The sequence below is a fragment of the Bactrocera neohumeralis genome, chromosome 6, assembly GCF_024586455.1.
Source record: "Bactrocera neohumeralis isolate Rockhampton chromosome 6, APGP_CSIRO_Bneo_wtdbg2-racon-allhic-juicebox.fasta_v2, whole genome shotgun sequence".
Lineage (NCBI taxonomy): Eukaryota > Metazoa > Arthropoda > Insecta > Diptera > Tephritidae > Bactrocera > Bactrocera neohumeralis.
The window spans coordinates 54029670-54168663 of record NC_065923.1 but is presented as its reverse complement, the minus strand read 5'-3'; the positions used below and the strand labels follow the sequence as shown (position 1 = coordinate 54168663).

General features: G+C 36.6%; 4 protein-coding genes and 1 long non-coding RNA gene across 7 annotated transcripts; 4 read left to right on the top strand and 1 right to left on the bottom strand.

Annotated features, from left to right (window-relative positions):
- Positions 1–8197: 8197 nt before the first annotated feature.
- Positions 8198–9288, top strand: LOC126762799 (uncharacterized). Its single transcript, XM_050479843.1, has 3 exons — positions 8198–8419; positions 8491–8658; positions 9139–9288. The coding sequence occupies exons 1-3, from the start codon at positions 8198–8200 to the stop codon at positions 9286–9288; spliced, it is 540 nt and encodes a 179-aa protein (XP_050335800.1).
- A 10763-nt stretch (positions 9289–20051) lies between these two features.
- LOC126762390 (uncharacterized) lies at positions 20052–21728 on the top strand. The gene is made up of 3 exons (XR_007667445.1): positions 20052–20569; positions 20663–20920; positions 20974–21728. It is a non-coding gene; the product is annotated as an uncharacterized LOC126762390 (long non-coding RNA).
- Positions 21729–48283: 26555 nt separating this feature from the next.
- On the top strand, positions 48284–114677 carry LOC126762327 (dual specificity protein phosphatase Mpk3). Its single transcript, XM_050479022.1, has 5 exons — positions 48284–50097; positions 111412–111526; positions 111612–111795; positions 112515–112650; positions 112714–114677. Exons 1-5 carry the CDS (start codon positions 49638–49640, stop codon positions 113229–113231), a joined length of 1413 nt encoding a protein of 470 aa, XP_050334979.1. The 5' UTR covers positions 48284–49637; the 3' UTR covers positions 113232–114677.
- An 8327-nt stretch (positions 114678–123004) lies between these two features.
- On the bottom strand, positions 123005–125900 carry LOC126762348 (sideroflexin-2). Of its 3 annotated transcripts, none has more exons than XM_050479057.1 (7): positions 125785–125900; positions 125352–125459; positions 125009–125277; positions 124117–124362; positions 123760–124052; positions 123655–123702; positions 123005–123583 (listed from the first exon to the last, which is right to left on the bottom strand). In XM_050479057.1, exons 2-7 carry the CDS (start codon positions 125365–125367, stop codon positions 123472–123474), a joined length of 984 nt encoding a protein of 327 aa, XP_050335014.1. In that variant the 5' UTR covers positions 125368–125459; positions 125785–125900; the 3' UTR covers positions 123005–123471. The 3 variants fall into 3 exon arrangements, with proteins under 3 accessions (XP_050335014.1, XP_050335015.1, XP_050335016.1); XM_050479058.1 differs by having other exon boundaries at positions 125714–125794; XM_050479059.1 differs by lacking the exon at positions 125785–125900 and adding an exon at positions 125513–125657.
- A 1594-nt stretch (positions 125901–127494) lies between these two features.
- Positions 127495–130811, top strand: LOC126762299 (UDP-glycosyltransferase UGT4). Its single transcript, XM_050478980.1, has 5 exons — positions 127495–128527; positions 128589–128783; positions 128853–129081; positions 129139–129367; positions 129436–130811. Exons 1-5 carry the CDS (start codon positions 128076–128078, stop codon positions 130266–130268), a joined length of 1938 nt encoding a protein of 645 aa, XP_050334937.1. The 5' UTR covers positions 127495–128075; the 3' UTR covers positions 130269–130811.
- Positions 130812–138994: the final 8183 nt, after the last annotated feature.

The window sequence follows — 138994 nt, the reverse complement described above, 5'->3', positions numbered from 1 at the left end:
TATAGCACAGTCACAACAAACAACACAATCAACTCCACCAACACAACAATTTACGAAAACAACAATAATGCTAATAAAAACAACTTAAATAAAACACAAACCAATATTGACAACTTAGACCTTTCCCACATATCCAGTACTCCTAGTAAACAAGCCAACATACCAGACTCCCCGAAAGTAGAATCTTATACAGCAATAACAACAAATAAGAACATTCCATCAACTATCAACATAAACAAACAAAATAACTCTTCCAACTCTCCGGTTTTGGAAATCTCACATCCAATCACAGATCAAAACGAAATAGAAACAAACTATAATATAAATCCACCTCTTCAATCAAACTCACCATACTCTTTCTCTCAACTCCAATCATATTATCAACCTCTTCCAACTCTCTCTCAAGTTCTCGTTACTCAAGAACAAAACACATCTGAAAACGAAATGCTAGATTAACGAAACACTTCATACACGACTATTCACATGAATACATATTCTCACGTTCTGCTTCTCTCTCATTTTTATCAATGGTATTAAAAATAATCCAATGGAACATGAATGGATATTGGAACAATTACCATGAGCTACAATTACTTATTAAAGAAAAGAACCCAGATGTGATATGTATTCAGGAAACTCACATCCCAATAACAAATATCCAAAAAACATACTTTCCCAAACAATACACTGGCTACTTTTTTAATTTAAACAACATACAAACTAACAAACAAGGAGTTGGTATATTAGTTAAAAGACATATACCTCATGAAATTTTTAATATTACTTCAACGTTGTCTACCATATCAATCAAATTAAAACTCAGCCATCCAATTTGTGTTGTTAATACTTACATTCCCCCCCAGCAAATCTTTAACGAATCCGACCTAAAGTGTATATATCATCAGCTTACCAAACCTTTCCTATGGGTTGGCGACTTCAATGCTTGGAACCCACTTTGGGGCTCTCCCAAATCAAATCCAAGGGGCTTAATAATTGAAAACTTTTTAACAAACCACCAATTATCATTACTTAATAATGGCGCTCCCACCCACTTTTCAACTCATTCAACGTTCACCAATGTAGACCTCTCCTTTTCTTCTCCCGAACTGTCTCCGAGAATCGAGTGGAGTGTTTTTTCCGAACTCAAAGGTAGTGACCACTTCCCAATTTCAATCAATATTGCTACTGTCCTACATCCTACAAAATACACTTACCTCCCCCGATTTAAGATAGACTTAGCTAACTGGGACAAATTTCAAGCAGAAATATTAAATAGTATGAAAGGCTCGCCTACAGGCAATATAAACCAAGAAACCTCTTTTATTACAAAAACTATACGCTGGCAGCTAACAAATCAATTCCCCAAAGTACAAGAAAAATTTCCAAAGACTCTCCCATTTGGTGGAATAAAGAACTTCAAAACCTTCGCACCCAAAAAATTGAATGCTGGAAAACTCTAAGAAACTCCATAACGGATGCAAATATAATGAACTTCAAAAAATCGAATGCTCATTTCAAAAGGGCGGCCAAAGCAGCCAAGAGAAAGAATTTTGAAACTTTTACCTCGCATATTTCTCCTTCATCAACCTCCAAAAAAATTTGGCATGACATCAAATTTCTAACCAGTATCCCACACCCCCATATAGCATTTATTCAATCCGAGGGAACAGTTCTATGCGACTCCACAGATATTGGAACAGCTTTTGCACAACATTGGTCTCAATATTCAGTTGACGGCAACTTTTCTGAAGAATACATCCAGGAAAAACATCGTTGGCTTTCCATGCACTACGCTCCTACAAATCTTTCCTTATCGGCAATTCACTTAGACAATATGATAACATACTGTGAACTGGAATCCGCACTCGTACATGCCAAAGGCAAAACACCTGGCATCGATCGTATATCTTATCCGATGCTATCAAATCTACCTCTAATTGCCAAACAAAGATTACTATCCCTCTACAACATTATCTTTGCGAAAGGCTACTATCCTCATGCTTGGAAAACTGCCGCAGTCATTCCAATAATCAAACCACATAAGCCGTCCAACTTGGTTTCTTCTTATAGACCTATTTCTTTGCTTTCTTGCCTCAGCAAAACGTTTGAAAAAATTATTGCGAAGCGACTAATTTGGTTCATTACTAAAAATAATCGTATCAAACATAATCAAACTGCTTTTAGAAGCAGACAAAGTACAACCGACTCACTTTTGCAACTGCAACATTTTGTATCCGACTCGATAGCCACAAAAAACCACGCCACAATCTTGGCTACCGACTTCGAGAAAGCCTTTGATCGCGTTGGCGTTCACGCAGTACTGAGCCAACTTGCAGACTGGAAGGTTGGTTCAAAAACTTTTATGATAATAAAAGCGTTTATGATCCACCGACAGTTCCGAGTTCGTGTTAACAATACTTTTTCCGAGGTAAACCCTCTTAACAACGGTATACCCCAAGGCTCCCCCCTATCCGTAGTACTATTCATTATAGCGTTTGATAAACTCACCGATATCTGCCTAAATATAAAAAATATTAAAATAACTATGTATGCCGATGATGCTTTTATTTACACTAATTTGAAAGATCCGCATGCAACTAATGATGTTTTCAATGAAGTACTTACGAAATTCAAAAAATGGGGTTCACTTTCCGGAGCATCTATCTCAACTTCTAAATGTAAATTATTACATATTTGTAAAAAAAAGAGATGTTCATACCCAGATTTAATTTTTGACAATACTTTAATATCATGTGTAAATAACTTAAAAATATTAGGAATATATTTTGACAATAAGTTTACATTTAAGTATCACTGTATTAACCTTAGAAAATCGCTTTCCAGTAGACTAAACATAATTAAGTATTTATCTAGCAAACGGTCATTTATACATACAAATACACTTATTAATATTACAAGAGCCATAATACTCTCTAAAATTGACTATGGCCTACCGATTTACGGTTGGTGCTCGAACACAAACATTAAGCAGTTGGAGGCTCCATACCACGCCGCGATTCGTCGTAGCTTAAACGCTTTTCCTACATCACCAACTAAATGTATCTTAGGAGAAAGCGGCTTACCGTCAATAAAGGAAAGAGTTTACGAAAAAACGATACAACTTCTTCCAAAAATACTTAATTCTCCAAACACTGGCATTCAGAAATGTATAACGCTTGCAGCAAAACACAAAAGGAATTTTCAACTTAAATCTACCCTCCGCCGCTGTCTTCAGTTTGCAAAAACTTTAAACATTCCTATCCCATCTAAATTTTATACAACCAACACTCAACCTGAATGGCTGATTAGTGATGTCTCAATAGATACATCTCTACATAATTTCAAAAAATCCACCACCAGTAACACAGTTTTTCAACAAAACTTCTTAGAACTAACCAACATCTATAAGAATAAAAAGTTTAAAGAAATTTTCACAGATGCGTCCAAATTAACAAACACTGCCTATGCTGTTACCACAGCTTACGGGACAACTATTACTGGCGGAATTCTTCCATCATATTCGTCCGTATTTACCGCCGAGGCAATTGGAATATATATGGCATTAAAATATGCTATCTTACAAAAAGGCAAATTCCTTATTTGCTCCGACAGCTTTTCCTGCTTGAACGCCATCCGCAACATACGAAATAATTCCATAGTAATATCTAAAATTAGAGATATTTGCATTAAACATAAACGAAAAATAGCGCTTCTGTGGGTGCCAGGTCACGTTGGCATTCCTGGGAACGAATATGCGGACAACGCGGCAAGATTCTTCGAATCTGCCCCCACTTTTCTCAACGAGGTGCAAGACCATAATGACCTCAGTAAAATGTTAAGCAGACACATATATGAAAAGAAAGTTGCAGACTGGAAGAAATTTAAACACAAATACGCAATTCTAAACAAACTGCGCGAAAAGGTATGCTACCCCAACAACATCTCAAGACAGCAAGCAACAATTTTTACTCGATTAAGGATCGGACACACGCAAATCACTCACCAACATCTTCTTGGCGGCAATCCTATACCATCCTGCCCTTTCTGCCCCAGCACATTATCCATGGAACATATAATCAATATCTGTCCAGCACTAGAGAGTATTAGGCAAAAACACTTTAATTCTAGTAAATACCAAACATTGTTAAATACTCCATCTTTCGCAAACATTGTTAATATATGCAATTTTCTAAAAGAATGTAATTTTTATAATAAAATATGAACTTTGTAACTTTATACAATTATATCGGAGGCGATGGCCACAGTAGCTTGTACTCCTTCCTTACTATTAGGTTTAATATTCTGTATATTTTTCCAAAGTAAACAGGACTTGTTGAATCTAGCGCCCCCTGGTGGCGCTATCTATATGTCGACCGGTGTGTTAGAATCTGCTATCTTTATCGATTGTCCAATGAGAATTTCATGACATTTCATAGATTGGAAGTGATTTATTGTGCTTTAAATCTCAGTATGTTTGTGTTATAGGTGCTTCGAACAAAGATCCAACATTAAATTTTGTTTTAAAATACTGAAACAAGTTTATGGCGATAATTGCCTATCCCGTAGCAGAGAGCACGAGTGGTTTCAACGTTTTCAAAGTGGTCGTGAGGACATAAATGACGATCAATGTGTGGGCCAATCAAAATCCATGATCACTGGAAATTCCATTGAAACTGTGCGTGAATTCATCAAAAATCAGCCGAACTAATCATGGAAATTCATAGAAATGGAACTGAACATCTCCAAAACATCGATTTATCGCAAAATCGACGACCACAAATTGCTCAGAATCCAACATTCGGAGATCATCATTATTTGACCAAAAATCACATTTTAACCATTAACCACTCCCCGTATTCACCTGATATGTCACTGTGCGACTTCTTCCTTTTCGGAAAAATGCATTTGCCCATTAAAGGAAAGCGTTATGCAGACGTAGAGGCCATTCAAAAGGCTTGCACCGACATACGAGTACTGGCGGCCATACCGGACAACGAGCTAAAACACTCGTTCGACATGCTTTTGGACCGTGCAAAAAGTTGTATTGAAGCAGAAGGAGACTACATATTTTGAATAAAATAATTTGATTTTGCACCATTTGTTCTGGTTTTTTTTAAAGTCCTGTTTACTTTGGAAAGCACCTTGTTTATCTCTCATATTGACCGACATTTTCGTCCAACAGTCAACTAATGATACTGGGATCCACCTATTTGGTACCTAGGGGCTTGGAAAGTTTGTTTGGGATTTGGACAAGTTTTGTAGTGCAAAGTTTTAGCTCGTTATATCAATTGCTTCCTGATTTGTGTATTAGAAACTGAAAGAATCAAATGGAATTTAAAATTGAGGTATATGGGAAGTAGGCGTGGTTGTTGTTCGATTTAGTCCATTTTCGAAGTGTGACAGAGGAATCCTCCGATATGTGATTTCACAAAATGTGGGCTGTGACACGCCCATCGTCCAATTTTCACACCGGCTTCCATAGAGTCTTCTCATACAATCTCGGAGGTAAAATTTAATGTCTCTGACGTAATTAGTTATTGATTTATTACGCTTTTAGTAGTTTAACAATACCGTTATATAGGAAGTGAGCGGGTTTACTATCCGATGTAATCCATTTTCGCACTGTCGGTAGAAATTCTTATAATATTTGCCCTTAACGAATTTGGTTGTTGTAGCTTTAGTAGTAGGGGATGTGTACATCAAACTTATTAGTGGGCGGGACCACGCTCACTTTTTCAAAATTTTTTACACACAGTGCTTAGTTATGACACTTTATATGTTTTCAGATAATGGCGATTTGTGGGCGTGACAGTGGTCCGATTACGCCTATCTCCGAACTAGAACTCGCACACCAAATTTTATCAAGATATCTCAATTTTTACTCAAGTTACAGGTTACACGGAGGGGCGGGCAGACAGACAGTCACTCGGATTTCAACTTTTCTCGTCATCGCAATCATTTATATAAAACTAACCCTACAGTATCTATCTTGCTTAGTTTTAGGTGACACGTACAACCGTTGGGTGAGAAAAACTATTGTACTCCGTAGCAACAGGTTGCAAGAGTATAAAAATTAATCAACTAAAATAAAATTTATTACTTACATACATATGGAAAGCCAAAATTAGTAATTGTCTAAAATTTAGTGCCCAGTTATTTAATAAAAAAAAAAAAATATTACTCTCCGACTAGTTTGGATTATTAACTATTTTGCGTAGAGAATGCAAATAGCATGGAACCATATGACGGAAGACGATATGGAATTAGAGATATATTGGTTAAAATATCATGTTAGCTTTAATTTGAATAATTTTTCTTAAACGAATTCCAACGATAGTAGTTTTATCTTAAGAACTCACATTCTGTAACGAGTTTTAGTATGAATATATGTTCGACAGTTTGCACGGAGATACTTTGGAACGTATTGCATTGCTTGAATATTTTAAGGGAACCAAGATACAGATGGTGGACGAAGTACCGAAGAGAACGTTAACTAAACTGGAAAATGACTTTTTAATATGAGTAAAAGTTTTTGAACATCTTTTTTATTGCCTATTCTTGTTCCATCGCCTAAAGAAGAGTATTTCAAGCAGGTATGACTGCCATTAAGTGAAGTGAGAATTCACTCTGATCGCACGAGCGGCAATATTAACATTGAGTTCGCTAAGTCTGGTCTCAAGTATTCTCTCACTCCTCCTCCTCATAATCAAGCCATTTCATTATAAGGCTCATTTAGATGCCTAGTCATAATGTAATCGTTGGAAACTGCAGCCCTATCATACGAATCATGTGAATAAATTATACCCTTGTCTCCACTACTTTGGATTGAGAAGAAACTTGCTTTATCCTCTTGCGTTTTACCGCTGGTTCCATTGGTCTTGCGTGAATTCAAATAACTCAAAAAATCATTTGTGGTGCCAATTGTTAAAGCTAGCGAAAAAGATATGAAAACTCCACGCTAGTACTTTTCCACTGTCCACCACTTGAGTAGTCTGAAATTGATGTTTGGCCACCTAAAACCAATTTGTGACAGGCTCAAACCTTTCCATTTCTGTGAGAGTTATCTTGCTCATTCTTTAGGAGTTAAATATCACATGAATTCGTTTAAATGTGAATTACTTATTTCTAATAGAGAATATGGACTACACGTATATTATGTAAATTTACTGGAGTAAGAGTTGTTTATTAAATATTTTTTTAGTCACTGAAATAATGCAATGCAGATCCAAAAATCAACAAAAAACCTGATAAAAATTTGCATAAATGATTAATTAAAAGCAGATTAGGAGCATGAATATGCTTTCTCTGATATTTTAGTGGCTAAAACTAACTCTTTGCAATGAAAATTGATGATAATCCATGCTATGGAAATATTAGTATGACAAATTAATGAGGATTAATAAAATCATTTTTAAAGCTCGATATTCGACCAACTCATTGATTAATAAACTGTATTAAGTAGTTATAAACTGGCATCTAAGTCTTGACATTCTTGAGTCATATACAATATATAAAAAATATATCGTCACCTAAAATGCAAAACAAAGTATGATCAAAAAAATCAAAATTGAGTTTTTATTGATTACGATCCACTACTTCAAATTACATATGTATATATGTTTAAGTACATAATGCCAACATTTTAAGGTTCTGCTATCAGATATAAGCCAGTTTTAACCAATATTTAAATTTTGTTTCCCTCATGTTCCATTTTATATCGAGTTTCGTTCTTTTTCTGTAAATTTCCGAAAATGTTGCTACGTTATTTTGAATTTTAGGTGACGATATGTACATACATACATACATATGTATATCAAAATCAGACCACTATGAAAAGATAATTACATTACATTACAACCATTTGTTTTCGGAAATATCTTCGAAAACGTAAGGTATCTTAATAAAATTAAGGATCCCGTATACCGATTATAGTGATTTCCGCCTACCTGCTTTTTGATATCAGCGAAGCCTTCAAATACTATATGTAGTATAAGTATTTTTTTTACGTGCACTGCCGCAAAATTCAACAACTGATGATTAGTGTTATTAAATCGAGATACCTAGAAAATTATTATATTTATCTGACTATAGTTATGTTCCGCTATATTTATGCTATTTTAATTTTGAATATGGGTTGGACGTGGGTTAGATCATGTAAATTATTTAGTTCGCGTTTGGTAGGTAGTCAGTCGACAAAATGGCTCGTTTGTGGTCGTGGTTATTATTCACCTTGTCGTTTGGATTTTGTTTGCACTCAACTCATCCTGTATCAATGATCAAATTTACGAATATTAAGTGCGTAGCGCTGGATAAACCATTTTCTGATTTCGCCTATTGTAAGCTCAAAGCGTTGTCTCGCAATGAAGTCGCTCTTTCGTTGCGCGTCAACCTCTTCGAATTGCCAGTGAATAACGTTAGCGTAAGTTTAAAATTATCCCAGTAATTTTATAAGGAAACATTGTAATTGGCAGTTTGTCATATGTATTCTAGTTAAATGTGGAATTATTCAAAAGATATAATGGTTATCGACCTTTCCTGATCAACATAACAGTAGATTTTTGTGAATTTCTTCGGCATAAAAAGCGTGTCGGTGCTTTGCATATAATTTACAACTTTTTAGAAAGATATTCAAATATCAACCACACCTGTCCTTATAAGGTAAGTGTAATGAAACATCTGTAACAGAATATACAGAGTGGCCCATATATGTAATGGAAGCGACTACGCCATGTACCATGTATGTCGGCATGTTGCAAAACTTCAAAAATAGAATGAACAGTAATGCACTACTAAGCTTTGGAAATTCCTTTCGCCGCAAAATATCAATGATAGGAGGCGAGATCGCGCAGCTTCTATCCATATTTTTTTTTTGTTTAGCCAAAAACAAAACCCATCGTGGAGCCTATGTGTTGCTCACTCGTTTCCTGTGTCATTTTGAAATAAACAAGTTTAGTGATGCCCCCGTTCTCAATCACTTGAAGATCTATATGGATTATGCATTTTATTTCGTTCTTTTTAGAAATTGTACTGCCTTGCAAGGTATCTTTAAATCTAAAACCTACGCAATAGCTTCAAAGTAGTGTATGGACCACCCTGTTTATTTGTTATCAAATAAATTCATAATTGTTGTCATTACAGAGTGATATTATCGTGGATCGACTTATTCTCAAACCAAACTATTTTACTTTGTTGCCACTGCCAGCGGGGGAATATCTGGTTAAGATAACTGTCGGTGCTTACAATGATTGGAAATCAATTGTCAATGTATTTTTTCAAGTTTGGGAATAAATATACCGGTCCACATGTGCATTTTGCATGTGATATCTAAAATCATTAAATAATCATTGTTCTTTCAGTATTCATAAAACGGATTGGTGATCGGTGGCACCTAGTTTGTGCTAATTTAGAAAGAAGAAGTCGTTCCAATATGTATGTGAGGAACTTTAAAGCCAAGCCGTACAAGCGATAACTAAATTGAGATATCGGATTAAGATTTGGTACAGTGCTCCTAGGAAAAAAGGTGGAACGGGTTCGTAGATGAGCGTAATCGGACCACTGCCGATTAATAGAAAACGTATAAAAAGCCATTACCCTAACTCTTGGGAATGCCTTCATTTTGATAAAAAGCTATGTATATCTCAGGACACAGAAAATGGCGGTGGTCATCATGACTCAAAGGAGACAGAGTGTGAAATAGCGAAACCTTGTTTAGACCTCATGACATTTAGTTCTGAGTGGTCGTATCGGTTTCATCATTGTGAGCCAATAGAATATCCGTATACATATTTAATTTTCGTTTTTGTAGTTAAGTGGAAATTAAAAAAAAAAAAACAAAAAACGTTCGATTCGGCTGCCACAAAAGATGTGATAAATATATCAAAGTAATATTCTGGGCATAGATCTGTGGATAAAGGGTGCCGCGAAACCTAACAATCAGACAAAATTACAACTCTAAGCAGGGTTCGTTTAATAAAGGAAACATAGAGCGGAGTCCAAGAAACCCAAAAAAACAATATTGAATGAACTACTCCCCTTCAACCGAATCTATTGTGACACGAAATAATAATCTCCTTCTGCTCTTTTGAAATAAAAAACACAGTCATCGAATATTATAAGTGCTATTGGCTGTAATGTATTGAAAAATGACCCTAATGATCCACCAAGGAACAATATGCATTAGTCCGACGTTTAGAGGGTTCCATATCATCCGTAGGATCTCAGATTCTCAGACTTTAAATAAATACTTGCTGGAATCTTGAGGCTTAAATCGATTTTAAGCCAAATAACTAAAATATATATAAAATAAAAATATGGCTTCGGAACGCACTTGAAAAATGTGTATAGCATGTTGCATGCATCAGACTAATTATAATAACAATGCCCATTAAGTTTGTTGAACTGGTGTGCGTTGTTTTTAATAATTCGAGATCATATCTTATTCCGATATGCAATTTAAATATAAATAAGTTGTTCTGAAATCACTTTCCAGTAAAAAAATGTGTAGCTCACGCTTGTGGTTACTTTTTACCTTAACGTCTAGCTTTTATTTGCATTCTATTTGGCTGTGTCGATGGTCAAATTTACTAATGTTAACTGTATAAGGATCAATAATGCATTCGCTGATTTCGCCCACTGTACGCGCAAATAATTGTCTCGCGTTGAAGTCACTTTTCGTTGTGCCTTAAGCCCTTTCTTCTTCTTCATTACGAGCGAAAAACGCGCTTACGCGGTTATAGCCTAGTTAACAAAATCGCGCCAGTCGTTTCCTCTTTTAGCAATGTGGCGCCAATTGGAGATTCCAAGCGAAGAAAAATCCTACTCCACCTGGTCATTCCAATTGTGTCAATTTCGTCGTATATCACATATAGATCAGAAAGCAGAACTAAAGGCGTGGTTGTTGAGACCAATGATATCAATATCAACGGTTTACGCCAGCATTTAATTCTGGAGCTCGAATTATTTTGAAGAAGTCGCCTTGACTGAAACTTTGTTTGGTATCGAACAGCTCGGAAAGGTCCTTCCCGATTCTGACGCAGCTTTTGGTATTGTTCAACGTGACTTTGCACAACCGTATTAGCTTTGCGGGGATAAAGGCAGCAGCTCATTTTCGATAAGTTTGATGCTGGTGGGCTTTAATCTTTCACACAATACGATCACCTTATATGCGATGTTGAAGAAGCCTACATAAATTCCAATCGTCGGCATGCTTTTGTCCGACCATATTCTACAAAGAAGCTGATGCACACTCCTTCTCAGGTCTTCGCCGTATTTAAATAACTAGGCCGGCAATTCATCGGCCATCGCCGCTTTGTCGTTCTTCAGCTGGGTAATTGCTGTTCGAACTTCTTCATGGTCGTGCGATGGAATGCCTGTTTCACAGTCATCAATTGGGGAATCTGGTTCACCATCTCCAGGTGTTATGCTTTCACAGCATTTTGTCTGCAAATGCGTCTCGCTTCCCTCTTCAACTCTCGGTATCTAGCGATTTAGAGCTCATTCGGGTGTCTGTTGTGATTGCAGCCTCTCGACGTCGAACCTTCCTTGTGTTTGTTGACGTGCGTTTTTTGCTGCATAGAGGAGGGTGCGTATCTTGGCTGCAACAAGATGGGAGTCCGAGACGTGTCCTCCGTTTATCGCAACATTATCGATCTTGTGGTTTTTCGATCCTTAGACAGCTAGCTGCTTGATTAATTTTCTTATGCTGAAATCTAGTACTAAAGATAACCATATTTCGGACCCCGGGCTCAACCCATTTGGGTATATTTCCTCATGGAGGCTGAATTTACCGACCGTTGTGCCAAATATACCTTTGCTCACCCTGGCGTTAAAGTCGCCAAGCACGATTTTAACATCGTGGCGGGTGCAGCTCCCATAGGTGCTCTCCATGCGCTCATAGAAGGCATCGGTGGTCACAACGTCTTTCCCTTCCGTTAGGGGGATGTTTTGCCTTCTCACTTTAGCTCGTTTTCAAACGGAGCATTAAACTATAAAGCTACATGCACTACTCAATGACAACGAGAAAGTTTTCTGATGCCGAAATGCGATACCTTTTTTTGTTAAGTGGACCCCCCTTACTTATATCTAATAAATTTTGTCACTGTTATACGTACCAACTTAGAATGATTTCACCGTTCTTCGACTTATTCCAAAACCAAAATATTCCCTTTTCCTGCTTCTGCGAGCGGATTCTTCCGCTCTTCGTTCGAAGATTACAATTGGTGTTTATAACGGTTGGAAAGCAATTGACAATGCTTTTCAACAAGTTTGGAATTAATATTGTCAACATAAACATCCATTTAATAGTGATAAATAACATTCTTTAAGTGATCTATCATTAAGCATTAACAAAGATATAAGATATAAGATTAAAAAGAAAACAGGCAAAATGAGACGGAGTATTGTGACTTTGCGCTAACACAAATCAATTTAACCAAAGGTTAGTATTAATTTCATACGGACGTAAGTATGAATCTGCAAGCGAGAATCACGACCAATCTACGACACAGTGTTTTACTGTTCAACGTACATATGTACATATGTATGTATCTGCAATTTGAACTTCGTACATTTTTAGGCCTCATCGCCTGTCACCATGTTTTGCAAAGGGCCTGTAATGTTCAGAGCTAAAAAATAACCAAATTGAAACAGTATTAATAGGGTTAAGTACCGCAAACAATAAAAAATCGGTAATCAGAGCCTTGTAATAATACGCCCCGCCTTCCCAAAATATAGCGCAGTATGTCGATCCCATACAAGCTACGATGAGAAATAATTAGCGTTTCATTATGACAACTTTTAAGCTCTTCAATTATGGTAGGCAGAAGAAATAGCATACATAATGAATATTGTACAACCGCCACGCCATACAATTTTAATGAAAATTGTGGCTTGTGGTTCAACTGAAACAGATGAATTTAATTGCAAATCATTTTAAGACGGTTTTTAAGCAAAACTTACACAGATTTAGGATATTGTGGAGTGTTGCTCTGCATATTTTTATTGGTTTTCTTCTATATTTTCATTTAGATGTGCATCGACCTTAGGTTTCCTCTATTCCTTCCTTCCTGTTTAGCGACAGATAAATTTTTCGTCCAACGTGGCCACTTTGCGCTGCACATCCGCCAGACAAGCTGCTTGCTTGTTTGCCGCGCAACTGGTGTCGCTGTCCGCATGCGTAATCATTAATTCCAACGAATTCCGCCCAATTATAATCGCAAGGCGTTGACAATTGACTTGTGCACTATTAGTTAACTCATGTGACATTTCATTAAAAGAAGACGCACAAATGCTTAGCGTTGCGTGCAGACTGTTTTCTATTGCATATGCTGGCGAAACGCAGTCGACAAACAATAAAAACGAAGATTCTCCACACGCTGCGAAGCGCTGCCTGGAATACTAATTGAATAATAAAAGCTGGGGAATATGCAACAGAATAATCGTAAAAAATGATTATATGTATGCATAGTGTATACACACATGCCACAGGGAAGTACATGCGGTTTAGCAATAGCTAATAATTTTTCCACGGAATCCAGTGTGAGTACTTCCGGCTCACTTCCCACAACGTAATATTAGTCATAACTTTCATTCAGAAATTACGCACTGGTGCTACTTGTGTGGGTATTTATTTGAAATTAATGTATTTTAATTACCGCCAAGTATAAAGTAAATTTTTGTATGGAGTCTACAGGTTCTGTTCAGGTCAATTTTGGCATTTGTAATAATAGTAACCCACAAAATATTTTTGATTATTTTTGGTTTGTATTAAGAATCGAAATAGGTTCACACTTTCTCTTAGTTCCTACATATGCGGGTCTTACTATTCCGTGTATGCACACTTATCATATAAAAAATTATCCGATAACTCTATTTAGCTCCCATTTAACGATTCCACATATTTCCTGCCTGCCGTTGACTTAGATTTGAATATCTTGGATAACAATACGTAGAATAAATTGTTATTATTTATTATTCAGCTATATGCAATAGTGGTTCGGTCTGAACAATTTTTTCAGAGATTATACCGTTGAAGATATATGGTAAAATAAAAAAGTTTTTCATACATGGACTTCGGGACAATGGTCTAGTTCGCGTATATTTCTACTTATACTGGCATAGACACCGTTTACGCGATTATAGCCGAGTTAACACCCTCTTCTTCCCCCCGTGGGTACTGCGTCGGATAATAACTCTTGCCAACAGGTGCTACTTTCAGAGCTGGAGTGGTTTCATCCATACGCACGACATGACCTAGCCAGCGCAGCCGCTGTCTTTTAATTCGTTGAACTATGTCAATGTCGTCGAATATCTCATACAGCTTGTGGAATGCCCACAATAATGCCTGATTTATTTGAATAAAAAACTGATACAATGGTTTGGAGACAGAAATGGTAAGACGTGCTTGCAGCCGTGATGATGCGCCAAGAAGAAGGAAAAATGGTGGTTCGTCAAGCTGACAGCTTATCCAGTTTTCGAGTTGCCATATTTATAATTTTTGCAGACATTACTTTGGGGTTGCGCCAGATTTTGTTTGGTACTCTTTATGTTGAATTGTTTGATTCGACGGGGTTTGGTAATCCTCGGCGACGAAAGCTGATTTTAACCGGTCGATGGAAATGTTTACGTCCTTTCCTCGGATTTTGACTTTGAAGAATTTGTCGTCGCGTTCGACTACGGGAAATGGTCCCTCGTATGATGGTTGAAGAGGCGGACGAATTGAGTCGTTGCGCACGAAAACTGGTGTTGAGTGCAAGTTCTTTTCTAAAAATGGTATGTGCGTTGAGTTGTTTGTAGTTGGTTACGGCTTTAGTGACTGCATGCGTATGCGTAAATTTTCGACGAACTCACCTTCGTTGCATTGTGTGTATATTTTTCAGAAGAGAAGTGACCAGGTAATCGAAGTGTATTTCCATAAACCATTTCTGCGGGTGTCGCTCTTAAACCATCTCTCCATGAGGAACGAAAACGTAGAAGGATGAGCGGGAGAACTTCGACCCAGTTGTTTTAGCTTCTTGGCACGGGATGCGGCAATCTTTTCTGCCATCAATTTTGTTGTTTTAGCGGTGCCAGTGTGTGCCATGTTATGTATAGAGTTGAAAGCTGTTTTGCGAAACGAAGGAGTTAAGTACGGTCGGACTTGGCTGGTGTTTACGTCACACAAGATGTCTGTATCGGTGTCTGGAATTATAAAAGGTTTGATTAATAGGCTAGAATTCGAGGCTAGTAAGTTTTTGAGCTCTGAGTCAGACTTTTGACTCTCCGCAAGTTTGGCGAAGTTGATGGTGCTTGGAGTATGTATGGCATCAATACGTGACATTACATCAGCTACTACGTTTTCTCTTCCGGGGATGTATCGGATGTCGGTTGTGAATTGTGCGATAAATTCCGAATGACGCATTTGACGAGGAGATGCCTTTTCGAGTTTTTGCGGGAACACATAATGCAATGATTTGTGGTCGGTGAGAATGAAAAATTCTCTTCCTTCTAGCATATGGCTGTACTCGCGTAGCAGTTTGAATACTAATTGTAGATGATGACGATGTTGATATCAAAATATCATCGAGGTCAAGTTGCTTTGCATAAGTCGTTTTTGAAGTCGTATTCATCGGATGTGTCCTTTTGTGATCCATGAATCTTATGGAACGTTTGGAATAACATGGAAATTCAAACATACGTCACACAAGAATGGCGTTGTAATTGCACCTAGTCATTTCGAACGGTTGGTCTTTAAATACTGTATCAAAATATCGTTCGGCTCCATGACAGGAATTTGAGGCATGGTAGGAATGGCGTTGTAATTGCCTTTGACGTGACAGGAATCAGACTGTGTGGAAAAAATTTTGCAACCGTGCAGGGAATGAGTAAAATGGTGCAGGTGTGGCAGGAGATACTTGTCAGGATCGGTGACGACGTTTAGTCGCCTGAAATCCACACATGGCGTCCACTCGCCGTTTTTCTTCTTTGTCTTGTGCAGCGGGCTGGACCATGGGCTGCGCGATGGACGACAGATGCCTGCGTTCAGCAGCAGTTGTATCTCGGCTTTTGCGGCTTTTAACTTCTCGGGAGATAAGCGTCTCGGTTTGGAGAAGACTGGTGGTTCTTTGGGGATGATATGGAGCGTGACAAAGTGTTGTGGTTTTTTGATTGAAAACTTTTCCATCGTGATGTCTTCGGATTCCCTCAATAAATCCTGGAACGGCTGATAATCTTTAGTGTAAGATAAATTGGAAACTACCTTTTTATTTGTTGATATTAAACACAGTCTGCTGGTGTTTGTGACGTCGTCGATGAGTTTGCGTTTTCGTAGGTTGACTGCTAAGTTGAAATGCGATAGAAAATCCGCTCCGATGATGGCTTGTGACACGTCAGCAATGATGAATTCCAGGAATATTGGCGGCGGTGACCCAGATTGAGGAACATAGTTTTTTCGCCGTAAGTTTTTATAGTAGACCTGTTTGCTGCGTAGAAATAATTAATTAAATAATACTAATTAGTTTAACTTTTTTGCGCAGGGGCTACGACATTTTTTGGCATCGTTGCCAAATTTGTGGTGATACCAGCACAAACCATTCGAATTGTTGTTTTGCATACCGGAACGTGACGGAGGACGGTTTCTGTTGCGACTTCTAAGCCAACGATTTATGTTCGCCTCTATTGAGGCTATCTCTGTCGTGATTTCGGCTAACTGCTGCTCGATGCTGGATTGATTGCGTGTTGCTGTGTTTGGAGTTTCGACCACGTGTACGTGTGGGGTGTCGCTAACCTCACATATTTTGTCCGCGAGCAGGGCAACTTTGTCCAGCGGTTCGTTGCTGATGGAAATTATTAGTCGTATGTTGGAAGGTAACCGACTCATCCAAATGAACTTTAATATATTATCGTTAATCTCGCTGCCGGCTAAACTTCGCATTTCGCGCAAGAGCTGCGATGGACGCATATCACCAAGCTCTTGTTCTTGCAGTAGCTTTTTTACACGTTTTTGTTCCGAGTCCGCAAATTGCGTTATTATGCGATTTTTGTTGGATGTTCGGTGGATTGAGAATTATGTTGCTTATTTGGGCTAGCTCGTTACTTTCGATTGCTTCCGCGGCGGTGTGGTACTTCGTTTTGCCGCTCGTTATGCCAGCCGCAATGAATTGCGACTCCACCTGTGCCATCCACAGTTCTGGCTTCGCGTGCCAGAGTGGTGGGATCCTAATGGAAACTTTTGCCACTTCCACGTTGCGAGTTTGGACGTCCTCTGCCCATTGGCCCCGATGCTGCAAATTTTGTGTTACCTGGTTTACCGCTTCTTCTTCCGTCATTTTACCTTTTGTCGGGGTCACCAATATGTGGGATGCCCACAATAATGCTTGATTTATTTGAATAAAAAACTGATACAAAGGTTTGGAGACTGAAATGGTAAGACGTGCTTGCAGCCGTGATGATGCGTCAAGAAGAAGGAAAAATGGTGGTTCGTCAAGCTGACAGCTTATCCAGTTTTCGAATTGCCATATCTATAATTTTTTCAGAGTAGCATTTGGGGTTGCCACTTCACTTTGGGATTGCCACAAGCTCATCGTTCCATCGAATGCGGTATTCGTCGTGGCCAACGCGCAAAGGACCATAAACTTTCGCATTTCTCTCGAAAACTCGTAACGCCGACTCATAAGATGTTGTCATCGTCCATGCATCTGCACCATATAGCAGGACGGGAATAATGAGTGACTTATAGAGTCTGGTTTTTGTTTGTCGAGAGAGGACTTTACTTCTCAATTGCCTTTTCAGTCCAAAGTAGCACCTGTTGGCAAGAGTTATTGTGCGTTAGATTTCGAGGCTGACATTGTTGTTGCTATTACTGCTGGTTTTAAGATAGACGAAATGATCTACAACTTCGAAGTTATGACTATCAACAGTGACGTGGGAGCCTAGTCGCGAGTGCGACGACTGTTTGTTTAATGACAGGAGATATTTTGTCTTGCCCTTGTTAACTGCCAGACCCAGCCGTGCTGTCAAAAAGAGCTTTGAAATCGATAAAGACGTTCCACATCTTCGTCGATTCTCTAAGTCTTTTCCAATATTTGGGGTATGGTGAATATCTGGTCAGTTGTTGCTTTGCCAGGTCTAAAACCACATCGATAAGGTCAAACCAGTTTGTTGACGCTGGGCTTTAATCTTTCACACAATATGCTCGATAGGACCTTATACGCGATGTTGAGGTGGCTTATCCCACGGATCGGCACAGATTGTGGGGTCTCCCAGTTTGTGGATTGGGCAGAGCATACTTCAATTTCAATATTCGTCCCGACCATATTTTACAACGAATATGTTGCATGCTCCTCATCAGTTCTTCGCCGCCGTGTTTGAATAGCTCGGCCGATTGTTCTTCAAACAGGTAATTGCTATTCGAACTTCTTCATGGTCGGGCAATGGAACGTCTGCTCCATCGTCATCGATTGGGGAATCAGGTTCGCCTTCTTCTGGCGTTATACTTTCACTGCCATTCAGCAGGCTGGAAAAGTGTTCCCTCCATAATTTTAGTATGCTCTTTGCATCAGTCACTAGATCACCTCTGGGGGTTCTACAAGAGTATGCTCTGGTCTTGAAACCTTCTGTGAGTCGCCGCATTTTTTCATAGAATTTTCGCGCATTACCCCTGTCGACCAGTTTGTCAAGTTCTTCATACTCACGCATTTTGGCCTCTCTCGTTTTATGTCTGCAAATGCGTCTCGCTTCCCTTTTAAACCCTCGGTATCTATCTCATCACGAACGTGTTGTGGTCGATCGTAACGTTGCGAGGTGGCAGTCTGTTTTCTCTCCGCTGCAACACGGCACTCCTCGTCGTACCAGCTGTTTTTTTGCATTTTCCGAAAACCAATAATTTCGGTTGCAGCTGTACGTAAGGAGCTTGAAATGCCACCCCACTGTTCCCTTATACCGAGTTGTTGACGAGTGCTCTCAGAGAGCAGGAGTGCAACTCGAGTAGAAAACTACCAAGGAAAAGTTCGTATTATATATACATATATCTTAGGACCCCCGACGTTTACTTTTGGGTATTACAAACTACGTGGCAAACATAATACACCCTGTTTAAGGTGTAATAAATAAGGAAGGGCTAAGTTTGAGTATAACCCCATATTTCATGCTCTTGCAAATTACGTAGGTTGTCTTTCATATCTCGGGATTTGACAACACTGGTGTTACAATCTGTGTTAAGTAATGATTACTAATCATAATAATTAGTAATTAGATTTTTATTTTTTGAAAGGTGAAGTAATGATTATATTACGATTATTTTCAGATTTGGACGATTACTAATTGATTACGATTACAGATAATCGGAAAATAGTCAAGATTAATAAAAATTTCGAAAAAATAATCAAAAATAATAAAAGGTAATCGAAAAATAATTTGACTACTTTCGAAGATTACTTTTGATTGTTTTTGATTATTATTTTTTTTTTTTGCGAAATTATGGCACTAGTGTTTCATGTTAGTTGTTTTTTTTTCACTTTTTGTTATTACTACTGATGTTCATCGATTTGATAATTGATAACCTGTTGTATTCTTCTTGATTCTGCATTTTGTATAAAGTAAATATTTCTTTTGCGTATATTTTTTTGTGAGTGTTATGTTACACTTTACATACTTGTTATCAGGGTTGGGCATAGTACACTAAAAAATAAGTACAATAAGCTTTCTATTTCTTCAGTGGTAGTTAAACAGCAAAATCCATTATCACTGAAAATTTAGTGATAGTGGAAAAAATGTCATTATCACTAAACCTTTATTCATATTGAAAAACAAATTGCACTACCATTAAAGGTTTAGTAATAGTGAACACATTTAGTTATAATGAACATTTTTCAGTAACATAACACTGTTTCTTAAAGTACAAAAATAATACTACGTATGTATATGTATAAGCTGAAGCAGTATGAGGAAATGTATTCAAAATAAACCATATATTTGAGTATAGACTTCTAATTATGCCGCACTAAAATTAGGCAAACATAATTTATTTTTTATTTGCTTTCTTTAATACCAACATTTCAAAAGTACGGTCTGTGAGATTTTGTTTGCCATCGATTGACAATTCCAAAAATAGTACTCACCTAAATATTGCATTACAGTTACTCAAATGGGAGTACTCACTTAAATATTGCATTTCAATAACTCCAACTTAGTAACATTAGTTCAATTTTACAAATAAACTTACAAACTAACACTTAACTTATGCATGCTTACGTATCGTCGGCTTAGCTTTTCCTTATAAGCTAGAGATATTGCACATACATATGTATGTAACATATGTATGTACCTTTGCTAGCATAAGTGCTCATTAGAATTTTGCCACTTTGTTTTGTAACTCTTTTGCTTGAATGTACTTACAGTGGGGAGCAAAACCGAGAACATATTTGCTTTCTTGAGGTATTAGCATTGATTTTCATGATACAATTTTTTCGATAGGTTTTTTGAAAGTTTGATGTTGACTCTTTATTATACTAGCATTGAATGGACTATAAAACTGCATACCCAAAAATATTATAAATGCTCTTATTAAAGTCTTTGAAATTTGTACGAAAATTTTGTAAGTTGTCATAAATTTTGTATACAGTTTTAAACTGTAATTCATATGATATTTTTAAGAAGATGAACTACATTTTTATAAAAATCTATCCAGAAAATTGTATCGTGAAAAAAAATGCTAATGTCTCAAAAAGGCAAACATGCGTTCCTTTCTGCTCCCCAGTGTGCATTTGAACATTCACACAAACATATGTACTACATAATAACTAACTCGCTTTACTACTGAGCTCCGTTGCAATTTTAAGAGTGCCAAATTAAGTAGCAAGACACCAAGAAATCACGTTTTAATTCATAAAGAAGGGTGTGAGTTTAACTAGCAAAAGGAAAACATTAATTGTGAACTATTGTACTTGTGAGTATTAAACATAATTGTTGTTAACTTTTAATAATAAAATTTATTTTTAGGTCTAAATGTCTGTTCATGTTTTCGAAACCGATTTTTCTGCAGACGACAGTATTGAAGATCTGGACTTTAATACTACTGGAAGTAAACGAAAGAGCTCATTAAGTGCGAAATCAGGACCGGCCCTAAAAAAAGTCCGTGTGAATTCACAAAAAATTATTTTCAAAGAAGAATTTTACACAGAAGTGGAAAAAGTTAGTTTTAAAGTTTTTAAATTAAAGCACACTATGAATTTATAATTTTTATTGTTAGATTTCCGACAAGACAACCTGTGCTAAGTGCGTTGCATGTCATCGAGTGATTAGAGGAAGCGGTGAAGTGACTTCAAATTTCATCAAACATTTGCAAGTCAAGCATAGTGAATGTTTTAAAACATACAAAAGTTATAAAACAGGTAGCCCTTTTGGCGGTAACATGCAATCTGAGTTCGATGGTAAACTGTTACATGCAATGATTGATTGTTCATTGCCCCTTTCCATTCTGGAAAAAAAATCCTTTATAGATCTTTTTCAAAGTACAGATATGAAGGTGATGTGTCAGAATGTTTTCAATGCAAATTTTTCAAAACGAAATGTAAATATAAAATGATGAGCTTTAAAATTTTTTTAAAAATAATCGAAAATAATCAAAAATAATCCTTGAAAGTAGCCAATTACTTTTTTGATTACTTTTGATTATTTTTGATTGTTTTCTCGTAATCCTAACTAATCTTAATTATTTTTGGATTATTTGTAATCATAATTAATTAATAATCAGGAATTGTTAAAAAGAGAATTATGTAATCAATACCATTCCTTTTCAAATTTAATCTAATTGATTACTAATCGTAATCCAAATTTAACAGCATCGTTTTGAAATTTTGCAAACGTCATTTTCTCTTCAAGAAGCTGGTCATTTGTCGGAACTGCCGCTATCGGACCTTTTATATCTTCACAAAAGTTAGCACATGTTGTTTTCTAAGATAATAATGTGATATACAAAGAAATTGTTCAGATCGGCTTACTATAGCATATAGCTACCATACAAACTGAACGATCGGAAAAAATTTCTTGTATGGAAAACTTTTGCATTTGACAAGATATATTCACAAAATTTGGTATAGATTATTTTCTAAGGCAACAATGTAATCTCCGGAGAAATTGTTCAGATCGGCTTACTATATCATATAGCTGCCATATAAACTGAATGATCAGAATCAAATGCTTGCATGGGAAACTTCCTCATTTGACAATATATCTTCACGAAATTTGGTATGAGTTATTGTTCATAGAAATAATGTAATACGAGTATCGGAAGAAAAATTGTTCAGATCGGATTTCTATAGCATATACATAGCTTCCGTATAAACTGAACACATATGTAGTTACTAAAAGAAATGCACCTGTGAAGGGTATACTAGCTTTGGTGCAGCCGAAGTTAACGTTTTTTCTTGTTTTTTTTATAACTTTCGACGTGGATTAACTCAGCGAGAGTTCACCGAGCTTAATTCAATTTTTGACGATGAAGCTCCTTCAAATATCTGTGTTTATTGGTGTTATGGTGAATTTAATCGAGGTCGTTTTAGCGGTGGTTTTAGCTTTTGAATGATATATAAGCATAATTTAAGAGTTTTATTTCAAGAAATCAGGAAAAACAACCACCAAAACGGATCCCTCTTCACAAGGACAATACTTCTCACACATCGACTGAAACAACTGCATTTTTGAACACTCAAAACATCGATTCGATGGGTTGTCCTCCGTACTGACTTGGCCTTGAATTACCTCTTTTTATTCCCATTCATATATAATAAACAAAGTATGTGTCTAGACGAAATATCTCCTGAAGTCTAATAAACAATCTTCGAATTAGCTACTTGGCTCACACTTCACTGTTGACAGTCATAACTTTGAAGTCATAGATAATTGCCTCTATCATAACAGCAATATCAGCCTTGAAATCCAACGTAGAATCACTATTGCCAACAGGTGCAACTTTGGACTGAGTAGGAAATTGAAAAGTAAAATCCTCTCTCGACGAACAAAGACCAAACTCTATAAGTTCCTCATTATTCCCAAACTACTATATGGCGCAGAAGTGTGGATAATGACAACAAATGATGAGTCGGCGCTACGAGTTTTCGAGAGAAAGGTTCTGCGAAAGATATATGGTCCTTTGCGCATTGACAACGGCGAATATCGCAGTCAATGGGACGATGAGCTGTACGAGATATACGGAGGCATTGACATAGATTATGGTCATGCTGTCAGGATGGAAGAGGAAGACCTCCACTCTGTTGAAGAGATCAGGTGGAGAAAGACTTGGCACCAAATAGCGACAACAGAAACGACTGGCGCGCTATTGTTAAAGAATATAATGTAAAGATATAGGGGTTGCTATATATTATTAACAATGAAAGATACTCCCTGAGTTTCAGTGAGGTACTTGCAATCACCAATATTTAAGGAGTGAAGTCAACCAGATGTTTGAAAACAGAGCAACTTTTCATCCAATTTTATCTATTTTCAGCACAAAGATACATTAATATTAGAAAAATAAGCCGGAAACTTCAAAATTGGGCTATTAGGAATATGTGGACTAAGAGATCAATCTGATATTTAACATATTCTATACTACTGTTAGAAAAGAGTTCTCTTCGAATTACTTTTGATAAAAACTTCGTAACAATAACTCGAGTAAACATATTCGTACTTATGAGTTTTAATAGGTTGGCACACCGAAAAGGCACTATTAAAGTTTTATCCCGGTATACAGGTATATGTTGGTGCTTGACTTGTATACTGGAAATTGAAAGAATCAGATGGAAATCAAAACTATGTTACCTTTATGTGCTCGGTAGTCTACATTTGTAGCATTTTTGCAGAAAAAGTTGAATAAAAAAAAAAATTCATAACAACATGGTCCGAAATTTTCAGTAGCTTCCTAAAAATCAATTCTAAGCAGCTTGGGCCACTAACACGTAAAAAAAATAGTTTTGTATGAAAATTCATATCACTCTTCCACTCTGACTGACTTTTTAACGTATTTCGCAATAGCAATAATTGTTTTTGCACTGAATTATATTCAATATTCATATTGTGGTGATCAGTTTTGCATTGCTTCTCAAGCATTTCTTGGTGCATAATAATTCAAAATATTTGGAAAAACAGCAATAAATATGTCTGGACATGCCGCAAACCGTCCGAAACGAGTCGTTAAACGGTAAGTGTATCTTTTTCCATTATATGGAGGACATAAAAGAAAATTGTAAACACAGGCTAGGGTACGAAGAGCTTCAAGACCATATTGATAGAAGACCATAGATGATGATTACGTACCACCTGGTATAAATCCCGAAGAATCTGATGCTGAAAACGAAATGATACTTGAAGAAGACGATATTCCATCCGATGAGCAGATAGAAGGCGTATTGTTTGAAGCAGATTACGAGGAAGAGATGAATTTCGAGGAGGAGGAAGCAAACGAACAGCGTCTTAGTTCGCTGGTTTCAAAAGACAACACTACCTGGCTTTCCAATCTGCCTAATCAATCAATTCGACTGAGTGCTCATAATGTGTTTCGTGGCACTGCTGTTGGCCCATCTCGTGCTACCAAAGGACTCATCGAGTCAAGTGTATTTGATTTGATTTTCACCCCATCGATGATCGAACTAGTTCTAATTGATACTAGCGCGAAAGCCGAAAAAACGTTTCAAAAACGGAATGAACAAAACCTCAACGGAAAGAAGAGAATGTGGAATAAAGTGACAATTGTTGAATTGAGAGCATTCATTGGGCTCTTATTTTTGGCAGGTGTTAATAAGTCTAACGATGAAGACATTGATGTTTTGTGGAGTACAGAAGCAGTTTGTTACTACCGTGAAATCTCGGTTCAAGGAAATTTTGCGGTTCATTCGGTTTGATAATAAGCGTACTAGAGCTGCTCGACTAGCAAACGATAAGGCTGCTCCAATTTCTGCATTATGGGCTCTAATAAACAACAATCTTCGCCGCTACTATCAACCATCAGGAGAGATAACAGTTGACGAACAACTATTTGCATATCGCGGAAGAACTAGATTCACGCAGTACATACCATCAAAGCCTGCAAAGTATGGCATAAAAGTCTGGTTCGCATGCGATGCAAAGTCTTTCTATCCTCTCAACTGCCAGATTTACACAGGAAAGGAATCGAATTCTAGTCGTGCAACTATTGTAGGAGAGAATGTCGTGCAAAGACTGGTTTACCCTTGGCAAAACACCGGAAGAACTATAATCTGTGATAACTTTTTTACTTCATTGAATCTGGCTAGGCATTTGATGTCGAAAGGGCTCTCTCTTCTTGGTACTGTTCGTCAAAACAAAACATTTGTGCCAAATGAAATGAAAGCAGATCGCAAACGAGCAGAACAGTCAACAATTTTTGGTTTTTTCGAATCATAATTTGCGTTGGTATCTTAAGTGCCAAAAAAGGGAAAAGCTGTTATACTACTTTCCAGTACGCCCTTGACAAATGCTATTGTACCTGAGAAGAAAAACAAGCCACAGTATATCCTTGACTACAACACTACCAAAGGAGACGTCGATGCAATGGCAAAATGCTTTCTGCATATTCCACTAAACGGAAAACTTCGCGTTGGCCTTTAGCAATGTTTTTTAACATGCTAGATATAAGCGCTCTAGCCGGATTTATTATATATTCGGAAACCAACGACCATATCCAACAAACATACAAACGACGAAAGTTCCTGCGATGCCTTGCAAATCAGCTTTTCATGCCAGCAATAGAACAGCGCTCTGAAAATCCAAGGGTATTAGCCCATGCTCCAACACGCCTGGCTATTGAAATGGCACACGGTAGTTCTGCTGTTTCCGGCACTATTGCGAACCACTTGCCTGATATTTCTAACGAATTTCAACCTATGCACCCTGTTCGTTGTCAAAATTGTGAAGATGGAAAGCGTAAAACCACACGCAAGATTTGCAGTTGGTGTAAAAACCTGTATGTGACACACATGCCACAACATATACTTTGGGTAAATGTTGTACCATGAATGATATTTAAACATTTTCAATTTAACTATGTATCTAAAAATCATATATTATATAATAAATATGCATTCGTGCCAGTGTTTTTGTTCATATGTTGACATAGTTTTCCATACAAATACGTAATTGCTACAAATGTAGACTTCCGACCGCCAACGTAAGTTTACAATCCCGAGCACATAAAGGTTATGCTAATATTAGGTTGTCAAAAAAGTCTTGCGGTATTTCCGCTAGTTGGCGCTGAAAGCGAGTAGTTCTAGTTTTATTTGGAAAGCTCATTTCACGCGCTAACACGTGTTTGATTGATTGTCGTTTCTTTTAAGTCGTTTGTGAGTTATAGCGTCGCAAACATGGAGCAAAATAAAGAGAAAATACGGCATATACTACTACTACGATAAAGGCAAAAATGCATCTCAAGCCGCCAATAAAATTTGTGCAGTTTATGGACCCGATACAGTTTCCATTTCCACCGCACAACGATGGTTTCAACGTTTTCGTTCTGGTGTAGAGGAGGTCGAAGATGCGCCACGCTCCAGAAGGCCTGTCGTCGAAAATTGCGATAAAATCGCTGAATTGGTCGAAAGAGACCGGCATAGTAGCAGCCGTAGCATCGGTCAAGAGCTGGGCATGAGTCATCAAAAATTCATTTCAATTTCAATAAAAAAAAAATTCAATAAAAATACCGCAAGACTTTTTTGACAACCCATTATAATGTTACCCACCGCATTTGGTTGAAATCGGTCGAACAGGTCCTGAGATATGTGATCTCACCTAAATGTCTGTCGTCCAATTTTGACACCAGCTCCTATAAAGCCCTCTCATAGCATCTTGGGTGCAAAATTTAACCAAGTTTCAATATGATATCTCAATTTTTACTCAAGTTACAGCTTGCAAGGAGACACTCGCACGGATTTGAGCTCGTCTCATCATCCTGATCATTATATATATATGTATATATATATGTATATATTTAACTCTATTTAATTGTAGGTGATACACACAACCGCTTAGGTGAACAAATTATTGTCCTCTGTAGCAACATGTTGCAATAGTTAATAATCTTTTAAGAATGAGCAATTTCCCTGCTCGTTACCTTGGTAGCCACTCTTTTGTTCAACATTTTGCATGCTAAAATAACAACGAAGTAAGGAAGTCTAATTCGATACGAAGGAGTGTGCGGATTCCCCGCAAAAGTGAAAAAATACCGTTCTTCGATTCTACCAAGTTTAGTTTTAGTTCAAGAGAAAGAATTGTCAAATATGGCATTCCAAAATTTGTTATTATACATACATACCACAATTTGTGAAAATGAAATGGTAGTTTTGAATAGAAAAGTAAAAAAATGTTCAAAAGAGTTCGTCTTCACATAATTTTCGCCTTCTCAATGAAAACAAATGGTAATCGGAAGGGATCAAGTTTGAGTTTTTGAACCGGGACATTGCCATGAAACAGAATGGCTTTGCCGTTTGGTCCATATTTCGATCAATTCATGGTTCAAATTGACAATTTTTTGCCTGTAGCGATTAGTATTAACAGTTTCACCAGGTCTTATTCTCATTCTTATCGAATCGATCTTCTTTTGCAGTCGATGATAATGGTTGTCCCGAATTAACCCATGATTTTCTCTATTTGGAATTCTTAAAATAAATTCATTTTCATCACCAGTGACAATTCGATGCAAAACTGATTTCCTTTTATGTCTTTGAAGCAAAATCTTACAAATTTTCGCTTTTCCATTTGGCATTAATGCAATCAGATGCCATGCTAACCAAACAAAAAAGTTAGGATCGTTTACAACAAATGTTTCCTACCAATACATTTGTATCTTAACGCTAATTTCATACTAGTACACCTGGTCAATGTTAAATCGTATTTCTTTATTGATCTCAGACTGGAATTAAAAAAGTATTTCTCTGAGTCTATATCTTCATTCTTATGATTTTTTTTAAATTTTATTTAAGAAAAACATATACAATAGTATTTTGCCAGCTATAACAGTTTCCCATCTTTCCCACTTTGTGGATTCCATCCCAAAAAACCTGCGCCAAAATAGAAATGAGCTATTTACTGATGGTTTCATTTTTCATCATATACAAAGTCTTAATGTCTATCTACAAAAAACATAACGGAGATAAGTAGTTCTATTGATGGCACCAAAATGGTCTGAACACAACAAAGGAACGTGATATGAAGATAAGGTCTTACGTTAGTGTAAAAAATGGCGCTGCCAGCACTAATTGAGCTCGAAGAGGCAGCGCTCTAACCTACCTACCTACTTCTACAATCCAACAAATAAATTCCTCTTCAGGCAGATTGCTTTTCGCCGCCTCCTAGGAGCATTTAAAGAACTTTCCCTGATTGCGTCGACGACATTGAACACCTTACCGACTGAATTACGGACGCTATGGACTTCAAACAAGCAGAAAGTTATTCGGCTAAGCTGTTAACACCTTCGATAAATCTTACACAGTGAATACCATCCTCGGAGTTCAATCACCACCTATAGCAGAAGAAGGGTCGAGCTGCCTCACGAATCTAGAGTCACCCCCGCACAACTTTTTCCAGGATACTATTATGTGTTAAATACCCATTTATCTAAAATTAACGTCAACATACCAAAAAATATGCCACGCAAGCAAGTTGGATTTGCATACTAACTCATAATTACATAAAATAAAATTTTTTAAAAGTTCAAAAGTTTCATCCCTTTGAACTGCAACACAACATCTCTTTCCACATATTCAATCCCCTTGGCTCAATTCATTTGGCACCCAATTTCCTTGCCTTTTCTTGCCTTTGAAAGCTGTTTGAGTGGTTTCCAAAGATTATGCGAGGCCTTCTGGTACTAGGCAGTAATCAGTTCCTTATCTTCGAACTTGTTTGGTCCCCATGACTCATGGAATAATAATCAAGTTATGCCATCTTTCGGCAAAAAAATTGCAATGAAATTGCAATTTACGCGCTAGTTTTCCTACGGGGACGCCGTACTTATTCCTTGCACTTTGACTCAAATCACGTGGGTTGCATTTAGCCAAGCGACTGTTGTAACCAGCGAAAGGAGAACTAGCTCAAGTAGAGTGGAACAACTTTTGTAATCTGATTGCGGACCAAATAGGTCAATGGTACGTAATGCCATGCGCTGTTCTACGCAATATGGTCGCGATTCACTTTTACGTATTTCTTGTTGCATTGCAGCCTTGCTTGGTGAAATACTCAATGAAGTTTTAACATCACCCTTGCGCAGTTATTCAATCAACACGAGTATGCTTGCTACCCGTGAGCAACAGCCAGATTTAGACCAAAGGCAAACGCCTGATAGTATGCTTCGGGCATTTGCTTATGTAAAAATGTATCGCAGACACGCGTAAAGGTTCGCGTATTGACATATGTATATGTACATATATTCATATAAATATAAATAAATGCACGTGTATACGAAAACAAAGATCCATAAATATATTTTATGTATTAATTTTTTTTTTGTGTTTTGCTCGAAAGTATACGCGATGATGCTGCTGCGTTTAAGTGAACTTGAACTTACGCCGTCTGCACATAAATAAACTTACACGTGTAGGCATACGCAAGCTTTTGCCAGCGCTTGTATGTGTGCGCGTGCTTGTGTGCTCATAACGCTTGTGCGTACAGACGGTTGAAAAGAAACCGAAATCATTCATACAACCCACACGGTTCCAGGCAGAGTCATTGATCAAAGCGTGCGTGTCACATAGTCCCAGCCACACAAACACACACATACTAACGGAAAGCTTTCGTTACTCGCCACCTATTACGACAGGAGGCAAGCGGTGACAGCACAGAATCCTTCTTTTGCGAAACACCAATCTGTATGTGGGTGGCATTGAGTTTGGGCACTTTAGAAATCTGCTGCGAAGCCCAACAACAACTGCAATGTTGCGAAACTTGTAAAGAGGAAATAAGGGAAATATTGCAAAGCAATATTGTCCTTGAATTCGAAGTTCGGTTGCTTGCAGGGCGAACTTATTTAATCGACCGTATTTATGTGGCGGGACTTTTTGCGTGGGCAGCACCCTTGCTGGCGGCCAGGGGAAGGGCAAGCCAATCTGTTAAAAATTTTAATATTTTCAATGATAGAGAGAGGTGAAAATCGAGTATTCTTAAGGCAATTTGCGTTATGTGGACCACTTTGTGGCTGTTTTACTTTCTGTAATTATTTTCTTAGCCAAACATTTTTAAAGTATTAAAAGAATAGTTTATAACCAACGTTCATAAAACACAAGGTTACGACCACCTTGACGTCATTGAAGCAATATCGTCATACTTACAATGGGACGAATGTGAGAAACAAAAAATATTATTTATGTGATATTTATTATAAAGAGTGGCACTTGTAGGAAAAGAACATTTTTTTAGTGGGCGTGGCCTTCCTTTAAATGGTCAAGTGTACAAATCTTTTAAATTACTGAAGTCAACTCAACCAAGCTTGCTGAGAAGAAGTCCTTTTAGCATTTCTTTATAGACTCTGAAAATGGGTGAAATCAGATAAAAACAAAGCCCACTCCACATATTACAGTTAAGTTGAAAACTACTAAATGAGCTACAACATTAGATTTCACAATCAGGATGGCAAGGAAGGGCTTTATAGGAACTGGCGTAAAAACTGTACAATGGGCGTGGCACCGCCCATATCTCAGGAACTACTTAAACAATTTTAACCAAACTTGGCATGTGGGGTTATCTAATGCTATGGAAATGGACGAAATCGGTTGACAACCCGCCTACTTCCACTTAAAAAACTTCTTGTTTCATCTGATTCTTTCACTTAACAGTATTCAAATTAAACATCATTAAAGTTACTAAAGTAGAACTTTGCCCAAATCGTGTCTTAAGGTATTTAATCTAACGGACACAAATTGTAGAAATCTGATTATAAATTACGTCAAAAGGTAAAATTGGGTCAACACTTCTTTTAGCCCCATATTCTTATATAATAGATATATTTTCGAACTCGATCAATATGCGAGAAATCTTAATAAATTCCGAAAGAATGGATTAAACCACGGGAGAGTTCAATTTCAAGTTTTGCCAATACCTGAAGGTGTTTCCCAGGTCTCGATCCTTGCATACACCCGAACTAGCCACTTCCTTACTTGTTTTCCCATCACTCACTCGGGTTTTATTCATATTTTTACGTACAATTACCCAATGCATACTTCTTCCTCGTTTCGAATTTTTAAACCCGATATTTGAAAAATTCAAATTTTTGCCAGGGTGATCCATTTCGAGGTTCCCTACTTAAAAAAAAATAAAGAAACTTCAAATTTAATGGAAGGAATATTCTTTGGTATTTATATTTTGAAGATTATCTTTTTCAAATGTTGATCGCGGCTTCGACTTAGATGGTCCATCCGTTGAGTCCAATTTTCGATGACTCCTTCTAAAATTTCGACTGGTAGAGGGATTGTTCGAATAGACTTTAGACTTTGTACAGGAAAAAGTCTAACGGTGTGATATCACACGATCTTGGTGGACAATCGAGTGGCCACATGAGAAATTATCTGCTCACCGAAGTGCTCTCAATAAATCCATAGATTGACGCGATATGTGGAAAGTGACGCCGTTTTGTTCAAATCAAATATCGCCGAGATCACGAATCTTAATTTCAAGCACAAATTGTCGGTTATTATGGCGCGATAACGGTCGCCATTAACGGTTACGTTTACACCGGCAAGCCACACCAAACCGTTGTTTTTTCTGGATGAAATGGTAGCTCTTACCTATTCAGGTTGCTCTCCGGGATGGAATGCGGCAATTTTGCTTGTTTACATACCCATTGAGCCCGAAATGGATCTCTTCGCTGAACAAGATTTGGCTCGAAACGGCAAAGCGATGTCGCTTGGGAAGCCACTTGGGCTTCAGTTCTTGCACAAACTGCATTTTGTATGCTTTCAATTTAAGAGCTTGAAGTAAAATGCGCCAAGTCGTTCCATACGTCAGTCCGAGTTTCTGCCGAACGGCGCCTAATCGACTCTCCACGATCTTCGTGTACGTTCTCAGCTACGACTCCTAGTTTTTCTTCCCTGCGTGCTGGACGTCTATTAGGTCAAATATTATCCAATAATGTCGCAAGATGGGTGATGGTGTTCGAATAGTACGCTCAGAAAGCCGATTATGTTGAACTGTGTAATAATGTTGAACGATTTTTAAACTTTGTTCATGCGTAAATCTTTCCATGATGAAATGCCAAACAATACTGAACAAAAATAACATGACAGCTTGACACGACCCGGGCTTGATCTGTCAAAGGAAAGGCTATTGAAAAAACGACCTACGTTTGGATCACCCGTATTACTCGAGCCAGCATAGAGCCCCTAAAAAATATTAATGAGGGGATATAAACAACTTCTTCTACTTTTAAGAAAAAGAGGACCGCGTAACACTCCTATTATGTTTGAGATCTCTCCTTGAAGAAATAAGTAAGGTTGATTAGACAGAATGCAAAGCATGTGCTGCTGATGATGAAACCTTTGCGTATTCCGCTATCATCATATCGGTCTAAATGAAATTCTATGCCCAGAAAATCTTACACACTTTTAAAGTCCAGCTTCAAACGATTTGTTCATTATTTCATTAATAACTTAAATATGTGTATAAATTTCTTGCATGGTTCCCAAACAGCCTTAACTGTACTCCACTAGTTAAATGTATCATATTGAGACGCCCACTTCATAAAGAGAGAGACATTTCCGCTGTCTTAGGTAAAACTTACGCACAATATTTGCTTATGAAGGTTTGGGTGTTTTGCCATTTTACTGACTTGTTCACCTAATTTTTAAACTTCGAAAGAATTTCCACAGCTACTACCAGTCTACAAGGTGTAAAAGTAGGCCCGCCCAAACATAGTGCAATACGTATCACACTCTTTATATCAAATGAAAATATACCATTGGCAGTTTATAATAATTTTAAGTTTGACTGCCACATCTATAGCAAGTACATATGTATGGTATGTACTTACATAAATATCAGTGAACACACAGTAAGCATGAACGATGACTACCGTATTTGCAGGCCTAATAAGGAAATCCCAGACTATTTTCAGGTGTGGTAAATCGCAGAGGTCTGGTAACTTCCTTTTCTTCCTCTAATTTTAAAAATCCTACCTAGATGAATTTTCTTAAGTATTTTCTGCATTATGTGATGAATACAACTTTATACTCGGCTTAGACGGAGCAGAACAGAAAGAGAGAGAGGAAGGAGAAAGAGAGCAATAACTCTGTAAAATTATCTTATCAGCGGTTGCAGTCATTAATGAGATTTATAGCGGGATTCTGTAACCAGTCTCTAGTCTCTATTTGAGACATTTTGGCAAAGTTCAATTTGAGACTAGTTACTTTCATAAACAGTCCTAGCGTTAGTCTCAAAATATTGAGGCCTGGTAGTTAGCAGGTCACAAAACTAAAAAGGACTCTTGTCTTCCATTTTGAATATACTGAATAGAGATCATCATAGATATTAATCGATTGTCGTTTCTTTATATTTTGTAAGCAACTCAAACACGAAAAGGTTCAAAATAAATCAATTTTACATAAATTTCGTACATATTATGAAACAAAGTCAACTTATATTTTTATTTTCATTGATAATTATGTTTATATGTATATATATTTATTTTTCATTCAAGTTAAAAACATCTCTGAATAATGCGGGATGAGTCACTTACAGAATAACGACCGCGTCTCTAACTTAAAATCTAAATTTAGTCTGTCTCAAGTTTCTCCCCAATTTAAGTTACTGAATCAAAGGATGCTTATGTCCGAGCATTTTATAAAAGTTTGCCACGAAGTTTTGGAACCTAAAATGAAACCAAGAGGCACTATAAGTATATCGTCACCTGAAATGCAAAATAACGTAACAACATGAAATTTACGAATGAAACACGAAATAAAATAAATGGTCGATTTTAATATTGGTTAAAACTGGTTCATATATGAGCGCAGTACCTGGAAATATTGGACATATGTAATATTATGTATGTAATTTGAAGTAGTGAATCGTAATCAATAAGATACTGAATTTCGAATTTTTTGATGATACGTTATTTTTCATTTCAGGTGACGATATGTATATATGTATATATAAATTATCAGCGGGATGAGCTGAAACAACCGCGAACTCTCAGTTTCTCCCCAAGAGTCTGTTTTTATATCGGAACTATTATAGCCTGATAAAAAATGATCAAAGTCAATCTCCGCGAAAATTTATTATTTGATAATCTATGCGATTCGGCGTGGATCATAAAAGAATGCTACAATCTCCGAAAAGATTGTTTATATCGGATCACTACAGAATATATGTAGCGTTCATATAAACTGATCAAACAAAATCAAGTTCAAGAATTTCGTAAAATATGTTTATTCCTTTGATTCGATTTGAGGGTTTTTAAGGTACATAAGTATATCAAACATTGTCACGTTGTCGACGAACTAGCAAAACGTTTTCCATTGGATTCAAACGGTTGTCTGCTTACGTTTTCAGAATAAATTTTACAAATGCTATACGCTGCAGTTGAAATTAATGTTTTTATTGGTTAATAAGAGAAGCTAGTCTTATTTGAATTTACGAGCCCAATTGAACAGTTGGTACTCAGTTCCCAACATAATCCATATTGTTTATGTCTGATATATTCTGACTAGCGTAAATATTTGCACGAATGATAAAGTCGCATTTGAATTCGAAATATATCTACAGCAAATTATTTTACCTGTTCAATTTGTTAACTGGGATAGGCTTTGTGTACGACGCACTTCTTCTACGTGGGATGTACTGTTTTAGCATAAAAGGCCTTTATTATGCTTTGCTTAGTTGTGAAAATGTGCTTGATGTGCCTAACCGATCTTGTTCTTGTTGCGTTGGCTGAGGCAGCGTTGACTGTCTGGGGACTACTTCCATGGTTAGTGCTGTTGGTAGACAAATTTTCAATAAGAGAAGCTGTTATTAGAGACTCTTTTAGAATGTATGTATATGTACGTATAATTCATAAATACATTGTGTTGATACCCTTCCTCTTCGAAGACATTTTATTAAGAACTTCACAGAAGTTTTTGAATATTTACATTTTTTTTTTAAATTAAATAAATATGTACCTACATTTTTTCTATGTGAAATATGTAAAATTTAGTTATAAAAAGTATTTCGTAATTAAAAAAAAAATCTAAGAAAACTCGAAAATTCACACAGCAAAAGTGTTGATCTTCTTCTTCTTTACTGGTGTAGACACCGCTTACGCGATTATAGCCGAGTTAACAACAGTGCGCCAGTCGTTTCTTCTATTTGCTCCGTGGCACCAATTGGATATTCCAAGCGAGGCCAGGTCCTTCTCCACCTGGTCCTTCCAACGAAGTGGAGGTCTTCCTCTTCCTCTGCTTACCCGGCGGGTACTGCGTCGAATACTTTCAGAGCTGGAGTGTTTTCGTCCATTCGCACAACATGACCTAGCCAGCGTAGGCGCTGTCTCTTAATTCGCTGAACTATGTCAATGTCGTCGTATGTATAACTCGTACAGCTCATCGTTCCATCGAATGCGATATTCGCCGTGGCCAACGCGTAAAGGACCATAAATCTTTCGCAGAGATTTTCTCTCGAAAACTCGCACCGTCGACTCGTCAGTTGTTGTCATCGTCCAAGCCTCTGCACCATATAACAAGACGGAAATTATGAGTGACTTATAGAGTTTGGTGGAGAGGACTTTACTTCTCAATTGTCTACTTGCAAAAGTGTTGATACTCCTGCAATAAAAAAAGTGAAAAGTAAGTTTACCAAAAATACCTTTAATTAGACATGGAGTGAATAAATGTTTTTGTGTAATCTGAAGTGATATCTTGCTTTTCAAATTGAAGCAAGCTTTTTTGGAGTAATACGAGTATGATGTTTCCTTAAACGTTTTTGCAAATTATCCAATAAATGCTCGATGGAATTGATATCTTCGCTCTGTAGAGGTGTTAATAACAAATGGGAAATCGTTCAAAGCTGAACCCATTTGAACAGATTTTTATTAAATGAAAGTTGCCTATAGCGATTTTCATCTTTATATACTATATATAAATCTTCTGACCGTGTGTTTGTAATTGAACTGCTCCTAAACGGCTGGACCGATTTTGATGAAATTTTTTGTGTGTGTTTAAGGAGATTCGAGGATGGTTTAGATTCAAATTGTGGTCCACTGGAAAATGTTTTTTTAAATTAATTTTTCATTTGTAATTAATTGCTAATTTTGGAATGTTTTACATTGGATCCGATAGATTGCGCTACCATCGCAGTATCCAATATTCAAACCTTAAATTGGCGTAAACGTGCAATAAACAAAACGATGCCAAAGTAAAAGGCGACATCTGTAGACAAGTTTTCATAATGTGGACAGAGTTGTTCGTTCTTAAGTAATAATTTGGGTGATTCAATACATCTATGGGTAGCAATATCTATATATAAAAAAGAAAGTTGTGTTATTTGTACCATTTATAACTCAAGAAGGGCTAAACCGATTTGGCTGAAAATTGGTGGAGAAGTAGCTTAGAACCAGGGTAAGGACATAGTATACCTTTATCTCTTTATGTCAAAATTTAATACAACTCATAAATACAAAAATTATATTTCAAATAATAAGCATTTGTTTAAAATTTATGCTTGTAGGAATCATTTGAATATATGCGTACAATTATAAATAGATTCTTCCTCAAAAATAATACTATTGCTAAGTATTTGGAATAGCAGAAAGGAACTACAACCAAATACGAAGTAAAATAGATTATAACTGGCTCAGTAATCAGTCGTTGAGTATGTAATATACCACGTGTATGTCAAAAGACTGATGTTATAACCTTTTCAGCCGACTTTTTCGTCTTTCCACGCCTGAGAACCGGTTCATCATGTGCAGTCCACTAGAATTACAGTCGATTATGTTTCTATTGTCACACACCGACGCAAAAATTTGGGTTTATTACGATTAAAGAGCACTCAAACACTTTTTTTTTATTTTTAGTTTTTTTTTTTTTTTAAGTAGGGGGAAGCATCAAAAGCCGGAGTGCGGAACTTTAATCCGCTAAACCTAACCTACTCCCAACTCCAGACTCTCCCACGGAACCACCTGATTAAGTATTACTTCGTGGGAGTCATAAGACATTTAAGTCTCTTCTATGGCACGGACTGACGGACGCCTACTCTGGTCTATATGTCTCAATTTTGTCATGATTGAGGCTGCCCCTTCGCTGAGAGCTCTCCAGTTCTCAGTGGACTGACACATGAGTGTCGTCAAATTCTCCACCGTAAAACTACCACCGAGTGTAGTTTTAAGTTTTTCCCTTGCACTTATAAAGCGCGGGCATTAAAAGAAAACATGCTCAGAGTCTTCACAGCACTCTGAACACGACGGACAATTCGCACTAATGTCGTGCTGGAATCTGTATAGATAGCTTCTAAAGCATCCATGTCCACTTAATATCTGGGTTAGGTGGAAATCCAGGTCCCCATGTCGTCTGTCGATCCAGGAATGGACATTCGGTATGAGTCTGTAGGTCCACCGTCCTTTAAGTGAGGTTTGCCACCGCTGCTGCCATATTGTTAAGCTTTTCACTCTCTCTCTTCTTTTGGCTTCTGTAGTTGGCTCTGATAATTTGTACACTCGCTCGTATTCGTCACCCTGGATGTCGATGGGCATCATACTGGCTATTACTTCAGCAGCCTCGCTTGAAATTGTTCGGAAAGCACTGATAACTCTTAGTGCCGACAGCCTGTGTACTGTGTTTATTTGTCTGGCATATGATTTGATGCCTAGCGCCTGGATCCATATTGGAGCCGCATATAATACAACCGATCTCATTACCTTTGCTAGTAAAAACGCCGGGTGGAACGCACGCAGCCTTTATTTGCCATCATTCTTGATAAGGCATTCAGGATTTTGTTCGCTTTACCTGCAGTGTATTCTAGGTGGTCCTTAAATTTGAGCCTTGAGTCTACTATTACTCCCAAATATTTTAGGTGTGGCTGTGAATGAATCTGGCATTCCCCTATGGTGAGAGATATACTTTCCTCCACTTTTCTTGAGCTTATGAGCAAGACTTCAGTCTTTTGCTTCGCCAGTTCTAAACTCATTGAGGAGAACCATTGGCGCAAACCGTTTATGCACTCGTTGCATTTGCTCCGGAGGTCATCGAGGTGTTTGGCAACTGCTACCACAATAAGGTCGTCTGCGTATGCAACTAATTTAATATCTTTCGGTTGGTGTCTCCTTAGCACTCCATCATACATTATGTTCCATAAAAGGGGGCCTAGTACCGAGCCTTGCGGTACTCCACTCGAGATAGAGTAGCTCTTTGCACCTTCATGTGTATCAAATAACAGTCGCCTGTTTTCGAAATAACTTATGACAATTTCCATCAGATATTGAGGAGTGCTTATGTCATACAGAGCTTTAATTATGTTTGTCCACTTTGCTGAGTTAAAGGCATTCTTCACATCCAGGGTGACCAGCGCACAATATTTTTTTGTTCCGCCTTTCCATCGTTTGCCACTTACTGCGCATTTCGCGGTGTCAACGTCATCGTATAGTGCATCAATGGTGGACCTCTTTTTCATAAAGCCGAATTGTCTTTCTGATAATCCGCCCGCTTTCTGGATTGCTATCTCCAAGCGGTTTCTAACTATGCTTTCATATACTTTGCCAATAGTGTCAAGCATGCACCGAGGTCGATATGATGAAGGTTCCTCCGGTGGCTTTTTTCGGTTTAGGGAGTAAAACCAAACGCTGGACTTTCCATGGGTCGGGAAATATTCCTTCTTTTAAACACGCATTATACATATCTGTGAACAATTTTGGTTTCAAAGTCATGGCTTCCTTTAATGCTCTATTTGGTATGCCATCTAGTCCAGGCGCTTTGCTGCTTTTAATTTTTCCGGCTATAGCCAATATTTCTTCTTCACTAACTAGCAGTGGTGGTACTATGACTTCGGTTCGAGGCTTAGCATAAGAAATACTGTCGTGTTTTGGAAACAAAGTTTCGACGACATTTCTCATGAAGGATGCACTTTTGGGTTGTTGTGCCTTGTTTTTGAATTTTGACATACATATTTTATATGCTGTTCCCCAGGTGTCTTCGTTTGCTTCCTCACAGAGTTTTTCAAAACACTTCTTTTTACTGCGACCAATGCCTGACTTCAGAAGCTTCTTTTGACTTATAAATATATTCCTAAGACTGCTTTCGTTTTCATCACTCTGATTACGTTGTAGGCGGCGTCTAGCTGAGTTGCAGAGTTTTCTGAGCCCAGCTATCTCTTCATTCCACCAATACACTGGCCTTCGGTTGTTGTGGTGTGCTGTCCTACGCATGGTTGCGTCGCAAGCTGTAGACAATTTTTGACGAACTGCGGATACCAAGTGCATGGCGTCTTCGCCTTGTATATTTTCTGAACTCCAGACCATCTCAAAAAGTTCGGCATCAAAATCGTTTTGTTTCCAGTTTCGTTTTTGGCATGTGCTCCTGCTGCGGCGTTTCGTCCCTTCGGCATATGAGACTTCAGCAATAATAGCCATGTGGTCACTATTTGTAAATATGTCCGACACCGCCCACTTGATGTGCCTACTATACTCGATTATGGAGCCTTTGTTTCCTTTTTGAAATGTATTTTGCGTTCCGCTATTCAGGATCGTAAGATTCGTTTGGCCGAGGAATTCAAGTAGTAGACGCCCACGGTGGTTTGTGCGCCTACTACCCCAAGCGGTCGACCACGCATTGAAGTCGCCTGCGATTACAATTTGTGCTCTGCATCTGGTTTCTAGAACAAGTTCCAGGAGGAATTCTTCAAAATCTTTAATTGAGGCGCTGGGAGGAGCAAAGCAGCTAACAAAGTATATGCCACGTATATTTGCCCATGTGAAACAGTTGTGATATCTAGAGCGAGATATAAATGGCTGTCCTTTACATGACCATATTGTAGCTTTTCCGGATATGTCTGCGGTCCAGGTGCTTTCCGAACGCTGAGAATATTGTTCGCTTAGTAAGGCGACATCAATGTTTTTTTCAACTACTGTCTGTTCAAGCAGATCTTGTGCTGCAGCGCAGTGATTTAGATTTAATTGTATTATCTTCATTTTCCTAAAGATTTCGCCATCTCCAAATACTTGGAGCAAGTGGTACTCAAGGCTGAGTGTGCTCCTTTACACAGCATGCAGCTAGGATCATTAGTGCATGACTTCGCTACATGTCCACCGGCTCCACAACGTGTATACAGGGACGACCTGTCAACAGGGTTGCAGCATTTGTGCGCCATGTGCCCCAGATGGAAACACCTAAAGCAACGGGGAATTGGCGAGTATTCCCGGAGGCGACAGATGGACCATCCGATTTTTATCTTGCCTACTTTAAGCGCAGCCTTGGCATCCTGGGCGCGCAGGCACAGTATGGCTATTTGGGTACCGCTTCGGGTTTTTCGCATGCTCTTAATACTTATTTTCCCTAGGTTTTCTATCCCGCACTCTTTTTTCAGTGCCTCGCAAATCTCTTCCGGAGTCGTAATTTCATCTAAGTCCTTGCATATGATCGTGACATTGTGGGTTTTGGGCTGTATCACAGCCATTTCACCGACCACTTCCTCTAAGGCACTTTGGAACGCGTCGGCTCTCTTATCCGCTTGGTTTTTCAACTCTAATAGCAGGTCTCCTTTTAACGTTTTCCTTATATACGTGACACTTAACCCCAATTCTTCTAACCCGGTATCACCTTTTATTTTCCGGAGAATATCCGCGTATGATGCACCATCCTTTTTCGTGAGTATGATGGCGTCTGGCCTCGATCTAATTTTCTTTTCGGCTGGTCTTCGCTTCTTGGCAATGTCCACCCATGTTTCGGATGTAGTGGGTATAACCGTTGTATTGGTTTGAATCAACTTCAATGTCTCGCTGTAGGTGGGCTGCTCCGCTTTATTTACATTTTTCGGCTTTTTAGTGGGAGGTAAAAAGCCTATTGTCTCCCGTAGCCTCTTCGGGGTATTTACATCCTTACCCATTGGGGAAACCTTGGACGCTTTCCCTGCCATAATTCTTTTGGGTAGGTTTCCCCCTTTATCAGCCTTGGCATGTAGCGCTACTATGCTGCTAACTAAATCGCGCATTGCCTGGTTTATATGCCTTTGGCCAGCCATCATATTCTCCAGTTCTTTTATTTTACTACCCAACTGGTTGAAATTTTGGGTAGTTTCGTTAATTGGCGTTTCCTCGGAGAGTTTGCCACCTCTAATTGTATTATTGGCATCTTCGCATTTTTTGGTTGATCCAGCAGCGGTGGATAACTCACTTTTTCCATTAGGAGGCGTTCTCATGATTTTAGAGTTCCTTCTAAATGGATTCTCGGGTGTGCATCCGCTACTGTTCTCAGAGGCCATACCTCAATGAGAAAAATAGTTGGGAGCTCCTAACGTAAGGTGTGTTCAGTCACTGTCACTACAACCTTGCTTATATTTTCGGTAGTTGGCAATGCCAAAACCAAAGGGAATACGAAAAGGAGAAAACAAAAAGGAGAACAGCTGACTAATCAAAACAAACGGCAATGCAAAAATTAAGCAGGGGAAAAACGATGTGTTTTTTATAAAAAACCACAAAAATATATTCGGGTAAGTGCAAATGAATTTAAATTAAGAAATACAAATTGTACTTATCTTATCCCGCAAATTTAGTGTCCGTTTAGTTGTTTTAGCTTTCGAAAAGCTTCAGCAAAGTAATCGCTAACAATTGGTGTGAGAAACTATGAATTTTTGACAAAACCCCAGGACCGCACCAAAAACACAACCACTTCACTTGAAAATTTCACACATGGATCAAACACTTCTCAGAATCAGTTATTCGTTGTTTTTGTTGGATTATGAACTTGCGAGGCACCCACTTTGCACAGAGCTTTCGCCTCTTTAAGCTTAGCAAATATCTTTTCATCGGTGGATTTCCCTTAGCCCAAATTCAACAGTATTTTCCCCCAAAAGGCAATGCTTTATTAACACTCGAAATGCCTTATGATCCATTTTTTTTAAAACTAACACAAGTTGCTTCATAAAAATGCTATATCTCATTAACTCATAGTTATAATCCAACCTAAAGAAATCATATATGTAGATGGTAGTAGTAGTATTATCTATGTATCAGTCACAGTGAAGCGTGGACGGGTCCTCTAGTATTTCTATATACCCAACAAACTATTGAAGCTAATAAACCAAACTTGATGAAAACACTTCATAATACAGTGTGAGCATTGGTAAAATCGGAGAATAACCACGTACAAACCACATGCGTGTGCTATGATTTTTTGATTTTTTCATTATATTCCTATTGCCCGCTAAAGATACACCTCTTTCGGGATCACGCCCAGTTAGAATTATCTACCTTCACCAGACTTCCAGAACAGTATGCCTACTGTTTTAGCTTGTATTTGGGTCAGCGTGACTGCCGTTACATTACTTCGCAGGGCCAAGCCGGACAATAATGTCTTTTCACAAACTTCCTGCGCTCAGCTGATCTTAATGTACCGTTATCTTATCCTCTGTTCTTGGTTCGCTTATGCGGCCTACTCTTTAATTTTCGCTTATACCAGCATTGATTGCAGCAGGTGACTTATAATGGTGTTGGGGTTATTCGTTCCCTGGTAACTCTCTCCACTACATGTCTCGAGCTTGAGGAAAATATATAATCATAGACACTGCTGCAAAATGAGCAATTTTTGTCATGTGAAGGTACTACCTGAAACAGCCATGGACCGTCAAGAATTGCGTCAGATAAAAGGCTGTCTCCTCGTGTTGTCTCTCAATCCAGGCTGATATGATCTTAATGAGTCTATGCGCCCATTTTCCTTTTCTGCCGCATCCCATAACCTTTGCCACTTTTCGAGACTCGCCTGTCTCTCCTTTTTTCGCTCGTCAGACGTTAGGAGTCTTTTCAAAGCTTTAGATTTTTGATATACTCTACTTTGCTCTGAGCTCATTAACTTAGCTCTGATGTCATTAAATCTGGCAGATATGATACTGGCCACTACTGGATACTTCATGTGAGATCGTTCTAAATGCACAGGCTGTTCTAATGGCATATAACATGGACATTGCTTTTGCCTTATTGTCATTCGTTTTTTTTTCGTTTGGCGCAGTGCTGTCCTCCATGAGGAATTGCGTACATCAGTGTTGACTGGCTGCCTTTGGCTAGCAGGAGCTAGTCATTATTTTTGACAAGGAGCAAAACGGTCAGGCAGATATTAAATGTTCATGGTGAGAGCTAGGTGTGACTCCAGTACGATTTTAAGAGCATATTTGAGGTCCGGTTAGATTATTGACAACCTGCATATATGTACATACCTATATATAATTATTGTATATACATATGTATGTAAATCGTTTTTGCTTTGCCTTAAGATAGGCATTGTAGCATTTATAAAGTGCTCATACAAACTACATACATTTGTATGTATATGTAACTTGGATAGTTTGTATATAGTTTATTGCGCAACATTTCTCATTGTTTTTTGAATGTTCGTATTAAATTATAACTTCTTTTTATATTTATTTTATATGCTTCTGCTAACTACTACCTTAAATTAGTTATACTCACATAATTCTGCTATTTTCATGTTGCCTTTAAAAATACATACATTTGCATGCATGTGTGTAAGTGTGTGAGCGCGGCCAATGTTATTTTTGCAGTTTGCGCAGACACCAACTTCTCTGCGTCTCCCTTACTTTGCTGTTGACCCTATTGTTTGTGTTATTCTAGAATGGTATTACTGTTATTTTTGTATTTGTCGAGTGCGTGGGCTTTTCATTCATGAAATTTTCTACTTATCTACATACATATATGTATGTACTACTCTCTCGTACTACGCTCGCATGCACAGACGCCAACTTAACGACGCACAACTGTATACATATACATACAAACTTTTGTATATGAGGCCAAATATGTGTGTATACAGTTATTTTGTTTTACACAGCTTTCTATGTGCATATGTATATGCCGTATATAGCTCTTATATAAACTAACACATCTCACTTTTCCACAAAGGCAAATGCTAACGCACAGAGAGCACCTGAACAAAACGATGTGCTGCCATTGTATGTGTAAGTGGGTGTGTGTTTGTGTGTCTGAGGTAATTTATAGAGGCAGCTTACTCGCATTGAGTCCTTACAACGAAGGCTACAAGCCAACGCATGCGCTATAAGTCCTGTGCGTGTGTGTGTACCATCGCTCATTTGTGGTATATCCTTGAAATAGCACCCACACTGCCCTGCGCACACCCAAGGCCCCACGTACACGCGTTGGCTTTACTTTCGCCAATATCAGGGTCATGGATATAAATTTAAACTTTTCCAAGAGTCTCCACAAAAACAAATGCCTCTACAATAGTTTGTGTAAGTCAAAAAATGAAAACCCTCTCCCAACCTTGAGGTGTGAACGTGAGAAGGTTTGGTACAGGTGAAAAATACAATGAATGTTGTTGACGAAAACTTATTTTCGTACTTTACGAAATTATTTTTGAGCAGCTGCTTTCGAAATTTTTCCTAAATTACCATTTCTATGTAGAAATGAAGTTGATTTTACGTGGAATTTGGTGAGGGATCTAAAAATATGCTAATAAAATCGTAGTTCTTAAAACACTGTTTCTGGTTTTAGGAAATAAATTTGATGAGCAACAGAAGGTTACAGTTGCTGACGGTTCCTTTGCGCTAAATATGTACATTGATCCAATTCGCTGGACGTTGCAATAAATAGAATTCAGGCCCGCTAAACAATTTGTCTTCAAGTTACTGGCCTCGAAATGTATGTACTTTCACTAGAGCAGCTTTGTAGCATACATGTAGCATGTTGTACATACTGGTACAACGCTTGGAAATTGTCCGAGATTACTACACAAATTCGAGCCCTCCGAAGAGGTTACAAATATACGTTCCAGCAAAAATCACCTTCTTAGATGAGATCCATTACTGGCTTAACGGCTTAATCAACAAACAAAATTGTCACTATTGGGGTGAGTCAAATCGTCGAGTGATTCACGAAACGCATTTGAATCCGAAAAAAATTGAATGTTTGATGCGGATTGTGGTGTGGCGGCCTTATTTCTTACGACATGGGGTAAGAAATGCAATTATCATCAAAAGCGACCATTATAACACGATGCTGATCGATTGAAAATAGACATCACCAACAAGACGATGCGCTGCCTCACGTTTCACGTCCAAACATAAACCCACTGCGTGCAAAGTTTGGCAACTCCAAAATTTCCAGGCCTAGTCAAAGATCATGCGATTTAAAGCCTCTATGTTAGTTTCTCTGGGTTAAATCAAAGGTATACGCCATTCGGCGACCTTTAGCCGAAGTTCCAGCCGAAATGTTGCACCGGGTCATCGAAAGTTGGCGTAAGCGGGTGGATATGTGCAAACGAAGCCATGGTGGCTATTTAGTCGACCTTTTGTTTTCAAATCATAAATGCCATAAATTATCCACATAACAAAAAAAAACAGGAAACAGAACTCATTTGAACTAAATTTGGGAGTCGCTCTTGTAGATAGACCCTGAATAGCATCTTGCCTTCTTCTTATATCTTCATATTCTTATATCCTGTGAAAGTCCGTCAAAACATCAGATCTGCCCGCCAATCAGATGGTTGCTTATAAATAGAGGCAATTGCTAAGGGAGTAGCAAATAGACTATCAAACTTATGGGTAGCACGTTAGTAAAGACTAACTCGCTCTAAAATCTTGAAAAAAAAAATAAAAAATGCTTTTACTATATTTTCAGACGTTTGGCAACTCTACTCCCACTAACGCCCCGTTGTTGACTCTGATGACTCCGACGAGTGATTTCGTACCAGCATGCTCTCACGGCACTTTGCGCTCGCGTTTACAACAGTGGAGACTTTTGAATTTGTTTCTGGGCCAATGCTTCGCTATCGTGTGAGATTCAGAAAGCCTGAGTGGAGTACATTGTTTTTGTCGACACTGTTTCGTACTGCCTCAACTACATATGTAGTAGCCACACAACATTTGCATACATCGATAAACACCACACTCGCTACTATATGTATGTATGCATGGCGCGTTCGTGTATAGACAGAATTTTGCAGAAAAATTTCAATGAATCAAACTGCATTTCAAGGCGTGGAAATATCAATGAACCTTTTATGTATTCAGCATACATTCAACAACTTCCAAAACATTCTACTTATTTCGTGTGAATATAGTATATGTATATGTGAGTGTGTATGGATATATGTAGAAAATTTATTGTGGGTGGTTGAGAGCAAAAGTAAATGTAGCTATTTGAAAATAATAGTGGTCCGTGGAATTACAATAACCATGGACTTTTTTAAATTGGAGGTGCTGATATACGATGTACATACATATGTACATTTACGTACATACATATGTATACCTGAGAGGGTTTTTCTAAATTACAATTTTATTTAGCAGACTTTGAAAAAAAACTTGATTTTCAAGAAATATAGTTTTTAATCCCAACCATCGGTGTTGAAATATAAAAAATGAATTTTTAGTTTGATGTAAAAACATTTATTTCGGCAGATTACATGTACTTGTTTGCAAAATTTATTTGAAAATTGAAAAACAAAAAACATATTATTTTTGGAGATTGATGGTTTGTAGAAAAATTACAAAATCTAGCAAAACAAGAAATCAATAGGAAGTGTGTTATATAAGATATGAGTAGGGGTTTTCTCGTTGCCACCACCACCCTGAAGATGATCATCGCGGTATAGTATTCTTGAACATAATATGCATGAATTTTAGGTTTTGTTAATGATCTTTAAAGTATGTATATTTATGAGGTTGAGCGAAGTCACGGGTATTGCTAATTGGAAAAAAGACTAAAGAATGTGAAATTACCTTGTGTTAAAAAATAATCGTTGCAGTTTTAGTTAGTTTTGCAGTTATGATGGGCATCGACTTTCAAAATAAGAGCTGTGGTGAAAACGCTTCAAAATTTCATATAAAACGCTAAGGTTTATACAGGTAAAAAAAACTCGTCACTTCGTCGATTTTGCTCCAATGGACTTGAACACTATTCAAACATATTTGTAACACATTATTGTTTAGTAAGGAAATTACTATATAAATCTATGTAAATTATCAGACTACGTACATACATACATATGTACATATGTATGTAAGCCAGGGTTCAGGACCTTCGTGCTCTAAGTGAGGTTTAGAACTCATTACTAATATTTTTTATTTTAAGAGCGCTTTTCTTCAATGTGTGTATATAATTCTCATTGATTAATATTTAAAATTCAATTTCTATAAGAGAATCATAAATATAAAAAGGTCAGCATCTGCTTCTCTAAAATTATATAATTAGATATTAATGTATATTTATTCTTGGTATTTTGTAAGCAAATTACATTTAATTTAATTTACTTAAATTACCCACAAATTTGTTTATGCCAAATCATGTTTACACTAAATTTATCTCACTCCTTTTGTTCAAAATTAACTTATGAATTAAGAAGCAAAAGCTAGTCACTCACACGCCAACACATAAAATAATTCTCTCTCTCTTCGTTATTCAGACCAGCTCGTGCTAATTAAGCAATACAATAAAAAATAATTACAGGATGTGGAGAATTTTCAAAACAGAGTAGATAGTTAGATCGTCATTTCGAGCTTATTAGATAAAACTATGAATCTTTATCGTAGCATACCGAGATACTCATATAAATTTATTCAGAACTAAAAATGTATGTTTTTTAAATTCAAGACAATATTCCTCTCGTAAGCTTCTAAAATTCTTATTTTTCTGAATTACTAACAAAACTATGCTAACAGACAGTTCTTAGCTGAAAATAGGTATGCTCCTTAATTGTTATTAAGTGTAAAATGAAGCCATAAATAAATATTTTGAATAAAATTACAATTATATTTTGCTTTATGGTTCTACATTTGCCAAAAAAACCGAAAACTGTTTTACTCTGCAACTAGCGTTCCACTAGCACATCACTAGCGCTCAATTAATTTCCACATTGTGTTTTTTCACTCACTTAACGCACGCTCTCATGTCACACTCTCTGACGCTCTCACAAGCAACTCAAAATCCAAGTGATAAATAGCAAAAAGGGCAATTTCTCCCGCTACATGCTACTTGTGTATTCCAATACATACGAACGTACGCAACGAGATGTATGGAAGAAGAAGCAGAAAAGTGCGAGAGTTTATTAATTTTTTTTGTTTTTGTTCCTTATTATTCCACTGTGCAGCGTGAATCCACTTGGTGTTTCGAATGCTGTTGGCTGTGTCGTTGCTCACATTCGGAACATTTCAGTCATCGTCGCTGGTCGTGTTTTCTCGCTTAACAAAATATTGGTGTCCGTGTGTCGCGCTCCGTAGTTGCTTTTCATCTTTAGTGTTCCTCTTCAATACAATTCGTTGAAGTTGTAATCAAATATTTATTTTATAAAAACTGAAATAAGTGTACAAAATAAACGGCAAAACTGTTCAACTACATAAATTCTGCAGGTGGATTGAACGGCAAGCGAGTTACAAGTGCATGAGAGTCAAACATTTCTTGGATGCAATGGAGAAAAAAGTATCATAATAAAAAGGCAAATCTCCAAAGCAAAGGTAAAGTAGGAGTGTAATAAATGCCAAGATGAACGACAAAGTGTAAAATGAGAAAAAGTGCACTTTTTTAGGCCCTTTGCAATGAACAAATATTAAATATCTTTGCAAAAAGCCGAAACGTGAAAACTATTGCAAGAGTGATTCGAGTGAATTACTGAAATTTTGTGGTGAAAAAGTGAAGAAGAAAAGTTTTAATTAAAATTTAACTAAAGGCCATACAAATAAAGCAAACACTGCATATTGCGTACAGTTTGAGAGGCACTGGCAGCGCTGTGTTCAGCAGTGGTTCGTTGTTCGTTATTGTATTAACCAAGCCATTACATGAGTTGCATGAGTAATTGTATGCGTTGCCAATAAGTTGCTGTTGTTGGCAGCAAAGTAGTAAAGTGTTGTGTTGACAATCGGCAGTGCGTCCAAAAGCAACAACTATTTTTACAACACTACTTGTGAGTGATTAGTGCGAAGTTTTCATAGCCAAATTGCAAAGTGTGTATACATTTTTGTTTAGAAATTAGAAAATGACAAATCGCTGATGAATTTCGGTGAGATAGCGAGGCTACCAAAATAAACCGCAACTTATGGGTGTATGAACAATTACATCAACAACAGCAACAAACCCCATAAACGTGCAGAACATAAGTGAGGGGAGTGCAAACGTGCCTCTGCAAGCGAAATTCTTGGCATTCGCTGCAGTGCAGTGAGCAAAACTTATAGCGAGCGATCACGCGATGCGTCATTATTTTAGCGGTGCGCGGCTTTGAGTAATGTAACAGAATTAGCGCGGCGTGCAAACGGAACGCGTGTGCGCAGTGTATAAAATTAACGTTGACTATTGCTAGGTAAATTTATTAACCACAAAGCATCGTTATATCTACCATATAGAGTTTATTGAGATCAAAACCAGAACCAAAAAAGTTAATAGTTCCGTAAAAGTGACCAAACTCGTATTTAAAATTTAAAATAGGCACAATTAATTTCCATTATACAAATAAAGTGCAAAACAATTCTTCACTATGCCGGAAACACATTATGATTGCATAACAAAGGACTGCCTGCAAGCTGAATTGCGCGCCATATCCTCTTCCTCACACCACAGCCACACCCACCACCCGCATATCACATCGTTGCTAGGGCAAAAGCTAATCCTTTTAGACTGTCGCAGCTCGCACGAATTCAGCGAATCGCACATCCGTTCGGCGGTGAATTTCTTCATACCCAGCATTATGCTGCGACGTCTGGCGAATGGCAAAATCGATTTGCTATCAACAATTAAATCGACAGATCTGAAAGAGCGCATACAGAATGGTTATAAAGTGAGTCTGTTCATTTTGTACAATGATGCCGGCATGCAGGAGCAGCACCCGGCCGCAACGTCGTCCGGCGGTGGAGTTGGTGAAGTGGTGGCAGCGGATGCTCTGAATATTTTGTATCGCCGTTTGAAGCAAGACGGTTGCCGAGTGGTGGTGTTGCAAGGTAAGCAAGCAATTCGTAGACTGTTAAGTCGTCCGCAATGTATTTGATTCGCACTTCCGGCGGGAGCAGTTTAATTATGCGTTTCCGAACTAGAAAATGTTAATTTCAGCTGCAAGATTAGTTTAAGGGGGCCTTCATTTACACACAAAACATTAATTGATTAATTATATTTCTTGAGTTAAATAAAATTATATTCGAACTAAATCTTTAGTGGTTAAAAGAAACTGTTACTAACAAGAAACAGCATAGAAATAACCATTGTAATAGCCAATTACGCGCGGATTTCAGCGCTGAGTCTCGCATGCAGGGTCCCTTGCCGTTGAGTTCTCTTGAACCTAAGTAGTTTACATGAAAAAACAATTACTTTGAAATTACTTTGACATTTGGTTATGAAACGTTGTAAGAGAAATGAGCAGCTAATCTTTAATGTACCGTTGAAACGAAAGTTGAGTGAGTTTTTACAATAAGTAAGTAATCCACCAAAAAACCAAGTCACTGTGCATTACTTACGTTTCGATATGAAATGTTGCAAGCTAAGGAGTAGCTAATCTTTAAAGTGCCGTTGAAACGAGAGTTTAGTGATTTTTATAAAAAAGTATGAAACTTGTGGTTGTGTTGTTGTTATCTACATTTCTATTTAGAGGATCAGTACGCTAATTGTTACCGAAGTTATCTAACGTTGTGGAAAAGGGTGTTACATGAGTAAGGAGTGGGAGCGCATAAAGATATACATAGGTGATGTCAATTTGGTCGATTTTCACGACAATTCCTACGTTACAGAAAGAGGCCCTGATTTTAACCGTCCTGTCTGGTTTTTAGCGATCTAACCCTTTATAATATTTTATCGATGCATTTTAAACTAGAACCGAACCCATAACTCACCACTTGCTAGCAGCTCACAAAGCTCACAAGAACAATGGCCGTCATGAATAATAACTTAATGATGCTGGTAATCTCAAGTGGTCATAATGCAAAATCTGAAATTAGAGATAAAGTAGCTCTCTACTAATCACCGATTTATTCAACTTGACCACTTCAGATGAATGGCCTAATTTGCATTTTAGACACCTCAAAACATTACACAAGCACAAATCTCGCATTGAAAAACTTTCCATGCGGCGCATTGATTTATTAATCTGCTACTCAATGAAGAGAAAAATCTTGGCTTAACCTCAATATTCCACATATTACAAGCAGAAAGTAACAATGGAATACTTGCGCATGCGCCACTGAGAAATGGTCTCGTGGAACTTGTCAAATTGCTGCGATCTCACAAATAAAAAAAAAAGACATTACAAAAAACAACACATGTTAGTAGTTCGTAAAAAAAATGTGAAGTGAAAGAAGAATTTACTAATATTGTCTGCACCGCTGTGTTTACATTTGCTGAATACCTGAAAAGGTTAATGACACACCGATGCACACCTTATCGCCGTCATTCCGTCCCGCTCAACACGCTGCCGCAATGAGTGCGTAGCGTCGAATGGATGATGCAGTGCAGCACCAAAAACAACCATACACAACAATTTTAGCGTGCGTATGAGTGTGTGCATATAGATAATCAGTGGAAAGCAGAGGCAAGGGTTTGACCGAAAACCAATATTCAATCACGAGCAAGAAACCAACAAAGCAAAGAAAAATGAAAACGACGTTAGACACAGCGTAATACCAATTCGTTGTGTTTTTTATGAACCAAAGTGTAGCAAGTTGGGCAGAGGTTTATTGAAGATATTATATTCAAGCAATATATTTTTTGGTTGATAAAGCAGTGGGTATCTATTTCCTATCCAAGTCTTATCTATTGTCCAAAGCTATATAGTATATGTATGGTATACGTAACCACATAACTGTTAATTAATAAATATGGTTACTATAGACTATATATTATATTATATACAACTTTCATATCGAATTGTGATTATAAATAAGAGCCTTATCTCATTATAACTATATATGTACGTATGTAAACGAACCAAAGCAGAAGTGATTAGTCAGGTTATGTAACTTTAAAAATATTCTATGATCATTATACTTACATACAACAACAACATGGTATTTTCCCATCTTTGATCCTTGCAAGTTGCAAGAGTATAAAATGTTCGGTTAAAGACAGGCAGTGGGGGTAGGCATATTTTATATGGGGGTTTGAACAGATATGTTCCGATATATAAAATTTTTGGGCTTGGGATCCAATTCATATTTGCATCACGACTAACACAAATCTGTCCTTAAATATTTTTTAAGTGCTTAATTCGGATGTATTTAATGGGTAGTAGGCGTGGTTTTCATCCGATTGCTTCCATTTTCACAATGCCACATAGGATCCTTAAGATAATGTTATGTACCGAATATTGTTGAAATTAGGCGAGTAGATCCGAGGAAATGCGGTTTCACCAAAAAGTGGGCGGTGACACACCCATCGTGCAATTTTGACCAATAAAGCGCTCTTGTATCAGTCTAGGAGTGAAATGTAATGCTTTTGCGCATTCTTTTGTTGATTTATTGCAAGAATGGTGTAGGGCTAACACCCGAAAACGTGATCAACTTTGGGAAATCCATGCATTATCTATACGATGATCTGGAGAGAAGCATGGTAAAGAAAAGCAAAACTGCAAAAGTCTGGTGCAAAACTGGCACTTGATAGAAGAGTCTGTAAGAACATGATTAGAACTGGTCACTGTCTGGTGGCGACACATGTCCGCAGAATAGGGCTGACATATCGAGAACGCAGCAGAAAATGTCTAGAGCAAGGCACCAGGGAAACAATGGAGCATCTATTGAGCACTTGTCCCGCATTGGCAAGACTACATTGTAAGCTTCTGGGTCCTCACGGTATGATAGACTGGAGGAGGCATCGATAGTGAGGCCGCAGAGTCTGTTAAAACTCGCGTCAAGCGCAGGCATACTAAAGGATGACTACTCCTCATAGACCTAGCACTGGAGCCATCTGGTATCGCAAAAACTAGTATTTTCGTGGCTTATTGGTTTTCAATTAATGGCGTTTTGTGGGCGTGGTAGTGATCCGAAGAGTTTAAGTAATCATAATTTTCACTCAAGTTATCGCTTGCTAAGACGGACAGACAGACATACAGTCACTCGGAAGGAGGAAATAATTTCGAAATTGTTATTATATTCAATTTTAGTAAAATCAACTCGAAGACGCTTAAGTGTGAATATTTTCATTTATAATTCCCGCCTCTTCCAAGACAAGATGATTTTGTGAAACTAAAAAATTGCGATTTTAACATTATAACAGTACATAAAATGGAAATTCCTAATGCATTGCATTTTGTTCGTTTGTTTCTGGTCTTAACTGTATTTAATGTACCTATGAATTTAATTATAAGTACCAATACCTACTTGACTATAGTAAGTAAAATAATATGATTACATAATACATACACTTGTAATTCATATTATTACTAGTTTAATGCAGTCTTCTGTTATATTCTTGGAGCAAATACTCAATTGTTACACACATATCTAACTTTTGCAAATACAATATATATAAATTAATACATGTGTTAATATAAACTTTAATTTATTTACTATTTCAATACTTGTACGTCTATAAAAGTAAGCTATATTATTGAATTATCTTTATTGTCGACTTTATTGCTACTGTTGCTTCATTTTCTTTGTTTAATTACAGTTCATTACCGTTGTATAATACAGACAATTTTTATTTAATTTTTCTTTCTTCAACTATGGGTGTCTTTATATACAGTTATTACTGAATGAATCGTGATACTTGTTAAATTGTTATCTTCCACTCACCGCCCACTTCTCGTCTCACTTTCAGTCCATTTCAGTTCTATCAATCAAATTGTTCCTACGTGTAGTTGTAAGTAAATTAACTGTGTGTATGTATGTATGTAGGTATGTTGTTTTTGTTCATTTCCGTCTTATCAGCCATATACCGACATTGGTTTTAATTCATATGGCATCATTCATACATACCATATATCTCTATATAGTCACGTATGTACATATATACTAATATTTACTAACAGCAGTGTGCAAAACAAATTTATTGTATAAATTCCGACGGAAATACTATTATTGACTTTCGAACGAATGGAATTACTACACAGGGACTCAAGTCGCATACTCCCTTCAATAGAATTTCGTTAATCAGATGGCTCAATTAACCACCGAACATTTATTAACGTGTTGTAGACTTTTCCGTTCTATAAGTATATGTCAATTACATCACTTTTGTGTTCTATTCGCCACTTGTCACGTTCTTCGAGTTGCAACAAACTGTTCTACCTTTCATTTTTAAAAATATCCTATTGGAAATACATTCATTATATTACGCTTGCTCTCTTATAAAAATAAATCAAGGGAAAAGGGGCTTTAAATTCAATATTCTTCTTCTTAATTGGCGTAGACACCGCTTACGCGATTATAGCCGAGTTAACAACAGCGCGCCAGTCGTTTCTTCTTTTCGCTACGTGGCGCCAATTGGATATTCCAAGCGAAGCCAGGTCCTTCTCCACTTGGTCCTTCCAAAGGAGTGGAGGTCTTCCTCTTCCTCTGCTTCCCCCGGCGGGTACTGCGTCGAATACTTTCAGAGCTGGAGTGTTTTCATCCATCCGGAAAACATGACCTAGCCAGCGTAGCCGCTGTCTTTTAATTCGCTGAACTATGTCAATGTCGTCGTATATCTCGTACAACTCATCGTTCCATCGAATGCGATATTCGCCGTGGCCAATGCGCAAAGGTATTTCGTTTGCCATGGTCGTCATCAAAAGGGCGGTCTCTTATCCGAGGCTGTCGTTTAGCTTTCACTGGTATTGTTTTTTACGTGGCGGGTCCCAAACCCAGCGCACAACCCTAAGTACCCCTTCTCACACTAGCTCGCCTTCGAACGGATGTTCTTAGGCTACCCAGAGGATACTTGGTCAAAGAACGAAAGTAGTGAGCTGCTTGAGCCATGTGTAAAAGAATCGTTTCTGGCCACTCCCAAGTGAATGGCGATCAGAGAACTTTCCTCACTTGCGTGAACTTCTACACATGACTCCATTCTCCAAATTTCAATATGAAAAAAATATTAGAAGCTTAGATCCAAACAATGCTTTTAAGTTGCTGCAGGGATGTTTTTGGTATCTTTTGCCACTTGCAACGAAAAGTGGTCTAACTAAGTCAAAATGAGTGTTGTCGGTAATGAATACATACCATGTCCTTATCTTCTGTAAGTTGTACAGATAAGGCGTTCACTCACCATTTCTTCATATTTATTACTATAGTATAATTGAATTATTTCGACTATTTACAAATGTTATTGGAATGAATCTGAGGACTTTTATTTTCGCAACAGTGTTGTATATTCATGTGTATATATTATACTAGTTTGTAATTAATACTCCACCTCTGACTAGATTTACATAAAAAGGTCTGATAAGGACTGTTTCAATAAAAATATATTAATATGTATGTGCCTTATATCTCTATATTAAATACTGATTTATTGCAAATAGTTTCTACCTTTTAGGTAAGTTTTAGGTATGTAAAGGCAACTGGGCAAATAACTGAACTCAATGAGCATGCCAACAAATCCACTCGCATAAGTCAATATGTTTGAGTAGAAATGGCAAATGGCGATAAGATAAACGACAGTGAACGAGTAAACAGTCGTACCTCAACTCTTAACGGTCATATTTAATTTATTTTTACTTTTGTTTTACGATATGATAATTAAAGCGTTTATGAATTAACTTTTTCGCCGAATGTTAATGGTTTTCAAGACATTTTTGCCGAGTTTACGATGCCTGCCAACAACCAACTGGTTTGCAATAACGCGTATACCCGACTGTGTACGAGAATCCAGAGTAAGAACTGGGAACACGATTGCATTAAGTAAATTATCAGCCGGGAAAAGGCAGAAGCCAATTCTGTTGTTCTGTTCAATTTGGCAAAAGTAACCAAAGAACTCCTAATGTGGTTCAATATAGGATGTAATAAAAATCGGTTTATTTCGAAAATCGGTTAAAGATGCCGTATTTTTCGAAATAAACAAACACTTCAACATTAATTTATGATTTAGTAGTAAGCGAGTGCCGCGCTCGCTAGTTGCTTCGATGAGTAAGCTATATACAAATATTAGTAGATAAGTGAAAAGTACTAGGTGTTAGCAGGCGTTCTGTGTACGCATATTTTCATATGTATGTACATATGTATATGAGCACACCTACTTACAGTGTCACATTCAAAGTGAATGGTTTATTGGGTGCACTCAAGGCCACTTAAATGAATGATAACGGCATTCATGCACACCAGCAGACAGAGGAAGTTTATTGTTGATATGTAAATAGTACTTTATTATCGCAAAGTTAAACTTCCGGAGAAGCTTTAGATTACGCGTGAAAAAGTAGAATTCATTCAATGTTGCATACACATATGCCACATATCCTAGTATTCTGCGATATGTACGGACATAAACACATATCTTCGCTTCCGAGATATTATCTCGATCAAAAAACGCTTTTATATCCCTCAATTTCTACAATTTTTTATAGTCTTAGTGTTTGAATTAGCGGAGACGGATCCGAAACGAACCCGGTTTTATATTCGTGTAAGAACTGTCCAGTCGGCAGCATTTCTTAACATTAATTGAAGAAGGTTTTCTCATACGACAGCAGCAACAAAAATGCTCACTTTTCAAAAGATGAAACAGTTATAATGCTGAGCGTAAAACATCCAAAGACTCAACTACCATAAATTGATTGTATATTTACCGGTAAGGTAATGTCTCGATAGGATTTTTCGAGTTATCTAATTTTGCTGTGTTTGAGGTTGATGTAAGCCTCAAACGATCAATTTGAGAAGAAACCTAATAACTCACTTAGAGACTAACTGATTTGAAAAATAATAGTTTTCTATGTAGGTTTTTTCCAAACTTTCGCGTGAACCAGCTAAGCCGAGAGTGACTGTGATTTCTCTCATATTTCTTTTCACTCAACAGTAGTAATTCGTTGACTAAGAGCGTAATCAGCGAATTCCGCAAAACCGCAGCCCGAATCAGCTGATACGACCTAACTTATGAAAGCGCAATGTAAATGATCAGCCAACACCGCTTCTAACGCCCGCTTTACCGTAGGATACCGTAGATTTCCACGGTAATTGTATTTTTCCCGTAGAAACGTGTCAGCTGATTGCTCTCTCACAACGCAGGGTTGCCAGTCTCGATATACTGTAGTAATTATAAAAATTGTCTTCAATATGTTTGAAATTTTCTTAAACTATCTCAAAATCAGAGTCGAATACTATTGTGTATAAATATACAAACTATTTTTAAACCTTTGTTTTCAGTTTTGATATTTTATATTAATAAAACTTGTAATTGAAAATTTAGATGTGTACAAAACTATATATGCGTATTGAGCAATGGCAACATTGTTCAAATGAATATAAAACAAGATGGCTGATTTCTACGGGCTCAACTTTTGACAAATTTTGCTCGCTACGGTCGGCAACTGAGGAAGGGAGCTGCGGAATTCGCTGATCCAGCTATAAGGAAAGTACATTCTCAACGTTCAAAACACTCTCAGTTATATGAGAGTTGGTGTAAAGTTAGCAAAAAGTTTACTTTTTTCTACTTTTATGCATGTAAATTGTAGATACATTGCTGCATGTTCAATAAAATTACTTTGTGTGTTCTGTAAAAGTCAAAGTGCACAAAAGTTGCTTCTAAAAATAAGAACAATAAACTATTCATTGAAAACTGCACGTCTGTCAACTGTGTCACTTCCACTTGACAATGAGTCCGTATATGGGCGCAACACACGGTTATGAAATAAGTTTATGCATATTCCATGGATGTGGATAGAGAAAATAGTGTCAACAACACTTTTAAGTGATGATGCACATATACACATGTCCACACATGAATACATACATTCACATGCACACAAACTCGATAAAGCATTGAAATTCGTGTTAAAATATACTTACACAATATCCAAGAATTGATGGGGACACATCTTTTATTTCCAAACATACATATATCCATACAAATGTGCACAAAGTTACACTTCTGTATAGAACGCACAGGCATACGTATCAGTGTGTGTGTGTGATTGCTATTAACCCGGTAGGAAAACTCTGTATTAGGAAGTTAAAACTCTTACGGGAGTACTACAAGGGCATAATGATTTTTAGTAAGCCAGATATTAGATTTAAACATTTTTGCGATAAAATGTGCACTTCTGCGTTTATTTACAGGTTTTAATTTTTTTAAATATTATTTAAATTGCCTATTTAAATTATATTGCAAAAATTGAAAATTGAATGTTGCATAAGTTCAAAGGATTGTATGTATTGTCTTTTATCTGAAGGACAAACAATTAATCAGCTGATCTGCAACCAAAGGTACAACATTATATTGAAATGCTATGAATACGAAATACCCGATTGAGCGTCATACATAAAAATAGAAAGAAGCCGTGGGATATCTTATCATTTTGTTTTTTTTTTTTTGTTAGTTTGATGAAAACACTGATTTTTTACCAAAGAACATTTATCAAAAAAAAAAAACAAAATATTTCTAAATTAAGCTTGTATGAACCAACAAAATTAAAATTTTATTAAAACATGTGTAAGTTTTCAATGCTATGTTACTTCAAAATTTAAAATTTCACATAAAATTCAGGTTGTCCTATTTTAAATCAAAACATACTTGGCGATATTTTGTTAAGTTCCATACTTTTTCTAAAAATTTAATTAAAAAATATAAAATTTTGCAGCTAGAGGAAGATTGTACAATTTTTAACTGGTGATAACTCCAATTCTTAATATTTTGTGTTGTTTCACAAAGGTTTAATTTTAATGGGAAGTAAATCTATTTTACTTACATACTTTTTGTATAAACGTATGGCTTGATTGATAGAAACTCTATTTTGAAATGGAAAAAAGGGATTATAATAAATTTTTTTATTGAAACTGAAAATAATTTTAAAGTTTGTTTTAGTATGTTTTGTCTTTTGAGATTTTCTTCAACTCATTTATAATTTTTCCTACAGGGCAAATGGCTATTAGCTTTCAAGCACTCAACTCAGCACACTGAAGTTTGTTTGTGCCCTCTATGTAACGTCAGCTGTTATACTTACATATTGTTAGTAATAAAAACCGTTACGTTTTTATTGTTTTTGTTTTTTTTTTATTCTTTCAAAGTATCTACTGATAGCAAAGAAATAGAAAACATTGAAGTAATCTAAGATTAGAAATTTTAAAGCCAATAAATGTACAAAGAAAATCGACGCGGAAATCTTAAAGAGCACCAAAGTGGTGAAATTCTGCAATTACATGTGTACATATGTACACAATAACAAAGTTATATGTGTGTGTGTTTTTAATTATAAGCATTTCCGTTGACAAATTAATGAAGTGACACTTTAATTATTGCGTGTGACTCGCTTTATTGGTTATTTCCATAAGCAATTTAACCGCAACCCTTTGACCCGATTAATTGTACTTGTTAAAGCTCATCAAGCATGCTTGCTTACAGACAAGCCTATACATATGTATGTATGTTTATGTATGTGCACAGTTTTGTGATACCCCAAACTGCGAATAAAGTGACGAAGTGTCTTGAAAATAAGCTGGCGTATGAGTCTTGTGGTGAAATATCAGAACTGCTAAATTCGACTGATAAATTCTGCAGATCTTCTAGGCTGCAGAGGATTTTATTTCGATTTTTACTCTTTTCCATATTTGTCACAAATATTATTAGGGCAACTAAGATTAAAAACTTTTTGGAACAAAGAGTTCTTAAGTGTATAAAGTACCCGGAAATTGTATACATATGTATAAAACGTCAAAAATTCCCAGATGTAATACACTTATGCTAACGATTTTTCCAGTCCTCGAAACACTTTTCATAAGCACGCGATACCACCTTCAGCTCATTCACCGAATTTTATTTTATCTCTTCGATTGACTGAAATTGCGGCAATTTCAGTTTGGGGAACAAGAAAAAATCACACGCAGGCAAATCTGGTGAACATGGTGAACATAAACAAATACACATTTTAAAACTTTTGAAAGAGACTCTTTATCAAAAATCGAATCATAAAATGCATTTATTCTATCTATTTTTTTTTTTTAATTTTCACTTAAAAGAAAATCGGGTGACCTAATCGGAAGCTTAGCAAAGTGTTAAATATGGAGTTAATAAATGTCAAAATTTTAGTACTGCGACAGTTAGCAACTCTGTTGAATATACTGGTAGTCTTTTCGTATCTTGTCAATAGATGTCGGTGCAATCGTATATTAAATTTGGGGAAGTTGAAAAAAAGTTACAGTTACAATCAAAAATGAGAGAAAATAATGAGGAAATTCGCTATATTTTGAAATTTTTGTATAAAAAAGGAAAGAGTGCCACGCAAGCCACCAATGAAATTTGTGAAGTTTACGGAGACGATGCTGTATCAGTTCGTGTAGCACAACAATGATTCGCTCGCTTCCTTTCTGGAATTTTCGATTTACACTGATGGAATAATGTCTCTAGCGAAAAAATGGCAAAAAGTGGTCGACCAAAATGCTACATATTTGTTTATTTATTTTTTAGTGTACTTATAATACAAAAAAAATAAGTTGAAGTTTGATTAGAAATGCGAAAAGACTTTTTCGACTACCCAATAGTTCACTGAAGTGTTCTTCAATATAAGTACTTTTCAATACTTTTTATGATATGCACATTTCTATAAAGTATGTTGAAATAAAATTGGCAACAATTCCACATTCCTAAAATTTTAATAGAAAATCCTTACAAGCTTCGATAGTAGCAAAACGCTTTTAGTGGTTTCGAAATCTACACAAAGCATACCTATTTTTATATTATATAGTGTATGCGTTTGTATACATTTATTTTAACTTGCGGCATTTACTTTTACTATTATAAATATTACCGATTTTTTCTGAAAGCAATGGATTCTTTTAAGGCCGTTCAAACCGCTCGTCACTAGACAGTCATTTAAAAACAATTATAATTTTATTGCTTTAACGATTTTGTTTACGTCGACTATAGATATGTAAATATTTATAGATTTTTTATTATAAATAATACGTTGAAAATATGTAGTTTTACTTAATGAAAAAAATTAATAAATAATATTAAATAATTTCTAACTTATCAATACAAAATAAAAGCAAATACGCCGATAATGTAAACAACAACAACAGAATGTCAAACATGACAGCCCACATGACAGCATGCCGGATTTCTTCATAGACAACAAATGTCGGCGCTTTTTTAGTTTTGAGCACACAAAACAGGAAATTGGAATTGACAAAAATAAATATGAACTAACTTTTTAACACAAATCAAAAATAAATATATAATAAATATTTATATCAATCGGAAAACGTTCGGTAGTACAATGCTAAGCACAAAATTAAATCATATTAACAAGTGGCCGCTTTCGTTGACATGACAACAAATACAAAACAGGTTTTTCTTTGGTTTTGCGAGAGGCACACAGAAAATCAAAAAAGTTTTACAAATTAAAAGAGAAGCTTAGGCCAGAACGGAGCCGAAGCACGAAGTGTTTAAAAAAGAATACAAAAGACCGGGGAACAGTAGCAAAATCGCGCCGATTGTGCATTGGAAGTGCAGATCACAATCTGAAAGGCAGACAAAATCAGCAAATGACCTTTGTGGCTTTATATTCTGTATATTTGTGCACATGTTCTTGTATATGCCATATTTAAGTTAGTGAGTGTACATACTTAGTTTGTTGAAGGGATTCTTATCGTGCGCTCGTAACAGATCCCGAGGGTAACTTTAGTGGGTAGTGCTCCCAACCTGTTGAAATAATTGTTAGTTTGAGTGGCGAAATTAATTTTTTATATAAAGACATATTTTATACAATATTCGATAGAGAAAAATAAAAATGGAGTTAAATATTTATTGTAAAAGATTATGTTGTTTTAGTATTTTTGAGATCCCAAAAACAAATGATTTGTCTTCGATTTGCAAAAATTTGAAGTGTGGCGAATCGAACAAGCGGCTGGCATGATTAAATTATAGACCGTTATAAACAATCAGACAGAGACATTTTAAAATAGCAACGTCTTATACGGAAGTAAAGATTTCGGTAATTTAGTTTTGGTCTTTTTTGGAAGAGCGTTAGATGGAAAAATGCTCTCGATACACATGTTGTATTGAACTCAAGAAGTATAGAGTACAAAAGGAGAAGAGACAAATAGTGAAATTGTAAAAAATTCTTAGTATTATTTACTTTTTTTCTTTTCATATGTATGTAAAGAGGGCAAGACACACGAATGAAACTCAAAGTGATGTATCGAAAACGAATTTGAATGTTTCAATGTGTAATGTATACGTAATTTTGACTAGTTTTAAAAACTAATAGTTTTTCCTCGGCCTTAGCAGGCGTACTTAAGAACTATTTATAATTTTATATAAAGCATTTATACATTTTTTTGAAATCTTATGCTTCTTCCTCTTACATAATAAATAAATGTGTATATAAATATAAAATCAGAGCTTATACGGTCTCTAGAAACAAGTTTTACCGTGCGATTCTGTACTGTGAAATCTAAATTTGAGATTTTAAGTTAGAGACAATTTTTGAGATTTGAGACGATTTTGCTATTCTGTGACAGTCACAAAATCTATTACATTTCATTATTCAGAGATGTTTTTGCACTTGAATGAAAATAAATATGTATGTCGAAACCAATTTAAAATTTTTTATAATATAGTCAAAAAACATAATTATCAATAAAAATAAAAATATATGTTGACTCTGTTTCATAATATTTACGAAATTTATGTAAAATGGATTTATTTTTAACCTTTTCGTATTTGAGTTGCTTACAAAAGATAAAAAAAAATCGATTAATATATTTGATGATCTCTGTTCAGTATATTCAAAATGGCAGACAAAGCTCTTTTTAGTTTTGTGAACTGCTAACTACCAGGTCTCAAATTTGAGGCAATATTTTGAGACTAACGTTAGAGACTGTTTAGTGAATAGTAACTAGTCACAAATTGAGACTTTACCTCTAAAACTCTTAAATAGTGACTAGAGACTGCTTACAGACTTCCACTATTAATTGAAAGCATGTTTCCAAATGCTATTACGATTACACAAGTAAATAATGGAACTGTGAAGTTCCCATTCTGTCACCAAAAATATCTACATACATACCTCCGCTGGAAATACCATGAGTTATGCTTTAGCAAATAGCCACTAAAGTATTTTGCATAAGAGCCGGTTTATACCTCGTGATTTGTATTAATTACAGTTACGTAGTGATTTGCTTTACATACAATTTGCATTAGTTAATGCTCGTGAAGTGGCGAAAGAAACGAGCTGACTTTACTCCCACGCTAAGCAATTGCCTAAGCACCGAGCAACTAGCTAACAAAACAACCTCCACAGTTATGCGCGCAAAAACCGGTACAAAAATTACAGAATGAAACGATTTCATGTTAAAAATCTGTGTAACCAAAATATAATCATCGGCCAAAAACAAAAACAGTTAAAAGTGTAGGCTTTAAAAAATAAAAATTTCGAAATTTAATAGATATGTGCATATTTACTTATACATATATACATTTGCATATATGTATATAGTATGTATAGTATGTCTACGATATTTAGATTTCGTAATTTTTTTTCTATTTCACGTGGGTTTGTGTGGGTAGTTGCGCCACAACGGCAGAAATTCTTATATAGACTTTGCTAGATATTCAGTTTGTTTTCAACAAGTGTTTATTTTTTATGCACTGCATGCTTATATAAACTTATATTTATATATCCACATACATATGTAAAATATATTTATTTAACAACATATATTTTCCTCTTTTCTTTACTGCAAATTCAATTAAACATTAAAGTTTAAGAGAAACGTAAACAAACTAGATTTTATTACAATCAAGTGTTGCCAGATGCTAGCTTTGAAAATTAGCATAAGATGGAATGTGTTCCACAATTCACCTGTGAATTTATTAGAATTTTACCAAAATGTTTATCTGTGCTGAACATTCTTTTGCCTCCCTCTCTCTGCGAAAAACGCAGAAAGAAAACAAGAAAAAAGTTTAAATTTGACTGCAGCTAAAGAAGTTAAAAGTTTCCGTACCCGAGCTTTTGTAGCCATTTGTATTGCCGCTCTACTCGTACGCTATAGAAGTACAAAATGAACTCTTTGTATAGAGATTGCAGCGTTGCCTTGGACGATAGTTTGTGCCAAATTGCGTGAAAACATCTTGTCAAAAAAAAGTTTTCCTTATACCACGTTCAGACCGAAAATTTAAAAGATTAGATGACATTTAAGCATTTCATAACCCAACAGTGTTCTCACTGCCGTTAGAAAGATCAAAAAACAGTTGTTATTGTCATCAAGAATTCACATCGCTCAATATTTATCAAAAGAAAAGATTGTCATATAGTATTTTCAAATAAAAGCCGTCTTTTTTTTAATATTTTCCATATAATAAGTAGAAATAATGGATGCATTTTTTCATTTGTTAAGTCGATTTTCAGGTGAAATTAGATTCATTGCTTTAAAAAAAAATTGTTTGTTTACATTTTTTCCCCTTTGTAGTGTCTAAATCAGCTGTGATAATGTAACAGATTTCCAGTGCTGACAAGTAGATTGCGCAAAATTAGAGTCGCACAGAGAGATTTAGCGTGGATCAGTTTGAAATCATTTCAATGAAGTGATTTGAAACTGTCATTTTTGTATGGCGAAATCTTGATAAATTTTTAAGATTAGTGGGATAATCCATTCAACAGCCGAAATCGTGTGATTAAGTGTCGGTCTGAACATGGTATTACAAGGACTTTACTTAGTTCGATTCAGTTTATTTGGCTGCTTTATGAAATTGTGGTCCGAAATCGCTAGTTTCGATGAATGAGAAGCTCTTAAGAAGAAAAGAACAAATTTTTAAACTATATACCATACATGTGTATGTACATATCTTATAGGGGGACCCGGTCTGCCTGTTACAACATAGCCTATTTAGGGTTTGTATATAGTTTATGAAGCTCAGGGTGCTCTGAACCACATACATACATATCTACATTTTGATAACTGCAGCTTATTTTTGTTTTAACAAATTTCTAAAATATATTCGCTTCGAAGGCTTACACTGCTTTTACTATTTTTTATTATAAAAGTTTGGTAGTCGATGATGGTTCTGTTTTAAAGGGTGATCGATTTCGAGGTTCCCTACTTTTTTAAAGAAAAAACATAATTCGAAAGAAGATTCTTTGACATTTATTCTTTGAAAATTATATATACGTAATAGACCATGCCACCCAAAGTCTCACCTTAGAAACTGTTGTAGAAATCGATAATTTTATTGATTTTTCGGCTTGCGTAATGGCTTTATAGAGTAATAGATTCTAACTTAACCGTAAATATAATCAAATACATACTTATGTACATATGTATGTGTGTATGAATGAATATGCATAGTTACCACACCCAAGCGCTTCTAAACCCTCACAGATATAGAGTTTGGTACTTAATGCTGCCAGATGTTAATAGTTCCAACACTTTTGCACACATTTTTTCATTAAATTCCACTTTATATTCGTGCCACGCTGTTCTCAACAATCAACAACAATTAAATATCTCATACAACTGTAAATATGAATGCACAAAATGCAAGAAAATATAATACGCACACATCTACACACATATCTGTGCACACATATGGCATAATGGTATATACCCCGTAGGAAAATTTTGTGATTTTTGTAAACTTTCGTTTTTTTTTTGCTCCGAGCGTTGCAATTTGTGCTAAATTATTGTGAGATTCTCACAGAATTTCCAAAAAAATTCACAATTCCACAAAACTTTCTCGCTGGAAATGCGAAATGATGAGAGAAAACAACAAAACAATTTCGAGTGTGTGCAATGTGATTTGAAGTTGGACTCAATGCTAAAATTTAAGTTAGCGCTGACAAAAATAAAAGCAAATGACAAACATACAGAGATCCATAGTTGCATTGTGTCGCGTCGCTGTTGCAATTGCAATTACGCATTTCAAAGTGCCCACTCACAATTCGCGTTATTTTTAAGTGTATTTAATATATGATTATGCAAATAAATTCGTTGAAACACACGCAAACAGACGTGCATGTGTTTGTGGCACCATATATAGCCAAGCGCACCACATGGCTGTTGGCGGTTAAATAAATGATTTCCGTTGCAAATGATAAATTAAATTGTGGCTAGTGGCTCAATGAGCGCTTGATTGGCTTAATGCACTGCCATGTCTGTGTGTGTGTGCGTGTGTGTGTGGGTGGGTTAAAGCGAATGTAGGTCTATACATTTATGAAATAAGATTTTTCTGCAGCTTTTACAACAACACCAACAATATGTGCATTGTAAATAATAGAACCACGCCCACTTACTAGAAACAAGGCGATTATTTTTAATTGATCGCACATTATGTTTTGTTTCATTGGCAGTTATTAATATTGCGGCAAAGCAAAATTACAAAAATAAATATTAATGGATTACAAACATTTGCTGAAAAAAACTTTATGGAAAATACAACAACGATATTTAGAAATTATTTGTTTATTAATTATTATAAACATATTTACAATTATTAATTATTTTTTCCAAATATTTTTTTTGTTAAAATTTTTTTTTGTTTGCCATAAATAGTTTTAGGTCGAAAAAATAAACAATAACCGCAAGTATTATAGTAAAAAGTGTCGACATAACTGTAGCAAATTGTGAAATATGCATACCACTAATCACATGTGAAATTTCCAAAACCACCACATGCATATATGTACATATATATGTATGTATATCTGTGAAATATAATAATAGCCACGTCTCCTCACATTTCATTTTTTTCGCATTCATCGAGAAATCCCACAAGAAATCCGCATTTATTTGCTTAAACATTATAAACCTTATCAGCTACCCAATTGAAACAAATAAAACCGGGTATTTTGTAGTTCTAAAAAATTGCTCAGCGACCAACAGTGAATTAGCAACATTTTTCAGAACCCACAGACTACCGCACCCCTTTCTGGCATTTCGTAGCGTCGATAAAGTGGCTGCCTGCCGTCGGTTTCAACACACATTGCAGAGAAGTCAACAACCGACACAGTAGCCCTTCCTTGTGCTTCGGGTGCAATGGCGCCCCACTCCGCCACCCATAACTAACGCGCGTGACAAAGCAGCGCAGCACAGAACAGTGTTGCCAATTAAGAATTTTGCATAAATATTTGTCTGATATGTACATATGTAAGGCTAATAGAAATTATTCGGTAATACAATATCAAAAAGATAATAATTGTAAATTAAACGGCCTCTTTATAACCACGATACAGTCACATTTTCTGTGAGAAGCTTCGCTACGCGTCCGACATAAATGAAATACTAGGAATGGTACTGAAACCTCTCAGCAAGATCAAATCAAGTTACACAGTAAATGTTGTGAATAATTTTCCAGAAATCCCAATCTAGAAATATCAAGTCTACGACAGTATCTTTGGCAATAAATCTTTGCTAAAATATACTCTCCTTATGAAACTTGACAATTTCTTTTAGCTCCAACAAACAAAGGCGAAAGTCTTTGAATATCTATATAAACCCAAAATAAAGGGTCAACAAATATCTATATAACAAATTTTAAGAACTGAAATGTCAGTCAGCGTCTTCTCTCCATAGTAAGAAATTGTTCCAGATAGGCTATTCACTGTTAAGCTAAAAATCTATACCATAAAAGCTATGCTCTAAAAAGTTAGTGTAAAAAGTTCGTATTTTTAAAGGTTAGCATGTTTTGTCATATGTAACTTGATTTTCTTATTGAACATAGTTATCAGCGAATGCATTGCACCGAATATATCGATCTGTGAACCTTTCGATAACATTTTCCAAGTAGGCTTAGACTTTGGCTTCAAAACAGCATTAAGTCTTGGCGATTGCTTTCCTGCGATCCTCTGAAGTTTAAGAAAAAAAAGGGGCCAGTTGCGGAAAATATTTTATTCAGAGCTTACGCAGGCCTGAATATTCTTCATAAATGATATGACCAAAACATTCCACTGACATCGTTAGAGTACGAGCATTAGTAACTTCGATTAACATTTTTTAAAGTCATCCAAAATCAATTTGTTGATATTTTAATGTTTTCGTATACCTTATTTTGGGTAGTTCGTATTATTCAGTTTTCATACGGTCTGTAAATCATGAATGCCTGCCCCAATAAAACTCATCTGGACACTTTTTTCTTTTCAAAGTAGCACAGCTGATTTACTGAAAACACTTTATCTCAGAAACCAATTATTCGACACAACGAAAACCAAATACATCAAACAAACGATGACTGCCCGTTAAAGATTGAGCCTGTGTAAACTTAGAAGCGATATGTACGAGTATAACTTCATTCATTCCCAAACCACTTAGCTCTATATTGTCACTGACTACTGCCGGTATTCTGTCGATACACACAAATCCATTCCTTTACCTTAATGTGGGTCGGAAGTCTCGTCCTTGGTAATAGACACACATTTTTATATGTTCAAGACCCTTAGAATAGCTTGACTGACAATGATTGCCGAAGTTATGTCAAATGATTATTTAAAATGACTCCACAACGGCAACACTGTGCACGAGGCATTACGCTGCAGTGCATGGACTGCATTTCAACGCCGCTGGCCTCGCAAGTCGCTAAATAAGAATTTCCTTTCTTATGCTCTCTCCACTCTTCGCTTTATGTTGCATTTTTACTGCACTTTTGTTTTGTCGGCATTTGTCAGCCGTCATTGTTGTTGTTGTAGCACACGCACATAAACTCGCTGCATAGTTTACGGATATCAAGTTGACGTTTACGCATCAACAGCTCAAGTTTTTGAAGCGCGGCCGCTTGGTAGGTCGTTGGGCTGAATGCTGTTCGTGGGCTCAGTTGTGTGACGGTGAGTTGCGCGTGCAACGACGCTTTCCTTTTGTTCAAGCTTCTTTCACAGCTGCTTACATACTATGTATGTATGTATGTGTGTATATATCTGCAGATGTGTGTATGTGTGTAGGTTGGCGCTCGTCTTCGGTGTCTCAAACGGTGCGTCCATAAATGTCGTTGGCTGCTGCTGCTGCTGTTGTTGTTTTTGTTGTCAACGTCCTCCCATTTACAGAAATTGAACCCAACATGCTCCGTCAAAGGCCATTGGAATTTCAATGCTACTTCTTGGCTTCTTCTGCTTCTCATTCCGGTTCTTCCCTTCTCACTTTTTTATTAGCAGTGCTTTGTTGTTTGTTGGTTTTTTCTCCACTCTTTTCATTTTTGTTACTGTTAGTTTTAGTCATTGCCGCCGCCGTTGCTTTATTTAACTCTTTCTTGTAGTTGTTTTTGTTGTTTTCTTTGCTCACCTCTTTCTCATCTTCCTGCAGCTCGTGTTCGTTGGAAGTTTTATGCGTCTTCGCGGCCTTTGGCTCACGCGATTTTTCAAGGCAACACGTACAAACAGACCCACATACATACATATGTGCCCCCATACATATTTATGTTTATTTCTTCATACGTGTATGTGAATTTGTTTGTGTGCCGCTTTCATCAGTTTTATTTCTCTGATTGCTGTTGTTACTGCATTTTCATTTGGCTTACCTTATCGGCGCACAGCCGAACACCTTTTACGCCGAGTCGTTGATACTATTGGCGATAAGTTGGTCGCCGCTTAGCTGCCATTTCGGGTTGCTCCACTAAGCGCTCGAGTATTTGGTTGTTTACGGCCAAACCTCCATCCGGTAGCCACATTTCATTGACTACATTTCTCCGACTTGCTTTCTTTACACCTTGCAGATTTCTATTTCTGCCAAATTTAGTTCTTTGTAGCATTCCCCTTTTGAATGCTATTTGCTTATTTGTGTTAGTGGCGATATTTTTTGTAGCGTGCCAAAAACAGAAAGTACTTTTCGGGCTTTAAGCAAAAATGTTTAATTTGGCGCGATATTGAGGAAGTACTTTTACGGCGTCTTAATGTCTTCTTAGCTTAAAGACACCATCGTTGCGGCGTACGGCGTCTTTTCAAGTAGAAACCGCATTGAAGAAGCACCATTTTGAATGTTTTCAAATTAATTACACCGTAAAAAACGCTTGACACTTAAGTTCTTCAAATTTTATTGTTTTCGACTTACTACATACATACATGTGTATTTGTAGTGTTATGTGCAAAACATTATTAAACTAGTATTTTTGGCATGTTGCTACAACATAAGTCGCTCTAATCAGCAATAACAAAGACTTTAAGTTTTGTAAGCCGCTTTCGGAAGATTTCTTTTTGTGTACTTAGCCACGATTACTATCTAGCAGCCATGCTGTAGTTCAGGCCGAAGCATATTATATTCCAATTTGACATGTTTTCAATAGCCAATACGAACTCAGCTGCAAAATTTAAAAACACCAACAAAAGAGGAACGAACCTTATCACCTTGAACCTTACGGTCATCAAAATCAACACGTCAATAAATAAAGGAATTGGAGCTCGAGAATTTCCGATTAAAAGTGAGTTGGAATTGAAAGGATCAGTGAAAACCATTTTGCAAGATCACTGGGTCAAAGAAAAATGAAAACACGATTGCTTCCAAAATCGCTAAATTTTTTCGAAACACAAAGCCGCGTTAACGTCTGTGCAATGCTTTCAGAGTTCCAGTATGTCATGAAACGTGGCGATGAGTCCCGGATCTATGCTTACGCGCCGCAAACAGGCGATCAATCGGCCGAATATCATGACAAAAGTAAGCCCAAGTCGAAAAAACACGTCAATGTAGGTCAAAAAATAAGGTTATGTTGACATTTTTCTTCGATTATGGAGGTGTGTTCCTTCTGACCGGCCAAACTGTCAACAATGAGTACGCAACCATTAAATGTTTTCTCAATATGCTTGCAGATATCAGAAAAGTAGTATATTACCATATTTCATATTCACTTTTATAACACTTTACTGCAGATAACTATTTTTGACATAAGCTTTCAGGTATTCTATGTCACAACTCGTCCTAACTTCTTTGTTGACTCTCAAGCGCCCTCTAAATGCTAAGAGAAAAATAGATTAAAAAATATCAATTTCAGAAACTGGAAAATATGTCTCGTTCTTTTGTTCTAAGTAGATTTTTGCAAATGCATTTTACTCAAAACGACTCTTTTGAACTTGAGTACACTTTAGTTTGGAAAGTTTTCAACCAAGCATTTTGAAAATTAGCAGAAAACCGCTAAGAAAGAAAGAATACGCTGTTCTCATTTATCTCGTCTGAGTTCGTCCCTAAATATTAACTAAGAATGCTTGAAAATCAAGATATCCCAAAAAAGTAATAAATATTTTTTATGCCTCGGTATCTCTTTAAAGCTTATGTTCATACACCTACTTCTAGACTCTAGTGCTAATAACTTTAATAATCTTACGTACATTTGAAAACATTAATAGTTTCTTGCCACTTTTTTATTTCAGTCGACAGGTTTTCTATATGACAGAGTTCAAACTAACCTCTTTGCTGTCTCAAATTCAGTCATCTCAATATTAATTCTCATCACTTTGTCATTTTTTAGTTACACGCTAAAACTTATTAAGAAGACAGTAATGAAGTATACTCAACCGACAACAATATTCGATTTTTTATGTCTTTATTTTCAAGTGAAAACTATATAAGAAAGAGATTTAATTATTTGACACGAAAAAGCGAGAAGAAAAGTATTATATCTTTTATTTTCAACCAAATCTGACTAAGCATTTATGGCAAGTGAAATGAAAACTATTTTTTTCAACTGTCTTAAACCATACTTATTTTACATATTCCTATACATTTTTTATTGCTGTCTAGCACAAGTTTTAAAATATTTTTGCTGTGCTTAGCACGTGTTGGTCGAGTCAGCTGTACTTTTTATGAGCGTGGCTCTACAATTCGGTGCTGATTTTTTACTTGTTGCTCATACATGCATTCATACATGTACATATGTATGTGAGTGTGGAATTTGATAACGAAGCTGGGGTTTTATCAAACTTATACGCTACAAAAATATTTACAGTAATGTATGTGTTTCATCTTTTTGAAAAAGTAAATTATTGCGCAAAATAATGCTGAATAAAAGGGTTCTGCATGACTCAAAGCACGTGCTAACTACACTTGTGCTGATAAGAAATTATAATATATTCGCAACTATATTTTTAAAATGAGATGAATTATAAATTTATAAAGTTTGTAAAAATATAAACTTGATTTTTATTGACCGCAAACGATGAATTGAAGAAAACACGAGATATTGCAATGATTCTCGGAAAAATATGAATACAATTATTTTTGTTGACGCAATACCGACCACAGGTGGACACCTAGTGAAGCAGTAAATAGAATATAAGAATTGAGCGACTAATTGTTCACTATTTTCTACACACCAGGTCAATTAACTAATTGCCTTATTTCAGCGGTGACATATTAATGTAAAATTCGCTATATATTAGGTTGTCAAATATCTCCCTTCCGCCGTTTTGTCTTTTGAATTTCGCGGCTATGTATAAGGCGCTACAGAGCTCGTATCTGGCAATATTATACATCTTTGAAAGGTCTTGACATAACCTACAAAACGACGCTATGCATGATTAGTTTGGATATTGCGTTCAACAGTTATATACGTGTAAACATCGAGTTCTCTAAGATAAGATAAGATTAATAAATGAGGAATGCACCGCGGCCTTAGGTCTATTGTGCCCTATCCTAAATCACAACGACTCACGTAGCCCCAGCATATTGATAAAGTCCAATATGCTGCTGGGTGCTAGTGAGGCGATGCGATCCCTATTTGGAAACATGGATCCAAGGGCCTTAATCCTGCGTCTATCGACTGCTGTGAAGTCGATTAGCAGGTGTTCTGGTGTTTCAGGCTCCCTGTCGCAGAACCGGCAGTTAGCGCAAGAGGATAGGCCCATGTTATATAAATGCGTATTTAGCTTGCAGTGGCCGCTGTAGAATGCGACCAGTGGCCTGAGTTTGTCCCTAAGGAAGTTAATTACAAATTTAAACTTGCTGTGGTTGTACCCCGCAGTTAGCAACTTGGCATGTCGCATGCCATGCATTTGTTGCCAATGCTTTCTCTGCCTACTCCTATTCCTTGCTCTTTATGGTGGAGTCAACCCACTTAGTGAAGAGTTCGGGTCGTCCATGTTGGTGGAAGCTGCGGAGCGAGGTGTCGTCAGCCAGTTCGTTACCTCTTACATCCTCTGGGACGAGCACCAAGATTAGGTGCACCTGGGTACGTTCCGCTAGGCTAATCAGCCGTTCTCTGCACTTGACCGATCACTATTTGATCTCGTAGTTCAAGAAGACTCTTAGAGCTGCCATCGGACAATCGCATTGCATCCCGGTATAGGTATAGAGAGCTACATGTAGTGGTTATCCCATAGGTATAGGTATAGAGAGCTTAGTGCGTGAACCTGCGATCCCTGCACCGATTTCCTTCGACGTTTTCGAGCCGTAAGCGTACCACTTGATCGTACTATTCCTCAGCAGCAGCTCGAGAGTAGAATCGTTCCACTCATCCTTGCTGCCAAGGATAACCTTGAACTTCTTTGTGGAGTTAACCTTTTTAGTAATGCTGTCTCTAGGGTGGAGTGGAATCCAACGTGAGACCAAATCTTTGATCCTCTGGGTCATCTCTATCTCTCTACCCCCAAGTCTTCCGTTTTCTGAGAAGTGTGTGCTTGGCCATTGACCGATCACTAAATGAAGCGGTGTAAGTCCAAAGCTGCCATCGGACAAGTGCGCATTGCATCCGACATGTAGACACAAGCTGCCCAACTGAGAGAGTGTCCTTAAATTTGCCTCTGGCTATAATCACAATGTCGTCCGCGTACCCTTGGCAGCGGATCCCATTGTCGGTTAGCAGTGCTAAAAGGTCGTCCACGACAAGACTCCATAGCAGGAGCATAACACACCCCCCTGTGGGCAGCCCCTTGTTGTGCCAAGGCGAATCCTTGTATCTTCTACTGTGGTTTCAGCAATTCTGGTGCGCAGTACGGCCTCTGTCCATCTGCGCACCGGTGCTGCCACATTCCTTTTCTCCAGTGCCCTGGCTACACCCCTGTGAGGTGTGTTGTCAAAGGCACCTTCGATCTCTAAGAAGGCGCAAAGCATCAATTCCCCTCTCTCCAGGGAACTCTCTATCTCAGAGGTTAACTGGTACAGAGCAGTATACTCTTCAGCGCCTTCGACCTTATTTCATGGTCTACGATATTTTCCATAGTTTTTAGTAAGAAAGAAGTTAGAATAATTGGCCTGAAGGATTTAGCCAGTGAATAGTCCTTCCTTCCTTCTTTGGGTATGAAGATCACCTTAGCAGTCCTCCATAATTCAGGGATGTACGCCATTGCGAGGCTATTCCTAGTTGGAAACTACTGCTTTTCAGATTAGTTCTATTCTAGTTCAGAACTAGTGAAAACTTGTCTAAAATTGCGCATGAATTCTTCAACTTGTACCAGCGTGTAATATGAGCGTTTTCGTTAAGCGAAACTTTTCTATGAGCTCAACCGATATGGTTGAAAAATGTCAGCTTGTTTGACTGTTAATGGGCCAACACTGAATGAATGCGTCCATATTTGGAACCTCGTAGCACAACAAGTCGTAATAGTGTTCATTTCAATAGGTTAACGAGTTGAAAAACTGCGTTTCTCTCGGCATAACACACCTTAGAATGTTGTTTCGTGCAATTATCAGCGTCGATATGTCAAATGAAAATCAGTATTTCAAATATTCAGATATTCAGATCGTTCCCTGAAGTTTTGAGTTGAAAAAATACAATTTTTATCTAAAGAATTCAGAAACATCATTTTGAACACATTTTTGTATATTATTTTGTATTTAAACTTTTACTATTGTATGCACTTAAACAACAACAAGTTTACTCAATGAATCTGTGTATGGTATTTATGATGCAATTAGTAATCAAGTCATACTAAGTTAGCCCATATTTGGAATACAAAAACAATTTGTGTTCAACTTGTGAGAGTGTGAGTGCCTAACGCTTTGGCACTTGCATAAATGAGTAGCATTAATTCCGAATAATGTTCACTATTATTCTTTGTTAAAACGTTCGCTACTTTTAAAATAGCAAATAGTACATAGATGCCCTGTAGGGAAAATGCAGTTAGGTATCAACGCTTTTCAACAAAATTAAATACGAAATATTCCCAGAATGAATTGTCAAATTTATTCCTAAAAATCTCTAAACCGACCTGATCGCTTAAACCTAATTTTAATTCTGAATTCTAGACATTTCAAATTGACAGTTAATTGGGGGTTAAAATCAAAGTCTTCTTCTTCTCTATTCTATTGGCGCTATTACACCGCTATCGCAGTTCTAGCCCAGTTTACAACAGCGCGTCAGTCGTTCTTCCTTATCGCTGTTTATCGCCTCTTAATTCGCTGAACTATGTTAATGTTGGAGGTGGAGAAGGACCTGGCTTCGCTTGAAATCTCCAACTGGCGCTACGTAGAAGAAACGACTGACGCGCTGTCGTTAACTCGGCAATAACCGCGTAAGCGTTTTCTACACCAGTAAAGAAGAAGATATCTCTTACTGTTCATCGTTCCATCGACTGCGGTATTCTCCGTCGACAATGCGCAAAGACCATAAATCTTGCGCAGAACCTTTCTCTTGAAAACTCGTAACGTCGACTCATCAGATGCTGTCATTGTCCTTGCTTCTGCATCATATAGCAGGACGGAAATGATGAGTGACTTGTAGAATTTGGTCTTTGTTCGTCGTGAGAGAACCTTACTTCTCAATTGCCTACTCAGTCCGAACTAGCGTCCGTTGGCAAGAGTTATTTTGGGTTGGATTTCGATGCTGACGTTGTTGTGAGTGTTAATACTGGTTCCAAGATAGACGAAATTATCTACGACTTGGAAGTTATGACTTCCAAAAATTTTGTAGAAGATTGCACCTTCTCTATTCAGATCTGCAGCTCAAAAAAATTTCGGCAGGAGTAGATTGAAGAAGTCGCTCGGTAAAGAGTCGTCTTGTATGAAACCTCGTTTGATATCGAACGGTTCGGAGAGGTCTTTCCCGTTCCTGACAGAGCTTTTGGTATTGCTGAAGGTCAGCTTACAGCCGTATTAGTTTTGCGGGGATACCAAATTCAGACATCGCGGCATAAAGGCAGCTTCATTTCGTGTTGTCAAAAACAGTTTTGAAATTGGTCGCATGGTGTATATCTGGTCAGTTGTTGATTTTTCAAGCCCGAAGCCACACTGATAAGAGCCAATCCATTTGTTGGCGATGGGCTTTAATCTTTCATACAGTACCTGCGATAGAACCTTATACCAGATGTCCAATCGTCGCGCATGCTTTTGTCCGACCATATTCTACAAAGAAGCTAATTCATACTTCTTATCACTTCTTCGCCGCCGCTTCGTATTTGAATAGCTCGGGCGACAATCCATCGGCCCCTGCCGCTTTGTTGTTCTTCAGACGGGTAATTTCTATTCGAACTTCTTCATTGTCGGGTAATGGAATGTCCGCACCATCGCCATCGATTGGGAATCGGGTTCACCATCTCCATAAATAAGGAAATTTACTTAAAATTTTCACAAAATGCATCGGTTTTTTCGCATCTATTACACTGTGCTACTAGCACTAATTAGAATGTTTCTTTGAATGATGCTTTTGTTAATAACCAAATAAATATATCCTCGTAAGGTTCAAAAAATGTATATTTCATGCATATCTAAATTTGTTGTACTTTCGTATCCGTCTCTACTGCAGGAATATAGGCGTATGTTTATACATACATACAAATGTCCGTCAGTATTAAAAATTCCGATTCGAAATATTTACATGTTTAAACTTGTTTCGCACGCACAGTGTTTAGCACAAGTTGTGCCACAAATGAGACAGGAAATTCGCAACAATCGACGACTTTGTTGGCGATTTCCGGTGTCGAGGTCGCTGCATTGTGGTCGCGTCACGCATTCTTACGCGACACAACATCGCTGCTACATACACATACATGCCTAAGTATGTACATATATATGGAAATGTATGCTTTCATTGATAGCGTCGCGTTTAATGTGGCGTCCGAACTATCCTATGCCTCGGCGGTCGCTCAAACGAAGCGCGCGCACAATTGTTGCCTCTGTTTTCGAACGCAAATTCGAGAATTTCACATTTACTCACTTCGCGGCGCTGCATACAACTTCTATCATAAAAGCAAGTCGCACTAAAAGAGGAAAAAGTTATACACACCACTCCAATGGAGCTTGGTTAGGGCGCGCGGCTTGTTGGCGTTGCAGCAAGGGCGACTGCATTGATTAGCAGGCACATTTCGCGTTTCCTGTGGCGCGCGCACCGACGCCATATATATTTGTACGTTTGTGTGTGTGCCTTCCGCCTGTCTTTTAGTTGTTGGAGTTTTGTTTTTCGCCAGCAGTTCCCCAGTAGTCCCTTTAAGTGTTCATACTTTGCTTTTCAACTCGGCGCTGGTTTTGTTGTTATTGTTGCATGGTGTTGTGTTCCTCGGAATCAGCAGTAAAGTATAAAATGCCAGTGTGCATACATAAATTTACAATAACAACAGCAGTGCATTCATTGGCCGAACGCGGTTGTCTTGTGCTCCTGCTGGCCATTAAACGCTGCATACTTGTACCTACGAGAACGACCGCGACAGTGCACTTCGCCCGCTAAACATGCTACGAAGAAGACGAAGACTGTCGTAACGGTCGGAAAGGTGATGCGCACCATTTTATGAGATTTACAAGAAGATCTACATCGACTACCAAGAGAAGGGCCACCTAGTCACAAAGGCTCTACTATGTCGAAACTTCGGTCCACTCGATGTTGAGAAAAAACGGCGCGAAGAAGTTGGATCTCCTACCAAGACAACACACTTGTTCAAACTTGCAATAGGTCGAATGGGACTTCTACTCTATCCACAGTATTCTATAGATTTAGCCAGCAACTTGAAAAATGCGCTGCGCAGAAATTTGGGTCAAATGAGTATGTTGTCGTCAGGTGGGAGGCCCAGTCCGCCGACTACTAGAAAGAGTATTTTTGAGACGGATTGCAGAAGTTAGAATATGGCTAGGTTGATCGAGCTAATTGGAAATTATATTGGGAAATAAATCGCAATTTTTCCAAAATTTTCATCTTTATTTTGTAGCCTAAATATTTATCGGACCGCCCTCGTATTTGTGTATAAGTATGTATAGCGCACGCAATAAGTGCAAATTAAAGTGAAGTCCACACTCCGTCGTTTGATACTTTGCAATTCTCCGTCTGCATCTACTCAATTTTTCGCACACTACCATGTGTTCTATACACGCTTATGAGTCCAACTCCTTCTTTTCCCTTGCTTTACGCAGGTCGCTCTGCCCAGCCGCGTTCCTTGCTTGCCGCCGCCAACCATTCGTAGTACCAACCAAGAGCCATGAATTTAAACATTTCCTGTAGTTTCTACAATATCGCCTGAGTTGTTCTTTGTGTGTTTGTTTTATGTTTGTCCTTCTTGCCTCTTCTTGCGCTTACCTTCGCAGTGTTACAAGTTTACGAGCAATTTAACTTTTGCTCTTTCCTCGCTGGTCATAATCTTGTTGATTGTTGACTCGGCAACGTCGCATCTCTGCAGCAATCTTGGCGAACTTTTGTTTTTCTTAGTCCAGCGATGTTGTTGTTGATCTGTATTTGCTGGCAAGTCACTTTTGTTTTTATATCGGTTGTTCTCTAACATTATACATTTTATCTCGTTTGAGTTCTAGTTTTTGCTGTTCATTTGTTCACTTTCAATTTCGCGTCGACTGCACTTTATCTGTGTGCTTTTTGCTTGGAAATAACGCAAAAAAATATCGAGAGGATAGACAGGTGTTTCCTTCCCTTCAGATCTGTACAGCACCCAAGCGTATGCTACCTAATTACGGGAAAAGAAATGATCAGATTTAGTTAAGCATTGGCTAAGAAGAGAATATCTTATGAATATGATATCAGAGGACCAAAGTCGAGGTCCCTTATACTATTTAGGCGACAAAATGTTTAGCTCAATACAACACACAATATAGAAATGAAAATTCCTTGATTCATCTGACTGCCAAATATATGCCAGCGATCAAAAAGAACTCCCAATAAATTAAATTAGAGCATCAAAACTATCTACGGTTAACAGATTCCATTAGGTCAGCTTCGAGCTTTGATTTATCTTTTTGAATACTTTCATAAAGATGAGAGATTTCTCGCCGATTAAGATGATGTTCATAAGCGTAAATAATTTTCAGTGACTCTTTTGTTCTAATCAAAAAAATCTCTATTCTCTGTCAAAAATGTCAAAAAGTTGTATTCAGTACTTAACAATAACAAAGTACATACATATGTATATCTTAGAAAAATACTTATTTGCGTACAAATGACAGATTATTTTTACAAAAGAGTCACTAGATCCTCTGGGCTATCTTTGCGAAACTTACTGAAAGCCAAGCTCCTCGAGCATTGCTGGTTGATTTGCGTAAACCTTTGATTTACCCTCAGGGAAACTAATTTAAAGCGGTAAAATCGCATGACCTTTGACCAGACCATTTCTCGAAACTACGGAGTCGCCAATCTTTGCAGGAAATATATCCATTTAGCCATGAAACGTGAGGCGGCGCATTGTCTTGTTGGGAATAGATCACAATACGCACCAAATTTTTGCGGATGCAATTGCGTTTTCTGAAACTCATGGCGATTTGACTCATCCTAATTTTGTTTGTTGACGAAGCCATTAGATAGAAATTGGCCTCATCCGAGAAGACGATTGTTCGATGAATGTGAATTTTTCGTAGAACCTGAATTTGCCTAATAATCTCGAACAATTTCCAAGCGATCATGATGAAATTGCAAACCTGACTTGTTTTTACACAAATTCGTAAACCAATATGGGCGCCACGAGCTGTCAAAATCACGGCTTCTCTATTGTTAGACGCTGTACTTTAAACCTTTGAGGATTTAGAGGTATCAGATCAGACATGATCCCTATACCCAACGCTATTTAGATCCGTTTATGTTAAACTTAAACATACTCAAACATTTATATTCATACATACATACATATGTATGTGTGTATGCATAAAACTTCCTAATCTGGTTTCTGAATCTTTGCTTACTTCATTTTCTAGTGATGCTACGCCTCCATTCAGTGGCCATGACTTTTGATGCTCAGCTCATTGACATTGACATTTGTTTATTTGCAATTCAATTCTATTTTGCTATGTTTTCGCTTTGAAATTTTTGCGCATGCGAAAATGCAAAAAAATTGTATACTATGTACGTACATACATATATGCATGCGATAACTCTATGGGTATCTAATTTACAATCCCATACTTAAATGCACTATTATGAGCGTGTTTGTTTGGTTGCGTTATGTAAATTTGTATAAGAAATTCGCAACTTTTGTCGCTGAATCGCACTTGATAGCACGTGACTTACATAACAACGAACGAAATTTGCGTCTATATTTTGCGATCTAACGTGACGAATTAATTTTTACAATGGTTTCTGTTTTTGGTTCCAGTATTTTTGTATTTTCCCATTATTTATATTATGTACCGTTACAGTGCATTTCTAAATAAATGTCTTATTTATTGGAGAATCAACCAGTTGAAAGCTAATTACAACTTGGAAGAACCGCAAAATACATAATTGCCTGGTTAAGTTCATTCAAACATCCGTTCAGAAGAGATTTTTTAAAGAATATATATAAAAATACTGTATATAATCAAAAAATTGGTATAAGTCTGGTATTTTTCTGACGAGTTTGAGGTAGAAATTTTTAATTTTAAACTGAAATATTTCCCGACTGATTAGTTCGTTCACTACAGAGAAGAAAGGGATATGCATATTCAGAGAGCCCTTCCGTTATCAAAATAAAAACGATTGTTGAATAAATAATCACAGATAATTGTTAACTAAATTCATGGTTAATTATTAAAAAGTATTCATAACTTTCGCTTATCTCGACAATATGTTATTTTTTATTATCAAGAGAAGCATTCTATGTATTATTTTCCCTACTTTTACTCCCCTTGCCGGAACATAATTACTTCACCATCAACATTAATGATCAGTTGATAGTTAGCTAATTGCCTAACAGCCATCTGATCTCTTTTTAGACTTGCAATGAGAGAGAGAGAGAGCGCCACTATTGCATTTACTTGTGATATTGCTGAAAGATAAAAGAATTTCCAGGTTCCTTGTGTGTTGTAGTTACATGATAACATGATAGATAGATATCTCTGCCGAATTATTACATCTGTGAGCAACTGATATACAACTCACTAGATAACGACTAGCGTATGAGTCCGTCAGATGGTAAAAAACAACGCTTACAGTTGACAAATTGCTTAACATATTTCTAAATCAACAGTTTATAATGGAAAATCAAAAATGTCTCGAGATCGAGGGAAAATAATTATCTCGACGGGAATTTTGATAGTTTGCATTCCGTTGAGATCTAAAAACAGGAGAAACTCGCTGGAGGCCAGATCCGGATAATATGGCGGGTGTTAATGAAACTCGTAAAGGTAGGCTATAGTTTTAATTTCCTGTGCATTAACTACCCAAATTTTCATTTACGATATTCCAAACGATGTTTGAAATCTTTCGAGTGTCGAGATCTCATTTTACGGTCTTAGATTGAATCGCAAACATACATATGTAGAACATGCAACATAATCATATCAGAGTTGCATTTTAAACGATAAATTAACAATCAAAAACACAATCTTCTTGTAATAACAAAAATCGAGGTGTTTTTAAAGTTTTTAAAATAGCTGCATTCAAATATTGCAATAAATATTTAAGATTTTTTTAACATTTGACACTGTTATGCAATATATTATACACGGTGTAAACGCACTAATAGTAAACATGCAGTGATAATTTGGCATCGCGCGGTGTGAACAGGAAATGGCTATTAAACTTGACCTCATTCAATTTAAATTCTGCGCGACACTTTTTCCACAAAAAATAAACAAAAACACACGCGCAGAGAAATGTTTGCACACATTCGCACATATTTTTATATAACACATATGTGCATACATACGAAAACTATGTACAATGTATGTATGAATGATGAAAATGTTTTTCAATTGTAAAGCTCGTGGTCGCTGCAAAAGCACGACTTTTTGCTTAAAACGACAAAATGATTATTTCAAATTTTAAAATACTCACCCAAATGCAATTCGCTTACTTTTAATATGCTCCAAAGAACCAGCTACAAAAAGCATACACAAAAACATTGAGTTTAGTGTACTTGTAGAACTTTCGAATTACATAAACGAATTTCAATGAACTTCACTTTGATGGCCAATAATGGGTTGCTCATTCCGAACAGCTTCACTACATTGCACAGTGCGCGAGGTAGAGGCGTTCTCTTTTGACTCTAAGCATAGAAAATGTTCGAGCATGCGCAGTGTGTTTTATTTTATATATGTAGATATTATGTGCACACATACATACATATAAAGTTACACAATATGTATCCTGTTTATGCTGAGTATTCGACTATATCCAAAAAATCTGTGTACTCTCGCCTCCTCACGCTCCCTTTCTGTATTGCCAGCTACATCCTTGAATTCTCTGTGATTTTCGGTATAAGTTGTATGTAAGTATTTGTGTAGCCATCGAATCAAAATAAAACGACTATTCATTCACGAATGCTCCACATGCCCGCAGCGAGCGAAGCGTTGCTTTTATCCTTTGTTGGTATAATGATCGTTGTTGTTCTTGCACGTTTGGTGTTCGGCACAACGTTCGTTAGCTTTTTTCCGTTACTGCGCCAGCCAGCAGTTACCAATAAATCCGGTTGGCTGTTGTATAAATGAATGAGCAGATTAACGAATGCATATCTGGCAGCCGGCGTCTCTTTGGTGTGTATCCAACATAAGTATCTTTGCTTCTTCCTCCATTCCTTCTGTTGCTCACACCATGCCAACAACATCACTTTCGTTCTTTTCTGTTTCATGCTGATGCTGCTGCAATTGTGTTGTTATGAAATAAGTAAGGTTCAAAGTCACACTGCATTGATTGCATGTAACTGGCATTTCTTGGCCGATGATACTGTTGGAGAAAAATAATTTTGGAAACAGTTTTTAAAGTACTAATCAATAGTCTAATCACATAATGTCTAACTTTATTACGAATTCACTTTTATGGATAAATGGACGAATTTTTTCTGCATTGCTGAATAGGAAAAGAATATTTTAAGCGTTCAAAATGTGTTTACAAGAATTTTAGAAATATTAGATCCCTTTGTATTTCTAACAATAACACCACAAAAAGTGACGAAAGTGACAGATGGTTCTACATCGCATTCCTCCCTACAGCTTTAGCGAAGGTCGTCCAACAAAATATTTAAACGCACTGCGTGTAAGCTATTGGACCATGTCCAGTCAGAAAACCTACCATTGCGGCGAGATTGACTTAGGTAAAAGCCAGCAGCTCGGAGCACTTCCTACGGTTCACTCTGGGTCAGCAGCATCACGCAGTTTTGGTTGTTACTGCCGCCTGCCGAGTTCACTGAAGATCCAACTGTTCAATGCCAGAACGCAAGAAGGCAACGGAAAAGCGATTCGCTTCCAATTTCTTAGAAACTTATTTCGGCTGGACTGATTAAGATATTTTTATACAATAACATATGTTACATGCGAAATATTTTGTTGAAAACGATTTCCAGAAAAAAATAATTTATCGTTACTAAAACAATCAAAGAATATGAGTTTTCTTGTATGTATGTATATAGAGGAGGAGCCCGTACGAAGGCTGCTCTTTGAAAATTATAGAGAAAACGCTTAATCGCATGCATAGAATTTATATGATTATTTTTTATTGTACATAACTTTAATAAGGCTTCTTATTAATTGAATTCTGACAAATTTTTTTTCAAATGATTCTTAATCCCCCGAAAGAGGGTTAAAATTATGCTTATGAAAAGAGTGCACATTCACTCCCTGATGCTGATACGCATGTACCATATGTTTCCTCGAAAATGTATTATTCATCTTTGCAAAAATTTCCAATGTTGCAATTGTTTTTGCTTTGCAAACAAGCAGACGAAAAAAGTCTTCGCACTTGGCATTGAAAATAAAATTGGCGTCCTGACTATGGAGTTTAATTTAACTGGAAATGTGCTTTGATTCTATTCTTATGAAAATAAATTGATAAACGCCCACAAACGCCGTCACCGCAAAGCGCACAGCATTCGCATATAAACGCTGGCAAACACCTACGGCACAGCGTTTGGCGTTTGTACTTTCAAGTCTCATATTTATGTTTAAGAGTGTTGGAAGTTTTTGCATTCCAAAAGCAAAAAAGCACAGCGCTGGATAAATAAAATCAAAGGCGAGAAAACAAAACAAAAAATTAAAGTCGAAGCAAAACGCTGCAGCCGCCAGCAGCAGCTACCAAATATTTACACACATACACACACAAAACAACATTTTACTTAATTCAGCAACACCCCCTCGCCTTGACATTGTTTAGGCGTACATTTAGTATTCGCAATGATTTTTTTGTTTTTGTTGTTTACCACTGGCTTGCAAATAATTCTGTGCGCGGCGCCTACACACGGCCGCTCGCCGTGGGGCTGAAACACGCTCAGATTGTTTGAAACAGTTCATATGAAATGTTTTTTTTTATGCAAAAACGAGCAGCAAAAATGCTTTTTTTTGTTAGCGAAACCATTATTGAAAAATTAAAACAGAGTAAAACAAAAAACAAAATGTAAAAAGCAAAAAAAAAAAAAATAAAAAATCACACTTTGAAACATAAACTTTTTGCTATTTTTACATTTAAGCATGAATTTAAATATTTAATTTTTCATTCAACTTTGCTTTTGCTTTTTCCCCCAGGAAAATGCTCCGACTTAAATGAAAATATGCCCGTACAATCGGTGGCGAATCACCTGCTTCTTAAAACGCAAGCCAATTTAATCAAATATCTTTTCTCTAATAACTTTTGCTTGTGCACATATTTATGTGTGTGTGTGTGTGGTAAATACCTCAAGCACATAGCAGAACTTGACACTCAATTTTAATTAAATACCCATTACTTTGGTATCTAAGCTGAATACTTAATATTTTCCGTCACAAAGCTATGATGTTTCGGATGAAACTGTATTTTGGACTGTGGGCTCCAGCGGGACGCAACGCACCACTGTTACATCGTGGGAGGCGAACAGTTTTTAATTAGACTAATTTAAACTAGCTCAATGTGTGTATGGTTGTATATGCATTAAAAATTAGGTTTGAGCTAACAAGCCTTTTCTAATTACGAAAACATTTCAAAATTGTATATGCCATACATTCATACAAGTATGTATGTGCATGTAAATTTAAAAAGTGTTACAGATTTAATTAAGCTTCATTCTCGTTAAGTACTAAGAGTTTTGCAGCTAAATAACTTTTTCCAACAACAACAACAACAACCTTTGAGGGAGTCAACAGTCTAAAACACCTTTTAGCGAACTTGCTACTTTTTTGTAATTTTTAGTTTACTGATAAAATAAATAAATTATTAGAATATAAAAATTAACTCAAAGAGTTTTCAGAAAGTAAGCAAAAATTAGTAAGACTTTGTCAAAAATTTTAAAATTCTTAATTTATTCTTCAAAATCTATGTCGTCCCCCTTAAAGTAATCACCCTTGGTCCAATGCACTTTTGCCAAAGTTTTTTAAAACCCTCGATACAGTTGTTAAAGTCGATTTCCGGAATAGTCTTCAATGCACGTAATGTCGTCATTTGACTAAAAACGGTTTCCCCGGAGAGGTCGTTTGAGGGTGCACTACAACTCGATAATCGAAGAAAATTGTCAACATAGCCTGAATTGATTTGCTTTGTCGTGCTTTTTAACGTGACCATGTTTTTCGAAAAAAATTTAGTGATTTTGGAAGCAATCGCGCTTTTACTTTTCTTAAGCCCAAACGATCTTTCAAAATGATTTGCACTGATCCCTCGGATATTCCAATGATGCCAGATAATCGCCGTTTTTCAAGCACCAATACCTTTATTTAATTGACGTGTTGAACATCAGTTGATGTTGACGCCTATTCTGAACGTGGTTCATTGTCAACGCTTTCTCGACCCCTTTTGAATAGTTTGTACCAATAAAAAACACTTGCTTGCGATAAGCAATTATGCAATTATCACCGAAGGTCTTTTCCAACATTCTGAACGTTGCGGCATTAGAAATGTGATTCCGCACACAAAATTTCATGGAACTTCTTTGTTGAATAATTTTACTCATCGAAAAAATTGGCAAATGCACTTTATGTACTTCAGAAAGAGAGGCGTGTACTAAACATTAATGATTATTTTGATGAGACGCTCGGGACAAAAGTCACTGACAGCAATACCCACCTAAAAATAAAAATATTTCGACGACTGGGTTTTCGTGCGAAATTTAAATCAAAAAGTCTTTCTATTTTATGCTCACAGTTTATTAGGGTAACTAACCTGTCGAACCTACCTGTCCCTACGAAGGAACATTTTTAGCTGAATTTTAAAGGGTGTCGGCTCCCATAAAGGTAACACGTAAAAAATCTGTTTTCATTAAAAATAGCAAAACTTTTCAACGGGTTTTTGCAATAATTTTTACATCGCGGATTCTTGTAGAAATTAAATGTTCTAAAAAACCTCATTAAGATTTGAAAAATTAAAAATTGAATACTTTGTATATTTGGATTAAAAATGTTCGCATATAACCTACATATATTCAAATAAAGTCAAATAGTTAAAAAAGGATATTTTTACTTAAGTTAGTTTTAACCCATGAATTCGATGGGTTAGTTTTGTGGCTCACCATAATATGTTTGTATCCGCTTAAATGTTTGATTTTATTGTTGGTGATATGACGGAGAAACATCAATCATTAAGCCATCAATCAAATCGGAAAGGTTTACGGGCCTAAAATTTTCGCAGAAACAAAATCGCATACATTGTATACATAGTGTTCGCCTGGCATCCTTTCGCGGAAACAAGACTGAGTGGCTTTCTCTGTTTGATTAGTGCGTTACGCCAACATTTTCACGCTATCAATACTTTAGCGAATTTTCTGCGAAGTCGAAATACACGTTCTTATTCGTGGAAATCAGGTGCGTCAAACATGAAAAAACTTTAGAAATAATGATTATGCTGACGACATTCCTTTGTGGGTGATGTCGGAAATATTTTAGAGGCGAATTGGAATTATGGTATGACTAAAGTTAGGAAAATAGTTCGAATCACATTAGATTAATGTTATTGTATATGTATATGTCTAAAAATTAAGAATGATTTAATTCATCATTCTCTATAATTTCATGTTATTAATCGAATAATGTTTTATTTTTTCAGGTAAGCATCTATTAGCATTCGTTAGTTGGGTTGAATGTTTGGTGAGTTTTTTCTATACATGTGTATATCTAAAGTATAAATATTTCAACTAATTTCCGTTCATTGTGATAATTTAGTAACATCGGATTTTAAAAGGGTAGAAAGCAGTCAGCCACTGTCACCAAATAAGCTGAAAACTATTCGGACTCGTACTATCTGTACAGCGCATTCTCCAAATATTCCTCCAAAAATAAAGCGATGATATAACGAATATTGAGAATACCAAAAGGTGATAAGAACCTATTCCATAGACACCCAGGTTTTTATGTCGTTAACGCATTAAATAAGTTCGGTACCTTGGCTGATCCGCAATATGGAGCGAGATCGCCCATCCACTATTCTGTCTCTGTCCACTGTTCATTTCTATGTGAAGCCAGAAAACGAATGCCTGTAATTAGATCTTCAGAGTCGAGAAAACACCTTGAAACCAGTCAGCTGGAGGCTTAAAGATATGAGGTATGATGTATTTTAGCCTTGACATCGCAAATCAAGTCAATAATAAAGTTTTGAGATGCTTGCTATCTCGCCTTCTTCCATACACCTCCTCCAGCTGACATTCGGTAAGAATTTCTAACCTTACTACATAGACGAGAATAGGACTTTTTGAGGATGAAAAGTTTGTTGGTCCTCTTGCAATTTGTGTACACAAAGCCTAATGGATCTTGCGATCTCGCCAGCACACAGCACTCAGCAAATGCCCGCAATACCAAACTTTCTAGTAGAGAGTCGTAAAAGAACAGTGGAGCTCCGGCCTGTTCCAACTCTAACGTCTGCGATACTGAGGTACCTTCCCTTTCCAATTACTCAGTTTTACAGTTGTCTGCTATTCAGCTATGACCTAGTAATCACACCTGCAATATTCAGTAATAACTTGATGCCGTTGATAATAAGATTAGGCACTCCTGGTGAGGTTCTGAAGGTTTATAAATGAACCCTCAAACCAAAAGCCGCTTTGATACACATTTTTCGCTTTATTTAATTCTTGTTGGAAATAGTTGTAGCTCACCCTCCGATTTGTCACATTTTTGTTGCACAGTGTAATGCAGCGCATCGGAGTCGACAAGTGTCAATAGAACTAGCAAAAGTTCAATGAAATATCTATGAAAAGCTATTATACTGCATTTATGTATATGCGTGTGTATATAATAAGTGTATCTACATACATACATATGTACATAGTTTGTTGCTCAATTAAAAAATTCATTCAAAAGCATGCAAAATACGTCGGCCTGAGCAGCAGCCAGCTGACAAAAGATAAAAGACGAAGCTGTAAGCTGGTGCAGCGGCATCACGGGCGTGACAGAGCATACAAAGTATTAATGATTGAAAATATTTAGAAGCGAGACGAGGCCATCTCGTGACAAAAAAGCAAAACAGCGGACTTGTGTAAAACAATGCACAATGCCTGCGAAGCTAAGTGGGAAAAAGTGCAAAGCAAAACGGTGCATAGAACAATGAATGCGCTGCAGCGAAGCAGGGGAAAACAACTGTAATATTTATATGAATGTGTGAGTGTATATACATACATATTTATGTATATACTTCACATGCACATATATGCACATACCCATAGCACATAATTTCCTTTGTAAATCTTCCGAAATGCGTTTATTGTTGCATAAATTTCTTTGTATACCTTGCAGTTGCATATGATATGTTTTAATATACATATGTATGTATGTGTTTATGTATAGCACTATCTACTATGTGCACAAGGCATTCTGTCATTCAGTAAAATTAAAATGAAAGCAGCAACAGCAGCGGAACTGCGCAAGGTATGCACATTTCCATACTCATAATTACACAGCTGAACAAGTAAACTCGGGCAAACACATAGTACATGTGAAAATGTGTGTGAGAAGGCACAGCAAAAAATGAAAACAAACAACCATTCCATGGAAAAATGAAACAATATGGCATTTCGCTGCTTTCCAACTTTTCGACGTTGACTCATAATAGAAACGCTGAAACGCACAGACAGACAGTCGAGCAGTACATACAAACGCATACACCTTATTCACATACCACCGAAGCATATTTCCATCTGTTTGTATGTTTACTGTACTTGTTCGCCCGCTATGTCGGTGGCTGCGTGTGGCGTTCTTCATTACCGCCCACCGCCCAGCGCCGACGGCCAATCCGCACGTCATTAGGCATTCACTAGAATCGACAGCCAAAAGTTGCCATGGCAAATACCGCAGATCTGCAGCTAACCTAAAAAACGGCGACGTAAGATACTGTTTATTTTGATATTCCGCTTTTTTGTTGTTGTTTCGAAATTAAACAACAGTGCTTCTGGATATAGCTTCTTTATGACAGAAGATGAATTTTCGCTTAAAACAAGGCTATTCAAATGCGCGCACCGACTCATTCGTGGTTGTGTTTATTTGTGCGGTGTGAAAACATCAACAAAACATGCAGGAATAAACAGCTAAATAATCAGCAGCGAGAAAGCAGCGATTACAACAACACAGCCACAAGAAAACAGCGGAAAAAGTGAAAATTTCGTTTAAAAAACAAGTCAAAACACATGTGCTTTCCCTACGGATATGCGCTGGCAATAATTAAAACAATAACAACAACAACAACAACAGCAAAAATTCAGCTAACAAAGCATATCATAGCATTTTTGTTTATATTTCGTAATTTAAGCAAATCAAAGCAGCTGTAAAATTTTACTACCACAACATCTGAATACAACGGCGAAATTGTGGGGGAGAACGACAACAACAACAACAACAACAACATAGTAGAATGAATTGTGTTGAGGAAAAACGTATAAATTATCAGCACCCTTGCCGGAAAGAGCTGCACACTTAATTTATACAGACAACCTTACAAATATGCACACATCTGCATACTTGCATAGGCACATGCACACATACTCGCATGCGCATATTTATACATTTGCGCTAGATATTTTCGTCTGATCGAGTGTATGGCATTGCGCCAATACGGCTCTGCAACACCTTTTCAGCCGGCGCAATATTGGATAATTCTTAATCTCGAAATGCTCGGTATATTACGCACACACATACATACATACACAGTGTGTGCACAACGTTAATGACTTGCCGCTTCTTCCACATTATTTGCCGATACTGTGCGATATTAAAATTTTATTGCAACATCTTGCAACACAAATTAGATAATGACTAACAAGCGCATACATAATTTCTAACACAGTCCAGGTCTTAACAACATTCTAGTATGTACATGTATACATACATGTACTATATACATACATACATATGTATTAAAGCGACCGGTATTCAACCAAAGTCCAGCTGAAAGGGAGATTGAGAGCCACCCTAATCCCTCAATGCTAAGATTTTGATGCATATTTTCTGGCATTATCGTTTTAGATAATTATCGTTAAGATAGTAGAAACCCCCTTTTTATAATCCCCGGACCCTCACTGAACTCACCATAAGATATCCAAACAAATTGTGTGAGTAATCCTTAATGAGAATATACGCGGATTACTTTCAATAGATTACAAACGGGAATGAATCAGTATCCGACATACAATAAAATTAGGCTACAATTATGTATGCCTTTTCGCACAGGAGTTAATTGATCAATTAACCGGCCTTTGCTCCATTAAAACGCTAATTTAGATCGATTTGCGTTACAAAATAAAAAATTTATTTAACTAAATTAATTCTTTATCGAATTCGAATAGCGTTGAAACCGGTATGCAACTCCGCCGGTTGTTGCCCAAGCTATAAATTTGGTTGTGGGCATTGATAAAATAGCAATTAGCCGATGAATTTTAATAATCAGATAAATACAAAATGAAGAACACAATCAAGTATAACAGCTGATCCTTAACCGAGCATATCGTTTATCGAGTAGCCGACTGTGTGAAAGACAAAAACTAACTAGTTTCTCAATGATTCCAAACGGGGTTGGATCGCCGAAAAAACAGCCCTTGGTCGGATAAAATCCGAGTCAATTCCGGTACGTAGAACCGGCTGTCGTGGGAACCGTTGGAAGCGCTGCTATCGGACTGCTATAAGATAAGATATAGCTGCCGAACAAACTGCTTAGATCAGACGACTATAGCATATAGCTGCCAAACTGAACTAAATTTAGTTGCTGTTCTAATTCAAATTCAGCTTCGCTGTAGCCGAAGTTGATGTTTTTATACTTTTGCAACATGTTGCTACAAAGTGTAACAGTTTGGTTCACCTAAAACTCATTGAGATATGTATGTATATATAGGGTTATATACATAAATGATCACGTATCGGCTTAGTCTCGAATAGTGAACTCAACTCAACCACACAGGCGTAAAAGAGCTTTTTGGAATTACTTCTATAAATATTTTGTCAAGACTTGCAACCTTGAAACAGTTGATTTCGTTGCACAGCTTCGAATAAGGATGTAATACTTACTTTAAAATTTTTGATTGCAATTTTATTTAACATTATTTTTTTATATTTAATTTTTTACTTAATACAATATTAAGTAAAGAATGGATTTGAAGAGATTGTGGATGATATGCATACCTTCTAGGATTTAGTCTAAATTACCGAACAAGTTTTTTCATCGTAAGCCTGTTTTGCCATATGTTACTTGTAATATAAATTATTTGTTTTATTCTTATTATTTGTCTTAACATTTAATACTTCTCTCCTACTATAGACAAAATCAGCGTTCTCATTGTTTCTATTTTTTATATGAATTTAACGGTTAATTTTAATTATCGTAGATCTGCATTGGCTTTATATTGTGTTCATGTATACTTCCTTTAAGGCAAATTAATCAATTAAAATCTCATCACACTTTTCTCCACTCATAGAAGAATTGGAGAAATCAAATGAGATGAGATGAAAAAAGATAAAATATATGAAAACATTAAATGTTCTAGCAAAAACTCAAGTTGGCATAAGTGGCGTTAGGTTAAAACACCAAAGGGGTTCAGAAAAAAGCTAATAGCTTAGATGACAAACGAAAATGATTAATAGCGCTTTTGCATACAATTTCGCTCTGTGCGATCTCATTAATTTTGCATATCAACTTTCAACTAGCCAAATTATAGCCCGGCTCCATATGTGGGTTACATGAAGTCACTTATGAATAAGCGTATGTTGATATGCATGTGTGTGCGATGTTTACGCGAACATATCATTAGACTACGCCACAGCGCAGCGGCACACGCAGATATCGTTCCTAATTAGTTAATATGTTGATGTAGATGTTGTCGTTGGAGCAAAGTTTGCTTGCCATAATTTCTTTTTGCATTGTTGTTGTAGAATTTGCAATTTGTTAGCATCATTTAAGTTGTTGATACGCGGTTGGAAACTTTGAAAACAGCCAACAGCAAAACCAACAAGAAGCACAACAGTGCAAAAGCAAAACACACGATTAACTTATCGATGTTACGTATACGCACACGCATCTATGTAGCAGTGCTAGTGCTAAGGCAAGACCGAATTCGGTCAGGTTCTGAAAATCGAATGAAATCGAATGCGGATGTTTAAAGACAATAAACGTTATTATTATGCTAGCTATAATTAGAATTTATTATTTATTTTAATTTTTTCTTTTGGGAAACCAATATTTTCAACTTTTTTTACTTAAAAAAATACTAAATCTACTTTTATTTGTTTAAAGTCGGTCGTCTGGAGATTTGTTGAAACTGAGTTTTTTGAAAGCCTGAATTGGATATATACATTTTCCAGGTTCGCTCCGTTGCGCTTTTTTTCAACTCGCAGCACTTGTTTTATTGGTTTTTTCGAATGCGCTGAACTGTTTTAGAAATTTGGTATGATCAAAGCCGCTAGGCAGCACAAGTTTGCTTTTATATTTCGAAATTTCGCAGCCCTAGTATTGCAATGAGGCAACTGACAACTTTATCGAAAAGTTTAATATTTTTGATGCTAACATACTCGGAACGTTTTGACATACGACCGCTTTTTGTGTTGCTTACAGTAATTTGAAATATTCATCTCAGTAAAAAAATGGAATTAAATTGCGAATATTTTCGCGCGATACTTTTTTACAACTTTCGACATGAATTAACTCACCAAGAGTTCATAGATCAATTTAATTCAATTTTTAACGATGAAACTTCATGAAGGACCAGTGCTTATCGATGGTATGGAGAATTCAATCGAGATCGTAAATCACTCTGTGACGAATACCGTGAAGGACGACCAAAATTAGTTGTTGTTCTGGAAATTATTGAAGGAGTGCGCAAACTGAAATTATAAGATCGTCATGCGACCTATCGTGATATAGAGACAAGTACAGGAACAAGAATTCATTCTGCAATTAATGGACATTTGACTACAAAAACACTGGAGCTCACACAATTTGTCGATCGCTCAAAAAAAGTGTTAAAAGATGCGATAACGGTGCTTCAAAACACGTCTATGAAATCGTGACCGATGATGAAACGTGGATTGACGCGTGTGCGCCCGAAAGATGACTGTGTGTTTCAAGCTGAGCCGAATCCAACAAAAGTTTTTCACGCACGAAGCACTTCCAAGCAAATGGTTGCCTGTTTTCTTGGAACAACTGAACTTGTTGCAACCATACCACTGGAACAACGCAGAACAGTAAATTCTGAGTCGTGCACAACCATTTGTTTGACAGCTGCTTTTCAAGAAATTAGGAAAACCAACCGGCGAAGATAGATCACTTTTCACCACGATAATCCGAGCTCTCAAACATCGGCTGAAACATATGAATTTTGTGTTTAAAAAAATGTTAATTTATGAATAAACATTAGTCTATAGTGTTATATTTTGACTTGAAAAAAAAACCCTAAACTAATTCATCGAATACATCGGATAGTAAATATGGTTCTTAAAAGTATTTCGATGAAAGTATTAGGAGATGTCGGTATTTATCGGGCAGATTTTTGATTCCAATATTTTTTTTTTTGTATTGATGGTTTAAAAGGATATTTCCATATATTGATAGTTATGTTTAATTATTTAATCAGACCTCCAACATAACTCCCGACCAATTCAATGCCTTCCTTATATACTATACATGCTAAACTTAAAATTTCCCAAGATTTCTGAAAAATCAAGTCAGCAATGTCGCATAAATGTTTGCAAAAATAATTTAGACGAATATAAAAACGTTATGCTATAACTTGATAAACAAAAAATTCCAAAAAAGCACAAGCACTCACATCCACAGGAACACCTATAAATATATGTGCGTACATATGTATATCCATCTACATGATACAGATAAGCCTGCGGATTTTCGCAGAAAATCGTGTAACCGATATCAGAAATGAAACATGTGGCTGACGCACCGCTCAACAACCGAAACCACATTATTCAGCCGAATTCTGCAGCACAATCAAACTTTTATTTTCACATAACACTCATACTAATTCATGGCACATAACACATTAGAAGCTATTTTGTATACATATGAACACATGTATGTACAGAGGTATTATGTTTATTTCTGTGGCAACAGAATTAATTTTTAATGAAATCTTAACATCTTTGGAATTATTGATTTCTAGCCGGCGGACAGGCATGTAGCAGAGTAGTCAAGAGTGTTGAGTGTTGAGTGCTGAGTGACTGTCAGGCTGACTTGGATGAATATACGCACTTTTGTAGTTTGTATGCATAAATATATTCCAGCAAGTGGTAGCTGCCTGGTGTGAGCCGCTGCTGTTGAGCATATTGAGCCCTTGATGAAGGTCGATGTCAGCTTTTTGTTTGTTTAAACTTTGCATTCAAGTTGAAGCCATGCTTCCATTAAAATAAGCAATTTTCTATGCTAAATATACATAAATGGCTGCCCCAAAGGAAGTAAGAATCCAAATCGGTTGCTGTTGGCACTTAGCTTTACAAGCAATTTCGTCAAATGGTCATATTTTTTTACTTATGTTTTGAGGTGGTTCTTTAATGCTTAAGCGCTATGTTGACAAAGTGTGTTAATTCAAAAGTGGCGACCCATTCCAGCAACGGGTATAAATCGAATAGACCTGAGAGTCAAATCGAGGCTTCTATGTGGCAAATCTGAAGCTATCAAATAATTGGTGTAAATAAAATAAAGTAACGTAACAAAAACAGAAGGATGTGTAGAAATAAACTGGTATAAATAAATTAGACTGGCATAAAGAAAGAGAAACTTGGTACGGGACGAATCGAAGAAACTGGCATAAAAAAGACTGTTATATTCAATAGTGGAAATCATAAAGACTGGCATAACCAACAGAGAGAGACGGATCTGTAGAAATTGAAGGGAGGCGAATTGAGCAAACGTCAGGTACATATATTTCCATTTTGAAGAGCTCAATTGACAAACTACTGTAACACACAAACATTTTAAACTTAAAATTTGAAATAAAATTTAAATGGGTATTGAAAATGTGAGCCATGAACACTGCTCGAAAACAAGGAGTTACGAAAGCAAGCATAACCAAACTAAAGACAGAAGAGAAACACAATTTTGTCTGCTTCAGAGTACCAGTTAATGCAAAGTTGCATTGGAAGCCCGTCTGTTTAAACAACTGGTATAATTTGCTCGACTCGCTACTCTCTAACTCTAGTGAATATATTATTCAACTGTTGGACTAAGTATAGCACTTCTGACAATAACTTTTAATATTCTGTCTACAAAATCTCAAAATCCCTGGCAGATAACATCCCAGACTCATACACATACCTTATATAAAATCGCTTTTCACAAAACACATAGGCGGCAATCGAATGCCAATTCGCCGTATTAATACCGAAATATAACGCTTAATACATAAGTGATATCTCACGGAAATACATAGTTTCATTCAATCTGGTATTCATTTCCCACTTTCCTTTCCCTTTGCAATGCATGGCACCTAAAATCCGTTACAATTGAGAAAAGGTCCACAGCGGAAGTGCACAATTTCCTCAACAAGGCAAAACTAAAATAATAGTAATGGATATGAGCGGCGATAGAAATAGCAGAGGAAATGTGCAAAAAATATGCATGCACATCGGTGGATTAGCGCATTGCCGGGAAAGTGTTAAGCTGATAGGCGTAATGTGTAACCGCATTCACTGCTTCGACAAGCATTATTTATTTTTAGCTGCATTAAGTACAGCCTTCAAACGGCTGATAATGTCTAAAAATATGAAAGTGCATGTTAACGGAAATGCCTTTTGAAGTAGCTTGGAAAAATTTGCTGCTCTACCAAAGATAAATTAATCATTGGAGTTAAGCGAAAATAGAAATAAAAATATCAATAGTACTTACTTTTAATATAAGACTTGATTTGTCATTTTATTTAATCTTTACCTTTTTACTGTAATTAGCAAAATTAAAAAAAAAACACTTATAAGGGTTGAGAATTACTGGCAGTGGAGAGAAACAGGTAATTTTTGCTAGTTTTTTAAATATTCACAGTGAAGACTAGCTAAATAGAAACGAATTTGGTTTACAAGAATCGGCATTTACCATTTACCATTACCATTTTATGAATTCAATCTAATTATTTTAAATCTCTTACAAAATTTAAAACTTTAGTAACTATTTCTCTGGCCACTGGTTTTTATATACAATTGGGTTGCATTTCTATTTATATATAATAGCCCTGACAGACGAGCAAAATTAATGCGCCTTAAGCAACGCTAATGCGCATTGCAATTTTATGGTGACAGACGGCAGACTTGTGCATTTAGTCAGCTGATGGTGAAATTTCTTTATTTATTAAAAAAAAAATGAAATGAAAATGAATAAGATACATTATTAATAGAAATTTTGGTATTTTTGGAAAATCAATATAAATTTTGCGAAAAAATTCGTTTATTATTAACTACGTTAAAAGATAATAGAGTAAAATTAAAAGCAATAATTGATTGTAATGCGGAAAAAGTGTGCGAGAAAGTTAAGAATAAAGGAAAAATGGATAGCAAACTGTGCGTTGTTTATTTTCTGCCATCTAAATATATTAAAATTTGGTTTTGTTAATATACTTGCACATAATTTAATTAGCAATATAAAACTGCTTACCTCTGATGCTGCAAACGTAAAGTAGGCGGCAGACTTCAAGCGACATCTGTCAAAAAATAGCAAAAATCGGCCATTTTTGAGCAGTGTTGCCTACACAAATTTGGTAAATTCAGCTAAATGCACGAAATTCTTGTGCATTACAAACTTGCATCTGTCGCCGTCGTCTGTCAGGGCTATAAGACAAATGGCGGTCTTACAAGTCCGAAGAGGGTCCCAGTTTTCGACCGATATAGATTTTTTTATTTGTAAAAAGCTGTCTTATGCTTTATGTTATCATATTTCTTGGTGTTAGTCGCGCCAGTTATCGAGACTGATTCTGCATTGTGTTAAGAAGCACTATTATAAACTAATATACTTAAGGATTTCCCTCATAAAAACAAAAAACAAAATAACGGCTCTGCGAGTGATCTTTATTACAAAAGTAAAATATGCGTTTGGATCCGTTTTTCCAATATTTGGTATAAGTGAAGAAATTGCAGTGGTAAATTGGTATTTTTCCTAATCTGTTGTTGTTTTTTCACTGCAGTGTAAATAGATATTTGTACCAATATACCGTATGCACTCTTATATTTACAATAGAATTGGCTTCCGTAGGCGTTGCCCAAGGTTTGACATGATTTTCGCTTGCATGCTTGGCAGTGAGCACTTAAAAGTACCCAGCAGACATTTCATTCCTTCCTTCCGTTAGCATTTTTTATAACACCGGACATACGTGCACACATACATACATACATATGTACACATTTGGCAGAATTACGTATCACTCGTGTTTCGGTCATTTTATTACATTTCCTATTTGTACTTGTGTGTGTGTGTATCTGCTTGCCAACTGTTTTATTGTCTCACTGATTCGCAAACCTACAAATGTACACTAAAGTACACATGCTCATATGCTATTACATACATACTATATATGTAAGTACATATTAATACATTTCATCATTCGTGCATTCATTTATTTTTCGCTGTCCATTCATTTCACTTCCAGTGCTTTGTGTGCTGAAAACAAACGAATCGAATTTAGTGCGCCTCATTCATTCATTCATTCACAAATAACACTGTTGTTGTTGTATACACACATGTATATATTATATGTATGCATACCAATTTACATTTGCTTATGTATGAATGTGCGGTGTAGAAGCGATCGTACAACCAACAAAGCGATCAGCTTTATTGTTTGTGCATTTAGCGGTGATCTAACGGAAGTGGTAGGTTTTCCTAAGTGGTTCTTATATCCATACTTAGTTACTAATTTTGAAGAATATATGTACATATGTACATATAAATGTATTTCTCCATACTTAAAATTTTTAAAGAAGGAAGTTCTCTATTATATAACTTTTTAATTGTAATGAAATCGTAAACAATTTTAGAATTGCATTTATTTAAGAGGAATTGTATAGTTATTTTGATGTAGTAAAATTTCTTTTGACTGCGAACTTTTTAAATAAATAAAAATTATCTGATCTTTAATTAAGTTCGAATGCGTAGGAGAGTGATCAAGATAATATGAAGTGTTCCTAGAAAATAATGGGTTTTTCAATATGGACGCTACAAAAGTAGACCGATAGGGACAGCAAACGACGCCATATTTTTCCCCGCTCTTTTGACATTTTTCTTCAGGAAGTTTTGTCATTTCATTACGGAAAGATATACGATCCGAAAGTGAGTTGAAATTATAAAAATTTACTACCGAAATTCGGAGTCAGTGGCCTTAACTTTAAGAGCTATATTAAAGGGTTTGATTCTTTTAATTTTGACACCAACTAAGATATGCCACAGAAGCTATTTCCAAATTAATTTAATTATTATAACTCACGTATTGAGCGATATGTTCGACATAGAGTCAAATGCAATAACTAAAATCATTATACATATTTGCGTCTGGGGATTGCAGAATAGCAAGCACGAATTTCACCCGATTTGTGCGAGAAACTACGCCGTATCCGAAATAATATGCTCTCGTAAATTAGCTAAAATATCTTACTTGAACATATAAAGTAAGTGTTTACCATTTTTAAAGCATTACTTATGGCAAGTTCTATATCTTCATTGTAGATTAAAATGTGTATTTAATGGAAAAGAATCTTTAAAATGGTTTCACATGAGAAGTAGGTCTTGTTGTAGGCTGATTTCGTTTATTTTCAAATATTAACAATAAAATGACAATAAATGCGAAATTCTGTTTAAATCTATGTAGTTTTGGATATATATTACATCAAAAAATGAGCGCAGTCCGTCCATTGTCCAACTTTTATATTGATTCTCCTGTAAACTTGCTGTAAATCGGACGTTTTTCTTTGTCGAATTAAAGCTCTTTCAGTAGTTCGAAAAGTTAATTTGAGAAATGGGTGTGGTTATCCGATTTCATCCATATTTACGCTGTATGAAAAGGTACAAGAGAAAAATGTTGTACATTTGGATATAAGATAAAGCCGCTTTCTACTCAGATCATCTGAACCTAATTTGTAACGTAGTTATATCAAATTATATTTGTATGCCCTTCATAGGATGGTTTTATTAAATTTGGCTTTCTAAGTAAGACTTTATGGAATATTCATAGATTTTTTAGCTAAATTGTTTAAACTAACTTCTTATTTTACTTAAAAAACCGAATATCTCGAGAAGTATTATCCGTAGCGATAGCAATTTTTTGTAGCAAATAAAATTTCTTACAAGTTTGTCATTTACATTTTTTGTGTAGCTTTTAACATTTACGAGATAAATACAAAAAAAAAACGCAAACTTAATGGAAAAATCAGGTTTAGTGGCATGTACTACCTCGCCGGTGTGAGTTACGACTTTGTTGCAATGGGCACTTTTGTAGAGTATTCAATTCTGAGGCATACGTTTCTAAAGTCAAAACGATGCCATAAGAATCACAATTTTTGTATATTTTCATAGGAAAATCTTTACATGCCTTGGTTGAGTACTTAATGTTAATACTAAGGGCTCACATTTTCAGGGAATATTTTTAGGGTATTTCCAAGGGAATTTCATGAGGGGATTTAAAAAAAGTTAAAAGAAACATCCTAATAGCTACCATACAAACTACACGATCATAATCAAGTTCTAGTTTTGTGGAAAAATTTTTTTGAAAAGATATGTGCGAGAAACTCGGCATATTCGATTTCAAAATCGTTGGCCAGTTACGTTTTCAGATTTAGTTGTACATATATTTGCTATATATAACAAGTGCGCCTGTGAGGGAGTAAAAACAAACATCCATCATTCAACAATCTCCTCAGAAGAAATATCTTATGAGAATTGCTTGCACTGGAAGTAATGTGAAATTAAAATTATGTAATTGTAATGCTGGGAGCCCACGTTGCAACTAGCAGGCACGTACGTATGCGTGTGTGCAAGTATGAAAATCAAAACAGGAAAAATTAAATAAAAATCGCACACAATATCTCTTCGTAATACAAAAACAATTTCATATGGCAGTAGTGCATATTTCCGCTGTTGTGTGCTTTTTTTTTGTTTTTTTTATTTTTAGTTGTGATACTGTTGTCTCACAAGCAGATGTGTATTGTATTACGGTTTTACACACCCACACATAAATAGAAAATGTCACGCAACGAAATAGCTAGCAAGCATTCGCTTCCCACTTCCTCCCAATTGTTGCATTTACCTCAGCGGATAACTCATACGCCGCTGCGGACGTAGTGTTAGTAAATTTGTGTACATTTGTGTGTGTGTGTATGTGTGCCATGTAGTTCATTGAAGAAGTTGTGCTGAAAATTACACGGAGAAACCCAGTTTGGAATTTGTAACGGGAAAGTGGCGACAGTATATATGTATGTATGTATTATATGTAAATATATAATATCGGGGAAAACAAATTGAATTTGCCAGCGCTCGAAAATATGTGAATGATACAATAACTACCAGCTCAGCTGCCCAACTAACAGTTTGGGCGGGTCATAATGGTCGTCGGGGGGGCGAATGGCACTCGCTCGACTTAAAAAAAGCACAAAAGTGAAAAAATAAACTTGTAATATGCAAGTGAGGCAATGATAAAGCTGACAGTACCCCCACACGCTGTCATGAGCAATCACCCATGTGATAATGTAAATATATACATATGTACAAATATATACAAATAGTTGGACTTTTATCAAGTCAAGCGTTCACTGCAATAGTTAACGTATTTATTTTGGTTTTTTTTTTTGTTTTTATTTTATTTTTCAACTTTTTATTTAGTGTGGGTTTCAATATTGTCTGTTTTCTGTGCTTCGTTAGTTTATTTTTGCGGCCCTACATTTCTCGAGTCAAAGTTTCGTTGGTTCTGTAGGTGTTGCTGTTTGTCGTTTATGGCATATATTTATTTTTTATTCGCTTTTTTGTTGTTTAGAGCGTAATTTTGTTGGCGTTGAACTGGAAATCCGGTTTGGTGACTGCGTGTCTCCGAGGCAGCGAGTACTTTGCCGCTGCGCGACTCGCAGACGCGCGTCTTTTTGACATTGTGCTAATGTTATCGATCTAAGTGAATGTGTTTTGGTTATTTTTTGAGGTTGCTATTTTGTTCTTTTGGTTCAAGAAGCTGTATGAATGAACTAACTACTCATGAATCTCATTGAAGCTCAATACTTCCAATATAATAGTCACATATGTACTTCATTCTTTTTCTTTTATTGATTTTGTTAATTGAGATTTTCTATTTACGATTTGCTTGCTGTTTTCTACGATAGCGCTACTTGGCATGCTGTTTATGAAGTCATCAATTGAGGGCTAGCAAGCTATAATCACTTAAAATTTCTATTATTTGTATGTTTCTGTTACTTTCTTCTGAAAGCTATACATTATTGTACATATAAGTATGTATGTACTCGTTCAGTTTAGGCAACTATTAAATAACGATGACATATACACTTACCGTGTTCGATTCGCCATGTGTTGGAGACTTGTACATCGAAGAAACTCTACCTTTTACCTGCAGCCTAATGTTTTCTGCAAATAGCCATTGTTTATAAAGTTTTGAAATAAAAAAATATATTTTATTCTCATTTGTGAATATAATTTTTATATGAGCCTCTCACAATTGTCCAAGTGATATTTCTAAAATAAGAAACTAGTAGCATTGAAGACATGGTTTATTACAGGTCGAATTGCTAATTGAAGTCTTCCATTATTCAATATGAACCTTTGAAAGGTGGAAGTCTATACGGGACGATATTATACATAATTATAAAGATTAATTATAAGATTAATTTCAAAATTCAAACAATAATATCACAATTTATCGTTGAAGAACTAATCTACATAGATTAAAAAATTTGCTGAGTTTTGAGTTTTAGAAAAATTTAAAATTTGGTCGTCAGAATTGTTGGAGTTGTACTGATGTAAATTCTAAATCAATCCTTACATACATAAAATAGCAGTTATATCTACATTCCATACCTTTTCAGGGAAAAATTATTATATAGTATAAGAATCACCTTCAGAAACTATACCAATGGCACCGTAATCTCATTCATGTAATCTAATACCCTTGAATTCAATCTTCAGCATTATCCGTGCTATTTTTTGTAATTTGGGAAAATTTAAGAAACAACAACATGCAGGAAAGTTCACTCAAAATTTTTGAGAAACTCAAAGTTGAGTTATGAGACCTTGTTTTAAAATCAAAACTTCCATAAACAGAAAAATTGTTTTCACATATAAAATTGTTACACCAATTATGACCATTATTTTCACACCAGCTTATGAAATAGTGCCAAATACAATAAAACTGAGAATATCTCGTTTCCAAATCTCATGCTACGAGTATTATAAGTACTTTCAGATGAAATAAAAACCAGTTAAGTATTATTATTGATGAATCAAAATTATGGAAAAAGTTGTTTTGTTAATGTTTGCCGGCAGTGTCATACCTTTACGCTTCTCTTAAGCCGTCCACTATTAATTCCTTCAAAATCGAGACACTACCACCAAAAACAGCAAGAATGGAGCTTCCAAACAACCAACCAAGGCGTAAGCGCCAATTAAAAATAAACATACATACATACCTATGTGCGGTTATTGATATATAATTATGTTCGGCTATGATGATGACGAGCAACTTTTAGGCAAAAGTGTCTACGCACCGTCTCTCAGATGTGTTTAAATTTCTATTTTGCCGCTTTTTGAGTGACAGCGCAGTAAATAAATAAACACGCCGCTCAACTTTGCCGCCACTGCAAAAATATATTTACTGGCGTATCAAAAAATTCCATTCGCATACCAAAGAACTATTTCGAAATACGAACGCATAACAAACGTACACACATACATGTATAGAGATATGCGTGGATTGTATTTATGAGCTCAAAAATCTATCTCTTAACATACTCACATACATACATACCTGTTTATTTAGAAATGTGTTTAAAAACATTGCAAAAATAGCAAATGTCACTCAAATTTGAACTTTTAAAATTTCTAAATATAGATCAGAAGCGCTCACAAAGTGTTTTGCAGTAAATATAAAAACAGCATTAGACTTGATTTTCATTATACCTAAGAAATACCCGAATTTATGTTTAATTTTTTGGATTAGCAGTATTCTTAAGCGTTTTGTGACTAGAAATTATTACTCCCCGAGATCCGGTAAATTAAGTAAAACAAACTGGACAATTATTATTGAAGTAATCACAAACACTTACGTACTTCCAACAAAGTACTCTAATTTTTCTACTATTTCTCCTATCTTTACTTATTGTGGGCAAATAAGATACACGAAAAACAGCAAACTCGAGCAATCCCAATATCTGGTTCAGAAAATATTTAAGTCAATAGAATAACAACATAAATGTAACTTCGTGCCTCACACATGAAATAAGAGAGTGGCCATTAAAGCACTTTATGCATAAAGGGTGCTTTTAGAGGTCTAGAAATTTAATTTTATATTAAATAGAGAAATGTAAATACAATTTTTAAGGGGTTTTCTCGGGTAAAAATAGCCATTTTTCAACAATTTTTTTCACGTATAAAAAATGAAATATTTTATTAGAATTTTTTATTGTTACAAACATATACTATTAACAAAGAAATTCTGAAATTTGTGGAAAAAAATATTTTCAACTCGGCCATTGCGACGCTATTTCTGGTGACCCCTGACCCCTGGGAAAAGGATGTACCCACGTTGGCATTATAACTCCTTACAGGATCATTTAAAATGAAAAAATACGTGTTTTTGGCAGACATTTTTATAAAAAAAAATTAATATTTCAGTAAGAATTTCGCTGGAGCGCATAAGTTAAAAATGAAAATAAATGACAATATTCCAGAGGTGTTGTCGAATTTAATAAGATAATAAAAAAATAGATATTTTTGAGCCCGTAAATAGTATAAACATGATATAGTTTATAGCCTCTCTTACCATCTCATCGGTACTATTTTTCAGCACCATTGCCAGTATATTCGGTCTTTTTTGTTTTAGCCGAATTTTGGTTCTAGCTGGCTTATCAACCAGGTTAGGTTAATTTGTCGTAACCCCTCAAAATGTGATGGTCTAACAAAATCAAATAGCATACCTTAAGTGGCATTTCATAGTCCCATTCTTGACACGCTTCGTTTACCAAAGCGCGCGGTAAATATCGGTAGTATCGTAAGCTTTGTCCAGGTGGAACCATTTATTTTAAAGACCTACCGCGTCTTTGACATTCAAACCACTCTAAGAAGTAACTTTTTCTGACTGCAAAGGAGTCTGGAGGTGCTCTTCAGTATAGTTCGCATTTCAAATATGGCAATTCGGATTACTTATCTTATCTTAAAAACAAATATCTTCTTCTTCTTAATACAAAACAAATATCAAAACACATAAATATCAAAAACATAACTAAACTTGGCAGCTGTTTTGATCTATCTGTATAAGAAATTAAATAGCTCTAGAAAGTAAGTCTCTATTTATACATAAGTACATATGTATGTAGTACACGTTTAGTAAGCAGAAACCTTATTCTACTTAATTGTTCTGTGGGAGCCTGTCCTGGCTTTTGTGGAAAACATAGATATGCAAATGCCCATTTGCAAACAGAAATTCAATTATGAAAATGACCTACGCACCAATATAAAAGTACCAAGTATAAATGAATTTAATTATATATAAATGCTCACATACACACATATCCAAATACATATACATGTATGTATATGTTGTGTGTACTTTATTTGCATTTAAACAATTAGTCACAATGCTGGGAAAGTGCTTGCGACGGGAGTGTGCAAAGGCTTACCATAAAGAGTCACACGAGCCCCGAATGCTGTCGGTTATATAGCTTCTATATGAATATATACATAAATATGTGTATACATATATATATATTGTTGTTATTTCCGGCAAATGAATGTTGTTCATATTAATTTGTTGTTATTATGCATACATACACTTTTATGTACATCCTCTGTATGCATAACAACACCTATCTGTTTGTATACAGGGTGCTGGGCACCTTTGAATGCAAATAAGATAATTGTGTGGCGTTATCTTAAAGGTTCGTTAAACAAATTGTGGAATATTAATTTGTTTTTCTTATTTTAAGGTGGCACCAAAGGTTTTCCGAATGACTCCACTCTTTTATTATTTAAGTGATTCAAAGTTCCAACTCCTCCCAATATATATGCTTTTCCTAATTTGAAACTTTGCCAAGCTAATTTTCTTCAAGGTGTATTGACTAACCAGGGATGGGATTACCACCAATATTGAATTGAGGTATTTTGTTAGATTACAAAGGTTATCAAATCCAACGAGTTGTTAAATTATTCTTATTGGGTCAGTCTAACTTGGGTGCGGTCACTGGCGATCAGCAGGCATTCTTCTGGAAAGTAATCGGTTTTGATCGAAATGTTTATGTTATGAAACTGGTGAGGAATATGTAAAACGCTAGCAAGACCTACCCTTCAAAACAAAACTATATCAAGCATATACATATACAACATACATACATACAATTTCGAGTGGAAACATTTAGTTCAAAGGCATCTTTGCTAATTTAGAAGGACACTTTTTGGATCACCATCCAACCTATGTGGGTCCACTACTCACCGTAATTATATATATATATATATATATATATATATATGTGTGGTATATTTATATATAACGGGTGATCCAAGTAGAGGTACTTTTTTCCAATAGCCTTTTTTGGCAGAACACGCATGAGTCGTGCCAAGCTTTCATGTTATTTTTGTTTAATATTATTTGGCATTTCATTATGGAAAGACTAAGGACTGAACAACGTTTATAAATTGCCAGCCTTATTGCGAAAATTCGCGTTCTGTAAAGAATTTGTTTCGCATGCTTCTCTCAACTTTTGGCCAACATAATCGGCCTACTGAGCGTTCTATTCGCAACACCAACACTCATTTAGAGATCCAGCATTCATTATTAGATAATATTCGACCGAATAGACCACGTCCACTAGCAGCCGTATAGCAGCCTTTGCTAAGAGTGTACACGAAGACGGTAGAGAGTCGATTCGGGGCCGTCCGCAGCAACTCGGGCTGACGTATGGAACAACTTGGCACATTTTACGTCGAGATCTTAATTTGAAAGCGTACAAGATACATCTCGTACAAGAACTAAAGCCGCTCGTTTTCGAGCCAAATTTTGTTCAGCTATACATAAGTCCCATTTCTGGCTCAATGAAAGTAAACAAGCACTTGGGACGAAGAGCAAGAGATTCAAGAGCTGCCATTTCACCCAGAAAAAACAAACGATTTGGTGTGGCTTGTGGGTCCGGGGAATCATCGGTCCATATTTCTTTAAAAATTATGCCGGTAAGAACATAACCGTCAATGGTGACCGTTATCGCGCTATGACAACCAACTATTTCATGCTTGAAATTGACGCTCGTGATCTCGGCGACATTTAGTTTCAACAAGGCGGCGCCACTGCTCACACATCGCACCTATCAACAATAACACTTGGAAGTTTCGATAATTTTACGTTTTGGGCCGGTCCTCCAAGACCGTGTAAAGCATAAAGTACTCGATTCATGCCTTAGAGCAAAATCTCACGGGTGTCATTCGCCAGTTACCAGCCGAAAGGCTCGAAAAAGTCACCGAAATTGGACTCAACAGATAGAACATCTAAGACAATATTTGAAAGAGATAATTTTCAAAAAATAACTGCCAAAGAATGTTCTTTCGAATGATAATAAATATTCCATAATAAATTTGAAGTTTATATATTGTTTCTTTGAAAAAGTAGGGAACTTAGAAATGGTTCACCCTTTATATATAGATACAATCAATTAATTCAGCTGTCAGCAACAAAGTAGTGTTCGAATAAAATAGCTTGAAAAGCGCCACCTTTGAAGCTATAAAAGTATGGACTTGTTTGTTTGTACCTATATATGTCCATATGTACATTTCCTCGAATAGATAAACAAATGAGTTTCTGACCCACAACAAAACACGTGTGTTTTCAATGTGTATTCCCATTGGGCATATTTGTGCGGGTGGCGCACACTTCCGGCCCGAGCGGAAGTGCAAGCAAAACTATATTTTTGCCCTACACCGATATGCCACAGAAATAAATATGATTGTATAAACGTAAATGGACGGTTGACGAAAGCGCTTGAAAAAATGGTGGAATAAAGAGCGAGTCTTCAATGAAACCCGCTTATGACGCATTATCAATGCGAAATGATACAATGTAAAAATAAAGCTGAGAAATAATGAATGCAAAGTGTAAACGGCAAAACAGCAGAACAGAACAACTGTGAATTTCACGCTACAACGTGATCCGTAATATGTGATTTGTGAATGACTGCTGTACGCAGTAAGCTGGGTGGCAGGTGGCTCAGCAGATAGCCAAGTGATCCACCGACTAACTGCTTGTATATACAAGGGCGGTCCGCTAAAGACGATTTATTTCACGGTATATTCTCCATTTAGCTCGTGACACTTAATCTAGTGAAACTCCTTTTATTCGTATTCGTCCACAAAGCAATTTCGTGACTGCAAGTTTACCAATCTTGGAAACAGTCTTCGTCTTCTTTTTGAAAGTACATAGAAATGTATGACTACGTTTGCACTACTCCTCAATACTAAATATTTCATGGAAAATATGACCCACGCACTCTTTTCAGATGCATAAATGCGTTCTCGCGTATTTTCATTTGGCGTTCCGTCAATGCGAAATCAGGAACTTTTGTCACATTATAGTCCGTGTTATTCAAAATAAAACCCGTGAAATTAAGTTTTGATGATACCATCGAATATGCAATATCACGATATAATACAGCGTCGAAGCAGTCTTCAATTTCATTGCGCGCTTTCCCTCCCAAAATCAAGAATAATATGACCGACCCGTATTTTCTAAAATTCGCTAACATGACCCTTTCCAAATGCCGTCGAAACAGAAAAACGATTTCAATACGGCTGACATTTGAACACTAGCCGTCTACGAGAATGAACTGCAGGATAATGCCTTTCTCTTGGGTTAGTGGCGCCAAGGTACGCTGAAGCTAAGCACTTATCGGGCAGCCCTCGCGCTTTATGTATGTTCCCCTATGTGTGTCGGAGCACAATACATGCCGGTCAGTCATCGGTTTGTGGCTAAAATTACTTTGAATGTGCCAATGAATGAATTAGCATTTGTCTGGAACACACACACACACACACACACACACACATGCACGCGTGCTCACCGACATCTGGTACATGTTCTAGCGCACTTGCGCACGAGCTTGAATGAATGCGCGCGTTCATGGCTCACAGCAAACGCGTTATTTGCACGCTTTATTCTCAAAAACAATACTCGTCATACAATTAAATAAATAAGCAGCAACAACAACCCAATTGTTCGCAATTTTATTTACGCTAATTTAGCATCGCATTTCAATTGCTGCTTGCATGTTTGCATATGTGTGCGTCTGAGTTTGTGGATTTGACGTGATTTTATTCGAATTCGGTTTTGAAGTCAGCGAAACTGCGGCGGCACACAAGCGCATCCGAGTAGCGAAAAAGCGCGGAAATGCTAAAAAGAATTCTTCAAACTAAATATGTTTGTATGTATGTATATATGTACACCCATTCGTTCATGTGCATGTTTGAAGCACGAAACTGGCGTGCAGTTTGTCGCTGCTGCCTGTTCCACTTAAAAACATGCAAATGATGTCAGCGCAGCCGTCTCAATGGCGAGCGCTTGCCAGCAGTTTCCCGCTCCAAATATATATACATATATAGTATGTATGTGAGAAATCGTATAATATATTTAATGAAAACATGCTTGGCAATTTTTATTTGAATATACATATATCATGCATTTGTGGCGGTTTGAGTTACATAGAGATTAATTGAAATAAAATGCGACTTTTATGTTGTCACAGAGTTGCAATTTAAGCCACAGTATACTCTAGATATATGTAAGTGTGCGCTTTCAAAAATGCAGGCAAGAAAGTTCAAGTTACTGGCAATTGTTATACCAAAATTTTATTGCCAATATACATAATTATAATTTTCTAACAATTTCGCAAGCCACAGTCTCAAGTTTCAAAACAATAACTATTTATAGAGTAAAATATGCATATAACATCAAAATTTGGCACGATACAGTGTGCGACAAAACTAAAGCACGCAATGGTTTTATGATTGAAAAATTTGTGTATTTTAGTATTTGGTTGCGTATCCATTAGTTTTCAATACAGCTGCACATTGGCGAGGCATGGACTCAATTAATTTATATAGTACATATGTCGCACCAAATGCTTTTCCATGCTTCCTTAACTTGTATGAATAAAGCGTCCTTATTTACGACTCACGTCTGATTTTTCAATCTACAATTTCCCATAGCTTATCTATGAGATTGAGATCTGGCCACTTCAAAACCTCATTCCTGTTATCAACAAATCACTGCTTTACACAAATAGCAGTGAGTTTCGGGTCGTTGTCATGTTGATAACTCCATTTTAAAGGCATTTGTTCTTCAGCGTGCGGCAGCATAATATTCTGAAGAATATTTTTATACATAAATTTGTCCATTATACCATAGATATGATGGATTAGCCCTATGATATGCCCCGAAAAAGAACCCCACACTAAAATAAATTCAAATTCAAGAAACATTTGAAATCGTATAAGTAATAACTGAGAGAATAATCTTTCTTGAGGCTATTCATTTCAAATTAAATATTTGTCATCTCGCATTATAAGGTGGAATCGAATCGAGAGAGAACAAAGGAAGTTAGGCAAGTCGAACAAAATTTTGTTTATTTTCATTCTAACCTGATAATATGACACGTAAAAAAATATATCCGTATATAGTGGATTCCATAAATACTCCATCTGAGTCTATATCAATATAATATTCCTTCAATAAAAATATTTTAAGAGACTCTCTTTAAGTTAGGGCTAGTGCTGGAATAACAGGGCTCTAATACAAATTAATCAATTAGTTATACTACCGATAAAGCCTAAATGTAAATGGCAGACTGCAAGTTTTAATCTATCATCTTCTACCTTAATTTCTCCGAACTGGATTTCGCGCAAAAGTGCTTGCTGGGTAAACATTCAGAAATTTACTTACGGTCGTACAGACATACCGGCATACAAACAGATGGACGGCTACAAACCGACGATGCTCGCAGCAAGTGGGCATTGTTTTCGCTCGTGGGTGTATAATAAGTGAGTTTTCACGTTGGCGGAAATGCAAATATAGAAACTCAAAAGGTCAGTGGGTTGAACAAAACACACACAAAGCAACAATGACGTCAACTGCAGTTATTCCCTTAATTAATTATAAAGCACGATACATATTTTTCGGAACTCTGCGAATTACAGTCGCAATGACGACTTATTATTCTTATAAAGCGGTGTTTAATTGTGCAATCGATTTCGCCTCCGGTCCCTGAAATAATCGTAATGTCAATCGCAATTTCTTAACTCCAATGTATTGTTTATTTTTCCTCCTAAAATTCATTAATTAGAGTTATGTTCTTTTTTCTTATAATCCATTACAGATGGTTTTTCAAGCTTCCGTCAGGCATTTCCCGAGTGGTGTGAGGATGACAGCGCACAAAACAAAGAAATGGAATCTAGTCACAGCACACAGGCCGATCAATTAATGGGACTGAGGTATGTTTTGCCAGTTTAATGCTGAAGTTGCGCAATGTTTTCAAGTGAAAGTCAATAATATGCCTTCTGTTTTGCTCTTCCACAGATCTTTGCGAATATCAACACCGCATTCAGACTCCACCTGCAGTAGTTCCACGGAATCTTCCGATTGTGAGAGCACCACACATCACAATATCAATGAGGCACCTGTGGAGATCATTCCAGGCCTATTTCTCGGCAATGAGTCGCATAGTTGTGATTCACGTGCATTACAAAAGTACAATATTAAGGTGAGTGTAGATGCAAGAATGATGTGAGTAACGAAATTTTCAGGCATAAACTATTAGACAAATAGGTAAGGGCTAAGTTCGGGTGTCACTGAAAATTTCATACTCTCGCAATTTGAAAATAAGAAAAGCGGGAAAATACTTTCAGGCATTGCTCTTTTGAAAAATGTTGTAAACCAATTCAACACGCATTATTCCAAGAAACCGAATAAATTACAATCACTTAGTTTCATTACTACATTTTGCGTTTCAGAAATGTTAATATTAAGACTAAGCTTTTTAAATCAAATGAAATAATTCGTGCATCGATATCGCACATCTTCTTCTTCTTACGAATTAGCAAAAGCTCGCCAGTCGTTTCAAATGTTGCTATTTTTTTTCTCGGACACCCTTTAGGCCGACTCATCAAATTTTGTCATCGTCTATGTCTCTGCACCATATAGCTGGACGAGAATGATGAGGGACTTTTAGAGTTTGGTCTTTGTTCATCGAGAGTGAACTTTAAATTTCAATTGCCCACTCAGTCCAAAGACTGCAAGAGTGGTTCTCCGATGGATTTCAAGGCTCATGAGGAAGATATCATTTAGATTTCAAATTTTATTAAAATTATGCATGATTTGACAATATCGGCACTATTTGCGCGACCTTTGCTTTCGTATCTGATATATTCTAAATAAACTCTGTTGTAATTTAGTCAATAATGAACTGTGCTTTCTTTCCAGTATGTCTTAAACGTCACACCGGATCTTCCAAACGTCTTCGAGTCCTCCGGCGACATTCAGTATTTACAAATTCCAATAACTGATCACTATTCTCAAGATCTGGCCATGCATTTTCCAGCTGCCATCCGATTTATAGGTAAGTATACGCGACTCATTCCTCATAAATATGTTTTGACAATAACTTGAATTTCCCTTGCAGAAGAAGCACGCTCCAATAACGCCGCCGTGCTTGTACACTGCCTTGCCGGTGTCTCCCGCTCGGTCACTGTGACGCTCGCCTATCTCATGAAGACGCGCACACTCAGCCTGAACGACGCATTCACGCTGGTGCGCGACCGCAAACCAGATGTCGCACCCAACTTTCATTTCATGGAGCAGTTGCATTCATTCGAACGTAAACTGCGTCCAGCTGGCGACGTTAGCGGCGGCAATGGTGACAATGAGTGCACTGCCATGGATGAGAGTGGCGGTGGTAGTAGCGGCGTTAGTGTGCCCTCATGCACCGCCCAGGCGAGTTTAGGCAGCACTTTGATGGCCGGCCGCTGTGCTGGCGATATGGGTTCGAAATTCACATGCAATTGCATAGCAACGGACTGCAAGTGTATGCAGACGGGCGGCTATATGGCGCAACTAGCTAAGGCGGCGACCGGTGTGTCACCCGATTCGGGTATTGAATTCGATCGGTGGACGCCGACTAGCGATACGGGCCTGAAATGAGATCAACTTGTGGGAAAAAGTTTCGTGTTGCCGCCGAGCATTGTGGAGCCGCCAGTGGCGCATAACGCCGACAATGTGTCACCAGCTTCGACTACCTCCTCCTCCACATCGACAACAACCACGGCAGAGGCGGTGTCGGTGGTCGAAGTGGTGCCGAGCGTCGACGAACGATAAAAGGCAGCGACGAGGCGTGCAGAAAGGGACACAGAGGCGGACACACTGCTATTGGTCGTTGAGATGGTGTGTCGCAAGCACGCGAAACTTTTTTCCTACAGGTCTGGTGGTGGAGCCAACAACAACAACAAATGAAACTACAAAAGTAGCACAAACGCTGAGCCGAAGGCGGCTAAATCGCATAAACCATACAAACAAACATTTATCACAAAGCAGCGACATAAATCTTGACAATGTGAATGAAAACAATCGTGTCATTTAAGGAAGCTGCGACAAAATATATACATACCTATGTTGTTTGCTAACCTTTTTTTATAAAAATTAGTCTAAATAATGAATATCGTTTTGTATTTAAATATAAAATTAATTTTTAAAAAATATTTGCTTCCTTTTATATGTAAGTCGTATAACTTTTTAGATGGAAATCAAAGAAAATAGCACAAATAACGGTTATTTAGAGTTTAGCTGTACAAGTATTTATAAAATACCAGCTTCGCACGCATTACATAACATATGCCAACAAAAATCATCGCAAACATATTAAATATACATAAATATAAGGTGATCAACTGCAGAAGAAACAAATATTCGAAGATAAAAAGAATAATGCAAGAGTAATCTGTACCAAAAGCATTCAAGCATAAATTTACAAATGTTTAATATTTTCATTTTTTTTATAATTTTGTATTCAAATGAACTGGAACACAAATCCCACAATCTAGCTTAAGCCAGTAATGTACGTATATACATTGTTATGTTAAGTTTTGTACGTAACGTAGGCAAAAACTTCATGCTAATTAACGTCAGTAAGACACACAAATTACAACAACAAAACAGAATTCCTGATTTATGTCAAAGCTCAAAGAGCTGCATTCACAAAAACACACACACACATACATATATATATAACCACACCTACAAATCTACCCAATATTCATACAAAGTAATTACAAGTTAAGGAAGTTACAAATTTACATATTGTAAAGTGTATTTTATATATACATATATATGTATAAATTGTATATGTATATATATGTGTAAGCAATACAACAAATGTTTGTAGCATAAAGTCACGGCGCCAAGGCGAATGAAAAAGCGTAATTTAGGTTCAGCAAGTAAACAATGAAGTGAACTAATTAATTTATTAATTAATTAATGCATAACGATTCAAATTAAAACGTATATTAAACATTGTTAAATAATAAAAATTCTTTTTGAAAGAAAATGCAAACTATTTGCCAAAATAATATAACATAAATTTACTGAATTTTATTTCGTTTGATTTTTTGTTTTAATTTAATTGTATTTCTTTCAGCTTTCACTTAGCTATTATTATATGGTAGAATATTAACGGTTTGCCAGCAACTGAGAATTAAAGGGCCATTGAAAAAGGCAATGCGATTCTTAGGAACGATCCCTCAGGTGGTTAATAAGATTTTTTTCGGGCTCATGGAAGTAAATACAACCATTACCGCTATTAAAAGTGACTTTTTAGGAGTTAATTATACTAAAGAATCTTACCGATTCCATACTTTGAAGTAAATATTTGGTCAGCTATAGTTTACAAATTATAACAGTGCTGTTGGATATTTTCCATAGGTGGTACTGTCTCTTAAATGGTGTTATGTATGGTAATACTTACCACCTGAGCCTTAAGTTCATTTAAACTCAAAATGAATGCCCAGTAAGAGAATGACATTTAAAAAACAATAATATAGAATTCTTGCATATCCAAGTCGACATTTGTGTTATCTGAAAGTACCATTCAATATCAGCTTTGGAAAAAATATCATACTTCATCGAAATGTTTTACAGAACCATTTCATACACTCGACAGGCCTTGAGCATTCTCCCGATTTTAGCATTTCTGTATATCCTGCAGCGAATTTTTTGTGTGGTTGCCTGGCAGAGGATATCATATTCGCGCTAATAGACATACATAATATGGGTATTCAAAAATGATTTCTGATACTAAGGCAATTGTTAGTTCAATTCTTTTAAACTTAGATTGCGGAATTGATTTAAGGACTTCTTTCTTTAGCTTTTTTTAACTTAGAACCTTGTTTAACTGTTAATATTATTGCAAATAATAAAACGTCCTCCCAGAGGGATATTGGCCAAATTATGTACGCCAAAACACTGATATCGAATTGTTTATATAAAACATTCAATTGTGTGCCATGATATGATTTTTTATGGTTTTCAAAGAAATTATTCATTATAAACCTGGTTTTCATTTAAAATTTACCGGTCGCCTTTCAGAAAAGCGAATCAATCTGGACCCTGTTACTACCCTGCAGGAAATTAGCAAACTGGTCAGAATAAATACCGGTTACCACTAGAATTTATTGACTAAAGCTGAACTAGCTAGAACAAAGGATATAATATCTAACTTTTGGAAATGTAGTTCAGGAAGAGCCTAATTATGTCAAAGAAAGATACATTTTTAATGAAAACGTGAAAGATCTAATTATAATTCGAATCCTAACCATTCCTGAGTGTATAAAAAGTGCCAGGGAACTGATATCTGTTTTGAACTAGTATAAAATTGAATGCTCGCTGACCACCAAATCATAACGAATATCCGCTGTTTGCACGAAAAAGGGGCAGTGGAGTTACTAGTTACTTTACAGCTTGTATTGGTTGTAGTATATTTTGTAACTAGTTTATTTCACAGGTTTCAGCGTTGTAGCTGAGATGGTGGATTAATGGTTCGACTAGTCTAATGCAAAAAATGGAAATAAATGGAGGACACAGTCTACTGCAGACTTTGCTGGGGTGTTGAAACGGTTAATTTTTCATCAATTATTTTTTGTTAATTATAATCAAATTAAATATTTTTTCTTTTCAATTTCTTCTTCTTGTTTAAATTTATTTCAATTTACTTACAAAATATATACAAACATATAACAAAAATAAAATATCATAAATATTTACACATACATACATATATGTACATATTTACCGTTGTACTGACAATTACAAAAATAGATTAATCCATATATACTTTCATACATATTTATAGATGTATGTATGTATGACATGATCGTATCATAAAGTGTACAAATTAAAAATTAACTACAAAAAAATTACTCGAAGCCGTTAAATACATATGCGATTTAGGTGTGTGTTCCAACACAAGGGTTAAGCTTATGAAAATTTTGTAATTTTATGCGGCATGGTTTGAGTTAAAGGGTGCTGCGTACAAATAATTCAGGTGAATGATACATGTAGAACGAAAATGAAGGCTGTGCATAAATACAAAACAAACAAAAAAAACACAAGTAAAATTAAAATAAAATTTCAAAAATTTAATTGACATCAAATAACGTAATACATAATTATGAAAAAGCATGTAAAATAAATATAAAAACCTAAGCTACAAAAAAATAATAATAAAATATTCTTTTTTAAATTTATTACCTTGAAGATTGCGTAAAAATAAAAGTAAATAAATTATTATATTAGAAAATACCGTTACAAATTATGTATAATAGTATGCTTTGTAATTACCACGCAAATCGTAAATATAATTTGTGATTTGGCCGAAAGTCGCGACGTTTAGCCAAAATAAAATAAAATAATTACAAAACGTAAAAGTTGAGTCGATGAAAATTATGCCTATCTAACGGTTGTATGCATTGTCGTGCGCCTAAGCAAGCAAGGTGTAAACAGGTCATAAGTTTATTAAAAGAACCACTTTTGGCATAATTGGAAATCGTTTGATAAAAACCATACGAAAAAATTATTTAAACAAGTATATAAACATATATTTAATGCATAAAGGCCTAAGTCTATGGATATAATGTTCATATTGTTAAAAAAAAAATACTGGCAAAAAATGTATTATAAGTAAGTAATGACGTACCTAATATTGCAGTAATGCAGTTTTGAAATTGTCCATCGCCAAATTTGTTTATAAACCATTGATGAATAACTTAATAAAAGTAAGCTGTTTCTCATATACAAAACGTTGAATACATACACACATTTCTATATATGTACATATACATGTACATATATACATATAAACGAATCACGGATTTTGGTGGTGAAACTCAAACTTAATAACTCAACGTGGGGGTAATAATAATATATTTGGAAGTGGATCCGTTGCTACCAAGTCCACCTCTCAAGTCTTGCTTGAGAGCAAGTAAGAGAGAGAGAGATAGAGAGGTGAAAAAGCTGTTTCTTTTTCCTGCATAACCCCAAGGGCGTTGAAATATTATTTTGTTTAAATTATGATATTTGAAATTCTTTAAATTTCTCATCTACAAATTTTGACTTCGCTGAACTTCTTAAAACGCATTCGAAAATTCGATTTTCCAAGATAGTCCCATTCAAAATTTTTTATGGTTTTTTTTAAAGGTTTCGAAACCGGTAACATACAAAAATACGTTCCTCTGGAACAATCTCATTGACGAGGCTCCAATGACTTATTAATGCTTATCACATCAGAAGCAAACATATAAAGAAGCAAGGAAGAGCTTAGTTCGGGTATAACCGAACATACATACCTATGGGCTTGAACATTTTTGGTTGGATTTGGACAATTTTTGGTTATTACCGCAAAATTTTATTCCGTTTTATCAATTACTTCTTAATTTGTGTACTGGAAAGTGAAAAATTAAATGGAATTTTATGGGGGTATTCTGGTTTAGAAATTCGAAAAAAATCGATTTTTTTTTGCATATTTTTGTAGTATAACCCTTCAAGAAAATGTTCCTAAGAGGATTTTTCGAAATTCAAATTATTTTCCGAGTTATAGCTCATTTTGTGATTCCGACTCCGACTGCGTGCGACTAGTTCTCAAACTTTAAACTCGTTTTTCTCATAACTACCTTTCTTGAAACGGTGTGCATGATATCTCATGTTCTACTCAACCGATCCACATGAAATTTTACACAGAGCTTTCTTATACATTATAGTATTGCACTACGAAGAGCTTTCGAAAGATTTTTTTTTATTTTTTAAAAAATTCCGAACCACAAAAAAAAACGAAAAATACGAAACTTTTTTTTCAAACCTCCACCATTTTGTAAAATTTTTTTTTAAAACGTTTCGTAGTGCGATAATTACACTTTTACTCTCCACGGAGTTCGCATACATTTTCATTTTAGTTCATGGAAAGGATTTATATCCTGCACACCAGGACAAGCCATTGTTTCATCAGTCTCTACTTCGCCGACCTGCAGTTTTTTTAATTTAATTTTTTTCTTATATTATTTATGTTTTGTATTCTTAGAATATCAATGAAAAGCATGTAAAAAAATGGATAGTCAAAATAACTTTTTATTTTTTTTATCGCGTAAAAAAATACCTAAAATTCGGGCTTCTAAACCAGAATACCCCCTTAAATTGTGTTATATGGGAAGTAGTTTTGATTGTAGTCCGATGTCGCTGATTTTCACACTGGCCACGGAGCCACGTCCACTTTTTCAAAATTTTTTGCCCCCACAGATGCTCTTTGCTACTGTATACTATATATAATCCTATAACTATCTCGATTAGTTTTTGGTGATCCAGCAACCAGGTGAACAAAACTATTACACTCTATGGCAGCATGTTGCAAGAGTATAAAAATCTTTTCGAAAACGCCACAAATGTTGTGTGATTACAGGTGTCATCAATTCGTTCAACGTTGGAGAGTAGCGAATCGAGCAAACAACAACCATATAATGAGACAATAACAATCGATTAAATCACGTTGATAAGATGTTCATGTATAGTACATACTTGTATAACGGATTTTCCATTATGAATGATATGATTTCTAAGTGTCGTTTCGGCCATTTTTTTAATATGTCCTGATCTGTAATTTTTTTTCATTGTATTCAATAATGTTTGCAATTTCATCATGGACGGATATACGCAGAACAACGTTTACAAATTATTCAGTCAAAATCATTCTTATCAAAATAATCGTTTTCCAACTGCAACTTTTCGTGCGCTTTTGTCATTTGATGGTCGTAATAATCGTCCACCTGTGCTAGATACTGGTCGAATTGTTGAAAATTTTGTACGTTCAATTTCTTTACATAATGTTCAAGTGCCAATGAGACAATGAAACGCTCGAAATAATGAAAATATTGCAAGTGTTGCTGAAGACCGCAATTAGTCGATTTCAAGACGTTCTTAAAATTGGAAATATCTCAAACCACAAGCTGGCGGATTTTGAGAAAGGATTTGGGTTTGCATTCGTATAAAATTATTCTCACTCATGAAATGAAGCCATGGGGACGATAACGATTTTTTAAGAAAATCATCTTCTCCGATGCGGCTTACCTTCATTGGAGCGGTGCGGTAGATAAACAAAACAGGCGATTTCGGTGCGGAGAAAATCTACAAATTATTCATGAACAACCATTACATTCACCTCATTGACAGTTTGGTGTGGCTTTTAGTCTGTTGGAATCATCGGCCCGTACTTCTTTCTAAATTAAGCTGGTGACCCCATTACTATCAATGGAGACCAGTATAGATCGATGATAACCAACTTCTTATGGCCGCAATTGGAAGAAGCTGATCTGGGCAACATCTGGTTAAAATAAAATGAGGTTACGTGCCACACAGCACGTGCAAACCCGAAATATTGCGATCAAAGTTTGGATATTCGATTATTTCACGATATTGTGACATTGAATATGTATACTTCAAGAAGTTGTGATTTAACACCACTAGGCTACTTCTTCTGTATATAAACTCTCACATTTTCCTGAAAAGTATTGTTGGCCTCGAATGAAGACGACTTCTTCTTATGTATATGTTCGTATATTGTTAAAGATAGACCAACGAAAACCAGGATTTCGCTATTCAGTATAAGTAGTTGCCACTGGTGCTATAAACCGATTGTAGTGCTCTTCCAAGCCTCCACCAAGATGGTAGGACCCGAACCCTTTACTGGGGTAGGTCCCCATAACATAAAGAAGCTGCTCCGCAAGGAAGAAGGAGTGGGCAGGGAAGAGCATTGGCAACAAACACATGGTAAGAGACCTGCCAAGTTGCTAATTGGAGGATACAACTTGAGTAGGCTACTGGTCGCATTGTATACTGGCCACTGCAAGCTGAATAGGCATCTGTATAACATGGGCCTATCCTCTTGCGCTAACTGCCGGTTCTGCGACAGGGAGCCTGAAACCCCGGAGCACCTGCTGATCGACTGCACGACAGTCTGTAGACGCAGTATTAAGGTCATTGGATCCACGTTTCCGGATAAGGATCTTATCGCCTCACTAGCACCCGGTAGTCTATTGGACTTCATCAATGCGCTGGGGCTAAGTGACTCTATGTGATTTAGGAGAGGGCACAATAGACCAAAGGTCACGGTGCATTCCTCATCTTTCAATCTAAACTTACTTTTGGGAATTTCCACGCTAGAGAATCGGTTAATCACATACAATCCGCTGTCGATTGTATGAGCGATGGAACCATGAATAAAATTAGTTCGCTGTTGGCTTAGATTGATTGGAACCTCAAGCGTTTTCCACTTTGCATATAGCTTTCGCAAATCTTAATATATTCCCGAACGATATGTCCAACGCATTCCTCGTTCAGATATATTTTACGATCAACCAAAATGATCAAACTTTCGTTCACCAAATAGCCATATTTATCAATAATTATCAATCAATTTTCCAATAACTCTGAAACTTATTTATTTTAGAGGTAGAACACTGCACTGTTGTATGCTCCTATACACAAAAGTATCACACGAAATGTAAGTCTGATGTTTACCTGTATTACATCATCAATTCTCGGGATAGGGATTTTAGTCTATCAAAGTATGGTACGGTTAGGCATAGGGTCCTTGAATTGTTAGTTTATAATTTTATTGCAGTTATTAAAATGAAAAATTTGAAGGTGCGTTTTATGTAGAAATTGATGTGTTTGCACCCATGGCACCAAAACGATAATTGTGGGAAATTAGTGATCGTGAGATAATTTTTCCCATATCAAATAAGTAACCGATATCTTTAATATAATAACAACCTTAACAATCATAACATTATAAAATCCGTCTTCACAATATCATTCCTCATAACTATTGGTTGGTGCTGTTACAACATAACTCTCCTTCGGACCGTTCACACAAAAGACCGGGCAAGGACCGTCAACTCGACACAATCTCTGTCCATGTAAGAACAAGAACTAATTATTTCCCTTTTGGAAACAGCTAGTACTCTCGTCAAAATCATTCACCATAGACGGGAACATATAATATTCACTTGACGCCAGGTCCGGACTATAATGTAAATGTATAAGAACCTACCAACCAAACTCCCGGAGCTTTTGGCGAGTCACTATAGCTGTGTCTATTCATTTACTTTTGGGCAAACACTTTCTTCAGACGGTGCAATTATTGACAGTACGATCCGAGGACGGCCGATATTGGGAAACTATAACATATAGCTGCCATATAAAGTGACTAATTCAAAATTCAAATCCTTACGTGGATTAAGAAGTTACCAAAATTTAGCACATATTACCATCTAAGGCATCACTACGTTTTCCGAACTTATTGTTCAGATCGGAGCGCTATAACATATAACTGCAATTCAAACGGACCGATTAAAATCAGGATAGCGATCTTTTTATGTCCTTTTATGCTATAAAAAATAACCCTGTTATAGGTTTTATAGCTTCCGTGCAGCCGAAGTTAGCGTATTTTCGCTTGATGTTATCATTACTGAACGACTTTTATTCACCAGCAATCATCCGCTTCACAAATAGATAAATTTTGCTGTGATTCAGTAATGTAAATTCGGTCCAGTTTTTTTGGATTATTGGTTGTTTCAATATGAGAAATGCACCGCGACCTTTGGTCTATTGTGCCCTCTCCTAACTTACATAGACTCACCCAGCCCCAGCGCATTGATGAAGTTCAATAGACTTCCGGGCGCTAGTGAGGCTATGCGATCCCTATCTGGAAACATTGATCCAAGGGCCTTAGTCCTGTGTCTACAGGCTGCTGTGCAGTCAATCAGCAGCTGCTCCGGGGTTTCAGGCTCCAAGTCGCAAAACCGGCAGTTAACGCAAGACGATAAGCCCATGTTGTACAGGTGCCTATTCAACTTGCAGTGGCCGGTATACCATGCGACTAGTAGCCTGAGTTTGTTCCTGGGGAGGTTTATTATAACCTTGAACCTACTCAAATTGTATCCTCCCATTAGCAACTTGGCATGTCTCATACCGCGCGTTTGCCGCCAATGCTGCTCCCTGCCACTCCATCTTCCTTGCGAAGTAGCTCCTTTATGGTGTGTGGACCTACCCCAATAAAGGGTTCTGGTCCCACCATCTTGGTGGAGGCTGCGGAGCGTTTTTTTTTGGATTAACTCATGCGGCTTCCAAAATGTTGCAATATTAGTAACACTATTCACAATTTCTTTGGTTCTTGTCTTTATGGAAGATAAACTGTAAAATTCATTTTTGCGCGTGTTCAAACAGTTCTGAGTCAAACAACCACAATCACTAAACGGTTTGAGAAGTTTTTTGGTACGAAATCTAATAATTTTGACGCCTGGCTGCATATTTATAACGTTAGTTAAAATATTTTTTGATTTTACTTGAAAAGCCGCCTGCACGAATAACAACCGACAGTCTTTACTTTTTTACTTTTATTTCGGAATAATGACTATATATAAAGAGTACACATTTTACGCTTAATTTCATAAACAAACAGCGTACAAAATAAGGCGGCAATGCTTGAAATCCATTAAACTGCACACAGTGATAAATTTAATAACACAAACACACTAATAGTTTACAACAACAAAAACGTAAAAAGTAACCAATGCCATAAAAATATACATTGATTTAAGAAACGAAGAAAACAGAAAATTAAAACTAAATCACATCTACAAATGCGCAGTTACTTAGACTTAAAATTTACAGATTTAACATTTCTAGCCTATTTGAGGCATGTTTAGCAGTAGTAATTCCCGGTTATTGAATACGATTTCCATGTAAATGCCGTTCCAGGTGAGTGGAGATACTTTCGTTACGCGTCAGCAACTCATTTACTTAATATTGTCTATTGTGCATAATTAATTTGAATTATGCGACACATTTATAAGCCCTTATTGAAGTATACGCGCTGTGGTACGCGACCTTTAGTCTTGGACTCTATTTCCGCATACTGATCGGCTTCAAGTAATTTGATTGTGGACGTTTTCAACGAACTGTAAAGCATACAATACAATAAATAACTAATTTTATTAATTTAAATGCGTAAATGCGAATTGCACATTACCAATTTTGTGGAAAAATTGCGCAAGCCGTGGGAACCATGAACAGCAAACTGAAAAATATTTCATATTAGAAGCAATTGAAAAACGAAAGTGTTATTTATGCTCACAAGCAGCCCACCATAGCCGTTTGGAAAGGCGCGTCTATCCAACGTATGCGTCGATAAGCCGGTATTTTCTCCAAACGTTGCATAATAAACGGCAATATCAACATGCCGGGTGCTGCCATAGTAATACGGGAAACCGCCACTTGGGTAATACCCTTTACAGCAGCTAAGCGGCTGTGTCCCACAATGTTACCATTCTCATCCTTCACTTCGACACCGTTGATTATCTCATTTTGCCGCATAAGTGGAATGTTGACAAAATTGGCAGCGGTAACGGCAGCAAACGGCACAAAACGCTGTGACGTATAGAACAAATTTAGACAGACTCACAAAGGGAATAAAAAATAAATAGTTTACTACCTGAAATAGGGGGCTGGCACGCTTGGACCAATAGCTTTTGCAACCAAGTGCCGCTACCAATGCCGAGGTAGTTGCCGACACATACGCGACGCCCAACTGTGTGACTGTTGTCGGTGAATTCGCATTACGATTTGTATAGTTGACTATAGCGTTGAATGACTGATTGATGAATTGCCAGAGCACCACGGCGGGAACGGTACGATAAAAGGCTAGCATGCCGCCTGTTATAAGCATGCCACCAGGCACCTAAAAAAATATTTTGAATGTGATAATAAAGAACAAACAAAAATACATACATATATACAAACTATTTATGGAAATATTAAAAAAAAAGTAATTAATTGATAATGTATGTATGCATGCAAGACATTTCGGATCTTATCAGCAAATGACCGCCGGCAAATTAAAGCATAATCACAAAACACATGTGTACATACTTTGTGCCGATGACTAAACCGCGATACAATTTTTTTGGCAACCAAACGAAACTACGTCACATACTTATGTAGTTGCCCAGCTGCACGCGCTGTTATTGCGCATATAGGGCACGAGCGTAGCGGCAAACTTTTAGCTGCTGGCAACAAGTCAGCAGACTATTTACAAGCAATAAGATAAAGCACATATATACATGGACTTAATTTTATAAATATACGAGCACAAAAGCCAATAAAAGCGCACTGAATTACTTTTAATTGAGCACATAAAAAAAAAGTTGTGAAACAGATGTGAATGTGACTTTGAAATAAATGCAGCACGAGACTAACATATTCTTTGCGTTGTTGTTACAACAATGATTTAAAATACAATGAAAGTAAAAAAGTAATTTTTACATTATCTAATGCCTTAGTTTTCGTTAAATATAGACAATTTAAAATTATCAGAAACTACAAACCTGAAAACTCATGCGCCCGGTGACATTCTGAAGCTCGCCTGTATCCGGATGGAAGGCAGATGAATAAAGTTTCATTGCATATTTGACTTGTTCCTGTGTAGTGGTTTCTGGCTCCTTGCCGACACGATAACTCTCCACCAGCGTTTTCGCTTGCAATAAACGGTCGTTGGAAACAATGACAGTGCGGGGGTCTGTCATCCAAGCAAAATAGCGAAAGCGTCCGGCAAAAGTGCTTAGATCATATAGGGGCTCGTCTACATTGATGCGTCCTATGTGTGTTTTTAAAAAATAAATGTTAGTTTGTATCAAAGCAAACATACGAAGCATAAACTTGTTTATTTACCAAGTGTTAAAGCCATTTTTACTTATTTTAAATCCCACAATTGGCACACCGAATTTTAATGGAATTGCGTAATCACTTTGTCCGTTTCTATCTGCTGATGCTGATAATCTAATAAGAAACAGTGACCCAGTAAATATTGCAGAAAAAATCAGATTGCTTACAAACAACTTTAAAACATAATAGAACAACAACTGCAATCGAATGCAAACACTTCTGAGTTTCAAATTTTCTATCAGATTTTTCGCGTGTAATTTGGCAGCCGGCCAAGTGTGTATTAAATGCATACACATTTTGGCATATATGATTTATATAATATTTAAAAAGAAATAAAGCATTTTTGAATTTTAAGTAATATTTATTACATAGCAATTAATTAGCACCACTGATTAGCATCAACCTTAAAATAGAAATCACTCAAGTCGGAGACACTTACAAAAATTATGAATGAATACTATTTACAAGTATGCAATATGCGCCGATCATTTGTTGTTTACCTTTCTATTTTATTTGTTTATGGCGCAAGTCAGTCGGAAGCAGCTGAAATGCAGACGTTTCGAAGTTCGAAAATTCGTAAATCGTACAGCGCTGCCACTTTGTAAATAATATGTAGGCGGATAGTCAGAAGTAAGATTATCTAATAAATTCCCAAATAGAAATAAATGCTAAATTAAACGATCTGAAGATTCCACAGCCGAAAAAGGAACAACGTGCCTTAGGAACTAATGGAATAAAAGTCGGATTACAATCACAGTGTTACAATAAATTTCAATTGGAATTAGATGAAGAAACAGAGAAGATAAGCGGAAAGGAAGAGGCACAATGTTCATCGTAGGCTATGGCCACGAACGGGATTTTGCCATATATCGACAAGGTTTAAAGAGTAGGATGCCTGTATATCGCAGAAGACGTGCGATATATCAGGACTGATGTCCTCACAGTTAGAAGAGCAAGAAGCTGGTATATCACATGAGTCCTCACTGTTGGAAAAACAGGAAGCGTGTATACCAGTACAATCGGAAGAACAAGAGGTGAGTATATCAGTACCGATCTCCTCGCAGTCGGAAGAGCAGAATAAAGTTAAGGCTGAGGTGAATGAGCCTTTGCAAGAAGAGCCAGATTTACGAAATATAATGGATGATATGGAGTTGACCAAATGCACCACGAGTGAAGAAATTGCTGCAGAAAGCTCGGTCGGAAAAGCGTGTTGGGCTGATCAGATCAGTCTAAAGTTGGTGTGTTGCTGCTTCATCGAGTATGGAAAACCGAAGATGGGCAAAGATCCTTAGCATTTGTGGTTGTCCCGAAAGCGAGAATTCCTGAATTTCCCGACGAACTGTTCAACGGTCCAAGTGGATTGTAATTGAGAATCACAACGACCTTTAAGAAGTTAAACCAAAAATTTCATTGGGTTGATTGTCATCAATCGGCTACGAAAAGGATTGCCAAATATTCTGAGTACGTCGTGGCCTAAATGTCTAGCACCACGAGATTAGGTGTTCAAATGAAATTATGTTCTGACAAACATTGGAATCTCGAGTGAACTGTGTGTCAACGGATGTACTGGAACCTGGGGTGGAAAATGGATATAACTAATGCCTATAAGATTAGGACTATTCGAGAAGTCAACAGTATCTTAGAAGACAACACGGGAGACATAAATGCTATGCGTTTGCTATCGCAACTACATATAGTCTAATATGTCTAATTAAACAATCCAGTGAACGGACTCAAAAGTGTGCACCAAAATAGACGATTTTTTGAGAAATCCGTTAAATTACGTATATTATCACGATACAGTTTTTAATTATAGTTTATATCACCAGTAATAGCTTTTTGGCCAATGAGTTTATCGAACATTAAATATATAGAAGATTATATACTTAAATTTGGAAAATATTAAATTGCTATATACATATGTTGGAACACAGTTATAAAAATAGGTTTTTATGTATGAATGAAAGTGAATTTTGTCTGTAAATTCCAGGCAAAATTTAGTAGTCTTTTCAAATTATCAACTTGGGGTTTGCGCAAACTAGTTTTAACAACCGCTCAAATCTCTCATCATGGCTGTATAAATATGGTGGCTTCTGCACATATGATTTTGACAGTTGATTTTTGTTGCTTTGACTTTTGTTTACAGAACGCTATGGGCTGTTGCCAATTTCTGCGTTTATGTTTTTTATCTAGTTTAATACACTTTTGCTTTCGTCGCGTTTTTTCCGTGCACACTGCCGTCTCTATGTCATTAAATATAAATTCCTGAATAAAATGAATATATTTAAGCACAATTACTAATTGAATGCAAAATTAAAAAGAAAGAATGACTTGTGGAAAATGAAAACAAAAATGTTTCTGACGTGAAATAAAGTAACGCGAAGTTACAAAAACTAATGTACGCTTGCAAAACTTACGTATATACAACTTGCCAAACGAGAGTATTTGTTGGAAATTGTATATCAAGCAGGACGAGCTAATGAATCCGCATAACCGGAATTTAAACACCCACATTTGAGTGGTATATCACAGCTATATTTTCTTTTAACAGAACGAACAAGAGAGCAATTTCGCCAATCTGGATATATCGATAATTTTATTACGAAAAATTAACAACAGTAAGTTAGTCAAACTTTGGCATTTACCTATAGTGATTACAAGGTACTAAGGTCAAACGGGCGATAACCCAATGTACTGCAGCGTCGTTAAGTAAAGCAAATAATTTAATTAATGGCGAAGGTAATCACTACCGTAGCCTTGTTGTCTATGCTCGGTGTGCCGTTGCAATTTGTGTATGGCGTAAATGTGCTGGCGGTGCTGCCAAGCGTTTGGAAGTCACATTATCTCTTTGGGAAACGCTTGCTGCAGCAATTGGTGGAAATACAGCCCAACTATTCGGTTACATTGATAAGCCCACATGCTGAAGAGTACCCAGTACAGCAGAAAATACGCGAAATACGCATTGAGGGCTTACGGGAGAATTGGGAGGAGATGGGGCTGCCCTTCGATGTGGAACAATCACGGCAACGTTCAATTATGGAACATTTCACCCGCTTAATGTATGCGGGTGCGACAAATGTTGATTTATTGCTTGGCGATGGAAAGGTGCGAAAATTAGTACGCAGTGGTGAACAGTTCGATTTGTTGGTGGTTGATCTCTTTCTCAGCGATTCGCTATTAGGGTGAGCAATTTTTTTAATTGTTCGTGTGTAAGTTTAAAAATATAATTTTAAATATTTATAGCTTAGCTCATTACTATCAAATACCCACCGTTGTAATTAGTCCCACCGGCGCAAATACATGGCTTAATCAGATGACCGGAAATCCACAGAGCTCAGCACTCGATCCCAGTATTTTTTTACCCTTCTCGGAGCGCATGGGCTTGTGGCAGCGCAGCGTGAATACCCTAATGGGTCTTTTTGAAAAGTTGACCTACAAGTGCGTCCTAAAACCATTTTAATCATTTATACATCAATTTATTATATGTATGTATGTCTCTACTTTCAGCTTTTTTTACATGATCTCCCAAGAAGCCGTTTACACGAAACACTTTCACACACTATGCCAGCTTGCCAACACCACTCTACCACATCACCGCGATCTAACCAAAAACCTTAGCCTTGTTTTAATTAATTCACATCCTGTTGTGCAATATCCGCGCGCTTACTTGCCAAATATGCTGGAGATTGCTGGCGCACACTTGCGTGGCGCACAGAAGCAAATCGAACTGCCAACGGTATGAGTATGTAGACATTTGTGCTTTAATAATTAATTCTAACAATTTTCTTTGTAGCACATCACTTACTTTATAGAATCTGCACCAAAAGGCACGGTTTACATAAGTCTGGGAGCCGATGCGCGCACTGCAGATTTAGCTCGTGAAAAAGTGGACATTCTCTTGGACGTAATTACAGACTTGCAAGACTACAATTTCCTAATCAAATGGGAGGATCCAAAGTTTTATACATCACTACCGAAGAATGCAATGATTGCTGAATGGTGGCCACAGGAAACCGTTTTAGGTAAGTAATTAATAAAATAATTGTATGCCTGCTTTTAAACTAATTGCTCTACTCTGCTCACGTCATAGCGCATGCCAATGTCAAAGTGTTCATTAGCACCTGTGGGCTAATGAGTATTATTGAATCCATAAATGGTCTCACACCAATACTTGCCATACCGATCTTTCCCGAGCAGGAGGTCAGCGCTAGACGTTTACAGCAGCTGGGTATCGGGCAAACGGTCTCCTTCGATGCATTTACCTATGATGCACTCTCAATGAATATACAAAAGCTGGCTTCACACCGCGGCTATGCGTTGCAAGTAGCTGAAATGCGCCTCCTGCTGAACTCTACATATGGCACTCCAATTGCCAGAAGCATACATTATATTGAGTTGATTTTAAGTAGCGCTGGCGGCGGAGATTTTCTCAAATCCCACGCCAATGAGTTGAACTTTATGCGTTCCGAATTGGTGGATGTGCTTGCCATAATTTTTTTGGGCCTATTTGTGATTATAGCAGTGCCATTTTTAGTTACGTGTTGCATACTACGACGGTCGTACATAAATCAGACAGCGCTACAAGCTGCGACTGGCGGTGGGCATCGTGCGACCTTGAAAGTGATCGGACGCACAAATTCGACCAGCGGTGTGGCGGCAGTCAACGATTCGCCGATTTTGGACTGGCGTCGGCGGAGCAGTGCAGCGCAGGCTACTGGTGTTCTCAAACCGCCATCGTCACCATCCGCTTCGTCAACCACTTCGAGCATTTCAGCGGTATCAACCGCCTCGTCAGCTGCATCTTCAGTAGGTGGCTCGCCGCAGGCACGATACGATGTGGGTGGCAGTGGCGAAGGCGTCACGAAGCGTGAGAAATTCGCACGACAAGCGGCCTTGAAATCATTATCGCAAAAAATCGATTAAAATGTCAAACAACGCAAAAAGCTACCGCGTTCACGCCCGCATGCCCGCATGCATTCACATAGACTTAGTATATTTAAGTGTAAAGTGTAAAGTGCTCCGTGCATTTCATTATATTTTATTTCGCTTTAGTTGGTACTTAACGCAGTATACACATTCGTTGAAAGTCACATAAGCTCGTTGTTGCAGTTAGGCAGATTTTTAAGCTCGCTTTTTGGTTTTACGTGGTGTTTGTAAGGCAGATTTTAAAGTGTTTTATGTATAAGGTTCGGTTTATGTATGTATATTTATATATTATTATTGTTACTATTTTGATTTTTACCCTGCTTTCAATATCACAAATATACACAATTCTATGTTTAAAATGTTTAAATATATACGTACTCGTATTTATTGTTGTTGCATATACAATTAATTTAAGATAATTAAATACATACATATATCTTCAAGTTCACAAAGTTTGTGTTAATTTACCCAAAAAATAATCGCCTCAAAACAAGCATCACAAATAAATTTGATGTTAAATAAAATAGTGGTAAATTTTAAGACTTTACATTTTTATTGTTATTGTAATGGAAAAAAATAACACCCCAAGAGAAATGTTGTTGTGGGTGTTGTCTACAACCTTTTTTGGGGGAAATGTACGCCAGAAAGTTTAAGAATTTGGCCAAGTAATAACGGGTGATCCAAGTAGAGTTGCTTTTTTCAATACTCGTTTTTTGACAGTTCACGCTTGAGTCGTGGCATGTTATTTTTTTAGTATTGTTTGGAATCGAATCGGCGCTGTTATGGAACGACTTGACACATTTTACGTCGAGATCTTAAATTGAAAGCGAACAAAATACGGCTTGTGCAAGAATAGAAGCCGCTGGACCTTCCCGAGCGACATCGCTTCGCTCTATGAACTCTTGAAAAGTTCCAAGAAGATCCGTCGTTTTCGAGCCAAATTTTGTTCAATGATGAGGCACACTTTTGGCTCAGTAAGTATAAAAACAAGCAAAATTGCTGCAGTTGGGACGAAGAGCAAACTGAAGAGCTGTAATTTTATTCAGAAAAAATAACGCTTGGTGTGGTTTGAGGGCCGGTAGAATCTTCGGTCTATATTTCTTCAAAAATTATGCCGGTGAGAACGTAACCGCAAATGGCGACCGTTATCGCGGCATGATAACCGAATTTTTGATGCCTGAATTTGAAGCTCGTGATCTCGGCGACTTATGGTTTCAACAAGACGGCGGCATTTCCCATACCCCGGAACAAAACATCATGCGTGTCATTCGCCAGTTACCAGACGAAATGCTGGTAGCTATGTTTTTTTCTTAAAAAAGTAAGGAAACTCGAAATGGGTCACCCTTTATAACTAAATGTACCCGAGTAGTCAGTGTTTCATAGGTTATACACTCAAGATCAAATTTGACTCAGACGGGTCTATTTAAACTGCAAACCAAATTTGTTTGTTCTACATTTTTTACCAAGGAAAACGAGTTTTCTTGAAATTTTGTGTGTTTCCTTGAAATCACAGCCAGGAATCGTTGAGCATTCTATGAAGCTCGTGAAGTCGTTGACAACTTGCCTCATGCGAGCCGGTCCAACCACCTCTTTTAATGACAATATGTTACATCGAAAAAGTTGAAGAAGCAGAGCTTGAAAATCGCCGAGTAGGCATCATAGAAATTGCAGAGGATCTCAGCTAGATTCGTACCTAAAAATCTAAATGACCCGCCACATTCTAGCATAATTTTGACTTTTCTATTTTCGAAGCTGAAAAATTTGCTTCGGTGGAACGCCGCCTTGACCCAATATATATAAATCGTAAGATAAACTGCTCGCGTTGTAAGCAAATAGCTGCTAAACATCCATTAGTTGACACACAGAATCAAACTTCAGACGAATATAAAAAAGGTTGTATCGAATCAGTTTGCGCGTGGGGTTTAAATGGACCCGTCTAAGTCACATTGATCTTGCACCGTTTGCAATGTGTTACTCGATACTCCAGTCCAAAATATAAATTGGGAAATCAATAAGATAGTATTCTAAAATTTCTACATAAATACAAATTATAGTCCCTTACTCCCAGAGTATCCATAATACTAATACTATTAAGCTCAGTTTCCGGCTTTTCGTAGAATTGCGGATGCTACCTTTGCATGTTAGAGCTTTACTTGAAGAAACTTCATCCTACAGGCTCTCCCCAAATGCGCTTGTTCAGCGTCGTGCTTATTCGCTGCCAGATCCTCCTCGAACAGGGACCCTAACAAAAGAAGGATTCGAAGTTTCACGGTACGCCTTCATAGTAGTTGCGTCCTATACTACCGGGTCTATCGCAATGGTCACATCTTCTCCTTGAACTCTTTGAGAGCCCGAAGTCGTAATAAAAGATTCGCTTTGCCCACTGTCTTCAGTCTGGCTCCCTTCCTCTCAGAACTGCCCCACTAGAGACACTGCCTCATTGTAAAGAGTTGCCGATCGCTTTACCTCTAAGCTAAGATGAATATTGCTGCGAACTAGCAGAAGTCCCATGTACTTTTTTATGAGCTGGAGTTGTGACTCGTTTATAGTCTGCTGATATTGGGAGAAAAGTGCAGAAAAATAGAAGTAGAAATGCCATCAGTTTAATATTAATATATAACGGAAATCCTAGAGGAAACTTCAATGAGAAACTACAGTAGAAATTATAGGACCCGCACATATGTGTGTGTATTACTTAATTGACTATACAACCGAACAGAACACACATATACATGCTTAAAGATGTTACAAGCTTGCGTAATTTTTCGCTTTTTGATCAGCGGAACCGTCAAACGACTTGTCTTTCATCATCGAGACAACAACTGGTGCTGCCGTGGCCCTTGCTAAAGGTTTGTTCCTCATTCTCGTTGCAACCCCATTTTCCAATGCTCCATTCCAAAGCTCCAACCTCCGCTAATAAAGACGTAATTATTCGCCTTTAAGCGGCCGCATCCACCTTTTCCAGGCAGCAGGCGCACAAAGGAGACAAAGGATGTTTCCCCCGTTTTTGAATTTGCTTTGTGAATTGCCTTTGCCTGCAATGAGTGAAGCCAGTCGCGTTGCACTTAATTTTCCTCAATACGGCAAACCGGATGCGCGACATGTTTGTTGCCACATATGGACTTGTATGTGGGTGAATTTGTGATTTGGTTGGAAGAGCTTGCGATTACGTTTAAATTGCCTGCTTTTAGGAGCTGGAGTTAATTACGAATCACTGGCAGACAATGCACAAATGAAAATGTTATGAAACACAGTGAACAAATGAAAAATTGTCTGTTGAAAAGGGGGATTGGAAAAGCAGAAATTAAGTGTGTTTCTGAGCCACATTCAAAACTGGAATTAAGTATTATCTATACGCTTTAGCTTGGCACACTTCAGTTTTAAATAGTTTTGTTTAACTTTTATCATCTATTTTTAACGAATCATTTTTCTGCCAATAACAACTAATGCTTCACCTTTTTATTTCCATATTTTTCAAAAAATATTTTTAAACTAATGTAGTATCGAAATATTTGTATACCATTTTAATATTGAGTTGATCCCACCTTTGTCTGTCTCAAAATGAAAAAAAAAATTTCAAAGACCCGTTTGGGTAGCGTTTCGTAAAATTGTCTGATATAATCTACGGAAATTGATGACCAAGATTTTTTAATACCTTAACTAATTTCTCTTTAGTGAAATACTTCCGGCCAGATACAAAAACTTTGTGAGCAAACCATCCCCCACCTTTTCTAATACAATGATGTTAAGTGAGTAAGATGTAAGGTAATCGCATTGTATCGACGTTTCGTTCTTCAATTTCAGACTTAAACCATCGAGCAGAGTGAGTCGGTGCTTTTTCGTGTCCTGCATAGTTCCAAACAAACTTTTTAATAAAAAAAAAACAATTTCCAATACATATTAGCATTCAAAAATTGGAGTTCGCACATACCATCTTAGAAGATGGCTCCTCACACCGCTCATACGACTATGTAATTATTCCAACTGATGTTCCTCCTTCCGAAGGGAACAATACATATATACACATATATCTCCTAAACCACTTAAGCTACAACAACCAAATTTACTGCGTGCAAATCTTATATATATTTCTACCGACAGTGTGAAAATGGAAGATAACCTCGCTCACTCCCCATATAACGGTACTGTTAAAAACGACTAAAAGCGCGCTAAATCAATAATTAAATGCGCCAGAAACGTAAAAATTTGCCGAAGGGATGGTATGACAAGGCTTTATAGGGGCCGCTGTAAAAGTTGGACGATGGGCGTGGCACGGCCGATTTTTTGGTGAAATTCCATGTCTCCGGAAACGTCTAACCGATATCGACAAAATTTGGAACATGGCTTTCTTTTTATATTGCTATGTCACTCTGTGTAAATGAGTGAAATCTTTATTGTCCAAATTTGTACATAGCTCAATTCCAAATTCGACTGATAGTCGAAGAGGAAAGTGAGTCAAATATACAGACACAAGAAGAAAGAGGGCCGCCAGGGGTAATGCTTGAAAATTCTACGATAAGATGTGACAACTAAGGAAGGTTTTAACACCGGAGCGTACTCTTGTTGGACCCTAAGAGCTGATCTATTGTCTGATGATCAGAGCATACTGAATTCATGGAGTGAACACTTTTCCAGACCGTTGAACGGCAGTGAAAACGTAACATCTCGATGGCGATGCATGCATCAGCTTCTCTGCAAGATATGTTCGGATGGAAGCAAGCCCGTTGATTGGAACCTGAGTATGCTCTGCACAATCCACAAAACGGTAGACCACACAATCTGCGTCAACTACCATGGGATAAGCCTGCTCTGCATCCCATATACGGCTCTATCGAGCGTACTGTGTGAAAGATTAAAGCTCACCGTCAACAAACTAATTGGACCTTATCAGTGTGGCTTTAGACCTGGAAAATCTACTATCAACCACATTTTCACTATGCGTAAAGCCTTGCAAAAGACCCGTGAAAGGAAAGTCGACACACACCACCTCTTGGTCGATTTTAAAGCCGCCTTCGGCTGCACTAAAAGGAACTGCTTCCATGCCGCTATGTTTGAATTTCAAGATCGGGGAGAATTTCATGGATTGGATGTGAAGTTATTGTGTTTTAAGTCTCATTATGTTTGTGTTATCGGTGCGAAAATGAGCTTCGAACAAAGAGCCAACATTATATTTTGTTTTAAATCTGGTTAAACTTTTACCGAAACGATTCAATTGATGAAAATTATGGCGATGATTGCCTATCCCGTAGCAGAATGTACGAGTGGTTTCAACGTTTTCAAAGTGATCGTGAGGACATAAATGACGATCAACCGGAAATTTCATCGAAACTGTGCGTGAATTCATCAAAAATCAGCCGAACTAATTTTTCAAATTCATGGAAATGGAATTGAACATCTCCAAAAACATCGATTTATCGCATTTTGACCGAACATTTGGGCTTACGAAAGGTGTGTGCACGGTTTGTTCCGCACAAATTGATTGACAACCAAAAATTGCTCAGAATCCAACATTCGAAGGACGATTATTTGACCAAAAATCACATTTTAACCATTAACCACTCCCCGTATTCACCTGAAATGGCACCGTTCGACTTCTTTTTTTCGGAAAAATGCATTTGCCCAAGAAAGGGAAGCGTTATGCAGACGTAGGAGCCATTCAAAAGGCTTCCACCGACATACTGGCGGCCATATCGGCCAACGAGCTTAATACACTCGTTCGACATGCTTTTGGACCGTGCAAAAAGCTGTATTGAAGAAGAAGGAGACTATTTTGAATAAAATAATTTGATTTTGCCGAAAAAACTATTTGTTCTGTTTTTTTTAAGTCCTATTTACTTTGGAACGCACCTTGTATATGGGTTATACTGATTGTTGCTCCTGAACCAGACGGTTTGTTTTAGGACGAACCCGTCAGATATACTCATTCTCACTACAAAAAGGTATTGACATATTCGTCATCAAGGCATTGCGGCTACTTTGCTAGATTATGGACGAAGGACGCAAAAGCCTTGATAACAAATCAAACGCGACATCTAACATGAAAATATAGCGGAATAACTGGAGTGTTGATAAAAAGGTCCATTATAATTTGAGATATACAGAAATCATTTCGAAGCATTGCACAGAGCAGTCAAATATTTAAACGGAAACGATGAAGTATATGAGTACAACTGATCCTTCCTAAAAAAAGAAAAAATATTGGGAATGGTACAAATGAACTGCAACCAAATACGCAGTGCAATGGATTACAACTGGCTCAATAATCATTCAATGAAAAATATACCACCTGCATCCCAAAAGACTGATGCCATAACCTTGCCAGCCGACTTTTTGTTGTCTTTCCACACTTGAGAACCGGTATATAATATGCAGTCCACTAAGCTTACTGTCGATTGGACTCGGTTGATTTCGATGTTGCACAGCCCAAATTCAACAGTATTTTTCTAAACTAACACAAGTTGCTTCACCAAAAATGCTACATATATCTCCTTAACTAATAGTTATAATCTAACTAATAGTAATCATATAGATGGTGTTAGTATTACTATTGTTATTCGTATAAAAAATATTACGACATATACTTATAATTATGTATTATATGACATATACACATGTATATAGGCATGGCCACTTGTTCCGATAGGAAATTGAGGTGAAAAGGAGTCAGTACTAGATAATTACCATAGTTCGACAAATTTTTCTCACTGGCATTTATTTGTTGCATCTACTCCAGGAAAACTTACTTTCCACATATACCTATAATATAGCTGCTTATACTTGCAAGGCATTCACAACCTGAACTGTCAGTTTTAAAACCGCAAAGATCTACGACATTCCTGTGACGCATCTCTCACAGTCTTATCTCAGCTCAGCTCCACTCAGGTGGTCCGGGTCAGTTTGAGTTGATGTGACATTGCGACACCGCAGAGTGGTCAAAGTATGCCGCCAACACCACACAGTGGCAACTTTTGCTGATTATCAAAGTGACAGAGACGTGCAGCCGCTTATTCACACAGTTACTCGCTTACTGGTCGAATAGTTCTCACGCAGTTTCAAAGGTGGGTACAGTAGGAGCACATATTCATACATATACATATGTATAGTATGTACGATATCTGCATTCTTTATGCGGCGTAGTGTTTCTTCATGTGATCCGATTTTTCACAGAGTTGTTGGTTGGACTATAAGACTGGGCAGATGGCAACGAGGTGGTCTTTTGTAGCATAATATTATATTTTGAAATAGCCAGCTTAATGAGCTGTCACTGTAATTGATTAATAATCAACGTTTGCGTTTAGTTACTTGTTTATTACCGTCTTTTATTTTTTTGTAGGTCCACGATTTCAGATCTTAATTTTCTAATTAATATTGCCAAAGAGATGAAACTTCTTCTTTTTAAAGTAGTGAAGTATGGATACATATATTTCTAAATGTCAATGACTTATTATGCCGATTTTGTCGAGCTGATGAGAAATTGTAAAACAAATAGTTTTCTCACTTCGCTAGATATGAGCTCTAAAAGATCTTCAATAGGAAACAGCTTCATATAAATTAATCAAGACTCCGAAGGACCATCTAATTTCTATGTTAAAATTTGGTAATAGAAGTGGCTCGCCCATTTTCAGATGAAATTTCATTATTTATGACCAACTACTTTATCAATTTTTATATCCTGAACAGGGTATATTAAGTTTGTCACGAAGTTTGTAAAACAATGAAGGAAGCGTCGGAGACCCTATAAAGTGTATATACATATAAATGATAACGTATGTTCAAAAAGTTCGATTTAATGTCTTATTGATTATGTCTGTCCGTCTGTATATATACATAATATTACATATGTTCAACATTTTCAGGTTCTTAAGATATAAACCAGTTTTGAAATTTTAAAATTTTGTTTTACTCATTTCAATTTTATTTCGTGTTCATTTGTCCTGTAAATTTCCGAAAATGTTGTTACGTTATTTTGAATTTCAGGTGACGATATACAAATGATCAGTATGTTGAGCTGAGTCGATTTAGCCATGTCCGTCTGTATATATACGAAATTTGTCCCTCAGTTTTTAAAATTGTTCATGAAATAATGTAATATCGTCTTCAAGAAATTGTTCGGAATCGGGATATCGACTATATAATATAGTTGCCATATAAACTGAACGATCGGAATCAAGTTCTTGTATGGAAAACTTTCACATTTGACGTTGTATCTTCACGAAATTTGACATGGATGCTTAAGGTAATAAAATAATCTCCGAAAAAATTGTTCAGATCAGATTACTATAGCATGTAGCTTCCATATAAACTGCACACATAGTTACTAAAAGAAATGCCCCTGTGGAGGGAATATTGCTTCGGTGCAGCCGAAGTTAACGTTTTTTCTTGTTTTCCTTCTGTTTGCTACAACAAATCGGCGAAATCCAACCCATTTTCAATGTATTTTAATTCCATTAGCTCAATGCATCAAAATGTATACAAATTTAATTTTTATAGCACATAGGGTGGCCTCGATATGTGGCAACTCTTATTAAATAATGGTTGGAATTGTCCCAAATGTATAAAAAGGAATTTCACCTGTTGATAAAATATTACTTTTTGAAGAGAAAAAAGTACATTTGAAATAAAAACTTGGCTTAATGACGAGTTTCCGGACACTGCCCCAGGAAAATCCACCATCAAGGATTGATACGCTATGTTTATACATATGTACATCATATCATTCAAGA

Excerpts from the sequence above, each read along its gene's own strand:
- LOC126762799 (XM_050479843.1), top strand. The coding sequence starts at position 8,198 with ATGGCTCGTTTGTGGTCGTGGTTATTATTCACCTTGTCGTTTGGATTT. Across the intron at positions 8,420-8,490 it reads TGCCAGTGAATAACGTTAGC|TTAAATGTGGAATTATTCAA; the intron begins GTAAGTTTAAAA and ends TATGTATTCTAG. Across the intron at positions 8,659-9,138 it reads ACCACACCTGTCCTTATAAG|AGTGATATTATCGTGGATCG; the intron begins GTAAGTGTAATG and ends TTGTCATTACAG.
- LOC126762327 (XM_050479022.1), top strand. The coding sequence starts at position 49,638 with ATGCCGGAAACACATTATGATTGCATAACAAAGGACTGCCTGCAAGCT. Across the intron at positions 111,527-111,611 it reads GATCAATTAATGGGACTGAG|ATCTTTGCGAATATCAACAC; the intron begins GTATGTTTTGCC and ends GCTCTTCCACAG. Across the intron at positions 112,651-112,713 it reads AGCTGCCATCCGATTTATAG|AAGAAGCACGCTCCAATAAC; the intron begins GTAAGTATACGC and ends TTTCCCTTGCAG.
- LOC126762348 (XM_050479057.1), bottom strand. Across the intron at positions 124,053-124,116 it reads GTGCCAGCCCCCTATTTCAG|CGTTTTGTGCCGTTTGCTGC; the intron begins GTAGTAAACTAT and ends TATACGTCACAG. Across the intron at positions 123,703-123,759 it reads ACGGCTATGGTGGGCTGCTT|TTTGCTGTTCATGGTTCCCA; the intron begins GTGAGCATAAAT and ends AATATTTTTCAG.
- LOC126762299 (XM_050478980.1), top strand. The coding sequence starts at position 128,076 with ATGGCGAAGGTAATCACTACCGTAGCCTTGTTGTCTATGCTCGGTGTG. Across the intron at positions 128,528-128,588 it reads CTCAGCGATTCGCTATTAGG|CTTAGCTCATTACTATCAAA; the intron begins GTGAGCAATTTT and ends AAATATTTATAG. Across the intron at positions 129,082-129,138 it reads AGCAAATCGAACTGCCAACG|CACATCACTTACTTTATAGA; the intron begins GTATGAGTATGT and ends TTTTCTTTGTAG.